This window comes from Bufo bufo, chromosome 3 (assembly GCF_905171765.1).
Source record: "Bufo bufo chromosome 3, aBufBuf1.1, whole genome shotgun sequence".
In the NCBI taxonomy this organism is placed as follows: domain Eukaryota; kingdom Metazoa; phylum Chordata; class Amphibia; order Anura; family Bufonidae; genus Bufo; species Bufo bufo.
Genome location: NC_053391.1, coordinates 49,125,542 through 49,269,720, shown reverse-complemented (window position 1 = coordinate 49,269,720; position 144,179 = coordinate 49,125,542). Strand labels below are relative to the sequence as shown.

The 144,179-nt window shown below is 46.5% G+C and overlaps 1 protein-coding gene across 1 annotated transcript; it reads right to left on the bottom strand.

Annotated features, from left to right (window-relative positions):
* Positions 1–27,660: 27,660 nt before the first annotated feature.
* Positions 27,661–129,727, bottom strand: LTN1 (listerin E3 ubiquitin protein ligase 1). The gene is made up of 30 exons (XM_040423202.1): positions 129,585–129,727; positions 126,883–127,086; positions 125,728–125,826; positions 119,314–119,544; positions 115,792–115,844; positions 115,219–115,399; positions 113,861–114,034; positions 113,207–113,397; positions 108,108–108,255; positions 104,664–105,434; positions 101,374–101,415; positions 97,621–97,813; positions 96,787–97,026; positions 96,475–96,628; positions 82,005–82,155; positions 80,988–81,186; positions 79,589–79,751; positions 79,387–79,491; positions 76,250–76,392; positions 74,892–75,027; positions 73,605–73,758; positions 70,303–70,519; positions 68,940–69,174; positions 62,582–62,647; positions 59,742–59,928; positions 57,752–57,923; positions 50,337–50,557; positions 43,849–44,043; positions 41,469–41,636; positions 27,661–28,006 (listed from the first exon to the last, which is right to left on the bottom strand). The coding sequence occupies exons 1-30, from the start codon at positions 129,624–129,626 to the stop codon at positions 27,944–27,946; spliced, it is 5,298 nt and encodes a 1,765-aa protein (XP_040279136.1). The 5' UTR covers positions 129,627–129,727; the 3' UTR covers positions 27,661–27,943.
* Between the last annotated feature and the right edge of the window lie 14,452 nt (positions 129,728–144,179).

Below are 144,179 nucleotides of genomic sequence, written 5' to 3'. Positions count from 1 at the left end.
TCGCTTGCCAATCAATGGTGGGGTTATGTTTAGTGAGCCAGGGTAGCCCCAACACTAGAGGAGTAGGCAAACTGCTAAGGACGAAACATGACACATCCTCAACATGAGCATCACTCACAATTAAACGGATATTGTGAACTATGCCCTTTAATGATTTCTGAGAAAGTGGAGCAGAATCAATAGCAAAAACAGGAATATCCTTTTCCAAAGTGCATACATGGAAACCATGAGTTATTGCAAATTGATTATCAATGAGATTGACAGCTGCTCCACTATCCACAAAAATCTCACAAAAAATGCTTTTGCTCTCTAGCGCCACCCTAGCAGGCAGGACAAAACGGGAACTACAAGCAAACGGAAAACCTTCAATTTCCGCCTCAACCCTGCCAATAGTAACAGACGGAACATTTTTAAAAGATTTTTTCCTTTTTGTTTCTTTATTACTCCCAGAAAACTGCATGAATCTCCTAGAGGGACAAACATTTGCCAAATGATTTATACCTCCACAACAAAAACAAACCCTCCCATGCGGGCTGAATCTTCTATTGTCAGAGGCAATCAACCCCAGCTGCATGGGCTCCTGCTCAGAAGGGGCTGACAGCGACTGAGACCCCTGCGCACAGAAAGAGACCGCTGCACTGTCCCGGGACTGAGTATGACAGGAAGGAGAGATCTCTCCTCTCTCTCTAAGACGCCTGTCAATACGAACGGCCTGAGACATAGCAGAATCCAAGGAGGTAGGTCTCTCATGAAAGGCAAATGCATCTTTCAATCCCTCTGAAAGACCATGGCAAAATTGACTACGGAGTGCAGCATCATTCCAACCAGTATCAGCTGCCCATCTCCGAAATTCTGAGCAGTATATCTCTGCGGATTGTTTACCCTGGCATAACAGACGTAGTCTAGACTCAGCCAGAGCAATACGATCCGGATCATCATATATCTGACCCAGGGCTAAAAAGAATTCATCCACTGAACGGAGGGGCCGTGCCCCCTCCGGCAGCAAAAAGGCCCAGGATTGAGCGTTACCCCTGAGCAGCGATATAATGATCCCCACCCTCCGTTCTTCATCACCAGAGGAATGGGGAAGAAGGCGAAAATGGAGTTTGCAAGCCTCTCTAAAACGCACAAAATACTCACTACCCCCGGGGAACGTATCCGGGAGCGAGATCTTAGGTTCAGAACAAACTCCATGAACGCAAGCTGAACCGGTCACTTGAAACTGAGAAAAAGTCTTACGGAGATCAGCTACCTCCAATGAAAGACCCTGGAAGCGCTCAGCCAAAAGTGAAACCGGATCCATGCTTGAGACGGTTTTGGCGGCTTATAATGTCACGGATGGTGTACAGGAAACAAGACAATGCAATACAATAATGACTCACTGGATCCACAACTAATGAACAAAAAGGGAGACCCCTACATGAGACCTGCCACTCTCCCTAATTGCTCAGCCTATGCGAACACCCCAAAGGTGGATGGGCGCATATCCACGTACCTCGGCTATCTAATACCTGAAGACCCTACAATAGTGAGGGGACACGACCACCGGCTCCCTACACTAGACACGGAGGGAGTCAGGGTCACCTGAAAATCCAGCAGACAGAAAATCACAAATAAAGGAACAGCACTTATCTTGCAGAGGACTGGGAAATAGAAACAGCAAGCACACACACTCCAGGAAGTTGTATAAGCCGCAACCTAATGCATCATGGGGAGGAACTTAAAGGGAAGCAATCAGTCCAACTGCATGACAGCTGAGATAGACTAACGAGATGAGGAACTTAACCAAAACAAAGAAACTCAAGGAGGAGGATCTGGAAAGCTCCTGTCAGAGCTTCTCAACTGTCTGGTTGTGACAGGTATCGCCCATACGGCTCAGTTAGGAGAGTGTTAGGTCCCGGGCTACTTGAGAAACCTTGGCGTGGTGCCCGGGCTTAGACATGTCCTACACCGTAGGATATGTTGACTAATCTCTCAATTTTAAAATCAGTTTGAGGGTTTAGTAAGATTGCAGCGTGCACCTGTCTTTGCTATTATTTTGTTATATTGTAACCCTTGCTTTGTAACTGGAAAAAAATTATTAAAATGGAAAATCTGCCCAAAAAGTGAAATTTTGAAATTGTATCTCTATTTTCCATTAATTCTTGTGGAACACCTAAAGGGTTAACAAAGTTTGTAAAATCAGTCTTGAATACCTTGAGGGGTGTAGTTTAGAATGGGATCATTTTTGAGTGGTTTCTATTATGTAAGCCTCACAAAGTGACTTCAGACCTGAACTGGTCCTTGAAAAGTGGGTTTTTGAAAATTTCTGAAAAATTTCAAGATTTGCTTCTAAACTTCTAAGCCTTGTAACATCCCCAAAATATAAAATGTCATTCCCAAAATGATCCAAACATGAAGTAGACATATGGGGAATGTAAAGTAATAACTATTTTTGTAGGTATTACTATGTATTATAAAAGTAGAGAAATTGAAACTTGTAAATTTGCAAATTTTTTACAAATTTTTGGTAAATTTTGTATTTTTTTTATAAATAAAAATGATATTTTTTTTTAACTTCATTTTACCAGTGTCATGAAGTACAATATGTGACGAAAACACAATCTCAGAATGGCCTGGATAAGTCAAAGTGTTTTAAAGTTATCACCACTTAAAGTGACACTGGTCAGATTTGCAAAAAATGGCCTGGTCCTTAAGGTGAAATAAGGCTGTGTCCCTAAGGGGTTAAAGTGGTCTGATTCTAGGAAGAAAGGGTCATTTTTTTTCCAGAAACAGCGCCACTCTTGTTAAAGGGGTTCATCAAAGACAACCAATCAGCTGAAAATCACAGGTTCAGCTTCTCTGTCCCCTGGCGATCAGCTATTATCATTGGCAGAAGCTGCATTTTGCACATAAAATGTAGAATCACATGGCCGTGCAAAACATGGATGGCAGAGTCCCACCAGAGCGTCAGCTGTTCTTATATTGTCTCTCTCCTTCTGTCTTATGTAAGAGGGTCCCAAGTGACGGGGTCTTCTTTATGATATTCATAGCTGCAACAAGGTCCATGGCTGAAGTTGCCTTTATAAGAACCTATTTAATAGGCTGTGCATGGCTATTGCAAGTTTGGCCACATTCAATCTGCAATATAAAACACATCCTGCTGACAAGAGTGGAGCTGTTTCTGGAATTGAAAAGAAAAAAACAACCCAAAAAGTTTTCTTCTATTTTACTTATCTGTAATACCACCACAGCACATCAGTCGTGAATACTTTTATGTGATACATTCAGGATACGTGTTCTCAAAGGCAATTAAGGAGAAGTTGGAGAACACAAACCATCACCCCATGACGAGCCGAACATTAAAATGTCAATAACGACTTTCCAATCTTTTTCCGAATTGAAAAATGGAATCAGAACTGGCAATAATAGTCTACACCAAGGAAAACAGCTCTGTGTACTGGGGCTGTGCTAAAGCAATTAATAGAAAAGGCTGCAAACATTTATTCAGGAGATTTACAAGTTAAAAAATGAATCATAATTAGTTAGGCTTTAAGATGTCGAAAATGGCCAAAACTAACAGCGCCTTGAGCGGAGGAAGGTGAGGTCATTCCCTGTGTGAGCCTAATAAGCGCGGCCACCTGTAGAGATAAAAACAGGCAAAAGAATGAGTTTTCCAGCAGTGGACAGAGTGTGAGATTTCCTTGGATGTGAACGGTTAAACACTTCTTTCCATCAGCCTCAAATACAATCCTGTTATTTGCTGTAAACACTCAGGATTGTCAACCAGATGAGGGGGAAATGGAAAGTCTGTAGTTTTTGGTTAAAAGTGTTCCCCAGGACCTTCATATATATGAAAAATGATGCATTACAGCATATTATAATAAAAGAAAGGCAAAAATATGTGTGCCCAAAACAGGTCTCCAGTGTTTGAAGTGCAGAGCAGCTCCTAGTCATTGAGCCTGGACTATGATTGACCGATCCCCTCTTAAAGGGGTTGTCCGGGCTCCAGATATTGATGACCTATTCACAGGAGAGGTGATCAATACCAGATCATGGGGGTCTGACACCCGGCACACCCACTGATCAGCTATGTCAGGTATATCACAAGACCTTGGGGAAAAATGGTCAATAATGGTTACAATTAAATGGGTACCCGATTATTGTAAATTATTCAAAAGATTAATGGGTGACCTTAATACTTAACTTTTAATAGTCTTATAAAATATTGCCCAATAGTTAGCTGTAACAAACACATAATAGTGCAAACAAAAAACACACAATGGCGCCAATTTATATACAAGTCAAAGGAGTAAAGGGGTGGTATGCCTTTAAGTGGGCAGTAGACAGAAAGAGGAAGAGAAATGGTACCGGGTCTCTTCCCCTACACATCCCTACTCAAATTCCTCCCTACACACAGAGGGTGCTAGTTGCTCACCCTACAAAATGTGACCCCACTGTGTGCCTCCTGGCTCCTTACATATCCCTTATTGTCCCTACGCTGCGCCGGTTGACTGCCCAGCTTCGTCAAAGGACAGTAAATAAGGAAAAAGGGCACCCTACGGTCCAAGTATTTTTATGGTATTCTTCAGCAAAAAAAAAATGCCAGAGCAAATTTTTACGTGAAGGAAACCTTTTAGTCACTTCACACTCTTCTCTGCGGTAGCTTATACATGTTTTTTTAGTGAGTGCAGAGATTCTGAGCAGATGATACATTACATATAAAACCCCAATAACAAAAAAAAAGTTGGGAATCTGTGTAAAATGTAAATAAAAACAGAATTAAGCCTCATTCACACGTCAGTGTTCGGTCAGGGATTTCCATCAGTGATTTTGAGCCAAAACCAGGTGCGGCTCTAAGCACAGAACAGGCGCAGATCATTCCCTTACATCTTATGTCTGTGGAGGCTCCAATCCTGGTTTTGGCTGACAATCACTGATGGAAATCACCGACCAAAACACTGACGTGTGAATGAAGCTTTACAATGATTTGCAAATCTCTTTCACTAATAAAAAACATTTGGCGCACCATAAAATTAAAAATTGGCAAAGACGACCCGGGACTGTTGAGCAGCTAGAATCCTACATCAGACAAGAATGGGACAACATTTTTCTTCCAAAACAACAGCAAATGCCATCCCCACTTCCCAGACGTTTACAGACTGTTGTTAAAAAGAAGAGGGGAAGATACATAATGTTAGACACGGCCCTTGCCCAAAATTTTTTTAGATACGTTGCTGCCATCAAGTTCTAAATTATTTCATTTTTTTCATGAAATGTTAAAATATCTCACTTTCCACATCTGATATGTGTTCTATGATCTATTGTGAATAAAATATGGGTAAACAAGATTTGCAAATCACTGCATTCTGTTTCTACTTATGTTTTTATTTACGCAGCAATTTTTGTCCGGCCGATTCTCTGCATATTGGCCGGGCTGCAGTCGGATGTCTGCTGGTGCCCATCGTAGTAAATGAGGCTGGATAGCGACGCAATAGATTCCAGCAATGCCAGAATGCAGAGAGATCTAGTAAGCTGTTCCCTGCCGGATCTCAAAACTCTAGTGTGAAACTAGCCTTAAACGCTTTTTCTGAGTATTATGAAATTTACACATAAATCTCATGGATTAGCGTTGCCCCCCTACCTTAAAGGGGTTCTGCAGTTTGTTTAAACTGATGATCTATCCTCTGGATAGATCATCAGCATCTGATCGGCGGGGGTCCGACACCCGGGACCCCTCGCCGATCAGCTGTTTGAGAATGCAGCGGCGCTCCAGCAGCGCCACTTCTCGCTGTTTACCGCTGGCCCAGTGACGTCACGACTAGTATCAATGGCCTGGGCGGGGCTAAGCTCTGTTCACTTTAATGGAGCTTAGCCCCGCCCAGGCAAGTTGATACTAGTCATGACATCACTGGGCCAGCGGTAAACAGGGAGAAGGCTGCGGCGCTGCTGGAGCGCCGCTGCCTTCTCAAACTGCTGATCGGCAGGGGTCCCGGGTGTCGGACCCTCGCCGATCAGATGCTGATAATCTATTCAGAGGATAGATCATCAGTTTAAACAAACTGCAGAACCCCTTTAACCTAGCCTCTAGCATAATAGATCTATCATTAAATCACCCACTCTCTTATGATGAGAAGACTCTGCTCAGACTATCTCAGTCTAAACAGCAAATCTAAAACACCATCTGTAGAACAAGGGAAGAATCATACTATTGTGTCGGCACTAGGGGGGGCAGTGTTAAAACCAGAATATTTCATGATTTATTTATTTTTTATTTGAACAGTCACATAAATCATGAAAAAATACCACCAAAGTATTAAAACTATTTCAAAATATCTAATTAAAATAGTATATTTCATTTTCTGCTGAAGATACAGCATTCCCTCTTAAGAATACAAGAGAAGGGTCATTCTTCATTTTCTCAGGATACGGAATGAAGCCATAGATATTCAATCCATACTGGAGGAAAAGAAAATAGAATCCGATAACCCCTCTATTGCTACAATCACATGCGTCGCGTTATGTAACACTCGGCACAGGCTGAATCCATCCCACCGTTCCAGCCATTGTTACTGGATACGACGAGCCTGCATTTATAATAACGGTGAGAGTACAGATGTGCACTGCACTCACCGCGAGCAACCACTTTGGAGGGAACGGAGCTGAAAAACGAGATGTTAAAAATACCGCTGGTATAAAGTTTCTATTATTGTTTCATATATTTTATTTGGCAAAATACTTCCTATTTTCAGAGGGTGGATGAGATCATTTTATTTCTAATAAATCTTATATTATATCACCGCTTCAGTCAGCCTGTGCAGGTTTACAGGTTTATGTGAAATTTTAAGCTCTGGCACTATCAATTATCTGGAGGAATAAGAAGAGTACATCCAAGGAGCTAAACAGGGCTGGACCCTGGTGCCTGAGGGTGCACAAAGGACCTTCTACCACATAAGAAGACACCAATATCATGAATGGCACATGCAGGGGCGTAGCTAAAGGCGCATGGGCTCTGGTTCAAGAGTTCACCTTGGGAGCCCCTTCTCTCAGCGCCTTGTGGCCAAGGGCAGGGAGGCAAAAATGTAAACAGCATCGGCCCCCATGCCGAATTCTTGACCTAACCCCTTCTCTCCAGCCAGAGGTGTAACTTGACCAGCATGCACTGTCTACATCACTGGTGTCTTCTTATATGGGCCCCCTCAAGCTCCTGGGCCTGGTAGCGACTACTACCCCCTATAGCTACACCCCTAGGCACATAGCATATTGGGGGGGTTCTTGTTATAGATTTCACACAGAGGAGATTTCTCAAAACTGGTGTATAGTCAAAGGAGCTCTGAAAAATGAAAGGTGGATTCTCAGCAGCTTTTCCTTTACACCAGTTTTTGCACTACTTTGGTCCATGATGAAGACCAAAACACACCCATTAAAGTCTATGGTTCCATCAAAATCATGGACACAACACGGATAGCATCTGTGTTGCCTCCATGGCGCGTCCGTTTTTCACCGAAGACTTTTAGGAGATGCTATGGAAATTTATTTTCAGCTGAGCAACGTCCGTGGATTACAAATGAAATACGGAGGGTAAAAACAGATAGACGGGTCTAACACGGATCCTTCACGAACATCTTCACGGATGAAACAAGGGAACTTTTTTCTTGAAAATGACACAGAAATGTGGACGAGGCCATAGGGCTCATGCACAAGAAAGGTGTGTGCCCGTATTGCGGGGCCGCAGTCCGCAAGATACAGAGTGGTGCGAAGGCACAGAGCAGAGGCACTGCAGAGCGCTACTGTGAGATTTTGGTCCATGCCTCCGCACCGCAGAAAAATAGAACACATTCGCGTGCCTGAGCCCTTAGGGTGTGAAGGAAAACGGGCTTAGCCTACTTTCACATCTGCGCGTTCCCTTTCCCGCTATTGAGATCCCCATCGCGGACAGAATAACGCTGCAAGCAGCGTTTTTTGCGTGTGTCCTGGGATGCTGAGCAAGACGAATCCGTCCTGACACACAATGTAAGTCAATGGTGCCGGATCCGTTTTCTCGGACACAAAAGAAAACAGATCCGTCCCCTATTGACTTACAATGGTTTTAAGGATAGATCCGTTTTCTTGGCTATTTTAGAGATGATATAACAAGATCCGTTCAGAACGGTGCAGACGGTTGTATTATCGCGATAGAAGCGTTTTTGTTGATCCATGACGGATTCAGCAAAAACGCTGGTGTGAAAGTAGCCGTAGTTTCTCCTTTTCCTTAAATCTCTCCCTCTACATCTCCGGAGCTAATGTATAAATGCAGATTTAGGACACCACATAATAAATTATGCTAACCATTTCCGTATTATTATTGGTGTAATGCATCTTACCTCAATACTTACAAGCGGTATAAACAGCATCAGTATCAGGCAGACCATATATGAGGACTTCGGGACTGTGTACATCAAAATTTTGCCCTATGTTTAACCTTTTTACCGACATGTGACTTAATAGTATGTCATGTGTTGGGTCTTTAAGGATAGCGCCCGTTTCGGCTCTGTTTCACACAGCAAACACCCGAGGTTGGCAAAAATGCCGATCACAGACATTTAACCTGCCCGATGCTGTGGTCAAATGTGACCACGCCTTCTGAGAGTGCAAAACCCGGAACCTCTGAGTTTCCAGGCCTGAAACGGCTCTCCCACGTGGCGATCGGAGGATCCGTTCATCGTCTGTAGAAGGCCAGACCATGCTGAGGCTCCGATGCCTTTTACAGGTATATTTCAATGTAGGCCTGCAGGTGGCAGCACTGCAATGGAATATACCAATCTTCATATATTCTAATGGATAAAAATCCATTACTTTATACAAATTGCAATCCAATGATTGCATGCTATAGTTACCTACGATGACTTTAAAAAAAAAGTTATTTTAGTAAGTTTTTTAAAATTAAAAATATGTAAAAGCTCCAATCTTACCTCTACCTTACCTCTCCAAAAAACTAAGTAGAAAGTGATCAAAAAGTCATACAGCCCCCAAAATGGTATCACTGAAAAGTTCGCCCTGCAAAAATGAGCGCTCACACAGCTCTGTAGACGTAACCATAAAAAAAGTTATAGGGGTCAGAATATGGGGATAAAAAGAAAAAGTTATTTTTTTTCCAAAGTTTTAATTCTTTTTGTCAGTATTAAAACACAAGAAAAACTATATAAATGTGGTATAGTTGTAATCGTACTGACCTGGAGAATGAAGAGCACAAGTCAGTTTTACTGCGCAGGGAACGCCGTAAAAACAAAACCCATAAAATTGTGGTGGAATCGCGTTTTTGTTCAATTCCACCCCATTTGGAATTTTTTTTCCAGCTTCCCACTACTTGTCCCTCCAAAACATAAGTTCTCTTACGACTAAGTGAATGAAAAAAATTAAAAGCTATGGCTCCAGGAAGGCAGGAAGAAAAAAAAGAAAACGCAAAAATGGAAAATTGCTCCGTCAGGAAGGGGTTAAAGTATACATTGGGGGGGAAAAAGGGATGCAAAAGCACAGCACACTATGCTTTCCCATCCTGCAGAATCCAGCAAAAGTATACTTTATCAGGTACATTGTTTTTTTTACAATGGATACCCACTGGAATAGAGATAGGTTTTAAAAATAAAAAAAAAAGACTAGGTTCCCGTCTGGATTGAGGTCACCTTGCTGTGGTGGGTTGGTACAGATATTTTTTTTTATCAAAATATATTTGCTAAGAACCTCAGGCTTATCATATCAAATGTGGTATTAGCTTCTATATAGTCTTTGAATTTAGTGCCTTGAGAGCGCCGTGATGTTCTGTGTTCTTTTTACAATATAGCCCTATGGTGACGGAGGCCATCCGTCAGAGGCATCCATCTAATAGATACGTTATGTGTATAGTTCAACATGGGACACAAATGTGACGCGAACACAGCCTAAGGAGTGTGGGGATAAAGACAGAAGAAGATACCTGCAGAAGAACCAGAAAACCAACAACAGCCCAAATCGGATTTAGTGTAAATGCCATCAATTTACCTTCATATATAATTTCAAGTCACCGGATCTATATCTTATCCCATAGATTAAGCTTTGCTTGGATACGTTTTTTTGGGGGTCATTTATTAAAAGGGAATGTGTCATCAGAAAATGACCTGCTGTTTAAATCGCTTATTTATGTTTAACATTTTTAAAATAATTTTTTATGTTATTTTTAATTTTCCATGTCACTTTTTATTATTAAACTAAAACCAAAAATCCTGCAGTTTTTGCACTGGTCACTACGTCTAATAATTGGCCCCACTTCTTGATTTATACAGATTACTTTACTGCAGTTAACTTGTTCTAATCCTGCCTGTAATGATATCACCTCTGTGTACAGATAAGACAGGATCCACCATTCACAATAGGTGATTGTCACATTTCATCTATTCTTTCTTTGTAGAATGACCTCTGCACAGGTCACAGAGCATGCCTAGAAAACTCTCCCATAGAAGTCAGTGAGGTCCCCTCCTACGGGACCACGTAGCTGCCATAAAGCAATTTTTTTTTAAACTACGTAAATGCTGTTAAGGACAGCTCAGGCAAGATGGATCCCCCCATAATCATGTTCAGGAAATAAAATAAAAAAAATCTACAATAAGAAAATAAGAACAGATTGTTTACTATCTAGTTTTAACTGGCAGATAACATTTTTGGTGACACATTTCCAAGGTCTGCGCCTCGCCATAAATTTAGGTGATCTTCCGGCAGAGCATGGGATACCTAAGACTGATGTAAAATTCCGGTCTTTGATAAATAAACCCTTACGTTGTGCGTCCTGTATTAAAAAATGGGTGTAAATTCTCCACCAGGAGACCACCTACCATAGGCATGGTAAATAGTGAAGAGGCAAACATAAAATGCATCTGCTGACAATATATACATAACACAAAACAGTCGTCAGGTAACATCCCATCAAGCAATTCATTAAAGGGGCGGTCTCATTTCAACGGATGGCATTTATCAATTTAGAGAAAGTTAATACAAGCCACTTACTAATGTATTGTGATAGTCCATATTGCCTCCTTTGCTGGCTGGATTCATTTTTCCATTGCATTATACACTGCTTGTTACGACCATTGCTGCAGCGCAGATACGAGATGGCTGGGACAGAAGATGCTGGGCATGCGTGCCTATGCGCGCTCATAAGGTCCCAGCCAACAGAGAGGCGAGCGCTTATTCCTATAGATTAAGAATTGACCAGGTGCCAGTGGGAGATCAAGATTAGCTTCAAGGAATATTTTATTTTGTGTATTCAATTTTGTCCAGTAAGTAGATTACATTGTGTCAAATAGTAATCATTAGTGTTGGTCGAGCACCAAAGTACTTGTGCTCGAGCAGAACACTTCCCGATGCTCGGGAGAACCCGAGCATTAAACCAGGCACCCCTTGCTCTGAAGGGGGGAGGGTGTCGGGACTCTAGTGCAGCTTAGGAATCCCTGCTCTGTCTCCATATATAGCTATGTCCATATATGGAGTCAGTGCTTGGGGACACCCAGTGTATTTAAATCGAATTTAAATGTCTGAAAAGTTTCTGACGGGATTCAAACTCACAACCTTCTACATTACAGCCAAGAATCTTAACTACTACACTATACAGCTACATGGCCAATTACTATATTTATAAAAATAAATATGAGACTTCTGCTGTTACTAGTAGTAAGTATTCCTATACAGTAGAAGTCTCATATATATATATATATATATATTAGTAACTGGCCATGCAGCTGTATAGTGTAGTGGTTAACATTCTGGGCTGTAATGTAGAAAGTTGTGAGCTCGAATCCCGTCAGAAACTTTTTAGAAATAGAGGCTAAATTTAATTTAAACATATATATATATATATATATATATATATATATATATATATATATATATATATATATATATAAGTTTTTAGCCATAATATATTTACATATATTTAGAATATATAATCTATTTTATATAATAATATATATTTTTTTTAGTAATTACACATTTTTTTACAATTACTAAGAAAAATATAAAATATAGAAATTTAATTTAGCCTTCTGAATAGTTTCTGACAGGATTCAAACTCACACTAAAGCCCAGAATGTTAACCAATATACTATACAGCTGCATGGCCAGTTACTTAAATTTTTTTTAATATGAGACTTCTACTGTATAGGAATACTTACCAATAGTAACAGCAGAAGTCTTTTTAGTAAGTGGCCATGCAGCTGTATAGTGTAGTGGTTAACATTCTGGGCTGAAATGTAGAAGGTTGTGAGCTCGAATCCCGCCAGAAACTTTTAAGAAATAGAGGCTAAATTATATTTAAATACACTGACTTGAGCATAGCGATGCTCGAGCCGAGCTAGTGTTCGGCCGAGAATGCTAGCCCAACACTAGTAATCATATATTGTGGAACTTTTGGTCAGTCACTGACCTTCTTCAGCATACTACATTGGGGAAAATAAGTATTGGCGATTTTGAAAGTTTGCCCACCTACAAAGAATGGAGAGGTTTGTAACTTTTATCTGTGTAAAACAGAATCTAAAAAAAATAAATCTAGAAAATCACATTGTATGATTTTTAAATATATAATTTGCATTTTATTGCATAAAATAAGTATTTGATACAATAGAAAAACAGAACTTAAAGGGAACCTGTCACCTGGATTTTGTGTATAGAGCTGAGGACATGAGTTGCTAGATGGCCGCTAGCACATCTGTAATATCCAGTCCCCATAGCTCTGTGTGCTTTTATTGTGTGTAAAAACAGATTTGATACATATGCAAATTAACCTGAGATGAGTCAGAGCTTGAAAATATGACTCTTCTCTGGTCACACCAGTAAGATATGACTCTTTTATGTTAATTTGCATATGTATCAAATCGTTTTTTCTACACAATAAAAGCACACAGAGCTATGGGGACTGGGTATTGCGGATGTGCTAGCGGCCATCTAGCAACCCATGTCCTCAGCTCTATACCCAAAATCCCGGTGAGAGGTTCCCTTTAATATTTGGTACAGAAACCTTTGTTTGCAATTACAGTACAAAGGTCAGACGTTTCCTGCAGTTCTTGACCAAATTTGCACACACTGCATCAGGGATTTTGGCCCACTCCTCCATAAAGATCTTTTCCAGATCTTTCAGGTTTTGGGGCTATTGCTGGGCTACATTAGGTTTCAGCTCCCCCCTGGCTAGGCCACTCCAGGACCTTGAAATGCTTCTTATGGAGCCACTCCTTAGTTGCCCTTGGCTATGTGTTTTGGGTCATTGTCATGCTGGAAGACCCAGCCACAACCCATCTTCAATGCTCTTACTGAGGGAAGGAGGTGGTTGGCCAAAATCTGCCCCTATCCATCCTCCCTTCAATACAGTGCAGTCGACCTGTCCACTTTGCAGAAAAGGACTCCTCAGGTATGATGTTTCCACCCCATGCTTCACAGTTGGGACGGTGTTCTTGGGGTAGTACTCACCCTTCTTGTTCCTCCAAACACGGCGAGTGGAGTTGATACCAAAAAGTTCTATTTTGGTCTCATCTGACCACATGATCTTCTCCCATGCCTCCTCTGAATCATCCAGATAATCATTGGCAAACTTCAAACAGGCCTGGACATGTGCTGGTTTGAGCAGGGGAAACTTGCGTGGCCTGCAGGATGGCATAGTGTGTTGCTAACGGTAATCTTTGAGACTGTGGTCCAAGCTCTCATCAGGTAATTGACCAGGTCCCCCCTGTGTAGTTCTGGGCTGATTCCTGACCTTTCTCAGAATCATCCTTACCCCACAAGGCAGGATCTTCCATGGAGCCCCAGAATGAGGAAGATTGACAGTCATCGTGTTTCTTCCATTTTCTAATACTTGCGCCAAAAGGTGTTGCCTTCTCACCAAACTGCTTGTCTATTGTCCTGTAGCCCATCCCAGCCTTGTGCAGGTCTACAATTTTGTCACTGGTGTCCTTCGACAGCTCTTTGGTCTCGGCCATGGTGGAGAGGTTAGAGTGTGATTGATAGTGTGTGTGGATAGGTATCTTTTATACAGGTAACGAGCTCAAACAGGTGCAATTAATACAGGTAATGAGTGCAGTGTAGGAGGGCTCTTAATAGAAAAACTAACAGGTCTGTGAGAGCCAGAATTATTGCTGGTTGGTAGGTGATTTCATGCAATAAAATGCAAATAAATTATTTAAAAATCATACAATGTGATTTTCTGGATTTTTTTAAGATTCTGTCTTCTACAGTTGAAGTGTACCTACAATAAAAATTACAGACCTCTCTGTTCTTTGTTGGTGGGAAAACTTGCAAAATCTGTATAAGAGTCAGAGAAGAGCTTCTGGCTCATGTCAATCTGGATTGCAGGATAGTCGTAACGCGGGGAAACGAGCAGTGTGTAATGTGATGGAAAAATGAATCCAGCCAGCAAAGGAGGCAACATGGACAATCACAATACATTAGGGCCTTGTATTATCTTTGGCTACATGATAAATGTTGTTTACTGAAGTGAGAAGACCCCTTTACCGTTTACAATCATCTGGTTCCTGCTATATATCAGGGAGGTTCTAATTCTGTGTATTTGCTGTGTGCCAGTGATGCTTCATAATATTCTACTAGCGACCGTCCAGTTGGTATACAGGTCGGATCTACCGCGAGTCCTGGTGTATCAGAGTGCTGGGAGACACACAGTCAGAACCAGTTGAAAATGATTGCAATTCGTGAGGTTCAGTTCTGCAGTTTTTTTTTTTGGACAACCAGTGTAGTTACAGCAAGTTGTCAAAGGAAGCAAAGAGGAGCAAGTGTGCACAGAGTGTCTCGTGCCCGCCATCAATGCACTAAACAAGCTCATTTGCATATGCATAAAAGGTACTTTTTTCTGCAAAATGAAGCACAGATTGCTAAGGCTACTTTCACCCTAGCGTTTTGGGTTTCCGTTTGTGAGATCCGTTCAGGGCTCTCACGAGCGGTCCAAAACAGATCAGTTTGCATTCTAATGCATTCTGAATGGAAAAGGATCTGCTCAGAATGCATCAGTTTGGTCTCCATTCCGCTCTGGAGGCGGACACCAAAACACTGCCTGAATCGGAGCCAAACAGATCCATCCTGGCACACAATATAAGTCAACGGGGACGGATCTGTTTTCTCTGACACAATAGAAAACTGATCCGTCCCCCATTGACTTTTAATGGTGTTCCGAGAGTCCCAGTGAGGACGAGGATGACCCCACTTTCCTTTTGTCATCCGCGTCCTCCTAATCATCTAACGATGATGATGAGCCCCCAAGGCGGCGGAGCAATGGGACCGCCATGCTAGGGACCCTGTGGCCCACACTAGTACGAGAAGCTCTGGGGCTCGTAGTAGTTTTCCGGCCCACCAGTTAAGTCCACCGGAGCCCCCTGCCGGTGAACTTGTCTGGTGTACCCCAGAGCGTTTTGAGCCCGTGATTCCTGATTTTGTAGGCCAACCAGGAATCCAGATTTCCACAGTGGGCTTCACTGAATATGACTATTTTAGTATTTTTTTAAGTGACCACTTTGTAAATCTAATGGTGGAGCAAACAAACCTGTACGCCCAACAGTTTGTTGCTCAGCACCCTGGCTCCTTTTTGGCTAGGCCCGATGGCTGGACCCCGGTCAGTGCAGCCGAGATGAGGACATTTTGGGGCCTCGTGCTGCACATGGGCCTAGTCAAGAAACCTAGTGTCAGGCATTACTGGAGTGGGGACGTCCTCTACCAGACCCCACTTTACAGTACGGACATGACACGCTCCCAGTTTGAGGCCATCCGGAATTGCCTGCATTATTTAGATAACTGTTGCTGGTCAGTTATAAGGACAGGAGGGATGTCCTTGTACTGTCCACAATTCATGGTAACGGCATCACCCCTGTCCCTGTGCGAGGTACCGCGGCAACGGTCCTCAAGCTCAATTGTATCGTCGACTACAATCGGTATATGGGAGGAGTTGATCTCTCTGATAAAGTCCTCAAGCCATATAACGCCATGCGCAAAACCCGGGCATGGTACAAAAAAAGTTGCGGTCTACTTGGTACAGGTTGCCTTGTACAACTCTTTTGTGCTGTCCCGGAGCGCTGGCAACACAAGGACATTCCTTCAGTTCTATGAGGCAGTCCTCAAGGCCCTGAACTTTTCTGACCGGGAAAGAGCAGGCCGAAGTACTTCGGGAACTGGAGGCGCCCGGATCGTCCCTGGCCAACACTTTCCTGGTGTGGTCCCCCATACTGGATGTGACGATTCGCAATCTCAGCAACACGAAGAAATCACGAATGCGTCCGGTTTTAAAATGACCAGAGCCTTCGTCTGCACACAAAGAGTTAAAATCTTTTTTTTCAACCCAAAGTAATTCACCCTTGCTAGCACAGCTCACAGATCAGAGGTACAATTATCACCTTCTTGCCAAAGAATCTTCCTGACTAACATCACGACCGCCCGCTGGACACGGGCACCCCGCCATCTTGGATTATTCCTTTCAAAGACTTTATCTTTTACTGGACAATACCACGGTAATTCTGAACTTAGACATTCAATTCCCTTCCACCTCCTACCTATTTCTATCCAACCAATCTGTTCGACTGGCAGGTATATTTATCTGTCAGTTTTAATGTATATATTTTTTGTGTATAGTTTTTAGAATAAAACTAACGATTGCATCGTTCCAGTTTTGCCCTTGTTCCTTGATTATCTGGTTTAGGCCTCATGCACACGACCGTATTTTTTTGCGGTCCGCAAAACGGGGTTCCGTTTTCCCGTGATCCGTGACCGTTTTTTCGTCCGTGGGTCTTCCTTGATTTTTGGAGGATCCACGGACATGAAAAAAAGTCGTTTTGGTGTCCGCCTGGCCGTGCGGAGCCAAACGGATCCGTCCTGAATTACAATGCAAGTCAATGGGGACGGATCCGTTTGACGTTGACACAATATGGTGCCATTTCAAACGGATCCGTCCCCCATTGACTTTCAATGTAAAGTCTGGAGTCCCTTTTATACCATCGGATCGGAGTTTTCTCCAATCCGATGGGATATTTTAACTTGAAGCGTCCCCATCACCATGGGAACGCCTCTATGTTAGAATATACTGTCGGATATGAGTTAGATCGTGAAACCTCATTTCCGACAGTATATTCTAACACAGAGGCGTTCCCATGGTGATGGGGACGCTTCTAGTTAGAATATACTACAAACTGTGTACATGACTGCCCCCTGCTGCCTAGCAGCATCCGATCTCTTACAGGGGGCCGTGATCAGCACAATTAACCCCTCAGGTGCCGCACCTGAAGGGGTTAATTGTACTATCATATCCCCCTGTAAGAGATCAGGGCTGCCAGGCAGCAGGGGGCAGACCCCCCCCCTCCCCAGTTTGAATATCATTGGTGGCCAGTGCGGCCCCCCCCCCCTTCCATTGTAATAATTCGTTGGTGGCACAGTGTGCCCCCCCCCGCCCCCCCCTTCCTCCCTCTATTGTAATAATTTGTTGGTGGCACAGTGTGCGCCCCCCCCGCCCCCCCTTCCTCCCTCTATTGTAATAATTTGTTGGTGGCACAGTGTGCGCCCCCCCCCCCCCGCCCCTTCCTCCCTCTATTGTAATAATTCGTTGGTGGCACAGTGTGCGCCCCCCCCCTTCCTCCCTCTATTGTAATAAATCGTTGGTGGCACAGTGTGCTCCCCCCATTGGCCCCCCCTCCCTCTATAGCATTAACAACATTGGTGGCCAGTGTGCGGCCTCCCATCTCCCCCCCCCCCCCCCGATCATTGGTGGCAGCGGGTTACTAGCAATAGTACAATAGTAAAAGATTCATACTTACCTGGGAGCTGCGATGTTCGTGTCCGGCCGGGAGCTCCTCCTACTGGTAAGTGACGGTTCATTTAGCAATGCGCCACACAGGCCTGTCACTTACCAGTAGGTGGAGCTCCCGGCCGGACACGAACATCGCAGCAGCAGGTAAGTATAAATCTTCTACTATTGTACTATTGCTAAGTAACCATGGCAACCAGGACTGTAGTAGCGTCCTGGTTGCCATGGTTACCGATCGGAGCCCCAGCGATTAAACTGGGACTCCGATTCGGAACTCCGCTGCCACCAATGATGGGGGGGGGGGAGGGGGGGGAGATGGGAGGCCACACACTGGCCACCAATGTTGTTAATGCTATAGAGGGAGGGGGGGCCGATGGGGGGCGCACACTGTGCCACCAACGAATTATTACAATAGAGGGAGGGAGGGGGGGGGCGCACACTGTGCCACCAACGAATTATTACAATAGAGGGAGGCAGCACTGGCCACCAACCTATTATTACAATAGAGGGGGGGGGGCCGCACTGGCCACCAATGATATTCAAACTGGGGAGGGGGGGGAGGGTCTGCCCCCTGCTGCCTGGCAGCCCTGATCTCTTACAGGGGGCCGTGATCAGCACAATTAACCCCTTCAGGGGTTAATTGTGCTGATCACGGCCCCCTGTAAGAGATCGGGTGCTGCCAGGCAGCAGGGGGCAGTCTTGTACACAGTTTGTAGTGTATTCTAACTAGAAGCGTCCCCATCACCATGGGAACGCTTCTGTGTTAGAATATACTGTCGGTTCTGAGTTTTCACGAAGTGAAAACTCAGCTTTGAAAAAGCTTTTATGCAGACGGATCTGCGGATCCGTCTGTATAAAAACTAACCTACGGCCACGGATCACGGACACGGATGCCAATCTTGTGTGCATCCGTGTTCTTTCACGGACCCATTGACTTGAATGGGTCCGTGAACCGTTGGCTGTGAAAAAAATAGGACAGGTCATATTTTTTTCACGGCCAGGAAACACGGATCACGGATGCGGCTGCAAAACGGTGCATTTTCCGATTTTTCCACGGACCCATTGAAAGTCAATGGGTCCGCGAAAAAAAACGGAAAACGGCACAACGGCCACGGGTGCACACAACGGTCGTGTGCATGAGGCCTTATGCTAAGAACTCTGACCTCAGAAGAGACATACTACTGCATTGTCTTATATTTCTAAATTTAGGATTAGCTAGCTGGGGTCTCTTCGCCCCGATTCAATACAAAGAGTGGTGGAAGCAAGTGAATCTGATTTCCAGCGTGAAATCGATAATTAAAATTTTTCTGATTTTATCATATATGGGCACACCAACCAATCTTAAACGTCTACTGTGCTCACAGTGGATTCGCCTCCAGACGTCTCTAGTGGACGAGACCTGTATGGCAACTGTGGCATAGTACGACGGGATTGGCGGGTGGTTTGTCACACTGGAAAGAAGGGACGACCCAAAAAAAGTGTAGAGTGTGTCACATGAGGGGGATACGGAAGGACACCACTACTCAGTGTGACACGTGTCCCGATCATCCGGGCCTCTGCATTATTGGTTGCTTCAGGGAGTACCATACTTCCATGGAGTATTAAATTTATATCCCAATTTAGCAACTGACAATCGGATAAAAAACTGTTTCTCAGACTTGACACTAAAACAAAATTTATTTATTTTTTTAAATATTATTTAGTAAAACTAAATTTAGTAAGACATATTAGGTATCGCCACGTCTGTAAGAATCTGCTCTATAAAAATACCCCCCCTAACCCCTGAGATGAACACAGTCAAAAAAATAAAATAAAAACGGTGCAAAGAAAAGTTTTTTATGCCCCCCAAAATAGTGCCAATAAAACCGTCCATTCATACCGCAAAAAATGAACCCCTACCTAGGATAATCAGCAAAAAAAAAAAAAAAAAAGACAGACTATGGAGATACTAAAATGTTTTTTTTTTGTTTATAAAAAGATAATATAGTGTAAAACAAATACATTTTTAAAAAGTAGACATATTAGGTATCGCCGTGTCCGTAAAAATCTGCTCTAACCCCTCAGATGAACACGGTAAAAAATAAAAAAGGTATTTTTTGGCAAATTTTCAATTTTTATCAGTTTTTTTTCCAGTAACAAAGCAAGGGTTAACAGCCAAACAAAACTTAATATTTATTACCCTGATTCTGCAGTTTACAGAAACACCCCATATGTGGTCGTAAACTGCGGTATGACCAAACGGGAGGGCGCAGAAGCAAAAGAACGCCGTATGGTTTCTGGAAGGCAGATATGATGGCCTTTCTTTTGGGCACCATTTCCCATTTGAAGCCCCCCTGATGGACCCCTAGAGTAGAAACTCCATAAAAGCGACCCCATCTAAGAAACTAAACCCCTCAAGGTATTCAAAACTGATTTTACAAACTTTATTAACCCTTCAGGTGTTCCTCAACAGTTTATGGCAAATGGAGATGAAATTTCTGAATTTCTATTTTTGGTAACCTTGCCTCACAAAATGTAATATATATATATATATATATATATATATATATATATATATATATGTACGGCACACCTTTCCCTCTACGCCCTACTGTGTGCCTGTACAGTAGTTTACGGCCACATATGGGGTGTTTCTGCAAACTATAGAATCGGGGCAATAAATACAGCATTTGGTTTGGCTGTTAACCCTTGCTTTGTTACTGGAAAAAATGGATTAAAATGGCAAATTTGCCAAAAAATTTAAATTCTCAAATTTTATCTCCATTTGCCAAAAACTCTTGTGCAACACTAGAGTTGAGCGAACACCTGGATGTTCGGGTTCGAGAACCCAACCCGAACCCAACCCGAACCCCATTGAAGTCAATAGGGGCCCGAACTTTTCGGCACTAAAAAGGCTGTAAAACAGCCCAGGAAAGAGCTAGAGGGCTGCAAAAGGCAGCAACATGTAGGTAAATCCCCTGCAAACAAATGTGGATAGGGAAATGAATTTAAAAAAAAATAAAAAAAAATTAACCAATATCAATTGGACAGAGGTCCCATAGCAGAGAATCGGGCTTCACATCAGCAGAGAATCAGTCTCTTCATGCCATAGCAGAGAATCTGGCTTCATGTCAGCAGAGAATCAGTCTTCATGTCATAGCAGAGAATCAGGCTTCACGTCACCCACCACTGGAACAGGCCACTGTCACATATTTAGGCCCAGGCACCCAGGCAGAGGAGAGAGGTCCCATAACAGAGATTCAGGCTTCATGTCAGCACAGAATCAGTCTTCATGTCATAGCAGAGAATCAGGCTTCACGTCACCCACCACAGGAACAGGCCACTGTCACATATTTAGGCCCAGGCACCCAGGCAGAGGAGAGAGGTCCCGTAACAGAGATTCAGGCTTCATGTCAGCAGAGAATCAGTCTTCATGTCATAGCAGAGAATCAGTCTTCATGTCATAGCAGAGAATCAGGCTTCACGTCACCCACCACTGGAACAGGCCACTGTCACACATTTAGGCCCCGGCACCCAGACAGAGGAGAGAGGTCCCGTAACAGAGATTCAGGCTTCATGTCAGCAGAGAATCAGTCTTCATGTCATAGCAGAGAATCAGGCTTCACGTCACCCACCACTGGAAGAGGCCACTGTCACACATTTAGGCCCAGGCACCCAGGCAGAGGAGAGAGGTCCCGTAACAGAGATTCAGGCTTCATGTCAGCAGAGAATCAGTCTTCATGTCATAGCAGAGAATCAGGCTTCACGTCACCCACCACTGGAACAGGCCACTGTCACATATTTAGGCCCAGGCACCCAGGCAGAGGAGAGAGGTCCCGTAACAGAGATTCAGGCTTCATGTCAGCACAGAATCAGTCTTCATGTCATAGCAGAGAATCAGGCTTCACGTCACCCACCACTGGAACAGGCCACTGTCACATATTTAGGCCCAGGCACCCAGGCAGAGGAGAGAGGTCCTGTAACAGAGATTCAGGCTTCATGTCAGCAGAGAATCAGTCTTCATGTCATAGCAGAGAATCAGGCTTCACGTCACCCACCACTGGAACAGGCCACTGTCACATATTTAGGCCCAGGCACCTAGGCAGAGGAGAGAGGTCCCGTAACAGAGATTCAGGCTTCATGTCAGCACAGAATCAGTCTTCATGTTATAGCAGAGAATCAGGCTTCACGTCACCCACCACTGGAACAGGCCACTGTCACATATTTAGGCCCCGGCACCCAGACAGAGGAGAGAGGTCCCGTAACAGAGAATCAGTCTTCATGTCATAGCAGAGAATCAGGCTTCACGTCACCCACCACTGGAACAGGCCACTGTCACATATTTAGGCCCCGGCACCCAGACAGAGGAGAGAGGTCCCGTAACAGAGATTCAGGCTTCATGTCAGCATAGAATCAGTCTTCATGTCATAGCAGAGAATCAGGCTTCACGTCACCCACCACTGGAACAGGCCACTGTCACATATTTAGGCCCCAGCATCCAGACAGAGGAGAGGTTCATTCAACTTTGGGTTGTCCCGCAATATAATGGTAAAATGAAAATAAAAATAGGATTGAATGAGGAATAATATATTGTTAAGGGGAGGTAGTTAATGTCTAATCTGCACAAGGGATGGACAGGTCCTGTGGGATCCATGCCTGGTTCATTTTTATGAACGTCAGCTTGTCCACATTGGCTGTAGACAGGCGGCTGCGTTTGTCTGTAATGACGCCCCCTGCCGAGCTGAATACACGTTCAGACAAAACGCTGGCCGCCGGGCAGGCCAGCACCTCCAAGGCATAAAAGGCTAGCTCTGGCCACGTGGACAATTTGGAGACCCAGAAGTTGAATGGGGCCGAACCATCAGTCAGCACGTGGAGGGGTGTGCACAGGTACTGTTCCACCATGTTAGTGAAATGTTGCCTCCTGCTAACACGTTCCGTATCAGGTGGTGGTGCAGTTAGCTGTGGCGTGGTGACAAAACTTTTCCACATCTCTGCCATGCTAACCCTGCCCTCAGAGGAGCTGGCCGTGACACAGCTGCGTTGGCGACCTCTTGCTCCTCCTCTGCCTTCGCCTTGGGCTTCCATTGGTTCCCCTGTGACATTTGGGAATGCTCTCAGTAGCGCGTCTACCAACGTGCGCTTGTACTCGCGCATCTTCCTATCACACTCCAGTGTAGGAAGTAAGGTGGGCACATTGTCTTTGTACCGGGGATCCAGCAGGGTGGCAACCCAGTAGTCCGCACACGTTAAAATGTGGGCAACTCTGCTGTCGTTGCGCAGGCACTGCAGCATGTAGTCGCTCATGTGTGCCAGGCTGCCCAGAGGTAAGGACAAGCTGTCCTCAGTGGGAGGCGTATCGTCATCGTCCTGTGTTTCCCCCCAGCCACGCACCAGTGATGGGCCCGAGCTGCTTTGGGTGCCACCCCGCTGTGAACATGCTTCATCCTCATCCTCCTCCACCTCCTCCTCCTCATCCTCGTCCTCCAGTAGTGGGCCCTGTCTGGCCACATTTGTACCTGGCCTCTGGTGTTGCAAAAAACCTCCCTCTGAGTCACTTCGAAGAAACTGGCCTGAAAGTGCTAAAAAATGACCCCTCTTCCTCCTCCTCCTCCTGGGCCACCTCCTCTTCCATCATCGCCCTAAGTGTTTTCTCAAGGAGACATAGAAGTGGTATTGTAACGCTGATAACGGCGTCATCGCCACTGGCCATGTTGGTGGAGTACTCGAAACAGCGCAACAGGGCACACAGGTCTCGCAGGGAGGCCCAGTCATTGGTGGTGAAGTGGTACTGTTCCGCAGTGCAACGTACCCGTGCGTGCAGCAGCTGAAACTCCACTATGGCCTGCTGCTGCTCGCACAGTCTGTCCAGCATGTGCAAGGTGGAGTTCCACCTGGTGGGCACATCGCATATGAGGCGGTGAGCGGGAAGGCCGAAGTTACGCTGTAGCGCAGACAGGCGTGCAGCAGCAGGGTGTGAACGCCGGAAGCGCGAACAGACGGCCCGCACTTTATGCAGCAGCTCTGACATGTCGGGGTAGTTGCGAATGAACTTCTGCACCACCAAATTCAGCACATGCGCCAGGCAAGGGATGTGCGTCAAACCGGCTAGTCCCAGAGCTGCAACGAGATTTCGCCCATTATCGCACACCACCAGGCCGGGCTTGAGGCTCACCGGCAGCAACCACTCGTCGGTCTGTTGTTCTATACCCCGCCACAACTCCTGTGCGGTGTGGGGCCTGTCCCCCAAAACATATGAGTTTCAGAACGGCCTGCTGACGTTTACCCCGGGCTGTGCTGAAGTTGGTGGTGAAGGTGTGTGGCTGACTGGATGAGCAGGTGGAAGAAGAGGAGGAGGAAGCTGAGTAGGAGGAGGAGGAGACAGGAGGCAAAGAATGTTGCCCTGTGATCCTTGTCGGGGGAAGGACGTGCGCCAAACAGCTCTCCGCCTGGGGCCCAGCCGCCACTACATTTACCCAGTGTGCAGTTAGGGAGATATAGCGTCCCTGGCCGTGCTTACTGGTCCACGTATCTGTGGTTAGGTGGACCTTGCCACAGATGGCGTTGCGCAGTGCACACTTGATTTTATCGGACACTTGGTTGTGCAGGGAAGGCACGGCTCTCTTGGAGAAGTAGTGGCGGCTGGGAACAACATACTGTGGGACAGCAAGGGACATGAGCTGTTTGAAGCTGTCTGTGTCCACCAGCCTAAATGACAGCATTTCATAGGCCAGTAGTTTAGAAATGCTGGCATTCAGGGCCAGGGATAGAGGGTGGCTAGGTGGGAATTTACGCTTTCTCTCAAATGTTTGTGAGATGGAGAGCTGAACGCTGCCGTGTGACATGGTGGTGGTGTTGGTGGTACATCCCATGTTTGCTGGGCGGCAGGTGCCAACGTTCCTCCAGAGGCGGAGGAAGAGGCCGAGGCCGAGGCGGCGGCGGCAGCAGCAGAAGAGGTAGCAGGGGGAGCCTGAGTGACTTCTTTGTTTTTAAGGTGTTTACTCCACTGCAGTTCATGCTTTGCATGCAGGTGCCTTGTCATGCAGGTTGTGCTAAGGTTCAGAACGTTAATGCGTCGCTTCAGGCTCTGATGGCACAGCGTGCAAACCACTCGGGTCTTGTCGTCAGCACATTGTTTAAAGAAGTGCCATGCCAGGGAACTCCTTGAAGCTGCCTTTGGGGTGCTCGGTCCCAGATGGCGGCGGTCAGTAGCAGGCGGAGTCTCTTGGCGGCGGGTGTTCTGATTTTGCCCACTGCTCCCTCTTTTGCTACGCTGTTGGCTCGGTCTCACCACTGCCTCTTCCTCCGAACTATGAAAGTCAGTGGCACGACCTTCATTTCATGTGGGGTCTAGGACCTCATCGTCCCTGACCTGACCTCCTGTTCAGTCTGCACACTGCAGAAAGACGCAGCAGTTGGCACCTGTGTTTCGTCATCATCAGAGACGTGCTGAGGTGGTATTCCCATGTCCTCATCATCAAGAAACATAAGTGGTTGTGCGTTAGTGCATTCTATCTCTTCCAACCCTGGGGAAGGGCTAGGTGGATGCCCTTGGGAAACCCTGGCAGCAGAGTCTTCAAACAGCATAAGAGACTGCTGCATAACTTGAGGCTCAGACAGTTTCCCTGATATGCATGGGGGTGATGTGACAGACTGATGGGCTTGGTTTTCATGCGCCATCTGTGCGCTTTCTGCAGAAGACTGGGTGGGAGATAATGTGAACATGCTGGATGCACTGTCGGCCACCCAATTGACTAATGCCTGTACCTGCTCAGGCCTTACCATTCTTAGAACGGCATTGGGCCCCACCAAATATCGCTGTAAATTCTGCTGGCTACTGGGACCTGAGGTAGTTGGTTCACTAGGACATGTGGCTGTGGCAGAACGGCCACGTCCTCTCCCAGCACCAGAGGGTCTATTAACACCACCACAACCATGTCCACGTCCCTTATTAGATGTTTTCCTCATTGTTCCCGTTCACCACAATTTTGAAAATGGCAAATTTGGGAATAGTTTTTCAACCCAGAACAAAAACTGTGCTTTTACGGTCACTACAAATAATTTGACCAGCTAAAACAGTACAGATTTGGTTGAATAGAAATGTGAGGCCTATTTTTTTTGCGATGTGTGACAGGTATACGTTTAATTACAGAATTAGACTTGTATCTGCACGGTAGCGTGTGTGTTAAGTTTTTCTGAATGACACTATCAGCACCTTGAATCTAAGATATCCTTTTTGGGATAGATTTAAAGTAGGCCTGATATAGCAGAAACTACTTATTTTGAGAATGGCAAATTTGGGAATAGTTTTTCAACCCAGAACAAAAACTGTGCTTTTACGGTCACTACAAATAACTTGACCTGCTAAAACAGTACTGATTTGGAGGAATATAAATGTCAGGTCTATTTTTTAGGCGCTGGGTGACAGGCTCAACTTGCCCCTGATGTAGTATATGGCCAAAAAATAACCACACTATTGATGGTTAAATGCACTTGGGTGACACAGGCTCAGCCTGCACCTGATGTAGTATATGGCCAAAAATTAACCACACTGTTGATGGTTAAATGCACTTGGGTGACACAGGCTCAGCCTGCAGCTGATGTAGGATATAGCAAAAAATAACCACAGTATTGATGGTTAAAAGCACTTGGTGGTAGCTTGTGCTGGCGCACCACAAGCCACAAAATGGCCGCCGATCACCCCAGAAAAAAGTGATCTAAAAACGCTCTGGGCAGCCTAAAAAAAGTGAGCAATTCGATATTAGCACTTCAATGATCCACAGCTGGAGATCGATCACAGAATGAAGTCTTTTGGAGGAGTTAATCGGCCTAATCTCGCCCTAACGTCACAGCAGCAACCTCTCCCTATGCTTGAATCAGCAGAGTGACGTGCAGCGCTACGTGACCCAAGCTTATATAGAGGCTGGGTCACATGCTGCACTGGCCAATCACAGCCATGCCAATAGTAGGCAAGGCTGTGATGGCAAGTAGTATGATGCTTGTTGATTGGCTGCTTTGCAGCCTTTCAAAAAGCGCCAAGAAAGCGCCGAACACCGAACCCGAACTTTTCCGAAAATGTTCGGGTTCGGGTCCGTGTCACGGACACCCCAAAATTCGGTACGAACCCGAACTATACAGTTCGGGTTCGCTCATCCCTATGCAACACCTAAAGGGTTAACAAAGTTTGTAAAATCAGTTTTGAATACCTTGAGGGTTGTAGTTTCTAGAATGGGGTCATTTTTGGGTGGTTTCTATTATGTAACCCTCACAAAGTGACTTCAGACCTGAACTGGGTTTTTGAAAATTTCTTAAAAACTTCAAGATTTGCTTCTAAACTTTTAAACCAATTCCCAAAATGATCCAAACATGAAGTAGACATATGGGGAATGTAAAGTAATAACTATTTTTGGAGGTATTACTATTTATTATAGAAGTAGAGAAATTTAAACTTGAAAATGTGCAATTTTTTATTTTTTTTTGGTTAATTTGGTATCTTTTTATAAATAAAAATGAATTTTTTTCACTTCATTTTACCAGTGTCATGAAGTACAATATGTGACGAAAAAACAATCTCAGAATGGCCTGGATAAGAAAAAGCGTCCTAAAGGGGTTAAAGAGGTTGTTTCATCATAGATGGTCAAGTGAAGGACACACAGATGTGCAGGTACATGAGTCATGCTCCCATGTGTGTTCCTCTTAAAAAGCAGCAAGCAGAGATCTTAAAAGCTACAAGAAAATAATACAGAACTGTATATTTTATATTCTACGTACTGACTGGCGCATTTACATTTTCCCAATCGGACATTTACATAACCGCACCGAAAACCTTTCTGAAGAAAACAAATCCACAACCATTTTTCATCACATTTTTACTTAAAATAAATCGAATTTCCAAAGAAAAGAAGAAGAAACAATTACAAGTTATGTGGCTTTTATTGCTGTCCATGTGACTCCACCAGTTTTTAAAATGCAAATTTCCTTCCCCTAAAATTAACCCTTGCAACTGCAGTCTGATTTACACTCTCTGTGATATATTACAGGAGATCCGGTATCCAATGTTATAGCTGGGGTGGGTTATGGGTGGTGAGATTAAAAACAAAAGATATTCACACACAGGTCCTTCAATCAGTAGTGGAGAACAGTGTCCTGGGTGGATCTACAGAGAAGCTTCTGAGTGGGTAGAACTTCTGGCAGCTCTCAGAAGAACATCTCTCTGCACAGAGGACATGTCGATTTGTTGCTTGAAGTAAACCACTTGTACTAAAAGGATAAAAAATAATTATTATGCACTTTGTAATGTCTATCAGGAACATGTTTCATACAAGTGACTAACACCTGCTGTGCTTCTGAAGGAATCCATGATGTCTTCTCCAGCAATGATCACCATGAAGCAACTATATTTGATCAGTGGTATAAAAGTCATACCCTTAAAAGAAGTAAAGAAGAAAAAAAAAAAAAAACACAACATTTGGATCCCGTGGTTGTATCCACAGGACTTTAGTACGGAAGGTACCAGAAATGGTGCCATGTTTCCACTTGGTTACAAAGAAAAAACAGACTCTCAATCAGACTAACACAATAGGGAGAATCTGGTTACGAAATCAAGATGCATAACTAAAATGTAGTGACGACAGTAAGCAAACAAACAAGATGTTAACGTGTTCTTTTTAAAAAATCGAATTTCCTGACTAAGGCCTCTCCTGCACATGACCGTATCCGCCTAAAAAAAACAGCAGATCCGCAAAATACGGATACCAGCCACATGCATCCCGCACTTTACTCGGCCCCCATTGTAAAAATGCCTATTCTTGTCCACAAAACAGACAGCTGCATGGATGCAGACAACACACAGATGACATGTGTGTCGTCCGCATTTTTTGTAGCCCTATAGAAATTAATAGGTCCGCATGCGATCTGCAAAAACTACAGCATGTGGCGCTATATATACATATATATATACTCACACACACACCGTATATACCGTATTTTTTGGCCCATAAGACGCACTCCCCCCCAAAGTGGGTGGAAAATGCCCCTGCGTCTTATGGGGCTAATACTAATGAGCACTTCTATTATGGAAGCACTCATTAGTAGCAGAGGACTGGGAAGTGGTGAATGCAGCACTCCCCGGGCTCTGTACTCACCGCTTCCTGGTCCTCTGCAGTCGGCTGTGCTGTCGGCTGTGCTGTGGCTGCGAACAGCGTGTCTGGTCACAGCACAGCGCGCGGCAGGAAGAACAGAGTGATCTGAATCCTGGGAGCACGCAGCGTCTAGAGCAGGAGAGGTAAATTTCTTTTTTTCTTCCTCTTGGGCATGGGGTCTCATCTGAGGCTTGGGGGTCCAAGCTATATTGGGTCTATTATTATTTTTTTTCCTTCTCTTTTCTGTACATGATCATGGGAGCAGCCATCTTGCCTAAGCTACTGTTAACAGCGTTTACACATTTCGGGGGATACTATATCTCCTCATGGAGAGCGCCAAAATGGCGTGAGGAGTCTTATACGCCAGACAATGCTCCTCTGGAATTGTGGGATGACTGTATGCAAATGAGCTCTTAGCAGGCTTCACCTATAATGCCACCAGATGTAAGGCAGTTATCCTATAAGTCAATGTTCAACCTTTTAAACAGGCCATGAGACATGACTTGAATAATAATTAAACCAGCACCTCATCTGCAGATAGCCGTTTCGGAATGATTGCCCCTCATCAGTGCAGAGCAGAGAGTACTGGCTTAACTGGGTGAGAGGCCTAGGTCAGCATTTTGGGAATACTATATCTCCTTATGGAGAGCGCCTTAAAGGGAACCTGTCACCGGGATTTTGGGTATAGAGCTGAGGACATGGGTTGCTAGATGGCCGCTAGCACATGTGCAATACCCAGTCCCCATAGCTCTGCGTGCTTTTATTGTGTAAAAAAACCGATTTGATACATATGCAAATTAACATAAAAGAATCATATCTTACTTGTGTGACCAGAGAAGAGTCATATTTTAAAGCTCTGACTCGTCTCAGGTTTATTTGCATATGTATCAAAAGGAGATTTTTGTATAACTTACCAGTAAAATCTCTTTCTCGCTCTTCATTGGGGGACACAGAGACTGTGGGTAAAGCTATGTCCTCTAGGAGGCGTTGACACTAGTAAAAGCTGTTAGCTCCTCCCCTGGCAGCTATACCGCCTCCAGCCTGGAGAGAGAGCTTCAGTTTTGTGCACAAGCAGTAGGAGAAGCAAACCAACCAAGAAAAAACCTGGAACACCAGGACCCAACGGGGTTCAAACCAGCAGCTGCTCAACTGTGGTCGAACAACAATACTGGGTGGGTGCTGTGTCCCCCAATGAAGAGCGAGAAAGAGATTTTACTGGTAAGTTATACAAAAATCTCCTTTTCTCGCCCATATTCATTGGGGGACACAGGAACCGTGGGACGTCCAAAAGCAGTGCACAGGGAGGGAAAAAACCACAGCCCCATGGAAACAAGCGTCCCGGCAGGCATCTAAGAAACTGCCACCTGCAAGACCATGTGGCCCAAGGCAGTGTCCACCAATAAGTATGCACCTGGTAAAATTTGCGAATGTGTGTAAGGAGGGTCAAGTAGCCGTCTTACACAACTGAGCAGCCGAAGCGCGATTCCTCCGCGCCCAAGATGCGCCCACTGCTCTGGTGGAGTAAGTTGTGACACCTAAGGCCGGAACCCTGCCTCGGGCGCGGTATGCTTCAGCAATTGTAGATCGAATTTGGCGTGCGATTGCCACCTTGGAAGCCGCCAATCCCCTCCGAGAACCCTTAGTAGTGACAATAAGGGGATCCGTACGGCAGAAGGGACCGGAGGCTACAAAAGAGATCTTCAGAGCTCTGACAATGTCCAAAGGTGTAATTCCGTTTCAGGACCCTTCGTCTGATGGAAGTGATAGCGACCAGAAAAACTACCTTCCAGGACAGGAGTCGGGGAAACTCTCCCACACGGGCTTCAGGGAAAACCTGGAGCGCTGAGAGGACTAAACTCAGATCCCAAGACGGTAAGGAGGACAGTACAGAGTAACCATATGAGCTACTCCCTGAAGAAGGTCCTTACAGGCCCCAGGGAACCTGAGAGAGCTGGAAGGATAGAAGGCGACGACGCCTGACTCTGCAAGAACTAAGGCTAGACCAAGGTCCAACCCTGATTGAAGAAAGGGACAGGAGCGTGGGGAAAAATGACGTGGCAGAGCACTTCGACTTCCACAGAAACCCAGGAAGGACCTCCAGGTCCTGAATAGATCCTGGACGATGCAGGCTTGCGGATGACATCCGCCAAAAAAATCTCTTCGCATAGAATGGCGGTCTTAATAGCCATGCCGGCAAACGAAGAGACCTAAAATACTAATGGAAGACCGGACTCTGAAGGAAGGACATCTCTGAGTGGCAGTGACCAGGACGTCCCCTAGAAGGAGACGAGGTCGGCGTACAACGTGCGACGGCCAATCCCCAGGGCGACTAGGATAGTCGGAATACACTCCATCCTGATCTTCCGTAGAACTCTGGGTAGGAAGGGGAAGGGGGGGAACGCAAGGAGGGAGAACCCTTACCAGGGAATCAGGGCATCCATGCCGCAAGCTTCCGGATCTCTGCTCGGGAGAGAAAGGTGGGAAGCTTCCGAGACAGTCTCGAAGCCATCAAGTCGACGTCCGGGTGACTCCAACGCAGAAAGCCCGCCTCGAACACCTTCCGCAATCCAGGAATACAGAAGGGAGAGGCCGGCAGCCGTTTGTTCGAGGGGGAGAAGAAATAGAAGGGTGTTCCGTACCAGGAATGGAACGTCTATCATCACGGCAAGACGTGACAGCAACCCCGCTCCATCTGGTGTAGGGAGTCTCGCATTCTACCCCCGGAATGGGCGGTGGGAGGTAAGATCACCAGAGGGCTGACGTGACTTAGACATTAGTGATGTCTTAAGAGAGGAATATATTATACAGGTAAGTCACCCAGGACCAATGTGAAGGATTCACCTGCAGAAGGAGAGATGTGGAGCGCGCCACATCCCACCAGCCGGGTCCAAAACTCTGGAATAGAAGGCCACTAAAGAATACCCTGTGCAATGCAGATGTAGGCAGGGATTGAGTGGCTGTGCTAAGACTCCGCCTGAGGAGGAAGCCAAGTAAGGGGAGCCACAACTGTATCGCTAGCCCATACTCCAGCGGAGGAGAGGGCCATAACGCAGAGGCCACCAATTCAGATCTAGAAGAATCCGCTACCTGACGAAGGAGCTGTGCAGTAAGAACCATAGTAGGTAGTGGTAACGCAAATACCACTCTCTCAGAAGTAGCCAGCGCCTGCCCTATCGGCGCAACTAAAGGGAAGCTGTGAGGTCATCTGTAGGAGCCATGGCACCATACTGCCCCAGTTGAGAAGAGCTAGCTTTAACACTTTACTTGGAAGGCTCTGAACAGGAGTGACAGCAAGCTAGCGTCAGGGTAGAACACTCAGTGAACACTCGACTCGCTGAAACGTACTTCCAGAATATGCGCAATGGCATATGCACTACGTAGTGATGAGGACAATGTCCTGACCGACTGGAACCAAGGAGGCCCAGGGAGAAGGGTGGTCTGTAGGACCCATAAATGTTGCTAGGCAACTCCTCTGAGAGACAGAGGATGGCACAACCATGCTCCAAACCAGCACCGAAGATAAGAAGGATACCAAGTGGAAACAGCGACTGTATCCACTGGCGGCACCCATACACCGCCGATGCAGAGCACCGACATCCGCGGATATCAACTGTTGTTACGCCCCACAGAAGAAGCTAAGGCATCTAGCACCGTGGCGTAGTTGAACTGTAGGAATCTAAGATGCTCAGGTATTCCCCTGTAAGCGGATCACTTGTGGAAGGGGAATGCAACAGGAAGCACAGTGATGGGGAAAGGCTAATGCATACGGCAGGTACGGAACCCAGTGGAGATGCATACGTCCAGCACTAAACCCAGTGTAACTTTACATAGTCCACCTACCGCAGGGGGCAGAACATAAGACAAGTACTGTATCCGTAGTAGTGCAATTACTCCGCCTATGGAAGGGGTGATGCCTACGACAAGTGCTGCCAGCGGAAGTGGTCATGCTTATGGCAGGAACAGAATGCAACGGCAGAGAGATTACGTGTTTATGGAAGGCAATGCATATGGCGAATCCAGCACCCAGTGAGAGTGCAATTACCCCACTAAAGAAGGGGAATGCAATACCGTCCCCTAAGAAAGGGGAAAACGCCCACTGGCGTCACTGAACAGCGCACTAGCATCTTGTTCACCTAAAATGCCTCCGGTAAGTATTGTATGCAGCAGTGGTGCAAAACTCCGCCTGAAGGAGGGGGTAATGCAGGCGACAAGGACTGCTGACTACCGTGGACGCAATCTTAAAGATTGCAACGGATTCGAGTGAGAGCCCGAATCAAAATATTCCCCCCCCCCCTCGGACCGAACCTCTCCAGGAATGGAGGGGTGTGTCTAAGCGAGACCATAGGGAGGAAGGGGGGGGGGGGGGGGTGCGGAGGTGGCCGAGGAGAAGTTCTGCTCTGGCCCTCTTACGCGCAGTTCTAACGTTTAGAAGATTGCCCGTGGCGGCTGTAGGCCACGCAGGTTGGAATACATCAACCAAACTACCCAGAGGGTGGAGTGGGAACTAGAGTTCCAACCACTGGAGTGCATAGGCGGAGCCTTATCAACCAAACGACCCCGGAGGATGGATGGGAACTTCCAGAGGATCTCCACTGAATCGTACAGGTGGAGGATTATCAACCAGATGACCCCGGAGGAACGGATTAGGAACTTCCAGAGGTTCTGCGCTGGATGGCGCAGGTGGATTTGATCAACCAGATGACCCCGGAGTGTGGAATGGGAATACTCCAGCTGTCCTTCCTGGATCTGCACAGATGGAGGATTATCAACCAACGACCCTGGAGGGCGGATTGGGAACTATGAGAGGTCCTCCCTTGACCGCATAGGACACGGGCCCAGCTTGGTACCACACAGACAGGAAGGGGGGGCCTGCGGTGACGAGGCAGAGGAATGTCACACCGTCCCTGTAGGGGGGGGGGCCCTTATGAACGCGCATCTACCTCGTTTTTTTTTTTTTTAAAGAAAACTCGGATGCCTAAATGACAAGTGGGCAGAGAGGCAGGAAGGGGTTAACTGTTTTAATTTACAGGCACCTAGACAGAATCCTCAGAATATCTGGAGCAGGCTGCAGGAGGTGGCTGGCCAGAAGGGGTTAAGCTGCCCTGAGGAAGGGGGGCGGGGCCAAGCGCTTTTGGGGGGAGGGGGGGGGAGTGGCGGGAATAATTTGCGCCTGTTATTAACCCCCTAGTGCCCTGACACCTGCGATCCTACCTAGGGGGGAGCCTCGCCGCTCCCTTTCCTGTTTTTCCGCCGATGCATGTTGCGCACGGCCGAGCGGAGTCCGTCGGTCGGCCGGGGCACAGAGGGACCAGAGTAGTACCCCAGCAGAAAAAAAACTCTACTAACGCGGGCCAACAGGAAAACATGCGGGCCGGAACACCGATGCGGTGCTCGGCCGATCGCGCGACAGTTAACCCCCTATGGAGCGGCGCGCTCGGTGCATGCCCCTTCACTGTAATGCGTCCGCTCCCAGAAGGGGTGGTTCATGGCGGTAGTGTCGGGGAGCAGGAGCGTCCACTGTTTCCCACATAAAAGAAGAGAAAAAAACTAACTAAAATAAAAAATCTTCAGAAGCTTCCCTGCAGAGCAGGGAGGTCTTGCCTCCTATTGACACTAGAAAAAAACTGAAGCTGCCGGGGGAGGAGCTAACAGCTTTTACTAGTGTCAGCGCCTCCTAGAGGACATAGCTATACCCACGGTCTCTGTGTCCCCCAATGAATATGGGTGAGAAATCTTTTTTTTTACACAATAAAAGCACACAGAGCTATGGGGACTGGGTATTGCGGATGTGCTAGCGGCCATCTAGCAACCCATGTCCTCAGCTCTATACCCAAAATCCAGGTGACAGGTTCCCTTTAATGGCATGAGAAGTACAGCTACCTTACATGTAGTGGCATTACAGGCAGAACTTCCTGAGAGCTCAATTGCATACCCCCTTCCCAGAATTCCAGAGGGGCATTACCTGGCCACTTAGGCACTCTCCATAAAGATACACAGTATCCCCCAAATCCTGACTTGGCCTCTCACCCAGTTAGGCCAGTAGTCTCTGCTCTGCCCTGATGAAGAGAAATCACCCTGAAACAGCTGTCTGCAGATGAGGTGCTGGCTTAACTATTATCCAAGTCACAGCTTTACAGCAGCCGTGGGAACCTGCAGTCTAGAGATGCTTCACTGACCTCTATAGAAAAGAGTCATGTGCATGCTCTTTGACCTGTGCAGGAACAGGGTGGAGTTGAGCTGTGACCATCATCTATTTATTTTCCATGGTGGTTTTGGAGTCATCGGTCTACACTTTAAGATCAAGGTGTTGGCATTCATTGTAATTCTGCCAGTGATGATAATGTGAAGACTGCTGAGAAGTGATCTCTACAGAACAGGGAAAGGCCGCCTATGCGGGGCTCAGTGGCCAAGAGTGAAAAATGAAAGATGTCATTATTTTTTTTTTCAAATAATAGACGGTGACATACCATTGAAAGTTGACTTAAACAATAGGTCATTTTCTCATGACAAATTCCATTAATTAAAGCAATGGCGCCTTCAGGCCACTTTATGGATGATCCAGGGCTTATAAGAATTGTCTACTAAGCACAAGGTGACTACAGATACAAAGTGACACATGCAATTTAACCATTCCCTCCGTATCAAGACTATTCATCTCTTTAAAAGCTGCCCTGTACATAAGATTGATATACTGTGGTGGACGGTAGAAAATATGGGAGTTGGAAGATACGTCTACATAGTTGGCAGGTTCATTATCATCCCGTAACAGGGAGTATGACATGGATACGGGGGGAGGGGGGGAGCTGCTAAACATCTCATTCCGAAATACCTGCTCCGTGAGATCATTATTGTATTTGTACTGCACACATCTAATGGGGGAAGACGAAGGCTTACACACAGACCTAGTAATCTACAGGGATGCATGCAGTCGGCTCCGTGTGATGAAGCTGGGAGTAATGTACAGTAATACAGAGTCCCTAATGTGTAGGTACAGGGTGCTAACATTTGCATCATTTTACATTGCTATATGTCGGGAGAGGTGACAGGTCCACTTTTTAATAAGGATCTGCTACTTCCCTCAGTATTTAGGGGTTTCCAGTCGAAATGGTCTTCCGGTGCTTGGGAGCAGGTCACGTTGGTAAAATCTGTAGTCCTGGAGCGCTAGTGAGTTCTGCCATAAAATACCTTTATAGAACAAAGGCCGGTTTGTGGACAACTGGTAGCCACATCCATTGGCTCTACTGTAGTGAAAGCATGATCGTACAGTTCTAGGAGGGACATCCAGTCATGGCTACTAGAAAGCACCAGTAAAGGATACCTCCAGGGCTGCCGACATTAGAACGGCACCATAAACTGTAATGTGTGACTCTAGTCTAAGGATTACGTAGCCTATGGTTCACACATGATCTCAGAATAGCTCATCGCTGATCTAGTCTGCCTGTGAAACTTCGTGCATCTCCTCCTTCTAGCACCAAAGTTTAGGGTTCAAAATTGTGTGCAGATTAATTTCTCGGTATATATTATTTGTTGTGGCCAGAGATCTGATTTTCTGCTAAAGATGTGCAAATCCCTGCATTGACACACACATTTCAACCTAAACGTCTGCCTTCCAGTTTCTCCTTTAGGAGGAGTGTTTTATTATGGAGTTCAATGGATGTCTGTATGCAGTAAGCATCTAAGCTCCCTCTAGTGGTGGCTGCAGGCAGCCAGATTGTTAGAATTTTGAACCTACAATATTTAAATATTAATCAAGCGTGGACAATACATTTTCCATACTATTAATCTAATACGTACATTTACATTCTAGCCGGGTTAAATTGCCCTGTCATCTCTCTGGCTCTTGTAGTTGCACGCCGGCATTTGTTTTTTATTACCTCTCAGGCAGTATGAAGCACCAGCATCACCACTACTAATAAACTGTTAGCTTTGCCTGCACAGTAGTTAAAATTTTACCAAATTACACAGACTACATTAAAGGGATAATCCAGTTATGTGAGGTTAGGTGATAACTGGGGTCCCCACCAATCCTAAGAACAGGGACCTCATGTAACACAGCAGCTCTATTGATTTCTATGGGAGTTCTAGAGACGGAGCTAAGCAGTTTCTGTAGCTCCTGTATAAGTTAATGGGGTAGAAGCACACATGGTAAAAGAGGAAAGAATATTTAAAAGAAGAAAAACTGCTACGAGAGGACATAGTGAAGTATTATTTTACTGAGAGAGTAGTGGATGCATGGAATAGCCTTCCTGCAGAAGTGGTAGCTGCAAATACAGTGAAGGAGTTTAAGCATGCATGGGATAGGCATAAGGCCATCCTTCATATAAGATAGGGCCAGGGGCTATCCATAGTATTCAGTATGTTGGGCAGACTAGATGGGCCAAATGGTTCTTATCTGCCCACACATTCTATGTTTCTATATATACTGTACTTATAAATTTAGAGGTTCTTCATGCACAATGAGATGAAATAGTTTTCAGCCCATGTGCCACAACAAGGCGACCTCCCTCAGATGGGTCCTTACACCACACAACGTGCTTAGCTTTAGCATTGCAGTCACATCTGCCCTTTACGTTACCTTGTCAAAAGATGCTGGCTAACTGTGTCTGCTGCATTTTGATGGCCTGGACCCAAAATAAACACAAGTTCCCTATTGTATAGGTACATTGCCTAGTGTAGGGAACGAGAGAGGTCGCCTTGTCCTGGCAGATGGGCTCATACAATCTGATCACAATGTGCGTAAGAACCTCAAATTTAAAGGGTTTCTATCACTTCGTTTGACATATTTAGCTGTCAGACACTAGCGATCCGCTAGTGTCTGCTCTGCCCAACCATCCTAATATAATAGGTTTTGGGGCAGCCGTTTAGCTAAAAAAAAGAACTTATATCTATATGCTAATGAGCCTCTAGGTGCTATGGGGGCGTTATTAGCACCTAGAGGCTCCGTCTACCTTCATAAACTGCTGCCGCCCAGCGCGTCCCTCCAGCCCGCCCATCTCCTGCTAAATGCGATCCTCCCCGTGCGCGTCTCTGTTCGGCGCATGCGCAGTGAATGTCTGACCGCTTCCCTGCACAGACATCTCCACTGCGCCTGTTCCTCGGAGCACTATGATGTCATCGGCGCAGGCGCAGTGGAGATGTCTGAGCAGGGAAGCGGTCAGACATTCACTGCGCATGCGCCGAACAGAGACGCGCACGGGGAGGATCGCATTCAGCAGGAGATGGGCGGGCTGGAGGGACGCGCTGGGCGGCGGCAGTTTATGAAGGTAGACGGAGCCTCTAGGTGCTAATAACGCCCCCATAGCACCTAGAGGCTCATTAGCATATAGATATAAGTTCTTTTTTTAGCTAAACGGCTGCCCCAAAACCTATCATATTAGGATAGTTGGGCAGAGCAGACACTAGCGGATCGCTAGTGTCTGACAGCTAAATATGTCAAACGAAGTGATAGAAACCCTTTAACTGAAATGTAGCAGGAATGCAATGAAAAAATAATTAAAATATTACATCTTTACATGAAGCTTAGCTCCCATGTGAAAATCCAGCAATATCCTGCACAATGGCAGAGAGGAAAACCTCTTACCTGGAAATCCCTATCTGTGGCTTTCTAGGTAACACTTTAGCTAGGGCTCCACAATGACACAGAGCGGCCTGCGTGGTAAAATCATGGTATTACAACAACTTCAGAGGTGACTCATGACCATCGCATGAATTCTGACCATGTTGGAGCTCGTACGATAACCGTACAACTTTTCTACCCACAGGGTGACGTGGAGGCGGTGAGCGAGTTGCAGAAAAGACACGATTTTACCACTATTCACCTTACAATCCTGTATTTCATAATGTAGTTTCATGAGAACAGGTGGAGCTCAAAGATATTTGCAAAAGCTAAACTAGCGAGAACATTGAATATTCACAGCATGGCCTCTTGGTAGGTGTTCACGGGATGACCGTTGCTTCCTGCACCAGCTCAATCGGACATCAGCTTGTACACATACGGTACATAATCACAGGAGAATCCTCAACCACACGTGCACATTGCATAGACTGGAGCTAGATCACTGCTCACAGGCACGGAGAACTTCAGGAATTACAGGAGAGAATTTCTTCATACACCACCTATATTAGGCTATGATCTGTATATTACGTATACGGTTGGCCTTTACTGAACGGAGGCTTGTCACGTAACCGCAGCATCTACACATGTACCTCTTATGCCTGACCCACATGCCCTGGTAAGGATGTCAGACACAAGGTCAGAGATTATTAGGGATGGCCAGAGGCTAAACACCTGGGATTCTTCAGGCGGCTCATGTCTCTCATCATTGCCAGCCTTTTTCCTGTAGAACAGAACTGAGAGTACTGTACTGAGGAGCGGACCTCTTCAGTAGGACATTGAAGGTTTTAGCTTAAAGGGGTCGTCTCACTTCAGCAAATGACATTTGTCATGTAGAGAACGTTACTACAAGGCACTTACTAATGCATTGTTGTTGGCCATATTGCTTCCTTTGCTGACTTGATTCATTTTTCCATCCCATTATACACTGCTCATTTTCAGGGGTTATGACCACCCTACAATCCAGCAGCGGTGGTCGTGCTTCCACACTATGGGAAAAAGCACTGGGCTATGCCACCAGAGAGGTCGGCGCCTTTCCCTATAGTATGCAAGCACGACCACCGCTGCTGGATTGCAGGGTGGTCATAACCCCTGAAAATGAGCAGTGTATAATGTGATGGAAAAAGGAATCCAGCCAGCAAAGGAAGCAATTTGGACAATCACAGTACATTAGGAAGTGCCTTGTATTCACTTTCTCTACATGATAAATGCCATTTGCTGAAGTGTGAAAACCCCTCTAACAAGTTGATCTTTTCTAGGAGGTACCCCCTTATTACTCGTAGATACTACGAGGCCTATGGAAAGGAGGATTATATTTGGCTATAACTGAGAGAAGAAATATACAAAATGCTGCAATGAAAAAAATTTGTGATGGGAAGTTGGTAAAAAAAAAATAAAGAACAATACTGGAGGCAGAAAAAGACACTTATGAGGACCTGTTACTAGTCAATGCCATGGCAGCCAAGTATTACCATGCTGTAAGTACCATCGCTCGCTGCAGAAGGCACACACTGCTCGGCCTGCATGGAGTCTCAGTTGCAGTAAGGACCCTGCCATACAGGTCGGTACTGGCTCTCAATTTGTGGACCTGGATAACACCTGACCGGGTCTTATCACACAAGAGAGGTTGCCGCACTGGCTTGTAAGTGACCGGGGGGATAAAAGTTCTCTCATCCCACAGTATGTCCCATCAGCTGGGTTTAGGATGTATATACCCCATGACATTAATAAACTTCAGCACTTTTACTTCTTACCTTCTGTTGTCTTAGGGCTCTTTCACACTTGCGTTCTTTTCTTCCGGCATAGAGTTCCGTCGTCGGGGCTCTATGCCGGAAGAATCCTGATCAGTTTTATCCTAATGCATTCTGAATGGAGAGAAATCCGTTCAGGATGCATCAGGATGTCTTCAGTTCCGGAACGGAATGTTTTTTGGCCGGAGAAAATACCGCAGCATGCTGCGCTTCTTGCTCCGGCCAAAAATCCGGAACACTTGCCGCAAGGCCGGATCCGGAATTAATGCCCATTGGAAGGCATTGATCCGGACTTAAGCTAAACGTCGTTTCGGCGCATTGCCGGAGACGACATTTAGCTTTTTCTGAATGGTTACCATGGCTGCCGGGACGCTAAAGTCCTGGCAACCATGGTAAAGTGTAGTGGGGAGCGGGGGAGCAGTATACTTACCGTCCGTGCGGCTCCCCGGGGCGCTTCAGAGTGCCGTCAGGGCGCCCCACGCGCATGGATGACGTGATCGCATGGATCACGTCATCCATGCGCATGGGGCGCTCTGACGTCATTCTGGAGCGCCCTGGGAGCCGCACGGACTGTAAGTATACCGCTCCCCCGCTCCTACTATGGCAACCAGGACTTTAATAGCGTCCTGGGTGCCATAGTAACACTGAAAGCATTTGGAAGACTGTTCCGTCTTCAAATTCTTTCAGTACACTTGCGTTTTTCCGGATCCGGAGTGTAATTCCGGCAAGTGGAGTACACGCCGGATCCGGACAACGCAAGTGTGAAAGAGGCCTTTAAAGGGATTGTCCATGTTCTAAACCCCTTCCCAGCCAGAAAATAACAAAATAACATATACTTCCCTATTTCACCTTCCACCTTGCTGCAGCCATGTTGTCACCTCATCAGCTGCAAGGATAATGCACCCGTAGGCAACAGACACTGCTGCAGCCAATCACTCTCCTCGGTGGCCAGTGACTGGCTGCAGTGGTCATGGGGAGTCACCACTGCAACCCAACAACGCCTGGTGAGGAGGACCAAAGCGGAAGCAGAATCGGTCTTAGTGAGACAACCCCATTAACAACTCATCTAGTACTCTTTCAGTCTTCACTGGATATTGGAATCCATCCAGGTGCTGGGATACCTTGCTGACTGGCCCAGGGAAGTCCACATACATATATATAATAGATGAAACTGAATCCTGCACATCCCATAAAACATAAGGCAGGCTGGCCCTTACCAGGCACTGAGAATGGAACTTCTTCTTGCAGGTCCTGCAGGCTTTTTTAGGTAGCGAATAATTTGAACCATGAATGACCGAGAAACAGATCATGCAGTCTTCAACTCCTTCAAACCGCTTGTCCACATTGTTCTTCCAGAGGGCCAGACCTTCCATGATGCTCCCGTTCTGAGGAGATTAGAATGAGATAATGAACCAACCCCTGTAGACCCCAGGGCACGACAGTGCTCCAACTGCTCCTGACAGAACAGCGGACTTCATATACTGGGACTAGTATTTGGTTTGTCATTTTATTCTTTTATTTAGCAGCTAAATGTGTGCATCTAGAAATGTAATTACTGCACTAGGTGGTCTTCAATCCAGTGCATGCTCGGCCCGTCCAAGGATACAAGAGGTAAGGCCAATAACCATGGAAATTTAGAGCTGGAGAGCTGTGGGACCTACTTGATCTGCTGCACTCCCCATGACGGCATGAAGCAGAGAGTCTGCAGCGTCATCCCCCTCCTCCACACCTTCAATTGCGGATAACAAGCTACTGCGCCAATGACACAACAATCTCTACATTAGGTAGAATTGAAGGGCATCTGTCAGCAGTTTTGTACCTATGACATTGGCTGACCTGTTACATGTGAACTTGGCAGCTGAAGACATCTGTGTTGGTCCTATGTTCATATGTGCCGCATTGCTGAGAAAAATAAGGTTTTAATATATATGCAAATGAGCCTCTAGGAGCAACAGGGGCGTTACCATTACACCTAGAGGCTCTGCTCTCTCTGTAACTACCGCGTCCCCTTCACTTTGATTGACAGGGCTGGACAGTGAAACGTCATCACTTCTGGCCCTGTCAAAGTGCAGAAGGTGCGGCAGTTGCAGAGAGAGCAAAGCCTCTAGGTGTAATGGTAACGCCCCCGTTGCTCCTAGAGGCTCATTTGCATATATTAAAACCTTATTATTCTCAGCAATGCGGGCACATATGAACACGGGACCAACACAGATGCCTTCAGCTGCCAAGTGCACATGTAACAGGTCAGCCAGTGTCATAGGTACAAAACTGCTGACAGATGCCCGTTAAAGGTTATTTGTCTCCATGTAAGAGACCGAGTTCCATCATGGCTGTGCTGTCTACCTTCAAGGGCAATAACATAAAACATCTGCAGGTGATCGCATTGCCCCAAAACATTGCACCGTCTCTTTTAAAAAAAACAATTTGAAAAGTGTCCCCATATATTCGTGCAGGATCCGGCCATGATGCGTCGGCTGTAATCCTACACATGGCATTGTGCCAAATGCATGGAACCTTTTAAGAAGGATTTCCATGTAAAAAGTAACATTGACTACTAGTAAATCAGAAGCAATTGTGTTTTACTTACAGGGGATATTGACACGATTCTGTTTTTTAGTGATGGCCACTTTTGGAAAAATTACAATATTGATCGTCACCAGGGACGGACTGGGAACTTAAAGTGGCCCTGGAAAAAATACTAAAAGTGGCCCCGTTTCGTAGTAGGGTCCAAATTGATGGAAAGCAGGGTCAGCAATACCATATTGTAGCACATTATACCACATACCACAGTCCATCATAAAATACTGCCAGCAGCACAAAATACATCCCCAAAAACTTCCGCTGGCCGGCCGTGAGGAGGGTCCAGGCGGCCCAGCGGGAAATTTCCCTGTAAGGTCTATGGCCAATCCGCCCCTGATGAAACCTTTGAATTAGCTTCTAGGTGACACTACTTCCTTTTGAGTGAACAGGATGACAAACTGACAGGTGGCCATCCATTTCTGACAAGCGACCGTCCATTATTCGGATAAAGTGACACAGGACGGAATTGGATTTATCGGCAGTGGCGCCGGCTCTGTACAATAAGCTGCAGGAGCCGGTCTGGATTTGTCTTGCAGATATTCCTGCACATTGTTTGTGGATTTGCTGTGGAAATTCTCCTCTCCAAATCCGACCTTTGTGCGCTTATCCTTAAAAAAATGTAAAAAAACCAAGCTCTCTGTAGAAACAGCGCCATATCTATCCCACAGGTAGTGTATGGTGCTGCGACCCAGCCTAATTCACTCCAATGGGGCCGGGCTGTAGTCTGGACCACAGACAGGGATGGTGCTGTTTCTGGAAGAAAGCAGACATGTTTTTCTAATCCTGGACAAGCCCTTTAAATCAAAGGTAACGATCAACGAGGCTGAACTTCGCACTGTCAATGTACAGAAAAATGCCAAAACCTCAAGGTAAAATGACCATAATTGCAAAAAAGTGTGGGACCGGCTCGACCTCCTGAATTACTAACATTGGACAACCTTTACATTTTGGGTAGGAATCATTGTGGAATTGGACACAGTTCATGCAGATAACAAGTCGCTTTCCTTGTAGACCGACCTGATGAGTAAGGTAGGTATTGAGCTGTAACATCCAGTTGCGCCATTGCTGAACCGCCACGCCTACTCGCCGGCCGCTTTCTACGGTGATTGACCCCAGGGGGTAGTTTTGTGGCAGCTGAATAATGAGCTCTATGCAGATGTCATCCACGGAATAGGTGGCTATGACTTCCCGGGTAGTAGGACGAGCTTTGACCTAAGGACAAAAAACATTTCAGGTCAGATCGTATAAAGCATATAAGCAAAAAGCAGAAAAGACAAAAAGTTTTTAAAAAAAATGAAAAAGTTTCCTAATGCCAGTTCCTCGGCCTCTCCGTGTACGAGGTGAAGCTTCGTCTTCCAAAGTTTCCATGGGAACTTCCAGCAACAGTACACCAGATCACATAAAGCCTTCCTGATTCCCGTCTCCAGAGTTTAAGCAGGGGAGGAAAATGAGACACACGACTTGTGTTGCCTTTGGCTTGGAGGAAATGGAATCTGCATTAAGTACAATTTCCAACTTCAAAGGCAACGAACCCTTCCCTAATTTTAGACTAAAAACTATTCTGGTGCCGGCCTCACAGCATCTGTATAATATCATGTAATACTGTATACACCTGCAAGTACGAGCTCATTATGTCCACACCAGAGAGGTCCGATAGAGGATTGACCACATCATTAAAGATCAGTAATAGTGGTCGCTGCAGGGCCCATTGAGGTTCCTTACAGAGATCTTTTTGATTTACCATAGCATTTTTGGTTTAAGGACACGTTCACCTCTGTGCGTTAATTTCCAGATTTCTATTCCATTATAGCAGGGATCCGCAACCTTCGGCACTCAAGCTGTTGTGAAACTACAACTCCCAGCATGTTCCTTTCACTTCTGTAGGAGTTCATATAACAGCCAAGCAAGTGTGCATGATGGGAAATGTAGTTTCACAACACCTGGAGTGCTGGAGGTTGCTGACCCCTGCATTATAGGAACAGAAAGACAGAAGGAGAACCCGTCATACCACAGGACACCAGCGGTGAAGTCACATGACCTGGGAAGAGGCCTAAGCGCTCATGAAACGCCCGGCCTCTTTCTACAGGTGATTGGCAGGGTGGCTGGGAGTCAGACCCCCGCCGATCTCATATTGATGACTTATCCTGGGAATAGGCTATCAACATGAAAATCCCAGGAAACCCCTTTAAGACAAATATAATACAGATTTGCATGAAGCCTAAGATCTATCACACAGTTGCCTAAACTTTTTTACTCAAGCTCTTAGGCCTCTTTCACACGAGCGTGTCCGGATAAGTTGTGGCAAACCCGCGCGAGTAGGTACCCAATTGCAGTCAGTTTTGACTGCGATTGCGTTCAGTTGTTCAGTTTTCATTGCGCGGGTGCAATGCGTTTTGCACGCGCGTGATAAAAAACTGAATGTGGTACCCAGACCCGAACTTCTTCACAGAAGTTCAGGTTTGGGTTCAAGGTTGTGAAGATTGTATTATTTTCCCTTATAACATGGTCATAAGGGAAAATAATAGCATTCTGAATACAGAATCCATAGTACAATAGCGCTGGGGGGGTTAAAAAAAAAAAATTAAAATAATTTAACTCCCCTTAATCCACTTGTTCGCGCAGCCGGTATCTCTTCTGTCTTCATCTGTGAAGAAAAGGACCTTTGATGACGTCACTGCACTCATCACATGATACATCACCATGGTGATGAGCGTAGTGACGTCATCAAAGGTCCTTTTCCTCACAGATGAAGACAGAAGAGATGCCGGCTGCGCGAACAAGTGGATTAAGGTGAGTTAAATATTATATTTATTTTTTTTAACCCCTCCAGCGCTATTTTACTTAGCATTCTGTATTCAGAAGGCTATTATTTTCCCTTATAACCATGTTATAAGGGAAAATAATAATGATCGGGTCCCCATCCCGATCGTCTCCTAGCAACCATGTGTGAAAATCGCACCGCATCCGCACTTGCTTGCGATTTTCACTCAGTCCCATTCACTTCTATGGGGCCTGCGTTGCGTGAAAAATGCACAAAATAGAGCATGCTGCGATTTTCACGCAACGCACAAGTAATGCGTGAAAATCACCGCTCATGTGCACAGCCCCATAGAAATGAATGGGTCCGGATTCAGTGCGGGTGCAATGCGTTCAACTCACGTATTGCACCCGCGCGGAAAACTTGCCCGTGTGAAAGGGGCCTTAGGGATTAAAAAGCCAGGAACAAATGTTTTTGCTATCCCAATGGTGGCAAGCTGTGGTCATGTATGACTGGAGCTGACTAAGCATTGCCCGTCTTAAAGGGCTATTCCTGACTGATACCTTTGTGGTATATCCACAGGCTATGACATAAATGTGTGATAAGTGTGGGGCCCACCTTCAGGACACTCACCTAAGTAAAAAAACTAAGATTTCCTGACCCCTGTTTGACATGGTAAGGAGGTAGCCGCTGCACTGGGTGAAGAATGAATGAAGAGGTGGCCACTCTTGAATGCGCCTCAGTTAGGACCAGTCAAGATCATTTGCTCAGCTCTTTGGGCAACTCTTATGTGCCTGGCTCTCTCCCCTCAGTTATGCTATGTGCAGCCACCTACCTATACTATTCATTCTCTGCCTGTGTGCAATGGCAAGCGGCTGTCCCACCAGGTGGGGTGAGGGTCACCTGCTCTACATATTAATAGGATAATCTGTGGGTACGCCATAAAACGTGTGAACTGGAAAATACCCACCCCAGTAATATATAGTTTGATGTGGTACGGACTATCTGCCCTGTAATTCCAGCATATATGGCCTTTAGAAGGGTTTATGGTTAAAGGGGTTGTCCCACTAAAATTATTGTACAGCACCTGGATCTGAATACTTTTGTAATTACATGTAATTAAAAATCTAGCATAGCCACTGAGTTATTCAATAAAATGTATCTGTATAGCGCCACCTGCTGTTTTTTATTTTTATTTCTTTGTCCTGCTCACTGAGAAGGCCGCACATGCTCAGTTTCATCCTTCAACTGCCTCCTGAGCTGTGATAGGGTGAGCATGGACACGCCCCCTGAGCTGCAGCAGAAAAGACACTCCCCTTGATATCAATCAAGTGGGGAGATCTCTGGATCCATGTGAGGTACAGGGCTGGTTCTAGCTTTGTTAGAATGAGGCTGCCATGTACTATATGGTGTCCGATTTAAATTTTTTACATTGGTCACGGAATAACCCCTTTAAGACAATGGCACATTATTTCCACAGATGATGTCCCTTGCATTTGTGGTTCTGTTAGTCATTATTAAAGCTTGACTTCCTCTCCCTGAGAAAAGAAAACAAACTAAAATCTCATCCATCCATTATTTCCACTGGGCAATTTCACAACTTGGGAGCGGAATTGCGGTTGCGCAACATCCCTTTTATTCACGGACGCTGTGGCACTATTACAAAGTCCACATTACACAACATGAGAGGATAAACTATAAAGGACCCATTTAAAATGATGATGATGATGATGATGATGATGAAAGAGCTGAAGACACCTCTGCCATTGTTCAGTAAGCCTCTGCACCTGGAAGGCTTTGCATTCTTCAAGGAGATGGCAGTGGCCGCCTTGGGAGAATATCAATGATAGGATCAAAAGAAATTAATACATAAGACTATGACCTAAGGCAGTGAAAAGGCTGCCAATGTAATTCAATGCACAAGAAGTTAAAGGGTTACTTTCTACCACCTCATTTTGACCTGATTAGCTCTCAGACACTAGCGATCTGCTAGTGTCCGCTCTACCTAACAATGCTATTCTCAGACCTGCGTGTGGATTCTCGCGCCTGCGCCGTGCGCGTCTGTATTCGGCGCAGGCGCAGTGAATGTCTGACCGCTGCCTGCACAGACATCTCGGTCATCGGCGCAGGCGCAGTGGAGATGTCTGTGCAGGGAGCGGTCAGACATTCACTGCGCCTGCGCCGAATACAGAATTCGCCCGCTGGCTCAGATGGAGGATGGCATTCAAGAGGAGATGGGCGGGCTTAACGGATGAGCGGGGCGGCATACAATGTGAGTAGACCAAGCCTCTAGGTGCTGAAAAGACGCCCCCACAGCACCTAGAGGCTCATTAGCATATTAATAAAAGTTCGTTTTTTTTGTGAAACGGATCCACACGCAGGTCTGAGAATAGCATGGTTAGGTAGAGCGGACACTAGCAGATCGCTAGTGTCTGAGAGCTAATTAGATCAAAATGAGGTGGTAGAAACCCTTTAAAAAAATAAAAAAATAAATGAAGGAACTTTGCAAATTATTTTGATTAAAAATCTACTCATCTGCCTCTTCAGCTCCTTGTGTCTCCATGGCAACAGACTACAATCAAACTGTATGTAGTCTGATCCTGCAGTCATATCCCTGCCATTAATCCGATGCATCTAGATATTTTCTATGGTGTGTATCGCTTTAGGTTTGCTATTAATGTCTATGTATGCGAGTACTCCTGGGCCATACTGGACCATGGACTAGACCAGGGATGGGCAAACTGCGGCTCTCCAGCTGTTGTCAAACTACAACTCCCAGTATGCCCAGTCTGCCTACAGCTATCAGCCTACAGCAGGGCATGACGGGATTTGTAGTTTTACAACAGCTGGAGAGCCGCAGTTTGCCCATCCTTGGAATAGACTAATAGACTACTAACGTGGAGAGTATTTTGCCTATTACTTCTCACTACAAAAGAGAAATGCCGATAGCAGATATTACTAAATCCAGGCAACCGACGATTCTACTAATTGCGCTGGAGAATAGATTATTTGATATCATGATTTAGAAAAAAAAGAGTGGAGTGGAGGATAAAAGAGACAATGCCGAAGATGTAAAACAACTAAAGCAAGTGAAAAATGGCGTATTGGGCCACGACAAGCAATTTTTTAAAGTGTTTCTGTAAAATGAGATTGCAAATCTGATTGGCTGCTATCGGAAAATGCTCTGCTTATTCCCTCTCACAAGTTCTCCTAAATATTCCTTCGTATTCTCAGTATCTTTACTACACTATCGTGACACAACCTACAGAGAAGAAGATTTTGCATATCTGGCATTGCTTTTTAAAGAGACTGTTTTACACGTATCCGTTATCCACGGGCAATAGGAGTCTGATCGGTGGAGGTCGTACCGCTGAGATCCCCACCAATCACGAGAACCAGGGTTCTGTGTCTCCCCATGAGAATGCAGTAGCCATCGAGCATGTGCACTGCTGCTCCATTAGTTCCTAAGGAACTTACAGATGAATGAAGCACCAGCGTGCATGTCAGACCCCCCATTCTACACAGTCTCGTGATTGGTGTGGGTTAGGGATCGACCGATATAGATTTTTTAGGGCCGATACCGATAATTTGTGAACTTTCAGGCCGATAGCCGATAATTTATACCGATATTCTGGGAATTTTCATTTTTGAAAAAAAAAATAAAAATTCCTACACAAATCTGCTGAAAATTAATATGTATATTGTTAATGTGTATTTTTTTTTTTTTTGTAAATCTTTCTTTTTCATTTATACTTAATTTTTATTTTATTTTTTTTACTAACTTTTAGCCCCCTTAGGGACTAGAACCCTTGTCCTATTCACCCTGATAGATCTCTATCAGGGTGAATAGGATCTCACACTGTCCCTGCTGCTCTGTGCTTTGTGCACACAGCAGCATGGAGCTGAACATGGCAGCCAGGGCTTCAGTAGTGTCCTGGCTGCCATGGTAACTGATCGGAGCCCCAGGCTTACACAGCTGGGGCTCCGATCGGAGGAGGAGGGGAGAGGGGATCCTGTGGCCACTGCCACCAATGTTTTTAATACTGGGATGGGGGTGGGGGGCGCACTGCGCCACCAATGATTAATACTGGGGGTCTTGGGGGGAAGCGCCACCAATGAAGAGAAATCTCTCATCCATTCATATACAGGAGGCGGGAGCTGGCTGCAGAATCACATAGCCGGCTCCCGACCTCTAACACCTAAGGGGTTAACTACCGCGGATCGCAGCTACCGCTCATAGAGGTCGGGAGCCGGCTATGCGATTCTGCAGCCAGCTCCCGCCTCCTGTATATGAATTAATGAAAGACTTATCTTCATTGGTGGCGCAGCGGCCACAGCCCCTCCCCTCCTCTTGTCTTCTCTCCTGTCATTGGCGGCAGCGGCAGCAGCAGCAGAGGGGGGAGGAGACGCTGCTTCCTTCTCCCCTGTGCTGCCGAGGGAACACAGAGAGCGCTGACAGCAGCGCGATCTGTGTTCCCCATACGTTATCGGAATATCGGCAAAATAGATGCAGATACCGATAACGTTCAAAATCCTGAATATCGGCCGATAATATCGGTAAAACCGATAATCGGTCGATCCCTAGTGTGGGTCCCAGCGGCATGACCCACAGATCAGTCAATTATTCAGTATACTGTGGATAGGGGATCAGAGTAAAACTTGGCACAACCTCATTAACCATCTGAGTGTAAATCTCTAAAATAAGAGTCACATAATATATATGTACCTACGCTATAGTAAATCTTACCGTCATACCGTCGAACATCTGCGTGCTGCACTGCACAGATGAGATTTCCTGAGAAGACAGCACTCCGCTCACATACTTTGTAGTAAATTTGTCGACCACGCTGAAGATCCTCTTCTCACAGCCGTTCCACCACAGGCGGACCATCGCCGGTAAATCCTTCAATGTGATGTGGTAAACGCAACATGCCAAGTGGGGGATCTCGTACTGCAGCGTGGCACAACCTACAGAAAGGAAAGCGGGCACAATTACCCTGATGCATAATCCACAACGATGTCACACCCTGCTGCAGCCGTCTCAGGGAGATCCATAAATCTACAATCTCCAAAAAGGTGACTTGGCCATAGACAAAACTGCCTATTCTTTAGATGTATGGGGCCAACACAGAACAACCTAACCCAGAAGAGGATGCCATGCCGGGTCCCCGCTGCAAATCTCCTTTGCCACATATTTCTACTGGCAGCACATGTGGACTTGTGGTCATTTAAAATAGAATGGTTGCTATGGGCTTTTATATACATTTATTGGATGTGAATTCATGGGAACCAGTCTGTCCATGACCATGAAGTGATGTACTGTCGGAATCAAGTTTTTAAGTTGCCTATATGTTATTAGAATCTTTTTCATATCACTATCTATGTTAAAAATATTCCTAAAATCTTGCCTTTTTTACACAGGCCAGATATATATATATATTAGGGCTGCACGATATGGGAATTCTGTGTGATTGCGATTAGGGCCCTAAAAATTACAATAACGATGTGCGATGCGATATTTTAAGGGAATTGTGCTAGAGGTCTATTTGCTTGGATTTTCCCATATGAGCCACTACTGACGCGGCTGGGTATGACATAGTTATAGGGGATCTGTGGATGACGCTGTTGTTATGTGGGGGATCTGTGGATGACGCTGTTGTTATGTGGGGGATCTGTGGATGACGCTGTTGTTATGTGGGGGATCTGTGGATGACACTGTTTATTATGTGGGGGATCTGTGGTGGACACTGTTATGTGGGGGATCTGTGGAGGACGCTGTTATGTGGGGGATCTGTGGAGGACGCCGTTATGTGGGGGATCTGTGGAGGACGCTGTTATGTGGGGGATCTGTGGAGGACGCTGTTATGTGGGGGATCTGTGGAGGACGCTGTTATGTGGGGGATCTGTGGAGGACGCCGTTATGTGGGGGATCTGTGGAGGACGACGCTGTTATGTGGGGGATCTGTGGAGGACGCTGTTATGTGGGGGATCTGTGGAGGACGCTGTTATGTGGGGGATCTGTGGAGGACGCTGTTATGTGGGGGATCTGTGGAGGACGCTGTTATGTGGGGGATCTGTGGAGGACGCCGTTATGTGGGGGATCTGTGGAGGACGACGCTGTTATGTGGGGGATCTGTGGAGGACGCTGTTATGTGGGGGATCTGTGGAGGACGCTGTTATGTGGGGGATCTGTGGAGGACGCTGTTATGTGGGGGATCTGTGGAGGACGCTGTTATGTGGGGGATCTGTGGAGGACGCCGTTATGTGGGGGATCTGTGGAGGACGCCGTTATGTGGGGGATCTGTGGAGGACGACGCTGTTATGTGGGGGATCTGTGGAGGACGACGCTGTTATGTGGGGGATCTGTGGAGGACGACGCTGTTATGTGGGGGATCTGTGGAGGACACTTATGGGGGACCTGTGGATGACGCTGTTATAGGGGATGTGTGCTATGACACATAGGGCCATGAGGGGGGCCAGCATAAGACATATAGCATCTTATGCTGGTCCCCCTCATGGCCCTATGTGTCCCCTCATGTGTCCTAAACTGCGCACATAACTGGCTTTGTGTGTAAAGTATTTTACTACTGTCTGAAACAATCTCTCTCCTATTGATAACATGGCCAGCCTCTGTACTCACTGTCACTATGAAAGCACTGCAGCGAGCGGGCCGGCCGGTGACTGACGTAATTTAGTCACGCTCCTCCCACTTAATTCAGGAAGCAGGAGCGTGACTAAGTGACGTCAGTCACGCGCCGGCCGGCCCGCCGCAGTGCATTCATAGTGACAGTGAGTACAGAGGCTGGCCATTTTATCAATAGGAGAGAGCTTGTTTCAGACAGTAGTAAAATACTTTACACACAAAGCCAGTTATGTGCGCGGGGCCCCTTCATATATAATCGCAGCATTTTCTGGTCGGCCAAATCGCCATATTGCATTTGGCGATTATCGCGATTCAATTATTTTTTCGATATATCGTGCAGCCCTAATAGATATATATACCGTTCACAATCAATATCACAGCTCACATTCTCCCCCTCGCTGCACAATGACCTTTGCAAAGGTCTAGCAAATTCCCCCACAGAAGTCAATTACCATCCTCAGACCACAGTGCATGCCCATGTGCCAGCGGTAAAGCACATTTCTAAATGCTGTAAAACAGCAGCTTAGGCAAGATAGCTGCCCCCATAAGGATTTGGGGGGTAATATCTCTTCTTGGGGAGAGGGCGCATGTATGGCCTATAAGTCTCCTCACGCCGATTAATGCACTCTCTCCCAAAGGATAGACAGTACCCCCCAAAATCCTGACTTGGTCCTCTCACCCAGTTAAGCCAGTACTCTTTGCTCTGCACTGATGAGGGGCAATCACCCCAAAACAGCTTTCTGCAGATGAGATGCTGGCTTATTTAAATATCCAAGTCATGTCTCAAGGCTTAGTTAAAGGATTGAACATTGACTTATAGGATAGCTGCCTTACATCTGGTGGCATCAGAGGCAGCGCTTGCAAAGAGCTCATTTGCATCCCTTCTTCACTTTTCTAGATGAATACATCAAGTTTATGCAGAAACTCAATATTTCTCAATATGTTGACCCTTCTTTTCAAAACTTCTGCAGTTCGCCCTGACATGCTGGATATCAACTTCTGGGCCAAATCCTGACTAATGACAACCCATTCTTGCCTAATTAGTGCTTGGAGTTTCTGTGTTTTTGTCTGTCCACCCATTTTCTGAGGACTGACCACAGGTTCTCAATGGGATTGGGATGTGGGGAGTTTCCGGGCCATGGACCCAAAATCTTAATGTTTTGTTCACCAAAGCTGGAAATAATAAGTCTTTGCATAAACAATGTATTTGTCAAGAAAAGTAAAAAAAAAAAAAAAAACTTATGAAATGCTCATAATTGTACTATACCATAGAAACGTTTGACAAAATGATACAAAAACATTAAAGCATCAAACTTTGTGAAAACCAAAATTTGTGTCGGTCTCAAAACTTTTGGCTGTGACTCTACGTACCTGTGAATGGGAGCAGCGCTGCAGACGCACACAATGGATGGAGCTGTGCAGTTCTGGCGCCGGCCCTACACTGAAGCCGCTGATCACCCAATGACATAGTAACGACCGATCATAAGGATTGGCCATCAATCTCTAAATCCAGGCATGCCCCCTTGCAACAAATAACGATTCCCTAAAAAGTCTCTTTTAATCGGACTTTGCTTTTCCGGGATGCATACGGTTTGCTCCAAGTAAGATTTAGCTCCCCGCCTCGTCCCTTATCGTTCATCTATAATCCACTTCATTATAGAAATGTCCATCGGGGTAATTGATTTGGATCTAAGCGGTCACAATTCCAGCCTCACAAGATGACAATATTTCCATGCAGAAAAAAAAAACAACTAGATTTTGTAGAGTAAATCTTGGCTACATATCCCTACATTATCAAACTTCCCATCGCAGCAGATATGACATCAGTTTTGGACGACACAGGATAGGAACACCAGACTATCGGTGTCCAACACTGGCTGTAGTCCCTGACATCTGTTATACAGTATGCTTCTCGGGGTCAGTGAAACCCTGGGCTCTCTGTAGGCTAGTCAATTGGCCATAGACCTTACAGGGCCACACAACCCCTCCTCATGGCCGCCAGTTGGGTACATAATGATCCGATTCTCTCCTACGCAGATGGCCAGCAGGTGTCCTCCTGAATTCAACCGCATCAACGTCCTCAGGACAGCGATACAATTGAATACTGTGGCGCAATTTTGTGCTGCTCTGCGGTATTTGGTTCAGCTGGGTCGGTATATTGTTCTGCACTACGGAATTGCTCGGCCCTGCCTAATTATGTTGCCCTACATTCTGTCAATTTGGACCCACCTGCAACATGGGGCCATTTTTACCTTTTTCTCCAGGGCCACATTAAGTTCCCAGTCCGCCCCTGAAAGGGAGTCAGGGGAGGACTGGGAACTTAATGTGGCCCATACAAACAGTGGCTCTATGTTGTAGGCAAAATCTCATTGACAGAAGGTAGGACAACAGAAGTAGGCAGGGCCAGCAATACCATAGAATACCGCCCCTGCAGAACCCAATATCACAGTGCAGCACAAAATACTGCCCCTGCAGAACCCAATATCACAGTGCAGCACAAAATACTGCCCCTGCAGAACCCAATATCACAGTGCAGCACAAAATACTGCCCCTGCAGAACCCAATAACAGTGCAGCACAAAATACTGCCCCTGCAGAACCCAATATCACAGTGCAGCACAAAATACTGCCCCTGCAGAACCCAATATCACAGTGCACCACAAAATACTGCCCCTGCAGAACCCAATAACAGTGCAGCACAAAATACTGCCCCTGCAGAACCCAATATCACAGTGCAGCACAAAATACTGCCCCTGCAGAACCCAATATCACAGTGCAGCACAATATACCGCCCCTGCAGAACCCAATATCACAGTGCAGCACAAAATACTGCCCCTGCAGAACCCAATATCACAGTGCAGCACAAAATACTGCCCCTGCAGAACCCAATATCACAGTGCAGCACAAAATACTGCCCCTGCAGAACCCAATATCACAGTGCAGCACAAAATACTGCCCCTGCAGAACCCAATATCACAGTGCAGCACAAAATACTGCCCCTGCAGAACCCAATAACAGTGCAGCACAAAATACTGCCCCTGCAGAACCCAATATCACAGTGCAGCACAAAATACTGCCCCTGCAGAACCCAATATCACAGTGCAGCACAATATACCGCCCCTGCAGAACCCAATATCACAGTGCAGCACAAAATACTGCCCCTGCAGAACCCAATATCACAGTGCAGCACAAAATACTGCCCCTGCAGAACCCAATATCACAGTGCAGCACAATATACCGCCCCTGCAGAACCCAATATCACAGTGCAGCACAAAATACTGCCCCTGCAGAACCCAATAACAGTGCAGCACAAAATACTGCCCCTGCAGAACCCAATATCACAGTGCAGCACAAAATACTGCCCCTGCAGAACCCAATATCACAGTGCAGCACAAAATACTGCCCCTGCAGAACCCAATATCACAGTGCAGCACAAAATACTGCCCCTGCAGAACCCAATATCACAGTGCAGCACAAAATACTGCCCCTGCAGAACCCAATATCACAGTGCAGCACAAAATACTGCCCCTGCAGAACCCAATATCACAGTGCAGCACAAAGACTGCCCCTGCAGAACCCAATATCACAGTGCAGCACAAAAGACTGCCCCTGCAGAACCCAATATCACAGTGCACCACAAAATACTGCCCCTGCAGAACCCAATAACAGTGCAGCACAAAATACTGCCCCTGCCGAACCCAATATCACAGTGCAGCACAAAATACTGCCCCTGCAGAACCCAATATCACAGTGCAGCACAAAATACTGCCCCTGCAGAACCCAATATCACAGTGCAGCACAAAATACTGCCCCTGCAGAACCCAATATCACAGTGCAGCACAAAATACTGCCCCTGCAGAACCCAATATCACAGTGCAGCACAAAATACCGCCCCTGCAGAACCCAATATCACAGTGCAGCACAATATACCGCCCCTGCAGAACCCAATATCACAGTGCAGCACAATATACTGCCCCTGCAGAACCCAATATCACAGTGCAGCACAATATACTGCCCCTGCAGAACCCAATATCACAGTGCAGCACAATATACCGCCCCTGCAGAACCCAATATCACAGTGCAGCACAAAAGACTGCCCCTGCAGAACCCAATATCACAGTGCAGCACAAAATACTGCCCCTGCAGAACCCAATATCACAGTGCAGCACAAAATACTGCCCCTGCAGAACCCAATATCACAGTGCAGCACAAAATACTGCCCCTGCAGAACCCAATATCACAGTGCAGCACAAAATACTGTCCCTGCAGAACCCAATATCACAGTGCAGCACAAAATACTGCCCCTGCAGAACCCAATATCACAGTGCAGCACAAAATACTGCCCCTGCAGAACCCAAAATCACAGTGCAGCACAAAATACTGCCCCTGCAGAACCCAATATCACAGTGCAGCACAAAATACTGCCCCTGGAGAACCCAATATCACAGTGCAGCACAAAATACTTCCCCTGCAGAACCCAATATCACAGTGCAGCACAAAATACTGCCCCTGCAGAACCCAATATCACAGTGCAGCACAATATACTGCCCCTGCAAAACCCAATATCACAGTGCACCACAAAATACTGCCCCTGCAGAAACCAATAACACAGTGCAGCACAAAATACTGCCCCTGCAGAACCCAATATCACAGTGCAGCACAATATATTGCCCCTGCAGTATTCAAGTGATCAATGTCCTGAGGATGGTGAGGCATTTGAATTCAGGAGAGCATCAGATCATTATGTACCAGCCAACCAGGAAATTTCCGGTTATAGGGTCTATGGTCAGTCTGTCCTTTAAAGGGATTCCCTGGCAGGAAGCTCCACATCATGATGATATGTTAAAACTAACACTTTAATATTACAGCCTAAAATCTCTTTAAAAGGGAATTGGTTAGAAGGGTATTGCCCCACAATCCTCCTGGAGTACCTGACCATTCGGATTTATTCATGTCCCCGATGGGGGTCTTTTACTGCCTCTACTGATGACTGAAATTTCCAAAAATCCACTTTAAATCACTTTAATGAGCGGTTTGGAGTTAAGGAGGTGGAGACCTTGAGACTCAGCCCCATTGGTCTCAAATGATGTCCATGAAGACGGGGAGCATCGACTGCAGCCCTCAGCAAGTTGTGCGCATGCAACAACGCGCTGTTGTGCTGCAGATGACATTCCCTGTCCTTATGGACATCAATTAAAACTAATGGTGTGGGATTTGGGCATAGCAAGCCTGACTTTGAGTCTTAAGGTCTCTGCCTCTCTGACTCCAAACTGCTCATTTGCATATGGTGAGCCATCAGTTGAGGCAATTAAAGACCCCATCATGGACCGGAAGAGCACAACGGTCAGGTATACCAGAGAGTTTGGGGGCAATATCCAGCTAAGGGGTTCCATTTAAATGTATTTTGCCGTGACCCTGTAAAACAATGGGGGTTCTTTATTTGGATTGTCTATGAGAGTACGTTATAAGGGGTAGAAGAACCCTTTACGGATGCTATATGGTGGGGGTTTATGAACTCACCTTGCACCGTTAAGGCTAGCTCTTCAGTAAAGAAGGTTTTGGGCTCTTTGCAGGCTGCATCGCTCACTTGGCCAGGAAATACTGGTGTATGAGGCATCAGCTTAAACAAGTTGTAAAGCAGTCTATTCAAGCTCTTTGTCTTTCGAAGGTACTGAGAGTAGAGCGCCCGCAGCTGGTAGAGAGAAGAATGACCGATTAGAATTAAGCTCTGCATTTGGAGGTTGCATTACAAATAAAGAGTCGTGGAGGCAACTTTCTAAAAAATTAGCCCTAAGCAAGTAAGGATAGTATTGGTCGCTTACCGGGCCCTTGAGGTCTTCGTACCCTTGAGGTACTGTGGATAAGGGAGAGCTCGATGGAAAACTGGCCAAGAGGGATCACTTGGCTTTCTTTCTCAGTCAAGAGGGCTAGACTGTTATACCACCCATTACAGTAGGACAACAAGGGGTGGCTGAATCGACGTGGACAAACTCCGCCCACCAATGGTGGACGATGACTTTCACAAAAGCGGATGGCTATTGGTAGATACAATGGGTGGAGCTTCTCCAACGTGAGTTCAGATACAACAGGTAAGCTCAGTACAGCGCTCCAGATGGCGACCAAAATGGTAGCCAATGCGCCTTAAAATTTGCAGACTTTTTAGCCTCGTCACCATTTGCGACAGGGCTGCCGTGCTGTAGCTGAATATTGCGGCGGGGCATGGGAGCCAATAATTCCTTGCCCCAGCGCAGGCGTTCGCTCAGCAGCACAGGGGAGAAGGAAGCAGTCTCGCCCTCCCCCCTGTGCTGCTGCCACCAATGAGAGGAGAGGGGGGCGGAGGAGAGGGGGGCGGAGGAGGGGAGGGGCTATGGCCACTGCGCCACCAGTGATGTTAACTCACCCATTAATTCAAATACAGGAGGCGGGTGCTGGCTGCAGAATTACATCGCCGGCACCCGACCTCTATGACAAGTAGTTGCGATCAGCGGCAGTTAACCCCTCAGGCATATACAGGAAACAGTCCCAGGGACCAGCTCCCAAAGCTTTGTCCGTAGTAATGCCAATCTTGGTGATCAACGCTACAAAGGGGAGCTCCCTCCATTGTACACTCCTGCAAAAATCATGTCTGCAGGACTGAAGGGGTTAACTGCTAGGATCAGTAGCTGTGGCAGATACAGCCCTATCCCTGCCATAGATCACCCTGACGACTAAAATGTACATCACGTTGTGGGAATTGGAACCTGTCCATGGTGTATATTTTCATTACTGGGTTAAGCGCTTACCATATACTGTCTTATTATTACTAGGTTTAAAGTATATACAGTAAGCTCCTAGTGGTGAGCGAGGCTCTTGTGGATACCTGGTGTACCTGGTTGGTGTGCCATTTATGGGCTGTCTGCCATCTTGATTATTCTTTCCCTCAGATATGGTTCTCCTAATGCAGCCTACATGTGCCATCATGTCTCAGAAGACGACCAACAACGGCCAGTGATAGACCAGTAATGTAAAACTTCTTTCACCTAACTCACACGTGAAGTGCAGTCCTATGGGATTCAGCTTCACTCCATCTTCCCTGCCTCCTGCTTGTGATGGGTTTTACCCTGTCAGCTCTTACAAGCAGGAGACAAGGGAGAGCAGTGTGCAGCAGCATCTCATATGATACAATGGAGACCCTGCACACAGCACACACAGAAAGTGCCGACAGTTACTGCGAGTCAGGAGAGTATGTGCCAATCATTGTATCACGGCACTCCTGATATATCTCCAGCAGCACTCTATACATGAGAAGACATATGTGGGTGGAGATTGGTGGGGAGGTGTTTTAGAGCTGCAGGAAGTGATTGGATAGATAATGATTCACATGAAGTCAGCCACACAGGAGAGACTGACATCCTGTCTACACAGAAGAGCAAGCTCTGGACTGGTGGTCAGACAACAATCAGGATTATCACATGCCAAGTTATAAATCCATACTCCAGATGGAAAGCCAATATCGATAATAAGAACATACTTGTGATGACGCAGCCTTAAAGAAAGTCAGTATGAGCTTCCAAGTCAGAAGATAACCAAGAACAAAGCAGAACTCTTCTTTCAATGGCTGGATCACGGCAAATTCGCCTACTTGGATTCCTTCGAGAAGAGCTTCTACTAAGTCTTCTAGAGTAGCGAGGGCGGACATCAGGGCGGCTGGTGGAGACCTACAAACAGAGGATCAAACCTTGTGGTTAAGAAAAAAGGCGCACAGAGCCAAAAGCCCCCTTTTAACTAGACAGAAGAGACGGGACCCCATAGCGAAGTTCAAACACAGCCACCATTGCAATGCTGTGCTTTCCGTAAGGATAAAACTAATCGCGCTCTTTTTTCCCCCCCGTTTCACACTGGCTAATGGAAACTACATAAGTTGGTTGGCTGATCGACGCCCTCTTTACACTGGTCAATGATTGGGAATGGGCGTTCTTTTTAATGCTCAAACACCCACCCACCGCCCAGTCCAATCAGAAGTGGGTCCCCTCTTTCCAAGGCCCTTAGAGCAGCTGCACGGTCTGTGCTCTTGTAGACAGATACATGATATGTATTATTTTCTATTATTTGAAGCTTGGCGCTTCATGCCAAGTCGTAGTCTAGGGCTCCACAAAGATTTTTGCAAAATACCACAAGGAAGGATGAAGGATGAGGTTTACATGTATTTTTTTATTAGCTATTTGGTTGACCCCTTAAAGCCACTCTTATGGATGGAGAACCCTACCTGTGTGGCTCAATGGGAAATAACATTAAAGGGGTTGTGCCACAAAAAATAATCTACATTTTTCAAACCAGTAACCGGATCTGAATAATTTTGTAATTGCATGTAATTAAAAATTTAGTATAGCCAGTGAGTTATTCCATAAAATGTATCTGTATAGCGCCACCTGCTGTTTGTCCATATCCTTATTTTTTTGTCTGTCTCAGCTGGTCGAACGTGCTTAAAGAGTAACTAAACATTTGTATACATTTTTGTGAATGTGTCCCTAATGTCCCCCGGAGGTTTAACAACTCCTGGCATAGCACGTGGGTAGGAACTCTGTAACCATGTGCTATGCCAGGATTAGTTGAGCGGGGGGCACGGGCAAGAGAAGCAATATGCGCTCCTGCCCGTACTCCCTGCGCTGCGGCCCCATTAACAAACTGTACAGCCCGAACTCCTCAGCTGTGTAGAGAGAAGTAGATTTTAAGCGCACAGCAAAAAGTGCGCTTTTGGGACGGAAAAGTGTATTCAAAATAGAAAAAACATGAATAAACTATATTACAAAAACTGTTATTAGGGCAGCTTAACAAAAATGTATATAAAAGTTTAATTACTCTTTAATGTTAAATCTGTTAGAAGCTGTGGCAGTTACAGGGAGAGAGCTGCAGCAGAAAGGACACGCCCCCCTGAGCTGCAGCAGAAAGGACACACCCCCCAGCTGCAGCAGAAAGGACACGCCCCCCGAGCTGCAGCAGAAAGGACACCCCCCCGAGCTGCAGCAGAAAGGATCCCCCCCCGAGCTGCAGCAGAAAGGACACGCCCCCTGAGCTGCAGCAGAAAGGACACGCCCCCTGAGCTGCTAGGATGAAGATAATCTAGTAGAACAATTGGGGCAATGAATGGGGAGATCTCTGGATCCATGTGAGGTACAGGGCTGGTTCTAGCTTTGTTAGAAATGTATTGTCATGTGCTATAAGACGATGACTGATTTTCGTTTTTTACATCAATCATAGGATAACCCCTTTAATCGACACTCAATAGTTTTTGCAATCAGACAGTATTGTTTCTTCCTGGTCTAAGGCCTGACATTTTGTGCTAAAAGATTACAAATCCTGGGATCCTCATCTATCTCCCCTTTTGGGCTCCAGATAGCCCCTTTCATGGAAACAAGCAGTTAATCATCACCAGAAAAAAAAACTATGGAAATCCCAGGCTTAGTCCGCCCCCCCCCCCCCTCCTCTTTTTAGGTGATGTTCATAGGAACAAGAACCTGGCATGCTTCTAATATGAAGAAGAAATTCCATGGCGTTCATTGGAACATACTGGGGGAAGAAAAGCCACATCTACTTCATCAAATCCAATTTAATTTATTGCACTTTGGGTATTCATTTATTCTAATTTGTCAGTTTTACGCCAATTTTTCTTCTTCTTCCCTACATCCACAGATGAAGGCTGCCCTGTGCCTGCTCCATGCCAATAATCAGCCATGAGTCACTTCTTGTGGGGATGTTCCTCAACACTGAAACCTCGCTGCACAAGAGAGGAACAAACTCATCATCATCATCATCCTCAAGTTTTATTTTTAACCGTGAACTAAACAGATCAGAGTGACCAGAAGCTGCGGACCCATTCTGTAAGAGGGAGCCCTTAAAGGGGTCGTCTCATCGCTGGATGAGGTTGCTTCTCACCATGCATGTCCCTGCAGGGCAAATGTGGCATTACACGTCAGCTGGTCACATAAATGGCCGCCCATGGAGCATTGACTGACAGAGCCAGGCAGTAGGTCTGGGGGAGTGTCTGTGCACTGAATGGAGCGGAGCTTCTGTGCAATGAGACTAATAGCGCCCCCGTCACTGTGTGCAGGCATCATCTGCACATTTTTTATTTATTTTTTATTTTTGGCTTACCATAGTGATGAAAAGACCGGTCAGTCGCCGGCACAATGAAAGCACGTCATTGCACTGTGCGATTGCAGCGTGACAAAGGGGGGCATCGGAGCAAGGAAGTGCTCGTATGCTCCACTCATATGTAGGATAGAAATAAAGAGCAGCATATACCAAAGATCGGCCCTGAACCTGGAAAAACCCTTTAAATGAGTGTTATATGTAATGTAGAGACAGACTTACAAAGCAGGTTCCTCTTCATCTTCAGATCCATGGTCTTCATCAAACGCTGGCAGGTCGGACATAATTCTGCGAGTAAACAAAGAGGTGATAACAATATGGCGGCCGGACGGGTACAGATCACTTCACTTAACGTCACGCTCTACCTTACATATATTGTCTCTCTAGCATCTCTCTATGACACGCTCAAACGACTCATGATGGATTCTCTTACGGTAAAGGTAGCCATACCCAATGCCGCCTAAACTCGCCGATTTCGGTGGGACCAGATGACCCTCTAACGTTTATTGCCGTGTCCCGATTCCAGATGTGACAGATGGGTGGCCGGTCATCTAATTACCCTCATCTCTAAATTACTAAAAGTTAATAAACACTTATTTAAGACATGTTCTGATCAGTAAAATAAGAAATGATCTATAATGAGTGCTTAGGAGGTCAGAGATGAGGAGCCGTCAGCTGAACTGCCTGATGGAACGGAGTGAAAACAGACAGCAGGCTACAAGAGAATCTCAAGGCTGTACAAGGAAAAGGGCTCAACATTTTTTAATAAAGACCAATTGAAAAAATGATTTTCAGCTCAAAAAGAGTGCAATGCAATAATACAAAAATTGACCCCGCAGGTTTAAATTGCCTTTAAATCTCTAATTAGAACCTCAGGTTTAGAATGGTGTACTCTGAACGTAGTATTTCCTATAGGTCCCGTTCACTCCTATAGGAGTTACAGATACAGTTTGCCACATGGGTTTATTAAACCCAGGCACCTCTGGGGAAACCTTAAGTCATGGATGGCTGAACTGGGAATATTAATATTATCCATATTTGCAAACGTTATCTCAATGAATACATAATGAAAAATGAAGCAACTTTGTGATAGGTGTTAATTAAAAACTTCTCACCACACTGCTTCATTGTTATAGCCCCCGTGCACATTATGTGTCTCCATGGTAACAGACAACAAAAACTATGTGTAGTCAGAGCTGCAGTCACACCCCCTTCTATCTGTCCCCTCCTTCTGACCAACGTACCAAATGTATATTTGTACAACATAGGGGTCAAATAGAAGCACGCACGAGTCTGCAGGATAAGGGTCCATTCACACGTCCGCAAAATGGGTCCGGACCCGTTCCGCAACGTTGCGGAACGGATCCGGACCCGTCCGCATCTGCACTTCCGCATCTGCACTTGCTGTCCGCATCTGCACTTCCGTTCCGCATCCGCACTTCCATTCCGCAAAAAAATAAAACATGTCCCGTTCTTATATGCAGAAACGGACAAGGAAAGGCATTTCTATTTAAAGTGCCAGCCATGAGCGGTCCGCAAAACACTTGCAGACATGTGAATGGAATCTGCTTCTGTCTTTCACTATGGAGGAACAGTCTGCATAGGAGCCATAGAAACAAAACGGCAGGAAATGTCTTAGTTTTTTTTTTTTTTTTTCATTTTCAGTTTATTGGGACAACTGTTGCAGGGGCGGCGGACACGGCCTGAATAAAAAAACTAACTAAGGCTATAACAAGATCTGTAAACAGCAGGTTTGCATTACAGTCAAAATGTATAGTCCAGATACAGTCAAAAAATAGTACACCGACTAAACGGTCAAATCCAGTCACTTAATTTTACTTTTTGAAAGGTTATCATCATCTCGGAACGACTCGCTCCACGCTGGAAACATGGCAGCACTGCTTCAGTAACTGGTGCAGAGACTGTGCGACTCGCTGAGCTATGGTATTTATGTAATTCCCATTGACTTGAATGGGAACCAAAGAAACAGCACAGTGCAGCTGGCTCATCTATATCCACTGTTCCGACCACACACAGGCCTGACGTTCTAGAGACCAACGCGGGTACCAGAGTTGGGACCTGCATCCGTCAGACATTTAGGACATCTCCTGTGAATATATTATAAATGAGACGGTAACAGTACCCTGGCACGACCACTGCCCGGTGGACAGAAAGGTCTGCTTCTGGCTCCGCCCACTACAGTCCGCGGCTGCGGCAGACAGCTGAACGTGGGGGTGTCAGGTGTCGGACCCCCACGATCTGATATTGCCTGATGATGATGATGATGATGATGATAGGTCATCCGTATACAAAAAGAGGCTATCCCTCAGTCAGTGTTCATCAGCCATTGTAGTCAATACCGAATCCAACTTTTGGAAGCTGGAGGATCTTAATTAAAACCAGGGAAATGTCCCTCATCCTCCTCTAAGACAACATCACGACTGTAATAAATATTAAATGCTGCCAGATCAACCAAAAATAATGAAAGGTAAATGGAGGCCTTTGATGTGAAGATTTCCCCATTGGGCTCCCGTCACATCTGTTGTCGTTTTCCTGCAGCTGTTACCATCTCTGTATTAAATGTAAGAACCGTTGTCCCCTCTCCAAAATAACAACCATTAAAGAGTAACTAAACTTTTATAATAATTTTTAAAATGTTGTCCCTTGACTTTATTTATTAATTTTGTATTTTTACTAGACTTTTACCTCCCTAAAGCTCACCATTCAGTGCGCGCTCAAACCTCTGCTCTCCCCACACTGCTGACAGCTCAGGGGTGAACGGGGCACAAAGTACTCCTTTTATGAACAGGCAGCAGCAGCGCAGGGAGTACGGGCAGGAGCGCATATTGCTGCTCCTGCCCGTGCTCCCAGGACAATTACTAACTGTTGGCATGGCACATGGGTACCCTGTACCCATCTACTATGCCAGGAATAGCTGAGCAGAGCGGCTCCTGCTTCTGCCTGCTCCGCTAAGCTAAGTGCTGTTATGCAGTTCTCTTAGCTTAGCGCAGCAGGCAGCAGCAGGAGCAGCTCCGCTCAGCTAATCCTGGCATAGTAGATGGGTACAGGGTACCCATGTGCCATGCCAACAGTTAGTCATTTTCCGGGGAGGGGAGCACGGGCAAGAGCAGCAATATGTGCTCCTGCCCGTACTCCCAGCGCTGCTGCTGCCCGTTCATAAAATGCGTACTTTGTGCCCCGTTCACCCCTGAGCTGTCAGCGCTGTAGGGAGAGCAGAGGTTTGGGCGCGCACTGAATGGTGAGCTTTAGGGATGTAAAAGTATAGTAAAAATACAAAATTAATAAAGTATATTAGAAAAATTTTATTTAGGGGATTAGGGACAACATATTAAAAATTATTATAAAAGTTTAGTTACTCTTTAACTAAGTGTACAAATTATACAGACAGGCTTTACAGTCGTCACATAACATTATATATAAGTAGCAAACATCGGGAAATCTAAACAGAAAATGAAATCAGGTAAAAAAAAGAATATTTATCATTATAAAGAAATATAGATACATTAATTAAAGGGGTTGTGTCATTTCAGCAAATGGCATTTGTCATGTAGAGGAAGTTAATAAAAAAACACTTACTGATGTATTGTGATTGTCCATATTGCCTCCTTTGCTGGCTGACTTCATTTTACCCAAATAAACTCCCTTAATTAAAATATACCTTTTATTCAATATATATTAAAATATGAAAACCTCTACAAGTGGTACGATTTTAACTCCTACATAGTCATATATTGTGCCACCTGTACAGGGTCTAAGTTATAGGTAAGTACTGTATACGCAATATATAATCTGGATTATAAACAGGTGTATCAAGAGGTGGGACATAAGATGTCCTTCTTTACTCACGGTTTGTTGACACAGGATATCATGAGAAGATGGGATTCAAAGTATCTTTCATATTCACGTCTTATTGATATTCGATGTGTCCCAAATAAAAAAAAACAAGAGGTACACGGTGCAAGAGACTACATAACACTGACGACACCTAGAAAAATGACACAGATACGTCTGTCATTTTTCTAGGTGTCGTCAGTGTTATGTAGTCTCTTGCACCGTGTACCTCTTGGTTTTTTTTTTTACCAAGAGGGGTGTATACACTGTGCATTTTCTATCCTCTTGTGTCCAAACCTGACCTGTCCACCAATATTTTCTATATCCACCCTTCCACTTTAGGGATAACTAGGAGTTGCCAGTGAGGTTCGAGGACGGGGGGTCTCCACCTTCAGGAGTCGCCCCTGGGCGCAGGGCCTAGGTTGAGTATCATTACCAGGGTCATCCATCCCCCATTATATTATTTTGGTGGACACGCTTGAGTTTGGACATGATAGGACATATGTTTGTTTTGTTATTATGAATAAAGATTATCCACAATTTAGGGTTATACCTTAGCTGGACTTTCTATTTCTAAATTTAACCCAAGACATTTGATATATCCATTTACGCTGGTTATTGTTGGGAATAGCCTATATATCCCTAGATCTCTCCCTGCCTACAGGCAGAGCACCCTCCCCGAAAGGGGCGACCCCGCCTCTTGGTGGCTAAACCCTTACAAAATCCCTACCCTTGCCCTAAAAGTAGTTGATAAACTCTCTTATAAACAGGGCAGTCCCAAGAGAACCATAAATAAAATCTATAGTCCTGTTCCAATGGGTCCCAAGGGACAATAAAGAAACAAAAATATCCCCAACGCTGCGTTTCCCCAGTATTTTCACAGGTTCTTCAGGGGGTAGTATAGTATATAGGAGTCAGTCCGATGGTGATCCAATTATCAGGTCATCGGTCTGATATCTCCTCCAGACACAATCCCTGTACTTGGGAAAAAGACCATAGGTAAGGTTCCAGATGTGAGACGCCATACATCTGGAACCTTACCTAGGGTCTTTTTTCCAACTACAGGGATTGTGTCTGGAGGAGATATCAGACCGAGGAACCATGGAAACGAGCAGTGTATAATGTGATGGAAAAATGAATCCAGCCAGCAAAGGAGGCAATATGGACAATCACAATACATTAGGAAGTGCCTTGTATTAACTTTCTCTCTAAATGCCATTTGCTGAAGTGAGACGACCCTTTTAAGACTTCCCAGAGTGGCCGACCCTCAGTGGAGATCATACTTAACTGGTCACGGCTACTGGGTTTGGTGTCTGTCACTCCCAGGGCCGGCTCTTCCTCTCTGCTGCCCAGAAACAATGAATCACTTGGCCCATACAGAGATGATTGTAGCATGAAATGCAGCTCTCACCTCCTCTGACAAGCAGGCAATTATCGGGAATGGACAGTTTGTTCCCGACAATTTCCAGCTCAGTCGCTCTTCTGTCCAGCGAGATACAACTTTTTAGAAAAGCAGCAGAATAGGTTACAAAAAAAAAAAAAAAAAGAAGCATTGCTCAACCTTATACATCCCCTGTCAATCCAATTCCTACGCTTACTGGATCCCACGGCAGGAAATGCCAGGATAGTCAATTACTGGCTATAGCGGTGATCTGCCTCAGCAGATGCATTTCCCATTTAATTTGAGCCAAGACTGGACCAGGAAGCAAAGGCCCGGTAAGTTCGGGTACAGCAGCGGCGAGGGAATCGATGAGGTGAGTAATGTTTTTTTTTGTGTTTTTTTTAACCCATTCTACCCCTTTTCTAAAAAAACTCTACCCCACCACACGACTGCTTTACAATCTCTCTCTTTGCAGGAATTCCAAAAGGATCGCAATCACAGATCCCAAAATAGCAAGTCTACCCATCTAGTCTCTGGGGAGAGACTGACACTGAATCCAGTGGAGACGACCAAGTAGGATCACAAAAGTGGGTAAGCCACTCTGGAAGGGGTGTATGCATGTTGCATAATAAGTTTGGGTTATCGAAGAATCCAGTTATGGATTCCGCTACCACGGACCATAACGGAATTTGGAATCCATAACGGAATTCTTCGATAACCCGAGGCCGAACTTTGGATGCTGAACTCAAAACACAAGTTCGCTCAACACTAATAATAAGTAAAAGAGGCCATATCATTGAGATCTCTCTTATGAACACTGCAGTCCCTCGCCTGTCTATGGGCTGTGTCTGGTTTTACATCTCAGCTCCTGTGAACTGAGCTGCAATACCACACCCAACCTGTGGACAGGTGTGGCGCTGGTTTTCCAAAAAGAAAGAAGCCATGTTTTTTGAATCCTGAAAACACCAAACTTTTCATCAACCTCGTGTTTTACTGACAGAAGACCGCTCTTATAGGAATGGTATGAATTACTATGACGCTGCGTGTGGATTTCAGCACACCAGTGACTTTTTATCTGGAAACTGAATGTAGCGAGGATGAAGAATTACACCAATCTGCAGACAAAAATATTTGTGTCTGTCTGTAACTAAAGAATGACTAAAGCCTCCCAAGGGAAGTTCTGCGCTGTTCTACTGGAGGCCATGCATCGTTGCTTTCAAAATCCTTGGACTGTCTGTAAAATCACAGCCTAAAAATGCAAGATAACAAAGAGGGACAGTAGAGGGCGCTATGGGAGATGCCTGCATGGCATGCGGTGGGCAGGAGAGAAACATATGGTGCTCTTACTTCTTCAGCATGTGGTAGACTGTGATCTGAACGGCTCGGTCTTTATACAGTAGGAGCGGGGACAGGGTATTCAGCAAGCTCTGAAGGCCGTCCGGGAGGTTGCTCTTCTGTCCAGCGACAAACCTGGCCGGGAGGTCGTGGTTCAGCAGCTGCTCCTTTGAGATGAAGGACAAAGCGTGGCCCAGAGACTGCAGCACGGAGGAGTGATCCGAAACCTCGGACGCCTTGCTCTCCCCTGCACACACAAAGTAAGAGTCAGGACAACACAGGCGCTTTCATCACGTTCTACAGGAAACCCAGGAATGTGCTGGACATGAACTGTACGGCTTCCATGAAAACACGCCTTAGAGGAAATGGACACCATGGGGTCATTTATTTTTTTAATGATTGCATTTTACTCCTTTTGGGCTAAAAAATCTTGGTAGTCTCTATTAGAAATGTTCAGCCGTTTCTAAGATACAAGGGTTAAACAAATCAGTCTTTTTGCATGCTGCCACAGTGTTTTCTTTGAATCCAGTCATCTGGCGATCTCCGGACCTCATAAACACTCATTATAGCTCAATTCTTAAGCAACTGATAGGAATATGGGCGTAAATAAGTGTTTGTGAGGTCAGGAGATGGTCAGATGACCGGATTCACAGAAAACAGACTGTGACAGCTTGCAAAAAGACTGATTTTTAACCCTTGTATCTCCGAAACGGCTGAACAGTTCTAATAAAGACCAATTGAAAAAAAGAATTTTTGGCCCAAAATGAGTAGCATGCAATCATAAAAGAAAAAAAATGCTCCCAAAAGGTGTAGATGGCGTTCAGATGCGTAATCTGTCTAGAATCGTACAATAAAATGAGTCATACTGATGTTACCGATGTCCCGCCACTCTCATTCCGATGCTTTCAAGTCTATGTAGAGATGCTGTCTAGTGTTGAGCGAACTTCTGTTTTAAGTTCGGCGTCTAAAGTTCGGCTTCCGGTTAGCGGAGAATCCCGATATGGATTCCGAATTCCGTTGTGGTCCGTGGTAGCGGAATCAATAATCGGCCATTATTGATTCCGCTACCATGGACCACAACGGAATTCGTAATCCATATCGGGATCCTCCGCTAACCGGAAGCCGAACTTTAGACGCCGAACTTAAAACAGAAGTTCGCTCAACACTAATGCTGTCCCAACAGGGAACTTTGACTGCTGCAGCCAATCATTGGCCACTGCAGTGACCTCGGCGGTGTTGACAGGTCCATGCCAGGACGTCATTGCTGGAGGCCAGCGTACCGAGTCTTCTTACCATAGAGAGCTCTCATGTCCAAAAGGACTCGGAGCCGCCATGCTTTGGCGTCTCTTACACTACGTAATATTGCATAGGTTACCTGCTATTTTTACCAACATCGGTAACAGTAAGCCGTGGATGCCTTCAGAAAAGAATTCCTTCCACTCCGAGATAAGTTTTGCGGGAAGTTGCTCTGCGGCGGCGCTCGTGGTGACAGATTGAAAGCAGACAGATAAATCTGAAGCCAGGCTGTAACTTACGCAAGCAAACAGCCGGACCAGTGGTACATGGTAGAGGGCCGAGCTCTCACACGCAGTCTGAGAATGCAAGAGCAGAAAAGCAATATCTGATTAGCCTACAGAAATTCTTCCCGCTTATCTATTGACCTGCAAGGCATTACACTTTACAGAGTAAATCAAAATTAATCTTTATAATGGCTTCCAGAGAAATTTTAAAAAAATTATATATATATCAGAGCTAGCCATTCCTCATGGACACAGATCTTTATGCGAGACTCTGATTGAAAGTGCACAATAAAAAAGTCAGAAATAAATCTTTTGAAGTGAATGATGAACTTCTGTTAGACAACACTCCCCTCTAGTGGTGGACTGCGTTAATTGCAGCCGCTCGGAGGAAAACAGCTAAACTCTCCCACTGGGCACCGCACAAAATCATTTCCTGGTATTAGTCATAACATCGTATAAATCACATGAAATCTTGGCTATCTAGGAATGCTCACGTCTGATGCAATCTAACTTTTCATTTAGGAGGCTAACAGAGAGGCCGGGACTGCAGACAGTTATACAAAACATCTGCTCGGCGGCTCACACTCGATCAGTCTTGTATGGATCTCCGTCGGTTTAAGCATCTGACAGGAGACTATCCTTTAACCTTCACTATATACATTACATTAGTGGGTTATTGGTGGGCTGACTGAAGTCAGATTGCTCGAAGGCTTTGAGCGATGGATTTGCAAATAAGATTACAGCGACTTAGACTGCGCAAATATATTCTAGATTCCCCCCTTAAAAATAAAAAAATAAAAATCTTGTAGACATACTGTAGGTCTGAGTGAATGGGGTTGTGTCATCTGAGACATTGGCGGCATATCGCTGCCGGAAATAGCTGAGCTGAGCGGCGCTCAGCTATATTTGGAACGCTCATAGAAGTGAGTGGAGGGTGGGCGTGTTTGCAGGGCGCACTCTCGTTCACTATGTGGGACCCACACCTATCTGTCGATGGAGTCCTATCCTAGTGCTGTGTTACCAATCTCGGAGATGAGACCCTTAATGGCATCTTAACACTGGCCGAACGTTCGCATGAAATGCCCTGCCGCCGATCACCCAATGAATGAGCCAACACTCGCTCATCGGGTAAAAGCACTGGTGATGCCGCACATGAAATCAGTTCCGAGTAGCAGATTATCCTGTGTATACAGCGATCTGCTGCCCAGAAACAATAAGGCTGGGTTCACACGAGCGGATGCCGTGCGTGGCATCCGCTCCGTGAAAGAGTGCCAAGACCCGATGCAGACTGCAGAGGCACGGAGCATTAACATGACTGATAATGCTCCGTGCCTCTCTGTGACCTCTTTACTACGAAATCACAGTGATTTCGTAGTAAAGAGGTCACAGAGAGGCACGGAGCATTATCAGTCATGTTAATGCTCCGTGCCTCTGCAGTCTGCATCGGGTCTTGGCACTCTTTCACGGAGCGGATGCCACGCACGGCATCCGCTCGTGTGAACCCAGCCTAAATCTGTATAGGGATGAGCGATTGCGGCAGCGATCACTCGTCCCATACACAGAGGAGATGATTGTAGCATGAAATGCAGCTCTCACCTCTTCTGACGAGCAGGCAGTTATCGGGAATGGACAGTTTGTTCCCGACAATTGACAGCTCAGTCAGCCCGTGGAATGGGACCTTTACGCTCTTCTGTCCAGCGGGATACATCTTTTTAGAAAAGCAGCAGAATAGGTTACAAAAAAAGAAGCATTGCTCACCTTATACATCCCCTGTCAATCCAATTCCTACGCTTACTGGAAATGCCAGGATAGTCAATTACTGGCTATAGCGGTGATCTGCCTCAGCAGATGCAGTTCCCATTTAATTTGAGCCAAGATTGGACCAGGAAGCAAAGGCCCGGTAAGTTCGGGTACAGCAGCGGCGAGGGAATCGATGAGGTGAGTAATGTTTTTTTTTTTTAACCCATTCTACCCCTTTTCTAAAAAAAACGATACCCCACCACACGACTGCTTTACAACTCTCTCTTTGCAGGAATTCCAAAAGGATCGCAATCACAGATCCCAAAATAGCAAGTCTACCCATCTCGGTTTAAAAAATGTATTAATTATATGTACAACACCAACATAATCCGCAGCGCTGTAGAGATTGTCATCACTCATATCAGTCTCCATTGGGCTCACCGTCTAATTTCCAAATGAACCTAGAATTTTTTTTTTTTATTTTTTTTTTTATAAGTATCTTGACAATCTGGATAAAATCTCATGCAAACCTGGGGAGATCATAGTACAAACTGATGCAGACGTTGTCCTGAGTCGGATTGAATTGCCCCCAGGACCATAATGAAACAGCGCTAAACACTGAGCCACCGTTTTCTCTCCATTCACCTACTTCTGCGCAACTATCATCACAGATCGGGATCATAGAACGCTCTGCCTGAGGAGGTGGGGAGTTCACTAAAAGAGTCGGGCCTGGATGTATTTCTGGAGCGTAATAACATTAGAGGCTATAGTTAGTAGATTTCCGGAGAAGGGTCGCTGATCCCGGAATTTATTCAGACTCCCATAGATAGAGGCAGGAAGAATTTCCCTCTAATACGGAGCAATTGGCATCCGCCTCATCGGGCGTATTTCCACTTTGGACTTGATGGACCAAAGTCTGTTCTTGACCTTATCAATTTTGTAACTAGGCGGATTTACCATTCGGGAAAAAACCCAGCTTTCCCAGGCACAGATATAGCTAACTAATGGTTGGACAGAAAGGAGCGCAGAAGGAGCCTATTTGATAATAGGAATGTGCAGAAGTGTGCCTTATAGCCAGGGAAGAGATTTGCTACGAAATGTCCAGCAGTTTATAATACGCAGAGACCGTCGGCGTGCAGGCTGCTGTATGCTGCAATCTTCAGTATGGCAATGGACTCGAAAACACAACAGCCTTGCAAACACATCCCCTTGGTATCTATAGGGGCGTGCACCTCATGTAAAGCGCCCCCTGTGATGTTCTCATTGCTCCTACACCCTGTGATTCCCAGGAATGCTGCATCAGAAAGGAAGCAAATCCAATAATAACTGTATAAAGGAGAATCCCACAACCACCCTCTATAGGCGGAGGCCTCCAGTCTAACCTGAGACTTACAAATCAGTAGTCAGCCAAACTTACCTCTAACCATGCTAACATGGAGCACATTATAAAGTCCCACTCCGCGTCCTCCAGAGAAGGTAAGGCAGAAGCCGAGTATTTCAGGAGAAGTGAGAAGAATCGAATGATTTCCACATTCAGCCCAACTAAGTCCAGGCCAGCGTCCTGCAAATGACTGCAAAACGTACCAACATTAGATATCAGCCGCCATTATAGGATGACGTACGAGATAAAAATACCTAAAAAAATCTTTCTAAGTATGGTATTTACATAAAAATTCCATCTCAACGTGTGGCATATCGCTAGGATATGCCACAAATGTCAGACAGCGGTGGGACCCGCTCTTATCTAGAGAATGGGGCCCCCAAAGTAAAGCAAGAGCAGCCACGCAAGCATGGCCGTGCTTTATTCACCGCTATGGGAGTTACAAAAATAGCCGAGCGCCGGCTTGGATATTTCCAGCGCTCAGTGGAGACGTGGCTGCACTTGCAGGGCTTGCTCTCTATTCTCTCCTTCGGAGGTCCCACAGCAGTGAATGGAGAGGACACTGCGCATGCGCGGTGAGCTTTCCTTCACTTCGGGGGCCCAGTTCTGCAGATAGGGGTGGGTCCCAGATGTGGCACCTGCACCTATCTGACATATGTGCCATTTCCTAGTGATAGGTCACAAATGTTGAGATGTCACTCCGCCTTTAACCCCTTTATGGGGTTTAATGCTGTTTAATGCTATAGGCAGGATACTGTGAGTGACAGCCCATGTTCTGCTGACAGGCCGCCATAGGAAGGAATTGGCTTCGCCTGGAGATTTTCTGCTCCATTAGGGCTCATGCACAAGAGCTTATGTGCCCCGTGCTGCGGACTGCAAATAGCGTTCTGCATTGTACAGACACCGTCCATTTGCACGCAGTTTGCGGATGCAGACTTGAATGGGTCCGGGATCTGCAAGACACGGTCCACACCGCAAAAAAATGTTCTTTTTTTTTTTTTTTTTTGCGGTGCAGAGCGCTTTGTAGTGCTCCCGTGAGCTTCCGATCCGTGCCTCTGCTATGTCCCGTATCTTGAGGATTGCGGACCCTTTCAAGTCAATGGGTCTACATCTGTGATATGGCTGGTGCCCGTATATTGCAGACCCACTGTTTGCGGTCCATAATAGGGCACGGGGCACACACGTCTTATGTATAGATCTACATGCTGTGTGTACGGTTTATAGCCATACTAACCTTTATCATATTGTAATCTAATGCCTCTCACCTCTGATAGAAAAGGGACAAATGGTCTGGGGACTGACGGATAAGGGCATAAAACTCACCCGCTGAACAGAAAGAGATCCTCGCGAGCGTTTTTCCACGTGAGAATGACTTTTAGAATTCCCGGAAGGAGATCAGGAGAAGGAATAGACTCTGCGTCCAGGCACGAATTGATAATGGCAAGAAAACCAAACCCTCCTACAGGAAAATAAGGATGTAAAGTATCTCTATGCGGATGACTTATAGAATAACTGGAAACCATCATGACACACTGGCGACATTCTCAGCACCAATTACTGCAAAACCACTGGCACAGTTAAAAAAAAAAAAAAAGTGTCAAAAACACAATATCACACCACAAAACCAGCAGGTGCACAGACACCCTAACAGATGTTTACTGTAATATAATTTAGGAAATGAGGTGTGCGGCATCCAAACCTGACCTACTGTTAAACCCCTTCACACACCTTGGGGAACATTTATGTCACGGGTGAGCAAGGAGTCTACAGAGTGGGCGCAGTAACTCAGCCTGCTCCATACACAGTGCTGCCCCCCGGTCAATAGTGACTGCAGCATCTGAGCGGTCAGAAAGATTCAGGGTCAAACCTCTGTCCTCTGATCGCCCCATACCACCACAACGCAATTGTGGGGTGCCAAGCGCCTGTCATAGCAGACGGAGACTAGTATATAAAAAAAAAAATTAACAAAAAAAAATAATTAAATATGTATAATAACAAAATGAAACATAAGTATTGCAGTGTATTGTGGAAGCGATCAAGTGATCACAGGTTCAAATCCCATAGGGAAAACAAAAAAAAGAAAGTATATGAAATATAAAAAAAAAGATCAAAAGTTTAACCCCCATTTTCCATAAATTTAAATGGTATCGCGGCCTCTGAAAATATCACAATATTTATCCCGCCAAGTGAATGGCATTAAAAAAAAATCCAATGAGATAAATTAAAATTTTTGGCCAATCTGCTTCCCACCAATAAATATATACGGGGGAATAAAAAAATAAAAAAAAAAGTCGTATGTACCCCAAAATGATGCCACTAGAAACTGCAGCGCTCACTGTGAAAAGTAGGTTCTTGGAGAATTTGCCAACTTCCTGGTGGAGCAGCACCAAAATAGTGCAGGGACCCATTTGAAAGAGGTCTCCATGAAGTTTACAAGTGGATCAAAACATATACAGAGAAGTGGTTATAAAATCTGCTCAGTAGCAACGGATCCGTGTATAACATGTGACTGTCCTTGTGAGAACACGTATATCACTTGGGGCCTGAGACAACCAGAAATAATAAGTCCACAGGTGGGTGGGAGTCTCGGAGCAGAATGCACATTGAGGCCATCATTTCTGAGTCTCTCCTGAAAGTAGGGTGCTTCCATAATTCCTTTGCATGTTACGTAGCTCACTCACCATCTGTACAAGACAAATCGGTCACAGCACAGGACATAAGGCGGGAGACAAACTGGATTATCACAGATTCCTTTTCATTACTATGTAAGAATGTGGACAGACACTGGATGGTGTGCAGGCTGCCTTGAGTCACAGGGAAATAACTATAAAGAGATAGAAAAGCGTGCTTGTAATAAGTACATAATAAAGTGGAAATCATCATTACTGCTAACAGAAATACAGGAAATGCCACATTATTATTATTGGCAAGGGTTTGACCTTCTGGGACACCATTGATCAAGAGAAGGTAGGGATCTGTGTGTCCAAGATCCTGCTGTCTTTACTAGCTCTCATGTATCAAAGCAGCATCATTCCTAGACTGATTTCTCCATCTATAGCAAGGGTTTGACCCTATGGGACACCATTGATCAAGAGAAGGTAGGGATCTGTGTGTCCAAGATGCTGCTGTCTTTACTAGCTCTCATGTATCAAAGCAGCATCATTCCTAGACTGATTTCTCCATCTATAGCAAGGGTTTGACCTTCTGGGACACCATTGATCAAGAGAAGATGGGGATCTGTGTGTCCAAGATGCTGCTGTCTTAACTAGCTCTCATGTATTAAAGCAGCATCATTCCTAGACTGATTTCTCCATCTACAGCGAGGGTTTGACCTTCTGGGACACCATTGATCTAGAGAAGATAGGGATCTGTGTGTCCAAGATGCTGCTGTCTTAACTAGCTCTCATGTATCAAAGCAGCATCATTCCTAGACTGATTTCTCCATCTACAGCAAAAGTTTGACCTTCTGGGACACCATTGATCAAGAGAAGGTAGGGATCTGTGTGTCCAAGATGCTGCTGTCTTTACTAGCTCTCATGTATCAAAGCAGCATCATTCCTAGACTGATTTCTCCATCTACAGCCCATGAGACATCTCCTATAATATAGATATAGAAAGTCAAATTGCAGCGCTCACCTGCGTATCGAGTCGGAGGCACGGATATAGCCAGGACAAAGCCAACGTAAACTGTATAAAAAGTAGAAAGGTCCAGCTTCCGATAAAACTATATATCTTATTTGATGCGGTAAAATTCATACAAAGCAAGACAAGGGCAAAATCTCACAGTAACGATCCTTATCATGAGTAAGGATTGTTAATGTTAGATCTAAAATGCATCGATTTTAAACCTGTCTTGCTTTGTATAGATTTTACCGCATGAAATAAAGGATATAGTTTTAACGGAAACTGGACCTTTCTACTTTTTATACATGAGACATCTCCTCTCCCTTGTGCAGACAGACACTAATACTATGGAGTGTGTGACTCCCTGTAATGTGATCTCTCACAGCTCCCCTGCAAACTGCCTTGTCTATACTTTTCTCCTATCTATCGCCTGTGTGAGCTTCCCTCCTTGGAGGCTTCCCCCCTCTCCACACTCTAATCTACCATGCAAAACATTTCCCCCCTCCCTGCTGCCACCTCTAACACAGAGTGGGAGAGAGTTGTCAGAAAGGAGTTAAACACACCATATGGCAACTGGAGTCCAAATGAGAAATATAACAAGACTGGCATCTCCATCGCCAGTCTTGATCTAGTCTGTCACGGAGTAAGATTAGCTAAATTTATTATTTTGATGCATCTCAGCAGGTCCACGTGCCATTGTCTGAAATCTACCCCCGCTAGGAGCCGGGGTGGATTTTGGGTGTAAGTCTACTTTCACACTGGCGTTTTGGGTTTCCATTTGTGAGATCCGTTCAGGGCTCTCACACGCGGTCCAAAACGGATCAGTTTTGCCCTAATGCATTCTGAATGGATAAGGATCCGCTCAGAATGCCTCAGTTTGACTCCGATCAGTCACCATTCCGCTCTGGAGGCTGCCTGCAGAGTTTTGGTGTCTATCTGACGAAACTGAGCAAAAGGATCCGTCCTGACACACAATGTAAGTCAATGGGGACGGAGCCATTTTCTATGACACAATAGAAAACGGATCCGTCCCCGATTGACTTTCGATGGAGTTCATGACGGATCCGTTTTGGCTGTGTTACAGATAATACAAACGGATCCGTTCTGAACGGATGCAGACGGTTGTATTATCTAAACGGATCAGTCTGTGCAGATCCATGACGGATCCGCACCGAACGCGAGTGTGAAAGTAGCCTAAGTTGCAAAAGAAAACTGGTGTAGGTAATCTTAAATCTGTCCGACCACGTCGGCCCTGCCCTCTCTCACCCACTTTAGGCTACTTTCACAGTGGCGTTTTGAATTCCGTTTGTGAGATCCGTTTCAGGGCTCTTGCAAGCGGTCCAAAACGGATCATTTCAGCCCCAAAGCATTCTGAATGGATAAGGATCCGTTCAGAATGCATCAGTTTGGCTCCGTTCTGCCTCCATTCCGCTCTGGATGCGGACACCAAAACGCTACTTGCAGCGTTTTGGTGTCTGCCTGGCGATGCGGAGCCAAACGGATCCGTCCTGACTTACAATGTAAGTCAATGGGGACGGATCCGTTTTCACTGACACAAAATGGTGCAATTGAAAACGGATCCGTCCCCCATTGACTTTCAATGTAAGTCAGGACGGATCCGTTTTGACTTAGACTTTTTTTGACAGAATAATGCAAACGGATCCGTTCTGAACGGATACAAGCGTTTGCATAATAGGTGCGGATCCGTCTGTGCAGATACCAGACAGATCCGCACCTAACGCAGGTGTGAAAGTAGCCTTAGATAAAAAAGGAGAGCAAAACCTTTCATAAATGCACCGCATGTAGTTACTTTAAAAGAAAAGCATATATTCTGGAGGATTAATACAAAGAGTCTGGCCATCTTAGAGGGTGACGATATATCTCTAGGATAGGGCGTCACTTTATGATTGGTGGATGACATTCGAGGTTCTCACCGATCCAGAGAATAAAAGGGGCTGCAGGGCTACTTCTGTGATGTGTCCCCTTCACCGCACCACTCCAAATCACTAATGTGCTGGGAACTGAAGTTCCATTGGGGATGCGGTGTGTGGAATGTGAAATCAGGGGGATCCCACAGATCGGACCCCCATCAATCATAAAGTAATAGCATATCTTAGTGACACGCCATTTCTTTATAACATTGGACGGAAAAAAGAAGCCCAGCCCCAGATTACAATAAGAACAGACCACCAACCTCTGTGTGCCTGCCGTCAGCCGTTTCAGCTCATCGCGTCCAGGACTGGCCAAGTGGATAAGCTTGTGGAGAGTCAAGGACCAGATTGTGCCACTTTCTAATGACCTGTAGGTGAGATTTAGAAGAAAAAAAAATAAGGAATCAAGATCTGGCGCAAACACCAGGAGAAGGTGATTTATTGGAGACAATCCCTATGAAATACCTGGTGTGGAGCAGCTCCAGCAGAGCAGAACGATGGCCAGCAAGCGCCTTCACTGTGTCGTGGGTTATGTCCATTGTCTGTAGCATATGGCGGCACTCTGTGATAATAGCTGGGGGTCTCTCTAGCTCCTCGCACCACTGTAAGCTATACAGCATCTCTGCCACTGAGCAAACATTAGAAAATGGATGTTAATACATAATGTAACTATGGAGGATTCCTTGCTATTACTGTCCCTCTGTGCTTGCCTATCTCTTTATGTCAACTCCAATAGGACAGAGCTGTAAGTTACAAGGCCTACAGGGAGTACGAGACAATCCGAGACACGTCCTCTGCCGCTTTATGGGTTCAAAACCTAGCGATATGCCATAAATGTTGAAAGGGGACAACCCCTTTAAGATTACACTGTACACAGTGCTCCTATGAGCCATGTATATGGGAAAACACGGTAATCATCCAAGAGTCAGACCAGCCAGAGCGTCCGACCCGCGGTGGAGATCACATTTACCGCTGGGTTTGGTATCTAATGCTCCCAGGCCAGCTCTTCCTCTACTGGCCACGCTGAGATCAACAACCATTGACGGGAGGACACGTGACCGCTCCAGCCAATCACAGGTCACAGCGGCGACCTGCTCCCCATGTTCTCGGATGTTGATCTCAGAGCTGGCCTGGGAGTGTTATACACCGAACCCAGTGGCGGGGACCAGGGAAGGATGATCTCCACCAAGGCTCTGTCTGACTCTTGGATAACCACCTTTAAAACCCAAAAAGTTATTAAAAGATGTTAAAAAATTCATCAAGAGGCTCCATTCTGTCAAAGATCGCAGACGGCTTTCCCTGCGTGCACTTGACATGTATCGCTTTTTCTATACATTCAGAATTCCTCGCAAGTGTTTTTGTCAGATTCCACCCCATATTTCACCCCATCTAGAGGTGGAATGTCAGTAAGGAAGGGCTTAACACTTCACTGTATCTCCGCAGTCTATCACCCCACCTGCAAGATAAATGAAGTGTTCAGGGACTGGGAGGGGAAGGGAAAAAATGCTGACTGACCGGGGCGACCTCGGCAGAGCCACAGATCTGCAGTTCACCCTTACATTGCGCCGAGCTGATTGGAAAGGCTTTTCTAGCTGATACGTGGGCGAAACAATCCACAATGTTCCCGCAGCATTCCAGCTGGCCGAAGAGTGGACGCTAATTGGCTTTAGTCTAAACATGAGTCGTTCTGTCCTAGAAGGGGAATGAGGTTGTTGGCAGCTGCAGCACTGATGAAAGGGAACTCCAAAAATAAGGGGGAAAAAATTATGAAAAATGTCTATTGAACACGGAATAAAAAAAAAAAAATTTTTTTTTTTTTTAAAAAATGGGTCATTCCCCATGAATTCCAGCCCAAGGCTCTCACCGGCAATGATTATTTTCCTTTCAATTTCCTCGTCTTTTGAAGCTCCGTCACTCGTCAACATTCGGAAAGCCATTTTGCTGAGTAGAGAGGCCGCGCAGAGGTGGTGGGGAAGCCAAGTTTTAGGGAATGATTTAAGATCTGTCCCAGATGTTTCCGAGTTCATGCTTAATCGGCCTTCCAAGATAGGTTTGCTTGACCACTGTAACAGAGCATCACAATATTACAGCCACGTCAACCGAGCAAAGGAGTAACCTATAGTGGGTGCAGAGGTAGCAATGGCACCCAGGTCCCGATGCCTGGGAGGGTAAAAGCAGAGGAGCAAACTATAGTGGGTATACAGGTAGCAGTGGCACCAAGGTCCTAGTGGCTGGGGTTGGAGGTCTAAAGCAGATAACTACAGTGGGTGCAGAGGTAGCAGTGGCACCCAGGTCCTGATGCCTAGGGGTTCAAAGCAGAAAAGTAAACTACAGGCAGCAGTAGCGCCAAGGTCCTAGTGACTGGGGGTAGGGGGGTCTAAAGCAGAAGAGTAAACTAAAGAGCAGGGATGGCCAACCTGCAGCTCTCCAGCTGTTGCAAAACTACAACTCCAAGCATGCCCAGACTGCCTACAGCAGGACATGGTGGGAATTGTAGTCTTACAACAGCTGGAGAGTCGCAGGTTTGCCATCACTACTATAGGGGATGCAGAGTTAACAGTGGCATACAGGTTCTGATGCCTGTGGGTCCAAAGCAGAGGAGCAATCTATAAACAGTTACACCCAAGTCTTGGTGCCTGGGAGGGTCCAAAGCAGTGGAGTAAACTTTAGTGGATACAGAAGTAGCAGTTGCACGGGTCCTGGTACGTGGATGCTCCAAAGCAGGGGAGTAAACTATAGTAGGTACAGAGGTTGCAGTTGCACTCAGGTTCTGGTGCCTTGCCAAAGTCCCCTCTGCCACCTAAGCAGACACCAGTACTATAAAAGGCATATGGTAGGTGGTGGTGGGGGTTAGACCTTTGCCTAGTATGGAAAAACTGACCTGTCCTGGGAGACACTGGCGCATCTTCTGCCAACTCTCGTCACGTGGCATCATTCGGGACACATGTTCAGCCAGTATATGAGAAGCAGACGGACCAGACTGCAGAATCTTGCCATGTAGGTCATCGACAGAGACTATAAGTGACTGTAAACTAAATAAGGAAACAAACAAATACACATTTATAAATGACAAGGCAAATAACAGCACTCCATGGTTAATGTAGTCATACATTTAGAGGTGGATAAAGAGAGGCACAACCAAAGACCCCTAGAAAAGGTCCAACAAAACAGTTCAGAAGAGCTGACAGGTCCCGATTCACTGACGTCACCTGCACTAATGATGGGGCTAGGGCAGCGCTAAAGCCAATCCATCAGAACTGGCGGCATCACCGAATACACTGCTGGGCGGAAGCCTCCGCCTAGCAGTGTGCCAATGTAAAGAAAAAAATGGATTTCTGTACTTACCATAAAATACCTTTCTCGTTCAATTCATTGGGGACACAGCACCATGGGTATACGCCCGGCTACCACTAGGAGGCGACACTAGATATAAAAAAGGTTGGCTCCGCCCAGTTGGGCTATACCCTCTTCACAGACACTAGGCTAATCAGTTTGTACCAATAGCAGTAGGAGAGAGAAACAAAAGCAAAGAACCAACATGTCCAGGACCGGGAAAGGAAACGAGAACAGCAGCCCGGTGACGAAGAGAAATGAAAACAAAGGGTGGGATCTGTGTCCCCCAATGAACTGAACGAGAAAGGGATTTTACGGTAAGAATACAATTTTCTCGTTAATGTCATTGGGGGACACAGCACCATAAGAGCGTCCCAAATCAGTCCCCGAGGGTGGGAAGGAAATCTCATGCAAAAAGTTGGGCGCACAGACAGGTGCTGGAGAACCCTGTGACCCAACAGGACCAGGAGAGGCCATAGCATGAAATGGTAGATAGAAAACTAAGGAAGTGAGCCGAGAGGCTCCAGGACCAGGAAGAGTCCAAAGAAAAAAAATGTGGGAGACCGCCAGGATCCCAAGGACAAGTGCCTGGGAAAAAAGGCCATATGCAAGAAAGGAACTAAGGGAAACACCCAGCTCCACCCAAGGTGGGAAAAATAAAGAAGCTAGAGGATAGGGAGTAGAGCTAGATGTCCTGCGCAAGAACCAAGAGTTGAACAAGTAAGCACTAGAGAGCCAGAGGAAGGATCTGGAAGAACCAGGGCTCCCCCTGAAGAAACAGGAGAGCAGCACAACCGGAAGGCATCTGTTGGTAATGGCCTAGCGCTCTGCATATAGAGGGATGCTCCAGGAGGAGGACAGACCCGGCAAGAAAAATTAGACCATGAGGGAACCTGGCAGGAGAGAAAATGCCTGGGAAAAGGAGAGGAGCAGTCCTGAACAAAGGAAAAAATGTCCTGGAGACAAGCTAAAGTAAGACCCTGTGGACCACCCCTCGGCAAAAGGAAGGCGATTCCGTAAGTCCTGGAAGTAAAAGGAACCCGACCAGTAAGAGGACCCAGCAAGGAAAAAACTCAGAATTGTCTCAGACCAAAAACATGGCCTGTCCGTGGCAAACACCATGTGAAGGCCAGGGTAGAGAGGAAACAAGGAAGCACTGGAGGCTGAACGATTGAGAGAAAGAATAGCAAAGACTGACCATGGGAAGGGAGCAAGCCTTCTTCCACTGCAAGGCAGGTGGGAAAAGAGAAACACCCTAAGAGAAGGTGGAAACCCCATGCTGCCAGTCAAAGCAGCCAACCCCTGGGGGAGAAGGAGGTCCTTGATGATTCCCACACAAAGAAGGCGAGAATCAAGCCTCAGAAAAACTGGAACAAAATATCACTGTGAAATGTAAGACCAGAGAAATCCCCGGCCACATGAAGTCTCAGGCAAAAAGGAACCAGTCACAGGCCCTGGTAATACAAGTGGAGAGACACTCGTCTGTGAGATATTGGAGTAGGAGAGAGAGAACCCCAAACAGCCTAAGGAGGAACAGTCCTCAAATCGAGGGAAAGCTCCAACCCAGAAGTGGCCAATATGAATGTAAATTGCAAACTGGAGCAACAAACTCCCAGGTGCCAGGACCTGAACCTGGGGAGATGGGAAGAGAGGTTAGAATCTCAAGAGGGGAACAAGCCTATGGGGACCCTGGAGGGAAAAGAACCAAACCGGGCCCAAAGAAGCAGCTGTCATACAGAGCATGTGCGGTCAGAGATGCCATGAGTAGCTTTCCCAGAGGGAACCGGCCAGCTAGATGGTCTAAGAATAATTGGGGCAGGAACTCCAAGCAGAGGCTCAAGTAGGGTCCACAGAACTGGACCATATGAGGACAATAATAGCCAGATTATCAAAGGAAAAATAAAATGTAGCAACCATAGGGAAAAAACATCAGCCATGGTTAACCAACCATCCTAAGTGTAATGACTAGCATACTGTATAACAATGCCCCTGAAGGGGCAAGTACAGCACCCTGGATTTTGTAAAAGAATCACCAGACATCCATATGTCAGAAAAGGATGCAGAATTTGCCAGGGGAAGTCGGGAGAGACTACACCGACATGTAGAAACCAGCTACCAGCAGAGCACAATGAAACCCCAAGGAAGGGGGAAGAAACTGACAGGTACAGAGAACAGCAAAGGCCCAACAGGACGGCACTTCTGTCATGTAGCACCACTAATCAGAGAACATAAGGGAGTACCAAGAACGCCCGGACCATGGAAGAACTACGGGACCATGTCCGATAACAGAGCGAGCAGCAGTAGGTGTATGGCGCTCACTAGTCCTGTCACAGCCATATCAGAGAGGACGTCCAGCGATGACCCAAAAACTGCAGTAGCAGCTGGTGCTCACAATGCTGCATATCCCTGCAGGATAGAGCAACCAGTGGTGATCCAGATACTCTGCCAGGACCGGGCCATGTAATCCTGTGAAAACAAAGCAGAGGAGCAATAACAACAACCCGAGTACTCCATCCATAAAACGGGGTAACGGGGCTGTGCGGAATACAGGAGTAATTTATAGGGTTGACAAAGAACAAACCTAGCATGATAGCCAACAACCTGCCCATGGCGGAGGGAGTGTGGCTGTCTGGTGCATAACAGGACTGAGAAGTCTTGTTAAATAGTGCGTCAAGCAATAAAGTAAACATCATGCCTAGTACAGGGGCAATGAGAAGACTTGGTGCACTCAGAGGGCCTGGGTCAGGGGGCACTGCACCGGGAGTCAGATCTGAACAGGACAGCCATAGACTGGAGCTAACAATTGCAACTCTACTCTGCCCAAGAAAGGGGGGGGGGACGTATGGTTACCAGGTACATACTACAACCAGGATGGTTTGTCGGATACAGCGCCTTGAGATAGTACTAGTACGCCGCCGAGGACGACTGTAATGGGGTGCCAGATGCATACTAGAACCAGAAAAGAGTGATGAATACAGTGTCTGGGGACGGTACCATCACTAAGCATGAAGAGGGGCCACATGATTGCCTAGCACACATTAGAGCCCGGAAAGGGCAAAGCAGGAGCCGTATGGGCCACAGATTGTACCAACAGGGCCCAGCACTTGGAGATACTACAAATACTCCGCCTGAGAGTAGGAGTAATCTGGCTGCATGATGCACACTATAATCAGAGTGGAGACATGGCTACAGCATCTGGAAATGGTATACAGTGCTCCAGACCAAAAAAATATCAAGGAGCCATCGGCTCCTAATCGGAAAAATTTATGAGCCAAATGAATTTTTTTTAGAAATGGGGGTTTCTTTAGCCTCTTGGCTATTAGTTTTTCCATTCATAAACCTGCACATTGAGCTCCCAGCAGCAGATAGAAGCCTGCAGGGCACGCTGGCACTTCTGGTGTGACATCACCTGGGCACATGGTCTTTGCTCAGCTAAGCAGAGGCTCCGTTCCCGCCATGCTGTCCCTGGCACTTCATGAGCAGTCGGCAGTGACGCGTGCTCCCCTGCTCCATGAATGGCAGTCAAATTATCGTGCGTATTCATATGCATTAGACATTTTTTAGGGAGAAAAACTGCCTGTACAGGCGTCTATGACTCTTGTACAGTCATTATTGCAACTAGGGATGAGCGAATCGACTTCGGATGAAACATCCAAAGTCGATTCGCATAAAACTTGGTTCCCTAATTGCAACCTCTCCCACTCACCATGTCTGCGATGCTGCATGCCCTAACCCTGCTGTTCTGTCGAGACTCCACCTGAAGCCTGGCAGGTAACAGCCATATTTTAATGAGGAGCGCCGTTGGACCTCTCCGGCACATCAGCCGTACTGTGCATACAAAAAGGATGGACTAAGTGCAACAAAAAAAAGAGGGGTGTAAAGTGTTTGTCCCAAATGGCCATTTATTACATAACCACAGGTTAGATAAGCCTGGGGCTACATGGTGACTTTGGCCCCTTGCAGACGAGCGTTACTCCTGCAGCGAGTCCGCAACACAGCACCCAGCCCGACGGGAGTCACATAGCATTATATTGATTTATTATGCTATGTAACCCTTACAGTTCTGGAAAGTATTGGATAACACAGACAGCATTATGCCAGTGTTATCCAATACATTCCAGAACTGTAAGGGTTACATAGCATCATAAATCAATCCCCGGCAGCGCTGGAAGTTCAGGCCGGGAGCTTGCGTAAACCAGCTATGGAATCAGTTTCATCTGCTAGTGTGAGGCGACATAAAGCCCAGCGTTACTGGCTGAGCGCGCTGCAGCTGTCCACCATCACTGCCCTCTGTTCTCCACCACTTGCCCCTTACATGGGGGCACAGGGCACCCTCAGCACATGGCGGTGTAAGCAGAACGCTCACCTCCATGCACCGCTCTTATTGCGCACTCCCCGTTTTCATAACTGAAAAGCGAGCTGCTGCTGTGTTCAGCGCGGGAGTGGGGGGGGGGGGGGGGGGGTGAGAGGAGCAGCCAATGGTACGGCAGCACGCTGATACTGACCAATCAGCAGCCTCCTCACTAATTACAGAGCTCTGCACTGTGCGGAGCTCTGTTATTGGATTGCTGTGTGTCTGCTGGATGAAAGACCTTTCTTAAAGCGGCAGAGCTGCGGAGGATCTAGGCACAAATGGTGACAAGACTACAAAGTCTTGGCGCCATTTTGCAACACTAAGTCGCATTGGCAGCCATTTTGGTCGCCATCTGGAGCCCTGGTATAGGTACTCTGCTTGATAAAGGAGTAATATGACTGCGTGATATACACTAGAACCAGACAGGTGTGATGGCTACAGCATCTGGAGATGGTACCGGTACTCCACCTAATACATGAGTAATACGGCTGTGTAGTGCAGACTAAAACCAGACAGGTGTAATGGCTACAGCATCTGGAGATGGTACCGGTACGCCACCTAATAAAGGAGAAATACGTCTGCATGGTGCACGCTAGAACCAGACAGGTATAACGACTACAGCCTCTGGAGATGGTACCGGTACTCCACCCAATAATGGAGTAATATGGTGCATGGGGGGCATTAGAACCATACAGGCGAAATGGGTATAGCATCTGAAGATGGTACAGGTACTTAACCTAATAAAGGAGTAATGTGGCTACATGGTGCACACTAGAACCAGACAGGTATAATAGCTACAGCCCCTGGAGATGGTACAGGTATTCCACCCAATAAAGGAGTAATATGGCTGCATAGTGCACACTAGAACCAGACAGGTGACATGGCTATAGCATCTGAAGATGGTACAGGTACTTCACTTAATAAAGGAGTAATGTGGCTACATGGTGCACACTAGCACCAGGATGGTGTATTGGCTACAGCGTCTGGGGGAGTAATACGGTGGCCTGGAACACTCTCCGACTAGGAGGGTGTGTTGAATATAGCCCCTGGTAATAGTGAAATTACTCCAGCTGAACAGCAGATACATTGGAACCAGGAAAGTCTGCCGGATACAGCATTTGGCTGTGGTACAAGTACCCCCCTGTGAGGGGGAAGGCGTACATACCTGGGACACCACATAGGTGTGCTAAACACGGTGACTGGTAAAGCACCACCTACTGGAGAGGCGGCAAGCTGACTTACCTGTGTGGATAATTACCTGTGCAACCAGGGGAGTGCCATCTGAAAATCCACTACAGGGGATACCAACCCTGGAGAGGAGAGGTTCCTCAGTGGACATTTCTCTTTGACCACCCAGAGATTCTGTATGTAGAAGACCGCCTGATGCTCTGTTCAGAGTCAGAATCGGTGCAGAGGAGTCCCCCGATGAGGCAGGAGAAACCTGAGGCGTTTCCCTCAGTGCTAGTCCCGTCCTGGGAGGAAACCAGAATGCAGGGGATAAGCGGGACCTATGAGGGGAGACCCTAGGCCGCTATTGGACTCTGCCCCCTGATATGGACCAAGGCAAGAAGGAAAGGACTCCCGGGGGGGCCGTTGCTGTCGCATGAGGGCAGGGAAGAGCGCTATAATATCATCATAGCTGAGTATGGGCGCAGGCTACGGTGGAGGTGAGGGTCCCACGTGGGGAGAAGGTGACCCCTGAACAGAGTTTAGGGTAACCCAACTGAGCCCAGGATCCAGTCACCGCATGCAGGCCAGCCAGGCCGATAACACAGCAACCCCCAGCCACCGCAGGAGCAGATGCAACCCAGGGGGAGGGATGGAGGGCAAGGGGACCTGCCACAACATGAACCACCGAACAGGGACCCAAGATAATACGTCCCACCAATGACGCTACATGCGGGAGGGGGCACTGTGAAGATGGGGAAAGCACCCTCTGGGAAGGACATCTCGCCCTCCCACCGGAAATTCCATGCAGAGACCTCTAGGCGGTCATGAGGGAGGCAACACCCCTAGAAAAAAAAACAGGAAGCCAGAAAAGATGCCAGGAAAGAATTTGGCATAGTTCCGCTGCAGGGTGCTGGGAAGCGGAAAAAAAGCTCCAAAGGATTACATAAAAGGGGATGCACGGAAAGGGAGGTCAAAATGCCCCCCATTGGCGAGAAAACCCATGGATGGCAGGTAAAAAAAAAAAAAATCGGAAAACAGATGCGGCCTTGTCACAGCCGGAGCCGGGGACTAAAGCAGATGCTGCTGCTGAAAATGAAGCACACTAAGCGGGGGGACACTGCACTACCTGGGAAGAGGAGGAAAGAATGCCCTGAGGGGGGAGGGAAGGGGGGGGGTCATAGTGACCCCCATATAGAGAGAAAATGAGCCACACAGAGAATCTGGATGCCAGGAAAAAGACGGGAACTGACACGGCCTAGTCCGGGGGCTAGAGTATTTAGGAGGCCGAGGAAGGTAAGGACAGCCAGGGGGGAGAGGACCCCGATGGAGTATGGATGGATGGGAAGGAAGGAGTCCCTAGGGAGCATACTCACCATCTGTCGTCTTCGGGCGCCGCAGGGTCACCCCTTCGGTAAACTCGCACTAGAGTGGGATTACCGGTACTCCACTGCGGATGCAGTAATGGGGGACTGGCGAGGTACCGAGGTACGCGCCCGCAGGGGGTGGTCTTCCACGATGAACACCTCCCCTGCTGCAGGATAAAACCTGCACCTTAAAGTGAAGAGAAAAAAAAAAAAAAATAGAAAAAAGCAAAAATATATAAAACAGCAAGACCTGCAGGAGAAGAGCAGGTCGTGTCTGCCTCCTACGGACACTAGACTAAAACTGATTAGCCTAGTGTCTGTGGAGAGGGTATAGCCAACCTTTTTCATATCTAGTGTCGCCTCCTAGTGGTAGCTGGGCATATACCCATGGTGCTGTGTCCCCCAATGACATTAACGACACCCCTCCAGTCCCCCTGTTCATATCAGGGGGACCGGAGGGGTCAAGATGGGGGTATGTCTGAGTTCAGCTCTGAACCCGGACAACCCCATTAAAGAGGACCTTTAACCACTCCTGACATGTCAGTTTTAATAGCTTCATGCATTCCCCATGTAATTCTGACCATCTATTCTTATGGCTCTATGTTGTGCCATTCCTTTGTTATTTCTACTAGAAGTGATGAATGAATTGCTATTAGCCTTCAGTAAGGGTACAGAGGGAGGTAACATATTGGGGGGTGTACCTGCACAGTCTGCATGCATGCATTCACTTCTATAGGAGTTCTGAAAACAGTTGGGCCAGCACACTTAGCTATTTTCTGAAGTCATATTGAGCAGAAGTCCATGGTCTTGCAGATCTCCATGTCATCATTGCACAATGTGTTTTTCCAATGTAATGCAACCCGTATTAAGGGTATACTAACGCAACTTCTCGCAAACTCTACATTATGACTCAGCTAATGGACTCTTTAGAAGAACACCCCCTCCACTGACAGTGGCGCTGGGGCTCATGCATTCCATCACGTCACCACCAGCCTGACATTCCCGCTCACCATCCTGATAAACCAGAAAGTAATGCTCAGAAAATCCCCAGCGTCTCATAATAACCATCTCCAAGAAGACAGAGTGAGGACAGATAAGATATCTGTCTATTTAGAATCTGGGAGAAAGGCGTAAATCGTTTTTATCGAAAACGCCATTAACCCTTTTGGGTCTCAATGCCCAGAGCTAACTCTCACTTTTTGATTTGCTGCATTATGGAAATATGGTTAGAAAGTGGAATTTTTTTTCTCATTTTCCCTGTTGTGTTTTAAAGGGAATGTGTCAATGACCTGCTGTTTAAATCGCTTTTTTATCTTTGACATATTTTTATAGGATTTTCCATGTCACTTTTTATATTTAAACTAAAACCAAAAATCCTGTAGTTTCCTCACTGGCCACTAGGCCTAATAATGGGCGTCACTTATTGGTCTGTACAGATCACTTTACTGCAGTTATCTGCTTGTCTGTCCTTCTAATCCTGCCTGTAATGATACCACCTCATATACCATGTATAGATAAGACAGGATCCTCCATTCACAATAGGTGATTGTCACAGTTTATCTATTCTCTCCTTGTACAATGACCTCTGCACAGGTCACAGAGCAAGCCCAGAAAACGGTGTCTATGGGCCATGGAGATGGCATAATGCTTTGTAAATGCTGTTAAGAACAGCTCAGGCAAGATGGCCGCCCCCTAGTCATGTTTAGGAAATAAAATTAAATTAAAAATATCTACAATTAGAAGAGAAAAAACATTAGAGAAAAGGAGATGTGTCAAAATATGGTTTTAAAGGGGTTTTCCCCATCTCAGACAATGGGGGCATATCGCTAGGATATGCCCCTATTGTCTGATAGCTGGGGCTCCCACCTCTGGGACCCGCACCTACATCGAGAACGGAGCGGGGAGAGTGGTGGCTGGAGGACCCCGGGTTTCCCGGGGTCTGGCCACTGCCAAGCGATCTCCCCATACAAGTGAATGGGAGCGCACCACCCTTGCACGGCCACCGCTCCCATTCATTTCTATGGGGCCGACAGAAATAGTCGAGCTAGCGCTTGGCTATCTTCGGTGGCCCCATAGAAATAAATGGAGGGCGCCTGCGCAGTGCGCCCTCCGCCAACTTCCCCGCTCCGTTCTCGGCACAGGTCCCAGAGGTGGGACCCGCACCTATCAGACAATTGGGGCATATCCTAGCGATATGCCCCCATTCTCTGTGATGGGAAAAACCCCTTTAACAGGTGGATAACATTTTTGGCGACACATTTCCTTTAAATCCTGTTCATTTATGTTAAACACATTTTTAAAGAATTTTTGGTGATATTCTTTTTTATTTCTCCATGTATCTATATTTTACCGTTTTCTTCACAAAGCAGTATGAAGGCTTGTTTTTTGCGGGACAAGTTGCACTTTCTAATGGCACCATTCAACATTGCATATGATGTAGAGGGAAGATGTAAGAAAAAAAAAAAAAAAAATTCCAAATGGGGTGAAAATGTAAAAAAAAAAAAAAAAAAAAAAGAAGAGCAATTCTGCTACAGTTTTAGGAGTTTAGGCCACTTTCACATCTGCGTTGTGCTGTCCAGTTTTGAGATCTGACATAGGCTCTCAAAACCACAGCACAATGAGTGCAGCAGAATGCATTCCCTTCCGGTTTGTTGCGTTCCCATGCAGCATTTTTGTGTCCGGCATGGGAAATTGAACAAGCCGGATCCGGGACTAAAAACTATGCAAGTCAATGGTGCCGGATCCGGGTTTTTTCCAGACGCGGTTTCATCATTTTCGATATAATAATACACTGCTCAAAAAAATAAAGGGAACACAAAAATAACACATCCTAGATCTGAATTAATTAAATATTCTTCTGAAATACTTTGTTCTTTACATAGTTGAATGTGTTGACAACAAAATCACACAAAAATGAAAAAATGGAAATCAAATTTTTCAACCCATGGAGGTCTGGATTTGGAGTCACACTCAAAATTAAAGTGGAAAAACACACTACAGGCTGATCCAACTTTGATGTAATGTCCTTAAAACAAGTCAAAATGAGTCTCAGTAGTGTGTGTGGCCTCCACGTGCCTGTATGACCTCCCTACAACGCCTGTGCATGCTCCTGATGAGGTGACGGACGGTTTCCTGAGGGATCTCCTCCCAGACCTGGACTAAAGCATCTGCCAACTCCTGGACAGTCTGTGGTGCAACGTGACGTTGGTGGATAGAGCGAGACATGATGTCCCAGATGTGCTCAATTGGATTCAGGTCTGGGGAACGGGCGGGCCAGTCCATAGCATCAATGCCTTCGTCTTGCAGGAACTGCTGACACACTCCAGCCACGAGGTCTAGCATTGTCTTGCATTAGGAGGAACCCAGGGCCAACCGCACCAGCATATGGTCTCACAAGGGGTCTGAGGATCTCATCTCGGTACCTAATGGCAGTCAGGCTACCTCTGGCGAGCACATGGAGGGCTGTGCGGCCCTCCAAAGAAATGCCACCCCACACCATCACTGACCCAATGCCAAACTGGTCATGCTGGAGGATGTTGCAGGCAGCAGAACGTTCTCCACGGCGTCTCCAGACTCTGTCACGTCTGTCACATGTGCTCAGTGTGAACCTGCTTTCATCTGTGAAGAGCACAGGGCGCCAGTGGCGAATTTGCCAATCTTGGTGTTCTCTGGCAAATGCCAAACGTCCTGCACGGTGTTGGGCTGTAAGCACAACCCCCACCTGTGGACGTCGGGCCCTCATATCACCCTCATGGAGTCTGTTTCTGACCGTTTGAGCAGACACATGCACATTTGTGGCCTGCTGGAGGTCATTTTGCAGGGCTCTGGTAGTGCTCCTCCTGTTCCTCCTTGCACAAAGGCGGAGGTAGCGGTCCTGCTGCTGGGTTGTTGCCCTCCTACGGCCTCCTCCACGTCTCCTGATGTACTGGCCTGTCTCCTGGTAGCGCCTCCATGCTCTGGACACTACGCTGACAGACACAGCAAACCTTCTTGCCACAGCTCGCATTGATGTGCCATCCTGGATAAGCTGCACTACCTGAGCCACTTGTGTGGGTTGTAGACTCCGTCTCATGCTACCACTAGAGTGAAAGCACCGCCAGCATTCAAAAGTGTCCAAAACATCAGCCAGGAAGCATAGGAACTGAGAAGTGGTCTGTGGTCACCACCTGCAGAACCACTCCTTTATTGGGGGTGTCTTGCTAATTGCCTATAATTTCCACCTGTTGTCTATCCCATTTGCACAACAGCATGTGAAATTGATTGTCACTCAGTGTTGCTTCCTAAGTGGACAGTTTGATTTCACTGAAGTGTGATTGACATGGAATTACATTGTGTTGTTTAAGTGTTCCCTTTATTTTTTTGAGCAGTGTACAACCGAATTCATTCCTGAACAGATGCAGTCGGCTGTATTATTCTAACTGAAGAGTTTTGCTGTGATTTTGAGATCCCGTGCCTTAGGCTAGTTTCACACTAGAGGCAGGGGACTCCGGTGGGTGAACAGCCTGTTGGATCCGTCCTGCCGCTAGTTCAAGTGTGCCCCGGACTGCCGCTCCGTCCCCATTGACTATAATGGTGGTGGGGGCGGAGTTCCATCTGCAGCACGGCGAGAGGCAGCCGGACTAAAAGTACTCGCCGTGTGCTGCCGGAACGCTGCCCCCGCCCCCCAATATAGTCAATGGGGACGGAGCGGCAGTTCGAAAGCACACGTGAACTAGCGGCAGGACGGATCCGACCGGCTGTTCACCCGCCGGAGTCCCCTGCCACTAATGTGAAAGTACCCTTAGTTTATACGGCGTTTCCTACGAGTTAAAACGGACCTGTTACTTTTTTTTTTTTTTTTCTCATTATGGCGTTCACTATACGGGATAAATAGGTTTATATTTTATTAGCACAGATGTTTTGGGTGATTAAATTTTTTAAAAATTTATTTTACCGATTTTAAGTTCCCTTAGGGGAATATCGCACATTCAACACTGAATAGACTGCAATGAACTGATAGGAGAAAACCAGCAGTGCGTCTCAATAAAATAATTCTTTATTGGTCACTTCTTCAAAGAGATCCATAAAGCGCAAATTCACATGCTACGCGTTTCAGATGAACGCACGTCATCCTCCATCTTGCCATGATGGACGACATGCGCTTGTCTGGAACGCGTAGCATGTGAAATGACGCTTTATGGATCTTTCTAAGAAGTGACAAATAAAGGATTATTTTATGGAGATGTACTGCTGGATTTCTCTAATCAGTAACGGACCGTCGTTTCCAGAGCGGATTTCCCGTGCACAGTCACATTTTCCTGGGATTTCGACCTTGCAAAGTGTATGGGAGAATCACTATGGGGGTCATTTATTAAGACGGGCGTTTTAGATGCCAGTCTTAATACCCCTTTCGCTGGCTGTGGACTGTCTGCACTTAACTTCAGCGTATCCACCGCCTGTCTAAATCTATGCCAGCTTCCTCGCTGCCCACGCCATACCCCGTTTTAGACTTGGAGATTCGCAAACTGTGACAGATATACGGCAAAATGTGGCGTATATATATCTGTTTGTAAATGGTGGGCTGCTGGGCAATGTCACATGACCCGCTTCCATCTGTTCTGCCTATAACCCTCTATACCGCACTCGATATTGTCTCTCTCTCCTGCTGCTCCACAACACCTGCAGTCAGTCTCCTTCCCCTTCTGATAGCGGGAAATACCATATCCAGGTTTTTTTTTTTTTAAACCCCACCCCACTTCCCCTTCCCAGCAGTACCTGCACACTTACCTGCCCCACAACGCTCCGTTCCAGCTCAATGGCTCCCTAGCTGTCTTCATTGGGCTTCCAATGCCCTTCAGTCAACCTTCACGTGGACTAAGTCACATGTGCCATTGCAGCCAATGACTTGGCCTCAGTGGTGACGTGTCCCTAAGCGGCATTGACGTCACGGCATTGAAGCCAGTTATTGGTTGTAGATGCGCACGCGACCCAATTCATGCAGAAATGATAAAGGCAGTGACCGGAAGTCCAGTAAAGACAGCGGGAAGCAGCTAAGTATAGATCTCTTCACAGGTACTGCTGGGAAGAAGGGAAAAGTTTGCCTTTAAGTTCCCAGGTCAATCTCCTTCCCCCTCTGGCAACTGTAAATATAGTGCCCAGTAACTTCCCAGTTAGTCTTTCTTTCCTTCTAGTGGCCATAAATATAGTCCCCAGTTCCCCTGCAGAAAGTTAGATAATCGTTGTACCAGTGTATGTGTTGATTATAATATATATATATATTTATTACATTTTATTATTTACGTTCAAAACTCCTTTAAAACCATAGGACAAAAATAAAGCTTGTCTGTATTTTCTCCAAAAAGATAGACCTAGTTGCTTAGCAACAACCTTTCTCACTGTTTAGGTGACCTGCTGTGGAGAAGTCAGCATGAGGCAAGAGGAGATTGCACAAGAAATCATGATGTTTCAAGATAAAAAGTGCAGAATCCAAGGAGTCTTGGAGAAGACATTTACAAAAGAAGATATTTATAAAAAGTTTCTTTGCTAAAATGATGTGAAAAATATAGCTTTCGAGCCAAACACCATATTTATAAAAACTGTTGGTAAGAAATCAGATCTCCGTGAATGGCTTCAGCCATCATGGGTGGTCATCATGATGTCAACACTGCAGTGGAGTAAACAGAGCCAACTGGAAGGACCGGAGCAGCGTCGTGGGATGTGCCACCGAAGTACTTATCGGTTCTTTATTTCACGCAGATCCACAGTGTGCTCTGCTATTTTCAGAAGTCTCACGGAGAGCACACTGTGCAAGCGCAGCCACCGCTCCATTCAGCTCTATGCTGGAAATATTCGAGCCAGCGTATGGCTATTTTCAGAACTTCCACAGAAATGAATAGATGGTGGCCGCACACCATTCAGTTCGAGAGTCCCGTTCTGAGGTGGGACCTGCACCTATCTGACATTGGTGGCATTACCTATCGATATGCCACCATTGTCCAAGGAGACAACCCCCTTAAGCCTCTACCACACTGGTGCATGTCTGGTGTGGTGTGCACTGTACTGGGGGGAGACGGGAGCACCGCTCACTACATCTCCGCCAATGTGTAGCACACACGGCTTTCACTTTAACAGAGACCCCAGGAAGACCTTACCTCTGAACAGTCAGGTGTGACGTCTCAATCTGTTCTTTGACCCACTGGGCTGAGCGGTTCAGGAACGTGCTTCCTTGGGGTATATTGTGGAACTGGTGGACAAGTGAATTCAGTCCAGACATCCAGGTGTGCTTCAGCTTCAACAATAATGCTTCTGGGAATGGGAATAAGAAATGTAGATGGTGAATTCACCCTTCAACGTCCACATCATCAATCCCTGTATCCTGGCCTCCAGCAATGAAGCTTCAACATGGACGAGTGACAACACCCCATTTACAAAAAAAAAATGCAGGCGCTGGGCCCTGGTGGTACCTGATAAATGAGTGGTGTCCGAGGGCTGAGCACAGAGCTGGAAAATGGTGAGAAGTAGGTCCTCGGCTGATGGCATCTGCAAACAGTCTTTTACAGAGCTGAAGAAGTTGGAGGCCACATCACAGATGAAGGACACAGACTGCTCAATGTCACCGGATTCAGAGAGGTCTTTGGCTTTAGTCAGAGCACAATGGAGTTTATCAACTATCTTCTCCACATAGACCTCCCCAATCAAAGACTCTATGAAGAAAAAGAAAACAGTTATTAAAGGGGTTGCCCCATTGAGACAAATAACCCCCACGGATCATGAGAATGGGGTCCAATTCAACCCTATGGGACTGCCGCACGGCCCCTGCTGCATCTCCGTCACCCGCGATGCTAGAGATGCAGCACCAGTCGTACGGGCAGCAGAAGCGACGCAGGGGCTGGGAAGTGAGGTAAGTACAAGCTGTGTGAGGGACCCGGTCTTTTGGGGGGTTTTCTATTGTTGCAAGGCATCTACAAAAAAAACTGAAACAACACTGCCAATATTCTTGCTTAAAACGACAGTTACCATACAATCTCTGTGTCGCCATGGTTACAGACTACAAACAAACCCCGAGTAGTCTGATCCTGCAATCAAACTCTGTTCCTTCTTTCCTCTACTTTTTCTTATGGGAGGAAGGGAGAAACCAAAAACTGCATGATCCGACAACACACTTAGTAGGATCTCTACTTTTCTCCTTACGAAAACAGTTAAATTATCGTCAGCCTGTCCGTTAGAAAACATTTATAATAAGGGATAGGAAGGAACATGTTTCGGCAAGACTGAGCACCCGCCAGGATCCCACTTACCGTTCTTCACATGTTCTGATAGCACCAAACTCAGCAGAGCCCATTTATGGCTGCAGTATGGCTCTGGTTGCCTGGTCCGGTCTATTAACCCTATGCTGCACAGATCACTTGCTAGAGAGATCAGCTTGTCACCCAGAATATCGCCTTTCAGCCAGTCACGTATCAGGGAGTGTTTCACGGAATCCGAACAAGCCTGAAGGAAAAAGAGGTTTTCTATTAACGCGTCCGTCCAGCAGTAAGCAGAATTTCCTCCAGGTCACAATCAATGTGGAGCGCACGGCTGGATTCACACACGGGCAGATTTACTAATCCTGTAGATGATGTATACTTAGACAGGTTCTCTAGATCTGCGCCAGATTTATCACAGGGGCACAGGCTGGACGATAAACCGCGTCCATTCGTTTTTTATTATTGCGGCCCATATGCTGAATTATTCACTTCAATGGGTCCGCAAAAAAAACAAAAACGGAAAGGACTCCGTGTGCATTACCTTTCCGTATGTCCGTTAGGAAAAAAGATAGAATATGTCCTATTCGTGTCTGCTTTGCAGACAAGGATAGGAATTGTTACAATGGATCCACCCAAAAAATACGGATGCAATACGGTTGTCATCCGTATTTTTTGTGGATCCGTGTCTTGCGGACCGCAAAATACATACAGTCGTGTGCATGAGCCCTTAGTTTGAGAAAGATTTTTACAGCAGAATTGTGAAGCAATTTGGTCACAAAACGGCACATCTTAGGCTACTTTCACACTAGCGGCAGGACGCATCCGACAGGCTGTTCACCCTGGCGCCAGACTGCTGCTCCGAGAGGCCACCAGACTAAAAAGTCGGACATGCAGTACTTTTAGTCCGGCGGCCTCTCGCCGTGCACTGTCGTGCTGCAATGGAGCTCCGCCCCCCGTCCCCATTATAGTCAATGGGGACAGAGCGGCAGTCCGGCGGCACAGCAAAATAGCGGCAGGATGGATCCGACAGAGTGAACAGCCTGTCGGATCCATCCTGCCGCTAGTGTGAAAGTAGACTTAGGGTACTTTCACACTAGCGTTATTCTTTTCCGGCACTGAGTTCCGTCCTAGGGGCTCAATACTGGAAAAGAACTGATCAGTTTTATCCTAATGCATTCTGAATGGAGAGCAATCCGTTCAGGATGCATCAGGATGTCTTCAGTTCAGTCTTTTTGACTTTTCAGGACGGACATAATACCACAGCATGCTACGGTTTTATCTCCATCCAAAATTCCGGAACACTTGCCGGAATGCCGGCATTTTTTCCCATTGAAATGCATTAATGTCGGATCCGACCCCGAGTGCTCAGGCAAAACGTATCCGGCATTGCGGTCTGTGCATGCTCAAGACTGCAAAAAATGTGAAAAAAATAAATGCTAGATCCGTTTTTCCGGATGACATCGGAGAGACGGATCCGACATTTGAATGCATTTGTCATATGGATCAGGATCCTGATCCGTCTGACAAATGCCACCAGTTTGCATGCGTTCTGACGGATCCGGCAGGCATTTCCGGCGACGAAAGGCCCCTTAGACCCCACCCCTTCACCCGATACCACACCCATTTTCAATTAAGGACACACCCCTTTTGGACTAGGCATAGGGACTCTCTTGAAAAATCTAAGTGCACGCACATTAGGAGATGTGGGCCACAGTGTTTTACAGTGTTGCTCGCGGCACGGTCAGATTTCATACACAGCGTTTTTTGAAGTTCATGGCTTTTTTTTTGCAAAATGCTCAGGGTATTTAGTTTTTCTGGTATTGTTTAGGCTCCTCAAAGAAATTTTTAAAAATTCCAGAAAAAAAGCACATGCATCAAACTTAACCCAAAAAAATGCTTGACATTTTTTTTTACAAGCATTTAAAGGGGAAGTCCGGGTTTAGAGCTGAACCCGGACACGACCCAATCTGCACTCATTCCCCATGAACGAGAGGAGCATCTGAGCTTTTTATGCTCAGGGCAAGGGCTGTTTGTGTACATTTGGCACTGCTAGGCGGAGGCTTCCGCCTAGCAGTGATCCCGGTGACGTCACCAGCTCTAATGGGTGGTGTAAATACAGGCTAGGGCAGTGCAAAAGCCCGCCCCGTTAGTGCCTATGAAGTCATCGGGATCACCGCTAGGTGGGAGCCTCCGCCTAGCGGTGTCCAAATGCCGGTTTGCTGGTAGTCCTCAGATCCCCGTTTATGGTATTATAGGGGCTGTCTGATAGAAAACCCTTCAGCACCAGAGGTTTTCCGTTTTTTTTTTTTTTACTCCCCGCTTTCCCGGAGCCATAACTCACACAGTCGTACGGCGGCTTGTTTTACGGGGAACAAGTTGAACTTTCTATCGGCACCGTTTAATGTAGTGGGGAGCTGAAAAAAATTCTTAATGGGTTGGACTTGGAAAAAATAAAATTCCGCCACAGTTGTACAGGTTTTGTTTTTACGGTGTTCCCTGTTTGGTAAAACTGAGCTGCGTCCTTCATTCTCCAGGTCAGCACTCAGTACTATCACAGCGATACCATATTATTTTTTTTCTTTTTATCGCTATAATATGACACACTGGAGTGTGTATGACTTGTTGACAACTTTTCATAAATTTTTTATTTATTTTTTTGGGGGGGGGGGGGGGGGGTGAAGTGATGAAAAATTGCGAATCGGCCATTTTGATATTTTTTCCAGTTACGCCACTCGCCGTATGGTAAAAATATTTTTATATTTTAATAGTACGGGTATTTCGGTGCGGGGCGATGCCTAGGATGTTTATTGTTTTACTGTTTATTTTACTTATGAGGAACGGAGGGGATATTAGAATTTTTAGATATTTTTTTAAACTTTATTTTTTTTTTAAGTCACCCTAGATAACTATCATAAGCAATCATTAGATTGTTTTTACATTGCAATTCATGGCAAGATTGTCATGTTCTTATGGAGTCCTGCCACATGCAGGGAAAATTAATCAAACTGGTGTAAAGTAGAACTGGCTTAGTTGCCCATAGCAGCCAATCAGATTCCACCTTTCATTTTTCACAGCTCCCCTGGAAAATGAAAGGTGGAATCTGATTGGTTGCTATGGGCAACTAAGCCAGTTCTACTTTACACCAGTTTGATAAAACTCCCCCTTCATCTCCGAAAGTCCTGGTTCCTTCACAGAGACCAGGCCTCTCAGATACAACCAACAGATCCCCCCGTGCAGTGATTGGGGGAGCGAATGGCTCCCGAGTTTTCCGCTCTCAGATGGCGTGGTCACGTTAATGCTGATCGCAGACTGCTTTAGGAAACAGCAGAAACCAGTCAGCTAGACTGGACTTTTTCCGTACATATACGGCAGAGGTCCGTAAAGGGTTATAGAGCATCTGTCAGCAGTTTTGACTTGCAGAGCTTCTGACAGCAGTAGGTAGGGGCTAAGGAGAGCAGTACAAACATACCTTTTGTGGAGCCTCAATTATCAGGATTAGTGAGAACATGAATGTTTATTCTACCAGATTCTGACCCTGCAGGTGCCCGGGAGGCACTGATCTGCTTCACAGCGCCGCCCCTCTGCTTTGAGTGACAGCAGCATCGGCTTTCTGGTTGGCTGCTACAGCTGTCACTCAGACCAGAGAGGTGGGGCTGTGCAGGGAGCAGGCAGATAATGACATGAGCGAGTATTCTACTATTCGCCCTCCACGGGAGCTCGCTGGGCGATAACCTAGAAAAAAACTATTTAAAGAAAAAAACGCCTTCTAGAGAAATAATGAAAAACAAAGCACAGATACCTCACCTTCTGAATGATGGAAAGGAATACATGCCACTGAAGATCCATCTAGAAAAAAAGAGAGAATAATGCGGGATACGATATAAAGACGCGACAGAACAGACGGTCAAAGCTGACCACAGAGGAATGTCCGGAAAATGGCAGATTTAGGGGCCCCATACACGTGATTTTGCCATAGAAACCACTTCTAAACAACTCAAAAAAAAAGTGCAAAAGGGAGTATTTTAGTTGTAATTTTTTTTTACCCACAAGCCATGCCCCACATTTTTTTTTTCAGGGCCCAGAAAACCCCCATAATGATGGCCTATCCTCAGGATAGGTCTTCAATATGAGATCCGCATGGGTCCGACACCTGGCACCCTCACCCATCAGCTGTTTGAAGAAGCCGCAGCACTAACCGGATTATGAAGAGCGCCACGACCTCCTTGCAGCTCACCAAGCACAGCCCTATTGACCTGGATGGGACAGAGCTGCGTCTGGACCAGGGATGCCCAACCTTCAGCCCTCCACATGTTGCAAAAATACAACTCCCAGCATGCCAGGACAGCCTACAAATATCAGCCTACAGCAGGGCATGCTGGGATTGTAAGTTACAGAACAGCTGGAGGGCCGTCGGTTGGGCACTAGTGTTGAGCGAACTTGTGTTTTAAGTTCGGCGTCTAAAGTTCGGGTTATCGAAGAATCGCATTATGGATTCCGCGACCACGGACCATAACGGAATTTAGAATCCATAACGGGATTCTTCGATAACCCGAAGCCGAACTTTAGACGCCGAACTTAAAACACAAGTTCGCTCAACACTATTGGGCATCCCAGGTCTAGATCATGTGACCAATGAACGTGAGGTCAGTGGACTAGGAAGAGGCCTAAGCACTCACCAAATGGCGCGGTCTCTTTATACAGCTGATCGCCAGGGGTGCCAGGAATCAGACCCCCGTTGATCTCATATTGATGACTTATCCTGGGGACAGGCCATCAAGATGAAAGTCCAAGAAAACCCTGTTCAGCTTTAAAAGCGATGGACAACTTTTGGAACTTTTTTTAAAAATTATTATTGCATTCGTCTTATGCAATTTTTCTAATTGTTTTTATTAAAAATTTTCAATAGTTTGTCTTTTACAACCTTGCGTTTCACTGCATCTGCAGACTGTCATGTCTCCCTTTCAGTGAACCGGTCAGAGAGCCGCCCTGGACTTCTGGATCAGTATTCAGTAGCACTTCTTTACTTTCCTAACGGCTCACAAACATTCATCTAAGATAAGCTTTCTTATCAATTTGCTAAGAATTTAAATGAGTGTTTATGGGCTGTCAGGAAACCAGAGACAGGGGCTACAGATCCAGACTCACAAAAAAAGAAACTGCAGTCTGAAGATTCAGTGAAACTGAGCTCAGTTTTATATAGACCATTTGGAAACTTACCTTAGGGTACTTTCACATTAGCGTTTTTCTTTTCCGGCATAGAGTTCCGTCACAGGGGCTCTATACCGGAAAAGAACTGATCAGGTATGTCCCCATGCATTCTGAATGGAGAGTAATCCGTTCAGGATGCATCAGGATGTCTTCAGTTCAGTCGTTTTGACTGATCAGGACAGAGATAAAACCGCAGCATGCTACAGTTTTATCTCCGGCGAAAAAAATGGAAGACTTGCCTGAATGCCGGATCCGGCATTTTTCCCCATAGGAATGTATTAGTGCCGGATCCGGCATTCAAAATACCGGATCCGTCCTTCCAGCCTGCGCAGACCGGTAAAAATTTGAAAAAAAGATACAAGACGGATCCGTCTGTCCGCATGACAAGCGGAGAGACGGATCCGTCCATGCAATGCATTCGTGAGACAGATCCGCATCCGGATCTGTCTCACAAATGCTTTCAGTCAGCGGCAGATCCGGCGGCCAGTTCCGCCGACGGAACTGCCAGCCGGATCACACTGCCGCAAGTGTGAAAGTAGCCTAAGATGAATGCAATAATAAAAAATGCACCAAAAGGTGGTTATAATTAAAGAGGTCCTCTCACTTCAGCAAATGACATTTATTATGTAGAGGAAGTTAATACAAGGCACTTCCTAATGTATTGTGAGTGTCCATATTGCTTCCTTTGCTGGCTGGATTCATTTTTCCATCACATTATACACTGCTCGTTTCCATGGTTACGACCACCCTACAATCCAGCAGCGGTGGTCGTGCTTGCACACTATAGGAAAAAGCACCAGCCTATGTGAGCTCCGGCGGTTTCGGCCACCAGAGAGGCCGGCACTTTTTCCTATAGTGTGCAAGCATGGCCACTGCTGATGGATTGTAGGGTGGTCGTAACCATGGAAACGAGCAGAGGGAAGGCTGTCAATCACTGATAGGACCACCTCCTCATAGAGGGAAGGCTGTCAATCACTGATAGGACCTCCTCCTCATTGAGGGAAGGCTGTCAATCACTGATAGGACCTCCTCCTCATAGAGGGAAGGCTGTCAATCACTGATAGGACCTCCTCCTCATAGAGGGAAGGCTGTCAATCACTGATAGGACCTCCTCCTCATAGAGGGAAGGCTGTCAATCACTGATAGGACCTCCTCCTCATAGAGGGAAGGCTGTCAATCACTGATAGGACCTCCTCCTCATAGAGGGAAGGCTGTCAATCACTGATAGGACCTCCTCCTCATAGAGGGAAGGCTGTCAATCACTGATAGGACCACCTCCTCATAGAGGGAAGGCTGTCAATCACTGATAGGACCTCCTCCTCATTGAGGGAAGGCTGTCAATCACTGATAGGACCTCCTCCTCATAGAGGGAAGGCTGTCAATCACTGATAGGACCTCCTCCTCATAGAGGGAAGGCTGTCAATCACTGATAGGACCTCCTCCTCATAGAGGGAAGGCTGTCAATCACTGATAGGACCTCCTCCTCATAGAGGGAAGGCTGTCAATCACTGATAGGACCTCCTCCTCATAGAGGGAAGGCTGTCAATCACTGATAGGACCTCCTCCTCATAGAGGGAAGGCTGTCAATCACTGAGCTCAGAATGAACAGGAATTTAAATGTATAAATTACAAGTTATACTGAATCTATTCCCACTATAATATAGCTCCTCCTGCACTATAACCAGCAGTCTTCAGATTGCACTGCGTGTCATGCTGACAGGTTCCCTTTGATATGTATGGTCTGTATATAGAGAATGCCTACATTCTGCTACTTATCTGATCTACTGTCAGGCTGTTTAGTGAATGCTCCAGCTTATATGATGACGACTTTAAGAACCTCGTACGGGACAGAGCATTTGTTATAGGTGTTCTGAATTAACTATTACCTTTACCAAGTCGTCCAAAAGAACTTTTCTCTCCAAAGTTTCAGGACAACAATTCAGGACGCTATATAGGATGTCTACTAAGAAGTCAGCATCGTCTTGGGTGTTTTCTCGCAGCCAGATTGTTAATTTCTGATGCAAAAACTCCACAGCTGGATTTTGTGGATTCAACTTTGAGTCATCCTTATTGCTTTGGTCCAAAAGCACCTGGAATACCCGTACCGAGGAGAAGGCACTAAGGATAGCCGCCAGAAAGTGCAGGTGCCGGTTGGATCTCTGCTCAGCAATGTACACCATGCTCAGCTCCGCCAGCTTACACACCAAGTCCAGTAGACGCTTCTGTCTCAAGTCATTCAACCCCCGTTCCCTGTCCTTTGTAAGGTAAACTGGAGTCGAGGGAGATTCCACAGGCTGAGGCTCCAGCAGAACACAATCCTTCCCATCGTCTTCTTCATCTGTAAATCTGATTTTGCCTTTTTTCTTTTTAGTCGCCTTTGGAGAACAATTCGGGTTTTGCATGACTTGAAGAAGTCCTGAGACTCCGGCCAGTTCCCGCTCTCCAGCTTCTACGACGTCCACATGGGTGACACACACTTGCTCCAAACTCTCCCAAAATAACGACAGCACAGCAGAATAAGTCTTAGGGAGATCTCCTCCCAGCTCTTGGCTTTCCGCTTTCTTCTCCCAAGAATGGACGGTCTCCTCCACTTGGCCAAACAGTGGACCACTCTGTAGTTTTCGATCTCTTAATGAGGAATCGATAAGAGGGATAAACTAAAGTAGACAAAAAATACGGATGTAAACATGAAGGTATTTTCAGAAGATAAACGACAAAACCAGTTCCTTACCCTGCACTGATGAGGAGCAAAAACTCTTCCCCCCCCCCAAATTTTTATTTATTTATTAGAAAATACAAATTAATCCATAAAAATATTTCTTTTCACATTTCCCCTCTTTTAAGCCTTACCCCCCACCCTCCCCCTTGCGATGCATCTCCTATCCCCCCATCTACAAGACGGAGACGAGATACTGATGAGGTGGAGGCCAAGAACCATTCAATAAAGCTTTAAGGCTTCCAATTCCACCATATCCTGAGGAGCAAAAACTCTGAAACATTGCTCTCTGGTTTGGCTGAGGTCATGTCTCTTGACTATATAGTGAGTTCATGCAAAACACAGATACCGGCCGTGTGCATCCCGCCATATTATTTTCACCTCCTCTAGAAATGTCCTATCCTTGTCCGGAAAACGGGCAAGAAAACGTCTGTTCTATCTTTTTGCAGGGGCCACGGAACGGACACATGGATGGGGACAGCATGCGGTGTACTGAAATGAACCAGTCCGCATCCGATAAGCAAATCTGGTTGAATGCATGGGTTCTGACCTAGAGGATGGCTACCCTTATGTGGCACTTGAGAGGCAGTCTTCAGGATGCATTGCCTGTAAGACTCCCTACACGAGGCCGATCTCTGCAGGGAGAACCAGTACCTTCCAATAGCGACTACAAGCCCAGTATACTAAACCAGGGCTTCTCAACCGACTACCCCCTACTCCAATAAATGATATCAAAGCACCGCCATGCTTATACTCTGTGCTGCGCACTACAGGGATAGTTCAAGTGCCCCTTAAGGTCACCCTGGGTTACACATACCACAAGTTGAGAACCTAGGGTTTATAGGACCAGATTTAAAGGGGTTCTTCAGGATGTGGTCCTTTTCTAATTAAAGAGGTTGGCCACTTACTGGCTACTATTGACCAATATGTAGGTAAGATAACTAAATGGCACTTAAAAATATAGCTTTTGTTACTATCCACATACAGGTCCTGTCCACAAGATGGCAGCTGATGGACCAGATGTGACCAGACATGTAACTTCATACAAACGGCACCTGCGCTAAACTCCCAACAGTGCAAGTGCAGACGGCAGGTGCAGTGTATGTCAATGAAGGAGATTTGTCTGGTCACATGACCTTGCATCAGCGGACAAGGCTTCCTGGTGGACAGAACCGAAGATTTGCCCAGCAAGGGGACATGGCTTATGAAATACAGCAAACTGCACAGAACACCAACAAAGGCTATATTAATAAGGGCCAAACATAGCAAACTAACTCCAGCACCCCGCAGGTTAAAGGGCTTCTGTCACCCCACTAAACTCTTTTTTTTGTGTGTACTTATAATCCCTATCCTGCGATATATCTATACATTATGTTATTAATCATTTTCGTTCAGTAGATGTGTAAACTTTTATGATATGCTAATTACCTGTCTACCAGCAAGTAGGGCGTCTACTTGCTGGTAGCAGACGCAAAAAACCGCCCCCTCCTTCTGTTGATTGACAGGGCCAGCCGCGGTCTCCTCCTCCGACTGGCCCTGTCGGCATTTCAAAAATCGCGCGCCTGTGTTGATTCGGCGCAGGCGCTCTGAGAGAAGGAGGCTCGCCTCCTCAGCACTCCCTCAGTGCGCCTGCGCCGATGACGTCTTCTCTTTTGGTGACGTCATCGTCGCAGGCGCGCTGAGGAGGCGAGCCTCCTTATCTCAGAGCGCCTGCGCCGAATCAACACAGGCGCGCGATTTTTGAAATGCCGACAGGGCCAGTCGGAGGAGGAGATCACGGCTGGCCCTGTCAATCAACAGGAGGAGGGGGCGGTTTTCTGCGGCTGCTACCAGCAAGTAGACGCCCTACTTGCTGGTAGACAGGTAATTAGCATATCATAAAAGTACGTTTTTTTTACATATCTACTGAACGAAAATGATTAATAACATAATGTATAGCAATATCGCAGGATAGGGATTATAAGTACACAAAAAAAAAATTATGAGTTTAGTGGGGTGTCTTTTAATTTTTGTATTATTTTCAAGCAATCAATAGGTGTTGTGCGACATTTCGGTCCAATGTGATCTTTTTCGAACACTCATTGCCACGGGAAAACGGAGAGGAATGAAGTATCAGAGAGTATGGCGCCATGTGCGGAGAATATAACATACGCCCTATCCAGACACAGACCTGTGGTTCACCTGATTAAAACACGTTTTTTCTCTTTGCTGATCTGAGGCTCCATAGCCGCGTTGCAACATTTTTCCTCAATATGCAATTTAGGCCTTTGCTGCAGTGAGGGCGTCACCGATGCTCCGGTGGCACACAAGCTCCGCTCCTGAGGCTAGCCCATCCTGCACTTATTGACAGGGCTATGTAGTGGCAGTAAAAGGATCGGATCAAGCAGGTTGCTGGTGACAGATTCAGGCTTTTCTATGACTGATATTGATGAGCTATCCGCCGGACAGGTCATCAGTATCAGATGGTGGGAATCTGACACCTGGAACCCCCACCGATCAGATCTTTGCCGCCGGCACTGGAAGCCATACAGTGGACAGAGGATCCGTCATCAATATCGAAGTCCCGGAAAACTCCTTTAATCGATTCAACATGTTAGTAGTGAAAGTCCCATACCTGATCAATAATAAGCGACCGTCGAATCTTCGCATGTTCCTCAACGTCTCCCATGTTTTCCTGCATGGTAAAGCGCAAGCAATCAGTGTAGGCGCTCAGTATGGCGGAACATTCTGTGGGGCTGGCGATGGCTCGTTCACTGGACAGGCTGGTAACAGAGAATGGTCAACTTAGTTTGACGATATTAGGAAATTTCGGTGAGATTAATATCTATATAATGTGTACTAGGATCCAGGAAGTATATATCTGTTCCAGGGAAAGCTGGATAAGATAGAAGGAAGCCAGGGAAGCTGAGTATCCCTAGCAAAGAGTAGCCGGCTAATGGCTTTTGGTAAGTCATGCTTACAGGCCTAGATTTTTTTTGGAATGATGAGACGGTTGGTAGTGGGGCCTACCATTCCCTTCCTGGCCAGTACAAGTTTTCTTTGTGGATTACTGGGCTATTTAGGTCCAAGGTGTGCTCGAGAGAGAGAGAGAGAGAACTATCTGAGGAGACAGCACCTGTCTAGAGAGACTGTTAGGTCTCTTTCACACGGGCGGCACGTGTGAGGGCCAGATAGGATGCAGGGGCGTCGCGGGAAAATGCGCAATTTTTCAGCGCGAGTGCAAAGCGTTTTAATGCGTTTTGCACACGAGTGCAAAAAATCGCCATGTTTGGTACCCAGACACGAACCTCTTCACAGAAGTTCGGGTTTGGGTTAGGTGTTGTGTAGATTTTATTATTTTCCCTTATAACATGGTTCTAAGGGAAAATAATAGCATTCTTAAAGGGAACCTGTCACCGGGATTTTGTGTATAGAGCTGAGGACATGGGCTGCTAGATGGCCACTAGGACATCCGCAATATCCAGTCCCCATAGCTCTGTGTGCTTTTATTGTGTAAAAAAACCGATTTGATACATATGCAAATTAACCTGAGATGAGTCCTGTCCCTGACTCATCTCACATACAGGACTCATCTCAGGTTAATTTGCATATGTATCAAATAGTTTTTTTTACACAATAAAAGCACACAGAGCTATGGGGACTGGATATTGCGGATGTGCTAGCGGCCATCTAGCAACCCATGTCTTCAGCTCTATACACAAAATCCCGGTGACAGGTTCCCTTTAATACAGAATGCATAGTACAATAGGGCTGGAGGGGGTTTAAAAAAATAAATAAAAATTTAACTCACCTCATCGACTTATTCGCACAGCCCGGCTTCTCTTCTTTCTTCTTCGATGACCTGGGAGGAAAAGGACCTTTGGTGACGTCACTGCGCTCATCACATGGCCCATCACCATGGTAAAGTACCATGTGATGGACCATGTGATGAGCGCAGTGACGTCACTAAAAGTCCTTTTATCCCAGGTCCCCAAAGAAGAAGAAAGAAGAGAAGATGGGCTGCGCGAACAAGTGGATGAGGAGAGTTTAATTTCTTTTTAATTTTTTTTATTTTTATTTTTTTTAACCCCTCCATCCCTAATTTTTACTTAGCATTCTGTATTAAAGGGACTCTGTCACTACTTTCTAACCCCCCCTTTTAAAAGTATTGTTCTCTCCATGGCGCCCTTGTGATTACAAAGGTGTTGTTATAACATAAATTCGCCGTCTCGTTTTGATAAAAATACCTTTTATCTAACCTGTCAATCTTGTGGATAAGGTGCCCAGGGCGTTTCTGAAGGTCTGAAGCTGCCGCCCGCCGCCGCCGCCGTTGGTGCCCAGCTCCTCCCCTGATCCTTTCAGCGCCGCCTGAATGTAAAGAAATCCGCCTCCGGCTCTCGCTCAGTGCCCCCTCCTCCTTTTCAAAGATCCCGCGCGTGCGCACAGGCCTGTGCCTGATGCGCCCGTGCGGACATTTAGAATCAGCCTCATTGAGCGAAGTGCGCATGCGCGCACTTCGCTCAACCTCCTCATAAGACGAGCACTGCAGCCAGCCACTCAGAGCCTGCCAAGCGCTGTATGGAGCCGCAGGCTCTGAGTGGCTGGCTGCAGTGCTCGTCTTATGAGGAGGTTGAGCGAAGTGCGCGCATGCGCACTTCACTTCGCTCAATGAGGCTGATTCTAAATGTCCGCACGGGCGCATCAGGCACAGGCCTGTGCGCACGCGCGGGATCTTTGAAAAGGAGGAGGGGGCACTGAGTGAGAGCCGGAGGCGGATTTCTTTACATTCAGGCGGCGCTGAAAGGATCAGGGGAGGAGCTGGGCACCAACGGCGGCGGCGGCGGGCGGCAGCTTCAGACCTTCAGAAACGCCCTGGGCACCTTATCCACAAGATTGACAGGTTAGATAAAAGGTATTTTTATCAAAACGAGACGGCGAATTTATGTTATAACAACACCTTTGTAATCACAAGGGCGCCATGGAGAGAACAATACTTTTAAAAGGGGGGGTTAGAAAGTGGTGACAGAGTCCCTTTAAGAGTGCCATTATTTTCCCTTATAACCATGTTAGAAGGGAAAATAATAATGATCGGGTCTCCATCCCGATCGTCACCTAGAAACCATGCGTGAAAAATCGCACCGCATCCGCACTTGCTTGCAGATACTTGCGATTTTCACGCAGCCCCATTCACTTCTATGTGGCCTGCGTTGCGTGAAAAACGCACAATATATAGAGCATGCTGCGATTTTCACGCAACGCACAAGTGATGCGTGAAAATCACCGCTCATGTGCACAGCCCCATAGAAATGAATGGGTCCGGATTCAGTGCGGGTGCAATGCGTTCAACTCACGCATCGCATCCGCGCGGAATACTCACCCGTGTGAAAGGAGCCCAAGTGTGATTGCTATCCTCAATGTGGACATGTATTCCAGGTGTGAGGTGAACCATATGAATGTCATTTTGTTCAAGTGCTTGGTAGTCAGCCACATGTATAGTCAGGGAGACTTGTATGTTTAGTTAGCGCTCAGCCGAGCAGTGGTTGATTTGTGTTTTTAGGGATGAATGTAAAGGCTATAGGGCACATTTATTAGGCCCCATAGCTGGCGTGTGATCCGCCGAAGTTACGCAGAGTTGCCGGCCACTCCATAACTTCGGCGCATCCAGCGCCAGTCTAAAGGTAAGCCAGCTTCCTTGCTGTCTTAAGTTTAGACCAGGCGTAGAAAATGATGAATGAGCCCCCTTCCACACCACACCCACAATTATAGACCTGGGGTGAGAGGAGGAAAGTCGCAGATGGCGGCACAACTTACCGCTGAACCGCAATACACCTAATAAAGGCGTATTTCAGTATCATAAATGACCCCCTATATGTTTGTTTTGTGCAGCAAAGCAGTGTTTAAAATGGACTTCTGTGTCACTGTCTTTGACGGCATTTAATCCTATTTTACTACCGCTATGGAACCACGTCCCACAGTATGTATGTAGGTTCTATCCCCGGGGCACTTTAATATGGAACAGCCTAGATCGAATCCTAGAATGAGACAAGAGGACGCAAGAGACATACGAAAAGCAACAAATAACGAGACAAAAGGAGAGAAACCCATTGTCTGAAAAGCTGAATATACACATTACAGTGAACATTTGGTGAATGCTTCTGCTGTACACATCAAACAGACCTGACGGAGGACAAACGAGGCTCATTTTGCCCGCTATGGGCCAGTATTTTTATCATATAGAATAGCAAAGTCTGTCGCAATCCTCCAAACAATCATCTCTGACGTTCGCGGCAAAGGCTCCCGGTGGTGTAAAATAGTAAAGTACATTATACTAGCCTTAGGCCGGGTTCACACCAGCGCTTCAATCTCTGTTCTGTCCAGTTACAGGAGCAAAACAGCGAAAATAACGGAAGGGCCGGAGCAGTCAAATGTCAGTAACAAAAAGAGCCGGACAGATCCCATTGACTATAATGAGAGGTCAGGTTCCCCTAGAAAACCCGGCGTTTTATCAGACAAAATAGCGCAGCATGCCACACTATTTTGAACGAGTCTTACTGACCCCCCGGCGCTCTGGTTCTGACACTTCACAGCCCGCTGCTGGTCTCTTCTTTCCGGTCCATCAGCTCACCCAACCACTGCCTTGAGGTGGGCATTTCCTAGGTGTCGAGGACAAGCAGGACATAGAGACCGGGTGGGGACCAGTAAAGGGAGTGTACACTTACTTTATTAAAGGGGTGGTCCGGTTTCCAATATTAGCAGCAGTGGCTACGAGGCGGCTGACTGATCGCGTCAGATTATCGGTACAAGCATCGTAACCATCAACAGAGTCTGGGTTTCATTAGAATACCAAGATCTATCTCTTTATAAACCTTATAATCTAGTTGTATCCGGCGTTTAGAGTCTTGATGTACTGCGTGCATCTGAGCAGGGTTAAGCAGCAGAAAGGGTTAAGCAGCCGCCATATTATTCCACCATTGCATGCTATTCTCCAGCTTATATATAGATATAACACATAATAAAAATTCAGCAACCTTTCAGAATGTATTGCACCGATCCTCAGTGACGGACTTTATTATGCTCCACAATTCTGCAAAAAATCTTTGGACACAATGACTACTGCCTAGCGGCTCACCATATTTTTCGCTTTAGAAGTCGCATCTAGCTTTTAGAGGTTTTGGACTCCCTCAATCTTCATCATTTTGCAGAGCGTCAGGTCACAGCGCGCACCTACGTGCAATACATCCTGATACTATACGCAGTCAGGCTCCGTAGTGCATTGCGGATCCGCAATACACCCGGCCGGCACCCCCATAGAAATGCCTATTCTTGTCCGCAATTGCTCTATTTTTTCCCGGAGCTGCGGACCAGAAGATCGGGGACCGCGCTCCGGAAATGCGGACGCGGAGAGCACATAGTGTGCTCTCCGCATCTATTCAGTCACCATAGAGAATGAATGGGTCCGCACAATTGCGGACGTGTGAATGGAGCCTCACAGCACGGTGTCTGGAAAAAGACTCGGGAGCGGTGAGTACGGCCAGCACTAGCAGCGCTACACTCACCGCTCCTCCTGCATACTAATGAGCGCATCATAATAAAAGCGCTCATCAGTATTCTCTTTGTAAGGTACACTGCCGTTTCCCCCCGCCTTGGGGGGGGGGAATACAATAGCTGGTCCCCTGGTGACAGCATGCAGATCTACGTGAATAAAATGCACCCTGTGAGGCACACAGAACATACCCTTGGATTAAAGAGTCAAACAAGGTCTTGTAGAAGTCCATCCGCGGCTGTGTGGTTTCTCCCGGCACTTTGCTAATGAACGGCAGCAGGTTGGGGAAGATTATGGTGGCCAGTCCCCGTCCTCCCTCTCGCAGCACTGTCCACAGCTTTGGTAAAACCCCCTTTTTGGCATTTACATGATCCCAGCAGTTCTGGATGTGACAAAGGCGTGAAGAATTTGAGCATTTACGCATTGTCAGAGCAGATCATGATTAAATATGGAGGGTTAAAGGGGTGTTCTGGAAGTACAATATCGATGACCTATTCACAAGATAGGTCATCAATATCAGATCAGTGGGGGGTCTGACTCCCGACACCCCCAATGATCAGCTATCTGGTGCTGCAGCCCCTTCTTAGGCTAGGGGCATCACATTCATTGGTCACATGGCCAAGTGAATGGGCCTAGGCTGCAATGCTAAGAACAGCCACTTTAAAATGGGTGGCGCTGTGCTTGGTATGCTTTGAGGAGGCAGCAGTGCTCACCAGACAGCAGCTGATCGTCAGGGGGTGCAAGGTGTCGGACCCCTACTGCTCAGATACTGATGACCTATCCTCAGGACAGGTTATCAATATTCTACTCCTGGAAAATCCCTTTAAATGAATGAACGGTCTCACCTCTATAGTGGTCAGTGTGTACAGAACAGCCTCCCAGAGCGGCGGGCACACCACAGCATCACTCTCATCAATACTCAGCAGCACAGCCGGGCACACGCGAGGCGCTTCACCATTCATGAGGGATGGCAGATGCTGGCAGAAAGCGGAGACCAGCTCAAAGAAAGCTGAGCGAATCTACGGAACAAACCCACAGGGTGAAGCGTCGTTACACGTAGATCTACTTGGTAGGTTCAGCTAAGTTCTTGCACCATTATTTCTAAATCTGTGACCGCACATAATACCAAACTATATCAAATAATACACATGGCAGCAAACACTGGGATAATATTATGCATGGACATTAAAAATCTAACGAGCTGCAGTCTGATACTGACTGAAACCAGGGATGTCTGATACACAGGTCCAAATCCCCCGTCCCCTTCACAAAGTAAAATGATAACATTCTGGTTGTCCTCAGTCGCCACTAGGGGGAGCTTAGGAGCCTTTTTTTTTTACTGAGTTTAATGGGAGCAGTACAAATCTGTCTGTGGCAAGCTCCCCCTTAGTGGCAGATGCAGGCAGACTGTCCGCTGGTCTGTTTTAGCAAATATATGAATTGGCCATACAGTAACAACACTGGAAGATGTTATATTGCAACTGTTCCTCAGTTATTCCTCTTCTGCAGTGTACGAATAACTGTCTGTTACTATTTCCCTCCCTTACCAATAGGGTGTATGCCTACATGGTGTGACACTATCTGCACTGATTGGACAGTGTCAATGACGCGCGTGGTTTATTGCCAGGGGGAATGGTAACACACAGCTTTCAATGTATTCAATTACAGGAGGGATAATAGAGGAGCATAACATTGAAGAGTAGTGTAAAAAAAAAAAAAGTCTGGGAAAACTTAGAAACAGATAGAGGACTAAATCGGCCATGCAGGACCCTTTGGGGGTCATTTATTAAGTCTGGGGGCGTTGGCCTCTACATAACTTTGGCGGATCCACCTCCGCTTCTAAGTGCGGACAGCTTCCTTGCTGGTGTAGATTTTGACCATTTTCTATGCTGAAAACAGGCGTAGAAAATGATAAAATGAGTCGGGCCTGCCGTCCTTCACCCTTTTTTAGACCTGGCATGAGCACAAATAACCTTAGTGCCGCAATCTGTGACAAATATACGCCAAAAGGTGGCGTAAATCTGTTTGGAAATGACTCCCTTTATTCTCAGGATCACTGCAGGTCCCAGAAGTTGGACCCCCGCCGATGTGATGCCATAGCCAGGTTATATATACTGTAGTATCGCTTTATAAGGAGGGAGCCCCCCCCCCCCCCTTTAAGATTTTGGCTTTACGTGAACATAATATATAACGTCCGGCTTACGTTAGGTGACTGGTGTTTGCTGTATTTCCAGAACTTGCTCTGCGCCAGCAGGTGGGCCAACCGCTCTCGTAGGGCGTCATTCTCACTGCTTGGCAACATGGAAAAGAGACGCTTCAAAGCCAGCAAAGAACACGTCACAACCCTGAAGTACTTCGATTCTCTTTCTTCAGGCGGAACGGTCCTGTAACATAATCAAGAGAAGATGATAAAATCTGACAAAAACCTCAATATATATCTCAATCTCACTCCAAAATATATGGCGGAATTACTATCCCCCCCCTACCCCCCACCCCCTTTCCCGTGACAGCCCGGGCAACCAGATGTCAATAGAGAGAGCTGTGCAGATGTGAGGCCACCTTCTCTAAGCTTCTTCCAAGAGGTCAGATCTCATAAATGGGACCCCAACCCATCAGGCACCTATGGCATATCCTGCCATTTTAGGGCACAATATTGGACTACATAGACTGCATTCCAAAAGAAAAGTATGCCCAGCTGTTCATTATGCCACGTTTGTGCAAGCTCGAAGAATGAAGACGTCAAAGCATTTTCTAATAGAATTTGAGAAAAACGTACTGCGGGTCACTCAGCGAGTCCGGTGTTTCTTTCAGGAGATGATCAAGTAAAACCTGGTAATAGAAAAAATACACACACATATATAGTCATAATAATATATAAACAGTAAAGGGGTCATTTACTAAGCGTGAATATGCCTAAATTAGGCGTATTTCAGGCACAGATGTATATCGCTATCTGCGACTTCGCCCCACTCCCGCAGTTCTAAAATTGTGGCCTTGGCATTGGCGAAGGGAGGGCGGTGGGGCGAGAGGACCGGCCGGCGGGCCAGTCACATTTACCATTTTCTACACCTGTTTTGGGCATATAAAATGGGCTAAATGTAAGACAGCATGAAAGAGGTCTTCCATTTAGAACTGGCGCTGGATGCAGCGAAGTTATGGAGGGGCCGGTACCTGTTCATAACTCTACAAGCGAGGCGCAGGTAATTTTGAAGAGGAAGCATCGCTTGCATGAGTGCTGCTACCCCTCTAAACAGCCGATTGGTAGGGGGATCAGGGAGTCTGCCCCTCGGCGATCTGATACGAGGATAGCCCATCAATATCTTTGCACTGCGTAACCCCTTTAATGAAGCCGAGCTGCAGAAACCGCAGAAGACCTCTGGGCAGGAATGCCATGCTTTACTAATCTTGCACAACCCCCTTTAACAGCCTGAACTTCCACTTGAATGACAGAGTGCCAGACACAACAAAACCTGCCACCTCATCCAAGAGAGAGAAATCCACTAAAGTGAAGAGTTCAGTACAACGACCCCGGGATCAGATATGGAGAACAAGTCTGGTCTAAACAGGAACTTGTCAAGATGTTCTAGAACATGAAATACTGGGACGTGACCCAAGCATTGAGGAAGAGTTCATGTTCCAGCACTCTGTGAACTGCGGACATGACAAGGGAACGGACACAGGAACCCCCACGCTGTACACAGCGCGGCCTGGAGCGGAGCCACAGAGGGGGAAGGACTCTCCGCCTGCCATGTAGGTTTCCGTCCTCTTGTATCTGATCTATAGGCGGCCAAACCACAGCAGATGTTGTGGTTGGGTGTTTGTGTGCATGGAGGGGAACAACAGATGTGTACGTATCAGTCTGACTGGTGAGTGTCCTGGAAATCCTACAGCTACATGGTGAAGGCAGTGTTTGTTACAATGTATCGGAGTATCTCCATAGTATTGACAATACAACAATACCTTGTTACATGGTTACTAAGCTTTAGTCATCCTCTAAGGCGGACATCACTTTTTGGGGTGGATTTGGGTGCGGATTCTGTGCCTTAAAGGCCATGGACACCTTCAGGAAATCTATTTTGTGATTGCATTTTAAAAATCTTTTTTTTAATTGGTCTTTATTAAAAATGTTCAGCTGATTGTGAGATACAGGGGTTAAAAATCAGTCTGTTTGCAGGCTGTCAGTAACTGTTTTCTTTGAACCTCCTCATCTGGTGTAGCTCTTATCTCTGACCTCAAACTCTCATTAGAGTTAAATTCTTATCAAAATGGTAAGAATATGGCTTCAATAAGTGTTTATGAAGTCAGGAGATCAGAGATAAGAGCTACACAGTGACAGCTTGCAAACAGACTGATTTTTAACCCTTGTATCTCAGAAACGGCTGAATATTTTTTAATAAAGACCAATTAAGAAAAAGATGAGTAAAATGCAATTATAAAAAACTGCCCCGAAGGTGTCCACAGACTACGAACAGTGCAAGCAATCCACCTCCCATTGATTTCAATGGGAAAACCATGTGGTAATTTACATGGCATGTTTTAAAAACTGAAGCATGGAAAAAAGAAGTGGCATGTTCATTCCTGGTGCAGATTCTGCATCAAAGCCACATCTAAGCTGAAAGGCTGCATAAAAAAAAAAACTGGGAATTTTGAAACGCATCGGTTTTTTTTCAGCACAGAAATAAACTGCAGGTGAACGTACAACTGAGGACGGCCATACACAAAAGTGAGCTGTAGGACAGGCACTCGTTAAGCGACAGCCGCTCCGAATGCCCTCACAACACACCTGCTTGGCTGAGCATGCATGTCCTCAGAGTATGAAAAGGGGGAGCAGACTCCGCATGGCGGGCAGTACTGGACCTTGCGCTGTTGCACATTTAGGCCATTGTCTGCACAAGGCGCATGCGCTGCCAATTTTTGGCTGCAAATCTCATCTACCCAACCGATGCTTATGGTTTGCTGCACAAAAAAACATTGCGGAAAATCCATGCACAAAATGCACTGAAAAACTGGCAGTGATTTTGTGGGAAAATCTACGCACGGTGCAAAGGGTTAAATCAGAAGTGGATTTCTGCAGCATAAGGCCTCATGCACACGACAGTATTTTTTCACGGTCTGCGAAACGGGGTTCCGTTGTTGTTTTTTTTTTCCGTGCGTCTTCCTTGATTTTTGGAGGATCACAAGACATGAAAAAATCTAAGTCAAGTTTGCCTTGAAAATGATAGGAAAAAAACAGACACGGATCACGGACGCGGATGACAATCTTGTGTGCCTCCGTTTTATTTCACGGACCCATTGACTTGAATGGGTCCACGAACCGTTGTCCGTGAAAAAAATAGGTCATTTTTTTTCACGGACTGGAAACATGGATCACGGACGCGGATGACAAACGGTGCATTTTCCGAGTTTTCCGCAGAAAATCACAGAAAACAGAACAACGGACACGGAACCCAACAACGGTCGTGTGCATGAGGCCTAAATTGACAGGCTGTGGTTTTAAAATCTGCACTGTTGGTCAATTTTCTGCACTGTTGCTCCGCTGCAACGGGGGTCAGCAAACTTCCGGAATGCCAGCTGTTGTGAAACTACAACTCCTAGCATGCACCCTTGCTTGGCTGTTCGTGGAACGGTATGCTGGGAGTTGCAGTTTCAGAGGTTGCTGACCTGAGGTCTCAACGCTACTTTCACACTTGCGGCAGCAGGGTCCGGCCAGGGAAAAGCCTGCCGGATCCGTGCTAAAGCTAGCCCACCGCTAGGTCCAGCTGCAGCAGGCAAACAAGCTGAGAGGCACCCGTACAAAAACCGCAGATGATTACTTAACCAACAGATCCTGTGGCACCACTCCGGTTCCCTGGGCAGGGCTCTATTTTCCCAGCTGCTGCGGTGACGTCAATTCCCCAGCATGTGACCACTACAACCAATCACTGGCATCTTTGGAACACCGCTGAGGCCAGTGATTGGCTGCAGCAGTCACTATGTCACCGCTGCAGCCGGGAGAACCAAAGCAGCAGCACAGGATGTCAGGGAAGTGATCGTCTATTCTTTATTACCGATCAATCCCCTGAGTGGTCCGATTTCCTCTTCAAACCAAACAACCCCTTTAATGGGAAAGAAATGACCAAACATTTCTCGGTTTTGAAATCTGAAATGATAGAACGACCTTTTTGGAGTCCTCGCCACTTCCTCCATTTTTAACACCCTGCAGACCTATTTCTTCATTCTTTATCGCATGATTACGACAGTGGAATTTTGTTATTGGGCGCTTGTTACACCCCTGGCCTTGGACATTACACAAACTCACGTTCAAAACTTCGTCCTTGCAGAACGCCAAAGCTTCGGGCTGTTTGTGCGGAGGAAACGCTGCTTCAAAGGCGGCTCTGGCTGCACTGGCTGCGGGGGAGTAAGTGTCACACTGGGCGATGAGCCAGAACCCCATGAGGCTTTTTAAATGAGGGGCCAAATACTTCTTCACTTTCAGGATAAGCTGCTCAAAGGCTTGCTGGGTGGCTTCCCGCACTCTACGATCATGATCCTGGGATGGAAAAGAATCGCACAGATCACAGTTAATTATGGACACTGAAAGACACAACCAGCTCTGCTGCATCTGACGAACTCAGCTCTGATGTTCATGGACTTGAATCTCAGTTCACAAAATTGCTGGACAGCAGCAGCCCGCAGCTTTGATGTATAAGCAACACTATACCAATGATACATATAGAAACCATGAAAGGGATAGAAAAACATGGCCGCTTTCCTGTTTTGGGAAGAAAGCAGCCATGTTTTTCTAATCCTGTACAACCTCTTTAATTGCTAGTTGCTAAGTTTGCTAAGGGTACATTCACACTAGCGTTGTTAGAATCCGTTGCCGGAACTGCCTGCTGGATCCGGAAAACCGTATGCAAACGGATATATTATTTTTTTCCGGATCCGGATTCGTTAGACTTCTTCATTGAAATACCGGATGCGTCTTTCCAGGATCATCTGGAATAACGGATCCGGTATTTAATTTTAAAAAAACTGTGCATGCACAGACCGGAAAAAAGGATCCGGCGATGCGGCAATTTCCGGAACACTTGGTACTGAATCTGGCATTAATACATTTCAATGGGCAAGTGCGGGAGTGTTCCGGAATGTTGGCCGGTAAAATACCGTACAAGGGACGGAATGGAAGACGTCCTGATGCATCCTGAACGGATTGCTTTCCATTCAGAATGCATTGGGACAAAACGGATGCGTTTTTTTCCGGTATTGAGACCCTTTACCGGATTTCAATACCGGAAAAGAGTAACGCTAGTGTGAAAGTAGCCTTAGAAAGATACGGTAACAGTGTAGCAGACTGCCCGGCCACTTCTCACCACCGCATACAAAGGGCTATTCCGATTTCATCCATGAATGGCTGAGATGCAAATGTCCCTTTAAAAGGGGGGTGGGCAGGATTTTTATACTGATGGCCTGTCTTTAGGACAGGCCATCAGTATCTGATCAGCGAGGGTCCAACACCCCACACCCCTGCCAGTTCCTGAGTAGCTACATAGCTCCATCCTCTGTGTAGTGGATGGGAGCAACGCTGCAGTACCAGCTCTGTCCACTACACATGGGCAGGAGCTGTAGTTCCGGTCTAGGGCTATTTCAGAGCAGCTGAAGGGCGCGGGGAAAGGCAATCAAAATAAAAGTCTGGACAGCCCTTTTAACCTCTTAGGGAGACAATTTGAATTTTTTAATTTTCATTTTTTCCTCTCTGCCTTCCAAGAGCCATAACTTCTTCAGTCTCTGTTAACACAGCTATACGAGGGCTTGTTCTTTGCAGGACAAATTATATATATATTTTTTTTATGGTACCATTTCATTTATAATATTGTGCCAAGGTTTTTGGGGCTTTATTTTTATGGCATTCACTGTGTGCTAAAAATGACACAGGGGCCTTATTCTGCGGGTCACTGTGACAGTGAAATCTAATTTTGTTACCAAGTTTTTATGTTTCACTACTTTAAAAAAAATATATAAAACTTTAAAAAAATTATTAATTTTCTTTGCGTCGCCATATTCTGGCACCCCTAACTTTTTTACATTTCCATCTACAGACCTGTGTGACCTGCTTGTTTTTTCAGTGGCCAGCCTTAGTTTTTATTGGTACAATTTTGGCACACATTTTATTTTTTTTATTCAAATTTTTATTTTTTATTTTTATGTTATGCTGTTCACCACACACAATAACTATTTTATTTTTTAATAGCTTGGACATTTTCAGACACAGCGATACCTATTACATTTTTTAAAATAAATTTTTATATGTAAAATTGGAAAGGACAGAGTCATTAGAATTTCTAATATTCTGGTGTTTTGATCTGTTTAAAAACATTTTTATTTTTATGAACGGTAATCTTTTTGTCCCTTTAGGTGACTTTAACATGCAATGCTCTGATCACTTATTCCATAGACTGCTATAGTATACTATTGGAGTCTATGGGATATCGACAGGCCACGTATTAAAGGGGGTTGTGCAGCCAGTACATATCGATGACCCATCCTCACGATAGGTTATCAGTATCTGATCCGTGGGGGTTCGACTCCCAGAACCCACCGCCAATCAGCTGTTCGAAGAGGAGGCAGCGCTCGTATGAGCACCGCTTCCTCTTCGGGATGACACTGTGCGTCATCTTGTTTACAGCGGCTGCGCAGTGTAATGACAAGTGCTCATCCTACACAAGTGAATGGAACCAGCACATGTAATTACACTGCGCCGATGAGACTTCCAAGACAACGCGCAGTGCGATTTTGAAGAGGAAGCAGTGCTTGCACGAGAGCCGCCTCCTCGTCAAACAGCTGATTTGTGTGCTGGGCGTCAGACCCACATCGATGAGATATTAGGTCATCAATATGTATTGGCTGCACAAGCCCTTTAAGCCCTGCAACAGGCAGTTTGCTATGGCATGCCTAGGAGCCTTCATAAGGCCTCAAGCTGCCATAGTAAAAAAAAAATCTGAACCCCACAATTTCACCGCAGGGGCTCCGATCCCCCCTTCTAAATCCTCAGATGTTGCGGTCGCTATTGACCATGGCATCTGAGGGTTTAAATGACCGGGAAAGGAGTCTAGCTTGTAGCGGTGGTGCAGTAAAATGACAAGTGCTGAAGCAAAGGGCACAAGCAGTTGTAGTTACACAGCGCGGCCACTACAAGGGAGGCGGCGCGCAGTTAAACCGCAAAGAGGACGCAGCTCTCACATGAGTGTCACAACCCCTTCCAACAGTTGATCAACGGGGGGGCGTAGAGTGTCGGGCCCTCTCCAATGTGATACTGATGACTCTGCACAACCCCTTTAACTCCTTCAGTACCGAGCCACTTTTCACCTTCAATCCCAGGCCGATTTTTGCAAATCTGACATGTGTCATCTTATGTGGTAATAACTTTAGAACGCTTTTACTTATCCAAGCCATTCTGAGAAGGTTTACTCGTGACACATTGTACTTCATGACAGTGGTAAATTTGAGTCGACATATTTCACCTTTATTTATAAAATAATCCAAAATGTAAAAAAAATTTACAATTTTCGAAATTTTAATTTTTCTACTTCTAAGGCTTATTGCACACGACAGTATATTTTCACGGTCCGCAAAACGGGGTCCCGTTTTTCCGTGACCCGTGACCGTTTTTTCGTCCGTGGGTCTTCCTTGATTTTTGGAGGATCCACAGACATGAAAAAAAAGTCGTTTTGGTGTCCGCCTGGCCGTGCGGAGCCAAACGGATCCGTCCTGAATTACAATGCAAGTCAATGGGGACGGATCCGTTTGACGTTGACACAATATGGTGCAATTTCAAACGGATCCGTCCCCCATGTCACTTACCAGTAGGAGGAGCTCCCGGCCGGACGCAGAGATCGTAGCTCGCGGGTAAGTATAATGGTTCTACAAATTGCTAAGTAACCATGGCAACCGGGACTGCAGTAGCGTCCTGGTTGCCATGGTTACCGATCGGAGCCCCAGCGATTAAACTGGGACTCCGATCGGTACACTCCGCTGCCACCAATGATAGGGGGGGAGATTTTAATTAGGAGGGGGAGGGAGGGGAGAGGGCCCACTGGCCACCAACGAGTTAACTACAGGGGAGGGAGGGGGGCCCACTGGCCACCAACGAGTTAACTACAGGGGAGGGGGGGGGGGGGCCGGCCACATGTGTTAACTACAGGGGGGGGCCCACTGGCCACTAATGTGTTAACTACGGGGGGGGGGGGCAGGGGGCAGTCATGTACACAGTTCCTTTAGTATATTCTAACCTGAAGCGTCCCTATCACCATGGGGACGCCTCTGTGTTAGAATATACTGTCGGTTCTGAGTTTTCACGAAGTGAAAACTCAGCTTTGAAAAAGCTTTTATGCAGACGGATCTTCGGATCCGTCTGTATAAAAAGTAACCTACGGCCACGGATCACGGACACGGATGCCAATCTTGTGTGCATCCGTGTTCTTTCACGGACCCATTGACTTGAATGGGTCCGTGAACCGTTGGCTGTGAAAAAAATAGGACAGGTCATATTTTTTTCACGGCCAGGAAACACGGATCACGGATGCGGCTGCAAAACGGTGCATTTTCCGTTTTTTCCACGGACCCATTGAAAGTCAATGGGTCCGCGAAAAAAAACGGAAAACGGCACAACGGCCACGGGTGCACACAACGGTTGTGTGCAGGAGGCCTAAAACAGATATTAATTCCTCATAAAATAGTTATCAGTCATCATTCCCCATATGTCTGCATCATTTTGTAAACGTAATTTTATATTTTTTTTTTTAGGAGGTTAGAAGGCTTAGAAGCCATTTTTCATATTTTCAAAAAAAATTCCAAAACCATTTTTTTAAGCACCAATTCAGTTATAAAGTGATTTTGAGGGGCTTGCGTAATGGAAACCACACATAAATTACCCCATTTTATAAACTACACCTCTCAAATTATGCAAAACTGAATGTTACAAACTTTGTTAACCCTTGAAAATGGAAGCGAAATGTCAAAATTTTACTTTTTTTGGTAGATTTTTTTATGTTAATCAATTTTTTCTTGCAACACAGCAAGGGTTAACAGCAAAATAAACCTCAATATATATTACTCTGATTCAGCAGTTTACAGATATATCCCATATGCGGCGGTAAACTGCCCTATGGGCACGTGGCAGTGGTCAGAAGGAAAAGAGAGTCATATGGATTTTGGAGGCAGATTTTGCTAGAATTGTTTTTAGGCGCCATTTTGTATTTGAAGAGACCCTGACATACCCCTACAGTGGAAACCCTCAAAAAGTTACTCCATTTTGGAAACTACACCCCTTAAAGAATATATTAAGGGGGGTACTGAGCACTTTGACCCTGTAAGCATTTTACGGAATTTGGAAACACTTGGCTGTGAAAATGAAAAGTTTCATTTCTTCCAATAAAATGTTGCTTTAGCCCCAAATTTTTCATTTTCACAAGGGGTAACAGGAGAAAAATCACCCCACAATTTGTTACCCATTTTCTCCTGAATACGGCAACATATGTGGTGGTAAACTGCTGTGGGGGAACATGGCAGGACTCAGAACGGAAGGAGCGCCATATGGCTTTTGCAGAGCAGATTTTGATGGATTGGTTAACGGGTGCCCTTGGTTTTTATTTTTTAAGTGATTATCTTATATGGGGGCTCATTTTTTGCAGGATGAGGTGACGTTTCCATTGGTACCATTTTGGGGTACATAAGACTTTTTGATCGCTTGGTATTACACTTTTTGTGAGGCAATGTGAAAAAAAGTCTGTTTTGGCATAGCTTTTAAAAAAAAAAAAAATTAACAGCATTCACCTGAGGGGCCATCTCATGTAATATTTTTTATAGCAGGTTGTTACAGATGCGGCGATACCTAATATGTCTATCATTTTTATTAGGCTTTCACTGTGTAAAACTTTTTTGAACAGAATAAAATCTTGTTTTTGTGTTGCATTTTCTGAGAGCCAAAGTTTTTTTTATTTTTTGGCCGATTTTTATAGCTAGGGTCTAATTTTTTGCGGAATGAGATGACGGTTTGATTGGTAACATTTTGGGCTAAATATGCCTTTTTGATCGCTTGGTATTACACTTTTTGTGAGTCAAGGTGACCAAAAAATGGCACTGTTTTTATTTTTTATGACGTTCAACTAACGGGGTGGATCATGTGATATTTTTATAGAGCCGGTCGCTTTTTTTTTATTTATTTTTTTACTTGAAACTTTTTTTTGTAAAACTTTATTTTTATTACTTCTTTTTTCACTTTATTTTTTGTCCCCCTCTGGGACTTCAACTTTTGGGGATCTGATCCCCTTTAAAATACATTATATACTTCTGTATTGTAATGCATTGGCTCATATGGTCACACAGAAGGCATCGGGCTGCCTTCCCTGCCATCGGGTCCCCTTTACAGCAGCGCGGGGACACGATGGACACCTGGAAGGATACCGCACATGCCGCGGTCAGCGCTGACTGCGGCAGAGCAATAGTTAATGCGCTGGCATCGGTGTTTTCACCGATGCCGGCGCGTACAGAAGGGTTCCGGCTATCAGTGACTGTCTGCAACTGATCGGGCGGGCGCAGCTCCTGCTGGTATTTGTGACCCTGTTCCCAGCGCTGTACATGTATCCTACGGGTTAAAGACATCTTATTTCTGCATAAATATTATAACACTGAGAGTAAGAGTATTTGGTTACTTTAGGTCACAGATAAGACGTACCAAGGAGATCTTGCAGTAGTTCCTAGGCCAATATGGAAGGACACCTTTGACAATCTCCATCTCTCTTTCCTTGCACATTGCACCAAACTCTTGCATCGCCTATAACAATGAAAGACACCTAGATTGAGTTTTTTATTTTAATTTGCACCTGCAGGGCGTACATAAATGATGAGAATAAATGCATTGATCCCAAGTATGTACATCAACAGGTTAATGGACTTTCCAGGAAAGAGAGTGTCTGTGTGTAGGGGGCAATGTTCCCGGGCGCAGAGGGAAAGCGATGGGCATGGGGCGCAGAGGGAAAGCGATGGGCATGGGGCGCAGAGGGAAAGCGATGGGCATGGGGCGCAGAGGGAAAGCGATGGGCATGGGGCGCAGAGGGAAAGCGATGGGCATGGGGCGCAGAGGGAAAGCGATGGGCATGGGGCGCAGAGGGAAAGCGATGGGCATGGGGCGCAGAGGGAAAGCGATGGGCATGGGGCGCAGAGGGAAAGCGATGGGCATGGGGCGCAGAGGGAAAGCGATGGGCATGGGGCGCAGAGGGAAAGCGATGGGCATGGGGCGCAGAGGGAAAGCGATGGGCATGGGGCGCAGAGGGAAAGCGATGGGCATGGGGCGCAGAGGGAAAGCAATGGGCATGGGGTGCAGAAGGAAAGCAATGGGCATGGGGCGCAGAAGGAAAGCAATGGGCATGGGGTGCAGAAGGAAAGCAATGGGCATGGGGTGCAGAAGGAAAGCAATGGGCATGGGTGCAGAAGGAAAGCAATGGGCATGGGGTGCAGAAGGAAAGCAATGGGCATGGGGTGCAGAAGGAAAGCAATGGGCATGGGGTGCAGAAGGAAAGCAATGGGCATGGGTGCAGAAGGAAAGCAATGGGCATGGGGTGCAGAAGGAAAGCGATGGGAACGGGGTGCAGAAGGAAAGCGATGGGCATGGGGTGCAGAAGGAAAGCGATGGGCATGGGGTGCATAAAAAAAAGCCAGTAGGTATGGTGCGAAGAAGGAAAGTGACGGTATGAGGGAGGGGTAATAAATTAATGGCAGCATGAAAGCCTGTGGAATGATGGGAGGAATGAAAGGGTCTGAAAAGAAGGGAGGATAGAGATCTCCATCATGACGAATGCCCCCGTCACCGCTGGTTACTTCCTGTCCTTACCTTTAGCTTTGTGGTGACGTCACGTTTGGAAAGCTTGCGCAGGACCATTCGGAAATCTGCATCAACCAGATTGTCAACCTCCTCCGCACCCTGCACGGCAGGGACATAACCCAGGTCGCTCTGTGGCGTTCCAAATCCAATAAAACCGGGTACTGTGCCACTTTCCTTGGCAAGTAACTCTGCGGCCCTTCCACTGCTTGACGGCTGCAAAAACAGAAGAGTAAAAAGTATCACGAAAGCCACGGATCGTGGACTCCATAGATGGGTCATGTAGAGCGATGGAGACCTCTAACCCACAGAGCACTCAGATCCCACTAAGACCTCAGACGGACAATGTGGCTCCATCTGTAATGAACAAGCCCTCTGCTTACCACACTACAACTCCCAGCATGGCCTTGTTAGGAACTGTGGTTTTGCGACAGCTAGAGACCACATGGGACACAGAAGATTACATGGGACATTTCTGCCGCAGATCCTCTGGTAGATGCACAGCAGATATCATCAGAGCGATAAGTACGGTACAAGCCCTTAACCTGATAGTCTGGAAATTCTGATAAACCGGCGCTTGCGTCTAAGCAGTAATGCGAAATCTAAGAGAACAGGTGACTTAGCAGCCGATCGTGTTCAGCCGAGCGCTGCGATCAGACGTTCCTACTGGGGACGCCGCGGCCGGCCACACATCGGCTTCTGCAGGGGACAGGTAGCATCTTATGCTGTTCGTTCAAATGAGGGTCCGTCCATGTAAAGTATGGAGACGCCAGGTCCACCAGAAATCTATACGGCCTAGTAGAGTATATAGACAGGAGCGGCGGGTTTATACATTTATATACGACTGTCGGATAATCCAGCACCAGCCAAAGGATAGATTAATGGGGGGGGGTCTTCCAAGACTTTTGTACCGATGACCTATCCTCAGGACTGCCGGGACTCCCGCCGATCAGCTGTTTGCCAAGACACCGGCGCTCGCAGTAGTGGCCAGCTTTGTCTAGGCCACGAGATGTCACGTTCATCGGTCACATGACCTAAGGACAACTAAGCCCCATAGAAGTGAATGAGGCTGAGCCGCTATACTACGTACAGCTTGGTAAACTGCGAGCGCCGCTGTCTTCTCAGACAGACCCCCGCCGATCAGATACTGATGACCTAGCCCGAGGATAGATCATTAGTATAAAAGTCTCGGAAAACCCCTTTAAGTATTGACAGCACAGCGAGTAAATCGGAGTAAGGGCTCATGCACACGACCGCACGCCCTGCGAGATATACGGTCCATGTGTCCCGGAGCGGCATACATCATAGATTACAATGCTGCTCTGCACGTCGGGCCGCCCGCGGGACTGTTGTCCTGGACTGATGTGATCTTATGAGTGCAGGACGATAGTCCCGCGGGCGGCCTGATGCGCACAGTATCATAGTAACCCATGATGCTGTGCGCTCCCATGCGCACGATGTATGCCGCTCCGGGACCTATGGCCCGCTCATGGAGGGCATACGGTCGTGTGCATGAGCCCTAATGAATGAATGGTGGGAGCCCAACCCCAGAAATCCTGTTCAACGCCTCGTATGCAGCGAATGTGTGCAAACAGCGGGTGCAAAATATACGGGCACCGGCCGTGTGCACTGCGTATCACGGATGCGGACCTTTCACTTGAATGGGTCCGCAATCCGCAAGGTACGGAGCGGAAGCCCACGGAACGCAATAACATGTTCTATTTTGTGGCGGTGCGAATCGCTGAACCTTTCAAGTGAAAAGGTCTGTATCCGCAAACGGCGGGCACGCGGCAGCAGGGGCACATACATTAAGGTGCTGCCTGCACATGGTGCGGATCACGTGGATTTTCCTTGCGGATTCTCGTGTGGAAAACCCACAGCTTAAGGGCTCGTTCGCGCGAACGTGTGCGGCTCCCGTTGCCGTATTGCGGACCGGCAATACACAGGAACCGTTCCGTGTGCATTCCGCATCACGGACGCGGACCCATTTACTTCAATAGGTCTGCAAAATCCGGAGATGCGGAACGGAAGCGCGGAACGGAACACTACGGACTGCTTTCTGGGGTTCCGTTCCGTGCCTCCGCACCGCAAAAAGATAGAACTTGCTCTATCTTTTTGCGGAACGGAGGGATCGCAGACCCATTCAAATGAATGGGTCCACGATCCCAATGCGGCTGGGCCACGGTCGGTCCACTGCACCGGCTTCACAAAGTGAATGAGATCGTCTGGGTTTTTTCGTTCCTTGCCGATTTGTGTGAATTTCTCCCTTTTCAATGGAAATGTGATATTTACGGCAAAACAGCAACAAAACCCACAAGTAACGCATTCAGATTTTGGTGCAAAAATTCATGGGGATTTTCAGTTTGTAACCCTGGAGCCGTGTGCATGGGGGCCCCACTGACAGATGCCAGGAGGAGCGGGCTGCTGCATTACAACATGTCTGACCCTTTCCCCCCTCCGTATTGAGGACACATGCATCCCCAGCTCTGTGTGCCTCATGTCAAGCTTCTCATACACGACTTCTGGCAAGTCCTTCTCATTGCTCTCTATGGCACCAGGAATCTAACTATGCCAACCAAACCCCCTGACAGCCTGACCAGGGCTCTGGAGGGCCCGGTGAACTACAAGTCCCAGCACACCTGGAACTCGATCCTGCCAGGCCCGGACATGTGCCCTCCGGCTGACAGAGCCCTCCACACCTTCCCAGGACTCACCCGGACGTTCCCTTTCGTCCTCTGCTTGTTCTTTCCCCCCATTGTGAGCTTCTCTTCCGCTTCTCACCGGTACCGGCAACTACCAGCGCTGCTGTTTAATGACATCGGCGATCGATTAGTTCGGTGCCAAGTCCTTCCAGTGCGTCATCACTAGTGCCTGCTCGCTGCCCTGCTTCCGCCCTCAGTTCATCGATTCGGTCGGCACTCGGCCTGCACGCTAATGCCTGGCGAAGTCCGAAAGTATGGAGGAGGAGGAGGAGGAGTGTTAGGAATAGATTGTCTTCATTTTCTTTTAGTTATAATACATCATTGCAAAATGTTATGAAATGGCTCACTACAGAGAGGCTGAGCATACAGAATCTGTATCCAAAGTGTCCTCACTTGTGTTCACATGGGGCATTTACGGAGCGGATTTATCAACTGCATAAAAAGGCGCAACGTCAAACGTTTTTTTTTCCAGGAGTTAAATTACGACTAGGGTTGAGCAAACTTGTGTTTCAAGTTCGGCGTACAAGGTTCGGGTTCGTCCCGTTATGGATTCCGCTACCACGGACCATAACTTATGGTCCGTGGTAGCGGAATCCATAACGGAATTCTTAGAAAACCCGAACCTTGTACGCCGAACTTGAAACCACAAGTTCGCTCAACACTAATGATGACCTATCCTCAAAATAAGTCATCAGTAGACTTTAATGTCCCAAGCAGTGACGGCCAGTTCGCATTGTTCGCCCGCGAACACATGCGGGCTGCCATCTTTTTTCACAAGTCCGGCGAGGCACAGGTAAGCCCTTACCTGTGCGCGAGCCGGTCTGAAAACAAGTGCGGTCAGCGGGAGCAGGCAGTTCCGAGAACAGCCGCCGGGGGCCTTCATCGGGCTGTTCTTGGAACTGCCTGCTCCCACTGACCGCACTTGTTTTCAGACCGGCTCGCGCACAGGTAAGGGCTTACCTGTGCCTCGCCGGACTTGTGAAAAAAGATGGCAGCCCGCATGTGTTCGCGGGCGAACAATGCGAACTGGCCATCACTGGTCCCAAGATATAGGATTTGTGGGGTCCAGCCCCAAACACTCCTCCTGAGCTGTTGTTGGAAGGCGTCTCAAGTTCCATAGCCTCTTCTTTAGGGTGCATTCAGACGACTGTGCCACGTTTTGCGGTCCACAAATTGCGGAACCACAAAACACAGATGCTGCCTGTGTGCGGAACGGGCAGCCCATTACAGAAATGCCTATTCTTGTCCGCGATTGCGAACAAGAATAGGACGTGCTCTTTTTTTTACGACAGATGCAGACAGCACACAGTCCCATTATAGTCAGGGAAAGTTAATATCCGATGAACTCCGTCAGGCTGTCCCTCTACCAGAAGAGCCTGGCGGATAATTTTAACGCTAATATGAAACATTTTGAAGAGTTTTTCCTGTACTGTATATTTGCAGACTAGCAGGCTTTCTAATTCATAGCGACTCCGTTGAGAAACTGCTCTGACGGCTGGATCCACTTAATCGCTGATCTCCTGACAGCTTATAAACACTCCTTATAAGGCTACATTCACACGACCGTGGTGTCCGCAAATTGCAGATCCACAAAACACGGATGCCAACCCATGTGCGTACCGCAATTTGCAGACCGGACATGGCGCCGCCATCATAGAAAATGCCTATTCTTGTCCGCTATTGCGGACAAGAATAGGACATGTTCTATTTTTTTTGCAGGGGCCGCTGAACAGAACTACGGATGCGGACAGCACACGGTGTGCTGTCCGCATCTTTTGTGGCGCCATTGAAATGAATGGTTCAGCAAAATTGCGGAATGGATGCGGACTCATTCACACGGTCGTGTAAATGTAGCCTAAGGCCTCTTGCACATGAATGTATTTTCTTACCGTGTCTGTTCCGTTTTTTTTTTCAGACCGTACACGAAACCATTCACTTCAATGGGTCCGCAAAAAAAACGGAAGTTACTCCGTGTGTATTCCGTTTCCGTATGTCCGTATTTCCGTTCCGAAAAAAATAGAACATGTCCTATTATTGTCCGCATTACGGACAAGGATAGTACTGTTCTATGAAGGGCCAGCTGTTCCGTTCCGCAAAATACGGAATGCACGCGGATGTCATCCTTTTTTTTTTCTGCAGATCCGTTTTTTGCGGACCGCAAAATACATACGGTTGTGTGCAAGAGGCCTAACTCAGTTCATATCAAACTGACACCAGCTGAGCTATAATTAGTGTTTATGAGCTTTCAGGAGTTCTGCAATAAGGGCTACAAACTGTCAGAGCCGTTCCCTGAAAGAGTTACTGTGAATCAGAAAGCCTGTTGCTGACCTACCCTTAGAACAGGTCACCCATCTCAGATGAATGAGGTCCCACTCCCAGAACCTCTACCAGTCACCTGGAGGAAGAAGATTGAAGCTCGGGAGCAGGCACCTCTCCATACATTGGTTACCGTTCAAATTCCTGGCCAGTAACCAATGTATGGAGCATCAAGGATACCTCTGTCACTTCATTGCTGTGGGTGCCGAGAGTCGGTCATCAAAGGAAAAAACTTTTTGATTAATTTGCTTGTGATGTGACCGCATTACCCCATAAGCCTATCTACTGTGAGGACACAGAATTTGTTCTAAAATCTTAGATCAGAGAAAATGTCCCCAATAAGCATGGTATTGTCAAATGTATGTGGACACCTGACCATGGACACTCCATTCTATAACCTTGGGCATTGATATGGAGTTTGACCTCTTTTGCAGATATAAACAGCTTCCACTCTTCTGGGAATACGTTCCACAAGATTTTGGTGGGTGTCTGTGGGATTTTGTGCCCAGGAAAGTATTTCTGAGGTCAGACACTGATGTTGGGGGAGAGGGTCTGACTGACATTCAGAGTTTCAAATCATCTCAAAGATGTTGGTTGAGGACGAGGTCAGAATCAAACCCCCCCAAACCATGCCTTTATGGACCTTGCTTTGTACACTGGGGCACAGTCATGCTGGAACAGAAAAGGGCCTTCCCCAAAATGTTCCCACAAAGTTGAAAGTGACAGTTTTGTAAACTGTCTGTGTATGCTGTAATAATAACAACATTAGATATCTAAGGTGGCCTTGATAATGATGGGCCTTTGACTTGTAAACAGTCGCCCTTAAAGGGATTGTCTCACTTCAGCAAATGGCCTTTTACATAGATAAAGTTACCGTAATACAAAGCACTTAGTAATGTATTGTGATTGTTCAGGTTTGATTAATTTCCCCATAACATTATACACTGCTCGTTTCCAGGGTTTGCGACCACCCTGAAATCCAGAAATGGTGGCCATGCTTGAACAATATAAGAAAAAGCTCCTTTTCCTATGGTGTACAAGCACGACCACCGCTGCTGGGTTGCATGGTGGTCGCAAACCCCTGGAAACAAGCAGTGTATAATGTGATGGAAAAATGAAGTCAAGGAGGAGATCCTATGACACTGATTGACAGCCTTCCCTCCATTACTGTGTATACAGAGAGAGCAGTCAATCACCGATAGGACCGCCTCCTCATAGAGGGAAGGCTGTCAATCACTGATAGGACCGCCTCCTCATAGAGGGAAGGCTGTCAATCACCGATAGGACCGCCTCCTCATAGAGGGAAGGCTGTCAATCACTGATAGGACCGCCTCCTCATAGACGGAAGGCTTTCAATCACTGATAGGACCTCCTCCTCATAAAGGGAAGCCTGTCGATCACTGATAGAACCTCCTCCTCATAGAGGGAAGGCTGTCAATCACTGATAGGACCGCCTCCTCATAGAGGGAAGGCTGTCAATCACCGATAGGACCGCCTCCTCATAGAGGGAAGGCTGTCAATCACTGATAGGACCTCCTCCTCATAGAGGGAAGGCTGTCGATCACTGATAGGACCTCCTCCTCATAGAGGGAAGGCTGTCAATCACTGATAGGACCCCCTCCTCATAGAGGGAAGGCTGTCAATCACTGATAGGACCGCCTCCTCATAGAGGGAAGGCTGTCAATCACTGATAGGACCTCCTCCTCATAGAGGGAAGGCTGTCAATCACTGATAGGACCTCCTCCTCATAGAGGGAAGGCTGTCAATCACTGATAGGACCTCCTCCTCATAGAGGGAAGGCTGTCAATCACTGATAGGACCTCCTCCTCATAGAGGGAAGGCTGTCAATCACTGATAGGACCTCCTCCTCATAGAGGGAAGGCTGTCGATCACTGATAGGACCGCCTCCTCATAGAGGGAAGGCTGTCAATCACTGATAGGACCGCCTCCTGGAATTCAAAGCTCAGAATGAGCAGGAATTTAAATGTATAAATTACAAGTTTTACTGAATCTTTTCCCATAAAACTATATATCAATCTGCTCAGCTCCTCCTGCTTTGTAACCTGCTGTTTGCAGACCAGGCACCATGTTCAATATGTCAGGTTCCTTTTTAAAAAAAAAAAGAGTAAAACACAATTTGAAAAGTTGTATTTACTCAAATGAAAGCAATAACTCATCCTGCGTAACACAAGCCTCCACACAACTCTCAGAATATGGCTGCACAAGAACTATTAGCTCTTCGATGTCGGAGCTGGCAATTATTAGTCACCGGTATTTCTACTACATTAGACAGGACTCCACCTTCTCCAGACTGCCAGCACAGGGCTTCTCTGGTTGCTCCATAGATCACATGTCCAGTGATTGTCTTCAGTGGCGTCGCTACAGGGGGGCAAGGGGGGGAAATTGCCCCCCCCCAGGTCATTCCTTGCCCGCCCCCCCGGGTGCCCACCCTGCTGATTCGCTGCTGCGCCCGCACTACTGATTCACAACAACAGACAACATACACATGACAGATAGGGGTGGGGGCGGCGTTCGGACCCAGCGGAGGCAGAGCGTGCAGGGCGGGCGGGGCACAGGCTGGGAGTGCGGCAGCAGCAGAGTTGACGTCACCACGTAAAGCTGCGTGCCTGCCCGCCCTGCTCGAACGCTTGCTTCTGCAGCTCTGCTACTGCTAGTGAGCCTGTCTGTGCCCAGGCCCCAGCTTCGGACAGGAGAGGAGGACTGTGTGTGGCAGCACTGCACTGGCACTGCTGCGCCTGCACCAGAGGGCGAGGCACTCTCCCAAGAACTCTGCCTGGCCCTGCCCTGGCCGGCCCCTAGGCAAGCTAAGAAAAGTAAGAATAAAAAGTTTTAAAAAAAAGTATGTATCCCCCACTACCTCGCCTCATGGCCTGCCGGCTTGCGCCCAGCCCCTACTCAACCCTGATACCCCTATAACTTAGGGGTATCAGGGTACATTATACAGGGGTAATATAACTGAGGACCCCTGTATAATGTCCCCTGATAGCACTGAGTCCTCCTCAGTAATATTACCCTTTTATAATGTACCCTGATACCCCTTAGTTATAATATTATTCATAATGTCCCCTAATACCCCTCAGTTATATAACTGTGGGTAATCAGGGTACATTATACAGGGGGTAATATAACCAAGAGGTATCAGGGTACATTATACAGGGGGTAATATAACTTATATTACCACGGTATAATGCCTGATAGGCCTCCTGAGTTATATTACCCTTGTATAATTATGTACCCGGATACCCCTTAGTTATATGATCCCGGCGGGGTCATAACTACGGGTATCAGGGTACATTATTATACAGGGGTAATATAACTCAGGAGGCCTATCAGGCATTATACCGTGGTAATATAAGTTATATTACCCCTGTATAATGTCCCATGATAGCCCTCCTCAGTTATATTACCCCTGTGTAATGTACCCTGATATCCCTTAGGCCTCTTTCACACTTGCATTGTCCGGATCCGGCGTGTACTCCATTTGCCGGAATTACACGCCGAATCCGGAAAAACGCAAGTGAACTGAAAGCATTTGAAGACGGATCCGTCTTCAAAACGCGTTCAGTGTTACTATGGCAGCCAGGACGCTATTAAAGTCCTGGTTGCCATAGTAGTAGTGGGGAGCGGGGGAGCGGTATACTTACCGTCCGTGCGGCTCCCGGGGCGCTCCAGAATGACGTCAGAGCGCCCCATGCGCATGGATGACGTGTCCATGTGATCACGTCATCCATGCGCATGGGGCGCCCTGACGTCACTCTGGAGCGCCCCGGGAGCCGCACGGACGGTAAGTATACTGCTCCCCCGCTCCCCACTACACTTTACCATGGCAAACAGGACTTTAGCGTCCCGGCAGCCATGGTAACCATTCAGAAAAAGCTAAACGTCGGATCCGGCAATGCGCCGAAACGACGTTTAGCTTAAGGCCGGATCCGGATCAATGCCTTTCAATGGGCATTAATTCCGGATCCGGCCTTGCGGCAAGTGTTCCGGATTTTTGGCCGGAGCAAAAAGCGCAGCATGCTGCGGTATTTTCCCCCGGCCAAAAAACGTTCCGGTCCGAAACTGAAGACATCCTGATGCATCCTGAACGGATTTCTCTCCATTCAGAATGCATTGGGATAATCCTGATCAGGATTCTTCCGGCATAGAGCCCCGACGACGGAACTCTATGCCGGAACAGAACAACGCAAGTGTGAAAGAGACCTAAGTTATATAATATAACTAAGGGGTATCAGGGTGCATTATTCAGGGGTAACATGTGACATAAGTGTGCAGTGTGTGCGATAGTAACAGGCGAGAGCACTGCAAATAGGGAGCAGCAGAGGACTAGGGGGTAGGCTGTCTGTTTATCGCAGGGTATGGGTATCAGGAGTCCTGGTGGCACACTGCAGGATGGCATAGCCTGCTACAGGTGCCAGTCAGCCACACCACCAGTGTGTGTAACAGATCTGAGGGCCCCAATGAGAACAAATCATTTACTGCCCCGTGCGGTCAAACGTCAAAGACTATTACCAGGGACTCACAAGGGCGCAGAACCATCTTTAGAGAAGACCCTACCAGTACTTCAGACAGTCTACTAGATTATATGTAATGTGATTAACTAGCCATGGGGACTGGGACATTTCAGTCCGTCCCTCGGTTTGGCTGGACAGGCACCTGGTTGTTATGGTGCAGCAGACATTCGCGGTGCTGTTTGCCTCAGCATCTGCAATTTGTGTAGAAACCTAGACTATATTGTTTCCATAGTTTTCCATGAAGCGAATATAGATGTAAGTGAGCAGATGGATCTAGACGTGTAACATCCTTTCTTATGTGTTACAGCTTGTACAGAGTATTTTGTTATCTTATTTAAATATACTTATTTAGTATTTTTCAGTAGTATGATTAGCTGGTGAAAATGATTAGTGCCCCCCCCCCATTTTTGACTGTGTATCTTCTGTGCCCCCCCTATATATTGATCCTAGAGTCGCCACTGATTGTCTTCATACATGTTCCAAAGCCTCACGCACCTTCTAGAAGGCACACACTAATGACCGAGGATTCCAGGCTCTTTCCATATCTGGCAGCCATGTTAGGCCATTTTCTATGCATTATGGCTGCAAAAGCTCGTTGATTTCAGAATCAAGGAGGCAGCACTTACTGTGCCCTTATCATTTACTGAAAGATGTCTCTGATCAAACATGACACATTGTATAAAGTGCAGATATTACACAGATGACATAAAAACAAGCTCTGAAAGAGAAATGTGGCCTCCTCCTACTCCAAGTTATGTTATGCTGAGAGCATAGTTGAGAAAAAACCACTGTTTAGTTAGCGCCCAGACGGGCAAGAACTTTTGTTGTTTAGGTTTAAGTGACTGTGTAACTTGGATGGAAAATAAAGGGTATTGGACTTTTACCTGCTGAATACAGTGAAATCTGTCAGCGCCGACCTCGTCCACACACAGATTCACACAATTGGAATTGTGCTTGAACAGGGTTATGAAAAGACTCATCTGACTAGCTGTGGAGCCCAGATAATTCCCATATTTGCCCATAAAGTTGGCATCACCTCTTAATATATATGGAAGGAAACTGTTCATCACAGGTCTTGTTACAAGAGGCATCCTCTACCTCATTCTCAAGACTGGACTCTTGAGGTTCATCCAGAATAAGAACATCAGAAAAATGTCTAAATTGCATTGTGAATCCAAGGTCTTCAGAAGTGTGTACTTCTGGCTCTTGCATGGAAGATTCTGCTCTTCTAGAAGTGGTCCAGAGCTCTCCAGGATCTGCCACTGATACAGAAGTCATTTTTTTAATACTGTTGAATATATAGGAAGTCTCTTTCAGGTCATATCTTCTAAATACATTGTCCGTTGGGACTCCTGTGTCTATACTGGACAGAGCATTGACTTTGCCATGTTCCTTAGTGAAATTTGGTACTGCTAAGGAGACCATTGGTCGATTACTCGCTCCTTCAGAAATGTTGATTCCTTGGATCTGCAGACTAGTAATGGGCATCAGAGAATTCTCCACGAGGAGCTCTTCGCTGGCCATGGAGTTTTTATTCCTTGTGCGTTGTTCCATAATCCGGAGAGCTGGATTATTAGCGATATATGAAGCGTTTTCCTGGATTTCTTCTCTCGATATGTCACTATCTTCAACTCCAATGTCCCTCACTGTCCCCATAAAGATTAAAGACCCAAGGGGGATCAATTCCATATTTCCATCAAGTAAATAGTTTGCATTTGGAAGGGATTTCTGACAAACAAGAGGACAACTATAGTTAGAATAATATTGGCTTGCATTAGAAAAAGGCATAATAACCTAATTATCAGATAGGATGTGTGAAGTGCCCCCTATAGATAAAACCCATTGTCTCTATGGCTCATAAGACTATCAATGGACATGTAAAGTAATCATGACTCACAAAATCAAACAGGAAGCTCTTGACTTGACGGCCATGGAGAGGAAAATGGCTGTCAAGATGCGTCACTAACTTTTCACAAAGCTTTTGATATGTCATAGAGGCATATCAAAAGTTGTGATCGGTGGGAGCCTGCGTGCCAAGACCTCCACCGATCCCTAGAATAAGGGGAGAGAAGCGAGCAGATAGCACGCTCTCTCTCCTTGCCGCTGAAGACAGGCATATGCAATTATCACCTGTTCACTAGGCAGGCAATAAGTAATAGATCAGTCAGGGTCTGACCATTGGGATCCCCACCGATCACCGTGGCAGTCATGCATAGTGGAGGATAGTCTTTATCTACTGCTGGGGAAGAGATGGAGGCTGTCCCAGTGCATCTACAATGAGAAATGCGGCAACTTTGCAGTTGATCTTGATTGAAAATTTCTTATTGTTTAGTTTCTACAGCTCATGTTCAGACTTACGTGTTTCCATGGTAACAGACTACAAATAAACCCTGCCGTCATGCTCTCCTCCATCTGTCCTGTTGTGATCCATTCAATTAATTGAGAAAGTTGGCTCTGACTTTTGGCAGGATATATATTGTATCCGAGGGAGCATTTCTCACCTGACCTGATGGGTATGATGGTTTCTGTCTTTGATGGACTTGTTCGGATTATCCTGTATATCTCTTCCACCTGTTTCCTATTTAATGCCCACCTAGCAGTAGAGGACCAATGGGAAGCAGTATGACAGCAGAATCAGGCTACATAGGGTTTGTTTATTGTCTGTTACCATAGAGACACATAGGTCCGCATAGGTGCTGTAGAAATCAAGAAGTCTTGGATTATTATATTTTTTAAATAGATGGGTTGTTAGCGACAACACTTTTCGAACAGCAGCAGCCATGTTGCACCAGGCCCACTCCCGACATCTAGGACAATTTACTTGAGAAAGCTACTATCAGTCAGGTGTTTCCCCTTGAAGCATCTGCTGTAGAGAAAATATAGCGATTTAGGTCATCCATGTAATATGAGGACAGCATGAACCCGCCAGACCAGGGTTTTGTCTCATACAGTAGGGTCTCAAGCAGGGGAACCTCACCGTATGATGTCCACATGCCCTAAGAGGACGTATAAACAGGGCTTGTCTTCCTGAGACAACCTTTTTAAGATCTATTGCAATGTTGCTTTATTTTTCTTGTTAGATGGTTGTCTTTGAGGCAGGGCCGCTGATAGGCCAGTACAGCTGGCCCAGTTGTACCGGGCCCGGCTGGCAGGGGGGCCCGGGCTGCCGACTCCCGAGCCATTTTAATTTTTTTGCTGTCAGTGGGCTGGCTCCAGTAACAGCAGGCAGTGTGGGGGCGGCGCTCACTCACTGACGTCACACGCCTGCTCCTCCCACTAGGCGGCGCAGGCGCGTGACGTCAGTGAGTGAGCGCTGCCGCCCGCACTTGTTACTGGAGGCTGGAGGGTGGAGGGAGGAGGCAGGAGCTGAATGTAAGGTAGTATTTTAGTAAAGAGATGAGCGCTGTGCCTGTGCTAAAATTAAAGTTACTGTCTGCAGCCTGCACGGCTGCACCGATTTATTAATGTATACTACTGTGAGTGGCGGGGGGGGATCTATATGGATGACGTCATGACGGCACTGTTATAGGGAGGGCGGGGGATCCGTGGATGGCACTGTTATGGGGGGGGGGGTCTGTCATGTGGATGACACTTATGGGGGGGGCCGGGGGGTCTGTGGATGACACTTATGGGGGGGATCTGTGGATGGCACCATTATGGAGGGGGATCTGTGGATGACACTGTTATGGGGGGGATCTGTGGATGACACTGTTATGGGGGGATCTGTGGATGACACTGTTATGGGGGGATCTGTGGATGACTGTTATGGGGGGGATCTGTGGATGGCACTGTTATGGAGGGTATCTGTGAATGGCACTGTTATGGAGGGGTATCTGTGGATGACACATAGCATAAGATGCTATATACGGTATGTGTCATCCACAGATCCCCCTCTATAACAGTGCCATCCACAGATCCCCCCATAACAGTGCCATCCACAGATCCCCTCCATAACAGTGCCATCCACAGATCCTCTCCATAACAGTGCCATCCACAGATCCCCTCCATAACAGTGCCATCCACAGATCCCCTCCATAACAGTGCCATCCACAGATCCCCTCCATAACAGTGCCATCCACAGATCCCCTCCATAACAGTGCCATCCACAGATCCCCTCCATAAAAGTGCCATTCACAGATCCCCTCCATAACAGTGCCATTCACAGATCCCCTCCATAACAGTGCCATTCACAGATCCCCTCCATAACAGTGCCATTCACAGATCCCCTCCATAACAGCGCCATTCACAGACGACCCCCCAGCGCCATAAATATCACTTGTAGACAAATCTGCATGTTGTTTCAAGGCGGCGTCTGGGGAGGGGCCAAGGGCGGGGCCAGGGGTGTGGCTGAAGGAGGGATCAGGGGGTGGAGCTGAAGGGGGCCCCGTCATGTATGCTGTACGGGGCCCCATGATTTCTATCAGCGGCCCTGCTTTGAGGAGCTCTTGCACTGATGCACCAGGTTTATGAGAAATCGGTATTATATACATAAGTAAAAAGCAGACGTAAGGAAAAGAAAGTGAAGATCTGACAAACAAGATCTAATATTTGGCACGTCTGTTCATGTACAGCCATGTTCAAACCAAGATATCTGAGGAGGTGGTAAAGAGGTATCTCATCTGACAGTCTTTAGTTGGGTGGAATAGAAAGCTGCTCCCACACCCCCCTATATTACATGGTAGCACTTTCATTTAAAGACCACGCCAATTTCCTACGTTGGGTGCCGCAGGAGAAAGTGTTGCCACCTGCAGTTTACCCCAATGATAATTGCTGATCAGGGGTTTCAGTTCCACTTTTGGGGAAAGGGTTAATTCTCAGACTTAGGCCTCATGCACACTGCCGTTGCCCGGCCGTGGCTGTATTGCCGCCCGCAAACAGCGGGTCCATAATATGCGGGCACCGGCCGCATGCTCCCCGCATCACGGATATGGACCCATTCACTTGAATGGGTCCGCAATCCGGAGCTGCGGTGCGGAACGGAGGCACGGAAGCACTACGGAGTGCTTCCATGGTGTTTCTGTCCATGCCTCGGCAAAAAAAATAGAACTTGTTCTATTTTTTTGCGGTGCGGACGGATCACGGACCCATTTAAGTTGAATGGGTCTCGATCCGTCCCTGCCGCCGCACGGACGTTGCCCGTGCATTGGGGACCGCAAATTTCGGTCCCCAATGCACGGAACGGCTGTGTGTATGAGGCCTTATCCTGTTTTCTTTTTTACAGCTAACAGACACTGATTGTATGGAAAGTAAAACCTACCAAAACATTTGGTACACACGTCTTTTTCCTGCTGATGTATCCGGCTTTATCAAGTGCACATAAAATCAGTAGTAATCCAATGGCAAGAATGGAAGCAAATACACTAATATAATAGATGTTTGTGTCACCTGCATTGAGAAGGAAAACTGTATTAGACCGTATGTAAAATGATCTGCGGTACTTCTTCGTTACTCCACTGTGGGCATAACTGGCTGGTCCCTCTATCTCAGAACTGGGTTCTCCAGAGGTCTCCTGCTGATCAAAGGTGATGGAGCTAATGCGACTACTTCTGCTCCAGGCTACCCTCTCTACTTTGATGCTCCGTTGTTTGACTCTTTCTAGGTCCTGAGGCGATGTGCCAATTTGAAAGCATCTCCAACCTCTACTTGCTAGCTAACTATGATGCAGGAGTTGAATGGCTCTCCATTTCACCAGCTGCAGCGTCATCCAGCGCTCCCATTGGCATGTAATATTATTACGCCTCCGATGGGCAGTAAACCTTAAAGAGGTTTCCAGCTTTCTAGATTTTTGGAGCTTTCAATAGGAGCCCGTTGTCCCTGTTGAAAAAAAAAAAAAAAACAGACTTACTTGCAGTTACAGCTACCTGGCTCCTTCTAGAGGTCTTCTGGTCCATGTCTGTAAACTTCCAGAGGAACAGGGTAACGTGCGCCACTGCAGCCATTGCCAGACCTCTGCTATGATTTTTTTCCCTGAAGCAAGTCACTGCTGGGTCATGCTTTCAACAGATACAACAGGCTCCTATCAAAATTTTAAAAAGTCCAGAAAACTGGACAACCCCTTTAAGTATGGTTCACAGCTCTGTTCACATCTTCTTGACAGCTCTTTTGCAGATTCCATCATGTTTGCTGGAAAAATAATGATGCACTGTTTCAGTGAAATGACACCATTTTGGATCCCAAAGAACCATATTTAAGGTCCACAGGGTCTGGCAGGCTCTATGGGTGACTGTCAGGTGACAGATACATCACAGTTTGAATTCAATTTTTTTCTGCTCCTATGATGAAACAGAAAAATGGCATTCCTAATGCAGATGTGAACTCAGCCTAATCATGGTGGCATCACTAAACTATTGCAGACTGCTACATGGGTTATGCTATGCACTACATTATGGTACATTAGGAAACAGATTTCGACTCGTACTTACCTTTCTTTTGTGCTCCTATTGTGACCACGCATTTCACAGGGGACGGCACTTGTTTATAGCTCCTGATTTCCGTTATGATCACGGATACACAATAATTGGTGTTGGGAAGCAAATTTGCCATCTGTGTAGTGTAATATTCTTCAGAAATAGCTTTTAGTCTTATAGGAGCCTGTGTAAGCACGAATATCACTATTATTAGTATATACCAAGGTATCCTTCCTTTTTGGCTGGACGTGTCCTGATATCTGTGTCACGAGATGACCGACTTTTCAAAACAACATGATTTTATGATATTGTGTCACCAGATGTCTAGCTTATATCTGTGTACTGCCACCTAGTGGTTGAGTTGTGAATTGGTCCTTAAGCAAATCTGGGACATTCAGCGGTGCCATCCTTTTACAAAAGGCTTAAATGTTAAGATGAGAACGCAAATGTTTAGATTGCATTTAGATTTTTTTTTTATTCACCAAGACTCTTGACTTTAAGGTCATTGACTTAAGAGTTTCTTAGTAAAGGAATCCCATTTACATTTAAGACCTGTTAGACGTGGACGTAATAAAGGGGTTCCTCCACTCAGAAGCCCTTTGAGCCAGTGTGGTTGATGTACCCGACCCATGCATGTATTAAATAGCCAAATGAATGGCTCGATGGGCAGTTTATAATGGCAGCCTACTGAAACGGGCTTTGGGGTGCACCTATGTACAGAATACAGTACACTTACTGTCAGCACTAATCGCTGCAGCCCCGATTCTCTCTCTATCTTCCAAGTGTGTCTCTGGTTAGCACTGGGTAAAGAGGAAGAGCAATGGGTTGCAGAAATTAGTGCTCACATTAAGTTTATGCTCCTGTATTCCTACTCTTTTCCCTTCACTAACTGACAGAGAAGTGCAGGGAATAGAGATAAAGGGGCAGAGCAGCCAGAGGTGTAAAGGTAGGGGCAGGTCAGAAATCCGGTATTGAGCCAGGGGCTGGTGTAGGGAGATAGGAGGCAGGCTGAGAAGCCTACCTCTGTATTTACACAGTTAGAGGGCGGCTTAGGAGACACTTTACAGCAGGGGTTTCAAACATGCTGCCCCTGAGGCTAATATCTGTAGCTCGTAAACACCTCTAAGTCTTAGTTCACGGCGGGACCCAAAGCCTATATTTCCCATCCCCAGCCTCACATGGCGCATTCCACTAGGCCTGAAGCCTCTGTGGCAATAGAATGTTGCAGAAGGTCACGATGACATCAACGCAACCTGCAGAGCCTCCGGTGGTGCAATGATGTAGTGTCTCTCTAGGTAAAGGTGGGCACTACACAAGGGTTAATGTATTTATTGCATTTACTGTCATGT

Bases quoted from the DNA above. Each gene is read 5' to 3' on its own strand.
- LTN1 (XM_040423202.1), bottom strand. From the start codon at position 129,626: ATGGGGGGAAAGAACAAGCAGAGGACGAAAGGGAACGTCCGG. The intron at 105,435-108,107 runs GTATGGGACTTT...TGTCTACTTTAG, and splicing joins GGTCGCTTATTATTGATCAG to TTTATCCCTCTTATCGATTC. The intron at 96,629-96,786 runs GTACCACCAGGG...TCCCATTCCCAG, and splicing joins GGACACCACTCATTTATCAG to AAGCATTATTGTTGAAGCTG.